General features: G+C 49.2%; 3 protein-coding genes across 4 annotated transcripts in view; 1 reads left to right on the top strand and 2 right to left on the bottom strand.

Moving 5' to 3' along the window:
• Nucleotides 1–6,093, bottom strand: part of BAZ1A (bromodomain adjacent to zinc finger domain 1A) — a 285,238-nt gene extending 279,145 nt beyond the window's left edge. Inside the window, exons 1-2 of one of the 2 annotated variants that reach the window (XM_075330124.1) lie at nucleotides 5,842–6,093; nucleotides 5,559–5,724 (exon numbers count right to left, since the gene is read on the bottom strand). In XM_075330124.1, coding sequence (XP_075186239.1) covers nucleotides 5,559–5,671 — 113 coding nt within the window. In that variant the 5' untranslated portion in view covers nucleotides 5,672–5,724; nucleotides 5,842–6,093. The remainder of the gene's footprint in view (nucleotides 1–5,558; nucleotides 5,725–5,841) is intronic. The other variant, XM_075330125.1, reaches the window with a different exon arrangement.
• Nucleotides 6,094–10,156: 4,063 nt separating this feature from the next.
• On the bottom strand, nucleotides 10,157–50,556 carry LOC142258106 (uncharacterized). The gene is made up of 8 exons (XM_075330571.1): nucleotides 50,449–50,556; nucleotides 46,811–46,932; nucleotides 43,767–43,905; nucleotides 39,111–39,232; nucleotides 25,946–26,056; nucleotides 24,276–24,382; nucleotides 23,782–23,872; nucleotides 10,157–10,451 (listed from the first exon to the last, which is right to left on the bottom strand). Exons 1-8 carry the CDS (start codon nucleotides 50,543–50,545, stop codon nucleotides 10,335–10,337), a joined length of 906 nt encoding a protein of 301 aa, XP_075186686.1. The 5' UTR covers nucleotides 50,546–50,556; the 3' UTR covers nucleotides 10,157–10,334.
• Nucleotides 50,557–50,840: 284 nt separating this feature from the next.
• SRP54 (signal recognition particle 54) lies at nucleotides 50,841–128,587 on the top strand. The gene is made up of 16 exons (XM_075330570.1): nucleotides 50,841–51,036; nucleotides 63,418–63,524; nucleotides 66,575–66,666; nucleotides 66,820–66,904; nucleotides 82,015–82,119; nucleotides 82,211–82,277; nucleotides 98,900–98,957; nucleotides 99,746–99,896; nucleotides 101,018–101,166; nucleotides 101,321–101,421; nucleotides 124,699–124,785; nucleotides 124,923–124,996; nucleotides 125,173–125,281; nucleotides 126,669–126,839; nucleotides 127,166–127,261; nucleotides 128,135–128,587. The coding sequence occupies exons 2-16, from the start codon at nucleotides 63,447–63,449 to the stop codon at nucleotides 128,224–128,226; spliced, it is 1,515 nt and encodes a 504-aa protein (XP_075186685.1). The 5' UTR covers nucleotides 50,841–51,036; nucleotides 63,418–63,446; the 3' UTR covers nucleotides 128,227–128,587.
• Nucleotides 128,588–131,070: the final 2,483 nt, after the last annotated feature.

The following is a 131,070-nucleotide window of genomic DNA, read 5'->3' as shown; positions in this document are numbered from 1 at the left end:
ACAGCAGATACGCTCTCTTTCTCTTTTGCTGTGCCCCGGGCACAGCGAAAGTGAAAGCAAGTCAGGTGTAGTACAGGCGTCATTACATGACCCTGTGCTACCATGACAACTATCGGAAGTCACGTGATCGCGTAACGTGACTTCCGGTATCGGGCGGTAAGTAAAACTTTACCGCGATCGCACTTATAATGGCGCTGTCACATATTGACAGCGCCATATAAGGGGTTAATCGGCACGAGCAGATAACGATTCTGCTCGTGCCTTGTAGGCACACATCTCGGCTGTGAAAATCAGCTGAAATGTGTGCCGATCGCAGCATGCTGCCGCCGGAGGACCGCGGGCAGTTACATTATGACATTTAGTACGTAATTTTACTGCCCGCGGTCGTTAAGGGGTTAAAAAAAATCATGTGATGGTTCTGTAATTTGTGTAATAACAGCACCTGTAACTTACCTGTGGCACCTAACAGGTGTTGGCAATAACTAAATCACACTTGCAGCCGGTTGACATGGATTAAAGTTGACTCAACCTCTGTCCTGTGTCCTTGTGTGTACCACATTGAGCATGGAGAAAAGAAAGAAGAGCAAAGAACTGTCTGAGGACTTGAGAATCCAAATTGTGAGGAAGCATGATCAATCTCAAGGCTACAAGTCCATCTCCAAAGACCTGAAAGTTCCTGTGTCTACGGTGCGCAGTGTCATCAAGAAGTGTAAAGCCCATGGCACTGTGGCTAACCTCCCGAGATGTGGAAGGAAAAGAAAAATTGACGAGAGATTTCAACGCAAGATTGTGCGGATGGTGGATAAAGAACCTCGACTAACATCCAAACAAGTTCAAGCTGCCCTGCAGTCCGAGGGTACAACAGTGTCAACCCGTACTATCCGAGGGCGTCTGAATGAAAAGGGACTGTATGGTAGGATGCCCAGGAAGACCCCACTTCTTACCCCGAGACATAAAAAAGCCAGGCTGGAGCTTGCCAAAACTTACCCGAGAAAGCCTAAAACGTTTTGGAAGAATGTTCTCTGGTCAGATGAGACAAAAGTAGAGCTTTTTGGGAAAAGCCATCAACATAGAGTTCACAGGAAAAAAAAAAAAAAAAAAAAAAAAAAAGGGAGGCATTCAAAGAAAAGAACACTGTCCCTACAGTCAAACATGGCGGAGGTTCCCTGATGTTTTGGGGTTGCTTTGCTGCCTCTGGCACTGGACTGCTTGTGCATGGCATTATGAAGTCTGAAGACTATCAACAAATTTTGCAGCATAATGTAGGGCCCAGTGTGAGAAAGCTGGGTCTCCCTCAGAGGTCCTGGGTCTTCCAGCAGGACAATGACCCAAAACACACTTCAAAAAGCACTGGAGACTACTAAAGTGGCCAGCAATGAGTCCAGACCTGAACCCCAGAGAACACCTGTGCAGAGATCTCAAAATGGCAGTTTGGAGAAAGCACCCTTCAAATCTCAGGGACCTGGAGCAGTTTGCCAAAGAAGAATGGTCTAAAATTCCAGCAGAGCATTGTAAGAAACTCATTGATGGAACCGGAAGCGGTTGTTCGCAGTTATTTTGGCTAAAGGTTGTGCAACCAAGAATTAGGCTAAGGGTGCCAATACTTTTGTCTGACCCATTTTTGGAGTTTTGTGTGAAATGATCAATGATTTGATTTTTGCTTCATTCTCTTTTGTGTTTTTTCATTGCAAGCAAAATAAATGAAGATAATAATACCAAAGAATTTGTGATTGCAATCATTTTCAGGAAGAAACTGAGTTATCTGACAGAATTGCAGGGGTGCCAATACTTTTGGCCAGCACTGTAATATAAATATATAATTTATTATTTTATATATTTTTTTTAAACTGATGAGGTTTTGGAAGACACGTTGCATATTGTAATTTAAGAAAAAAAACAATTTCCATTGTATTATTTTGCATTCCTCTGGTTACTCCTATTGGCAGAGTTCCTCTTACTCCTGTTTTTCTCCTTCGCCTCTGTCACAAACCACCGGGGGGGTCACTCAGAAATCCCCCGCGCTGGCTACCAGTACGTCACAATCGGGGGGTAACAAGTGGGGGTCACCCCTCCTTTATACCTCCCGACCGACAGACAGAGCACGTGACGCGCTCTCTAGCGCCCCTCTTATAGTCAGGCCAATTATGGAATTGCCCGACCATAAGCAAGGAGGCCGCTATACTACTTATGCCGATTATTGAAGGGTCCCCGGTGAGAGTAGGGTATATATTCCCCCGACCTCCGCGGGCGGAATATATAATATCTTCCCGAATCTCACTGGCCTCCCCACAATAATCCTTGGCACAAACTCGCTGCCACCAACCGCTTCACGGTAACTATTAGCCGAACACACAGACGTGGGATTCAAGATCGAGATAACAGAACAGCCCAAGATTAATTATATAATTTAATCAGCCTAAAGCACACTAGAAACTACAATATATACAATAGGGAATCTACAGAATATACATATGTCAGAGTACAGTTACAATCAAAGCATGGGTTACAAACAGGCATACACAGTTCCAGCAGTTACCTTGTTGCGTCTGGCCACAGGGGGGCGCTGTAGGCCAGGTTTCTAGGATCCTTCCCACAGATGTTTCCTACACGTGCCCCCAGCGAAAAGAACCCTGGAAAATGGCCGAAGTAGGGTTATCAACCTGGGCAGATCCAGGTCCCCTCCTACCTTAGTGACCTCAGAGGGAGCACTGCTCCACCCCTGGCTTGAGTTATGGACAATATCCCAACATGGAATATGGGCCATAACTTTGCCTGGGAGCGTCGTAGGCGGACGCCAACGCTCTCATTGTGACAGTTATGAATTTAGCTACAGAACGAGGGGACTCATGACCTGTCTGCCAGTTCCCCATTGGCTGATATCACGCCTGGGGCATTTCCCAATGTCCTGCTCCCATAAAAAGGGTGTGCCGGCATCGTCCGCATGCAGAGACACCATTTTTATGGTTGCCATATTTATCGGAAATATGGCTTGCGAGATATGAACCATTTTTTACTGGAGTCGTTCTGTCTGGCTATTTCCATAGCCTTGCTAACTAGCTAGCAGCTCCTACTACAGGGTGACGGCAGGGAGTCATCCTGTGTCCATTGTTCCCACACCACCTCATCTCCATATCACAGGACATGGCCATGGAGGTGTAAGGGTACCTTCACACTTTAGCGATGCAGCAGCGATCCGACCAGCGATCTGACCTGGTCAGGATCGCTGCTGCATCGCTACATGGTCGCTGGTGAGCTGTCAAACAGGCAGATCTCACCAGCGACCAGTGAACAGCCCCCAGCCAGCAGCGACGTGCAAGCGACGCTGCGCTTGCACGGAGCTGCCGTCTGGAAGCTGCGGAGACTGGTAACTAAGGTAAACATCGGGTATGGTTACCCGATGTTTACATTAGTTACCAGTGTGAGCAGGGAGCAGGGAGCCGCGCACACTAAGCGCTGGCTCCTTGCTCTCCTAGCTGCATTACACATCGGGTTAATTAACCCGATGTGTAATGCAGCTACATGTGCAGAGAGCAGGGAGCCGCGCACACTGAGCGCTGGCTCCTTGCTCTCCTAGCTGCTGTACACATCGGGTTAATTAACCCGATGTGTACAGCAGCTACATGTGCAGAGAGCCGGAGCCGGCAGCACAGGCAGCGTGAGAGCTGCGGAGGCTGGTAACTAAGGTAAATATCGGGTAACCACCTTGGTTACCCGATGTTTATCTTGGATACAGCTTACCTCAGCTGTCAGACGCCGGCTCCTGCTCCCTGCTCTCTTCATTTGTCGCTCTCTCGCTGTCACACACAGCGATCTGTGTGTCACAGCAGGAGAGCGGCTTTGAAGAAAACGAACCAGGGCTGTGTGTAACGAGCAGCGATCTCGCAGCAGGGGCCAGATCGCTGCTCAGTGTCACACACCGCGAGATCGCTAATGAGGTCACTGCTGCGTCACAAAAAGCGTGACTCAGCAGCGATCTCGGCAGCGAGCTCGCTGTGTGTGAAGCACCCCTAAGTGGAACACTGAGAACAAGAAGGGAGGGGGCACTGCCAGGGAGTGATGAGGGATTATGACTGGAGTCATAATTCATCTTCATATCCCGGGATTTGCCTCACAGCCTCTCAGAGGTGGAGCAGTAGCCATTCAGGTCTTTGGCTATCCGGACTCACATTGTGCCTGCCCTGTGCCCAGCGATACATTTACTCTTCCCATCACCCATTTCTTGGTTGTACCCTCTGGTGAGCGGCTTTTGATTATTTCTTTATCTGTCACCATATAATGGACACAGGGCCAGACGCACTTTGTTGCACAGTTGTGTGCCGCCAGTGTCCGCCCCTCCATGTCATCCATATGTCAATCACACTATTCACCTTGTATAAATAATACTAATAGGCCAACTCAACCCAACATCAGGGCTGGTGTCACATCTGTGCGTTGCTCCTTACAACACAACCCCCTTTCCTGTGCATGATGGGGCACAGTGTATAAGAGCAACATAATGGGGAGGCGCAGCATAATCGGGGGGGGGGGGAATGAGGAGGGCATCCTAACAGGGGAGGCACAGTGTATTCTATTGGGGGGCAACGTAACTAGGGAGGTTCAGCGTATACTATTGAGGGGAAACATAACCGATGAGGTACAGTGTACGCTATTGGGGGGCAACGTAATGGAGAGGTGCGCAGTGTAACCGGGGAGGGGGGCACCATAACTGGGGAGGCTCAGCGTACACTATAGGGGGCAACATAATGGGAGCGGCAGTGTACGCTATTGGGGGGCAATATAACAGAGGAGACACAGCTTACGCTATTGGGGGCAACGTAATGGTGGGGGACATTGTAACTAGGGAGGTGCAGCGTAAGCTATTGGGTGGCAATGTAAGAGGGGAGGCGCAGCGTATGTTATTGAGGGGCAACATAATGAGGGCAGCACAGTGTACACTATTAGGTGGCAACATAACGGGGAGGGAGGCGCAGTGTACGCTACAGGGGGGGGGAACGTAATGAGGGAGGCGCAGCGTATGTTATTGAGGGGCAACAATGAGGGAGGCACAGTGTACACTATTAGGCAGCAACATAACGTGGGGAGGGGGTCGTAGTGTACGCTATTAGGGGGCAACATAACTGGGGAGGCGCAGCGTACATTATTGGGCAACATAATGGAGGAGGCGCAACATACACTATTAGGGGGCAACCTAACTGGGGGGGGTGCACCATACACTATTAGGGGGCAACATAACGGGGGGGGGGCGCAGTGTATGTTATTGAGGGGCAACATAATGAGGGAGGCACAGCATACACTGTTAGGGGGCAACATAACGGGGGGGGCCACAGTGTACACTATTGGGGGGGGTACGTAACAGGAGAGGTGCAGTGTACATTATTGAGGGGCAATATAACAGGGGGGAGCACAGCGTACACTAGTAAAGGCAACATAACAGGGGAGGTGCAGCGTAAAGAGGGCTGCCCGGGCACCATGTGTGGGGTGTCTCTATAGTGGGGCCACGTTATTCCCGGCACTGTGGTCGGGCGGGCCCCGCACCGGGGACAATGGCGCAGCCTTACTCGTAGTCCCGGAACACCTCGTTCGTGGTCCGGCAGTAGAAGAGGCGCTCCGCGGGCTGCAGGTCGTCGGGCGGCGGCCTCCGGGAGAACGTCTTGCGGTGCAGCTGCGGCATGTCTGCGGTCAGCTCTCCGGCCTCACCACTCCGCGGCCTCCGCTATGGGCGCACTGTGGAGACAGGTCACAAAGCTTTATTCCTTCCGCTCTGAGCGCGGGGACAGCTGTAATGTCACTAATACCGGGGCACTGCACCGGGGCGGGCAGGGCCCCGAGCCCTCACATTACCGGTATTACGGTAACGGAGAAGAAACCAGCCCCGGGCAGAGAGGCTACCACGTGACTGCGAGGGAAGAGACGCAGGAGCCGGTACCCATGTGAGGAGCCGCGGTGTCCGGGACGCTCCAGGCGGCGCGCTGATTGTCCCGCCGGCTACTTCCGGTTGCGAGGCGCTGGAGGAGGTCCGGTAGGCGGGAAGAGGCCAAGGTGGCGGCTGCTCCCTGTGTCGGTGCAGCTGCTGGCGGGAGAGGGAAGTGCGCGCCAGATCGTCCCCTTTTGTGTTACTTGAGTGTAACAGCGCCGCTGCGGTGGTGCGCGGTACTGCAGGGCTGCTGTAGACCTCGGAGCTTCACTGTAGGGCCCTGTGCTGCCAGACCAGCAAGGGTTATCTCTGCACCTGGGCAATCAGTGTGGCGCCCCCTCCTGTACACAGATAGGAGCAGTGTGAGTGGTCGTCATGTGACAGCTCATATCTGTACAATTAGTCGGTGCCGACCAGCAGCGATTCCTGATTCTCTAAATGTTCAGTGAAAAACTCAAGACCCTTCACTGAGAGAAGCAAAAGCTAGGTGGCGTGTGACGGTAAGTATGACAGTCGCGAGTGGTCATGCAATCACAAAGCCAAATCCTGACTGTGAGTATAACACACGCGGTTAGGATTGAGCATGCTACAGGGCCTAATTTTTTTTTAATGCTCCTACCATCAAATACAGATGTAGTAACCTTTAACTTAAGTGACAAAATAATTTATTAGTGTAACCATGTATCACGTTTATCGAATAAGTTAGATTGTTATATGTGTGTAAGATCAGAACCAATAACAGTACATGAATACAGCACCGTAAGCACGCTTAGTATATGAATACAGCACCAGAGGCATCATCCGTATAGGAATACAGCACCAGAGGCATCATCCGTACAGGAATACAGCACCAGAGGCATCATCCGTACAGGAATACAGCACCAGAGGCATCATCAGTACAGGAATACAGCACTAGAGGCATCATCCGTACAGGAATACAGCACCAGAGGAATCATCAGTACAGGAATACAGCACCAGAGGCATCATCAGTACAGGAATACAGTACCAGAGGCATCATCAGTACAGGAATACAGCACTTCGTACCGGAATGGGAATGTAACATCAGAAGTACAGGAATACAACAGAAACACTATTAGTACATGAATACAGCACCAGGAACATCATTATTATTAGATTATTATATGTGTGCAAGATCAAAACCAATAACAGTACATAAATACATCATAACAAGCACCCTCAGTAGAAGAATACAACACCAGAAGCATCATCAGTACAGTAATATAGCACCAGAAGCGTCATCAGTACAGGAATAAAACACCATTATTAGTACATGAATACAGCAACAGAAGCACTACAGGAATACAGCAACAGAAACATAATCAATACAGGAATATGCACCATCCATACAGGAATGCAACACCAGAACCATAAGCAGTACAAGAAAACAATAGCAAAAGAATCATCACTACAGGAATACAACATCAAAAAACACCATTAGTACATGAATACATCACCAGAATCATCATTATTAGTATATGAATACTGCACCAAAATCACCATTATAGTACATGAATACAGCAACAAAAGCACCAAGAGTACATGAATACAGTACCAGAAGCACAATTATTAGTTAATGAATACAGCCCCAGAAGCACAAACACTATATGAATACAGCATCAAGACCACCAACAGTACATGAATATATCAACAGCAGCACAATTACTTGTACATGAATAAAGCACCAGAAGCCAAACCACTAGAGATATACAAAACCAGAAGCACCATCAGTACATGAATACAACACGAATTGGAGTGTGAGGTCAGCCCCATATACAATTGTTTTGCATAAACCTACAATTCCCAGTATCTCCTTATCACTGTTACCAGAAATCAACGGACTGTGTATCATACAGGAAGCACAGTGCTGAGGCGACGCAGGCAGTATCATAAATCAGGGCTGTGAAGTTGGCAAGCAAAAACTGCGACTCAATTTCTCCAACTCCCAACTTCGACTCCTCAGTTTCCCTGACTCTGACTCCAGACTCGCTCATACATGGCTCATTTTTAAGTGATATATTTTCTGTAGTAAAATGGTAACATCCGGCTTTTAATCATTATTATGGTGCAGTAATCAGGCTGGTTAGATGGAACATAAAAACTATTTATTGGAAAACAAGTTTAGAACACGAAAAACTTTAATAAATTGTAAATATGCAATACACTGTGCGGTAAATGAAAAAAAAACAGTTCAACAAAAAACGTACTGAAGAACATTTGTGCAGTCTATGAATTTATTCTGAGAAATGGTATCACCTCCATCAGATCCTCCTTCATAGATGACCTCAAATCTGACCTAGTTAATTTATGGCTAGAGAACCACCTCTCTACACTAACTAGAATTGGTGGCAAAGCGGTGACCACATGGGCAACATCTCTAACAATCTCAGGGTATAAAGGAATTGCCTCATGCATAGTCAGTTTTGATGAACGGTTGAACTCTCCTATTTCTTTGAGAGGAAGTGAAAAATTTGGCTGAAATATGGTCAATCTCTTTGCTATGGGAGCGGAAGCTTTTTCACTGTGGCAACGCTTTGCTGCTCTATGTCGTCCAAATGCTTTTCAAACTTATACTCCTTATCAGATGAGGATGATGATACGGCGTCAGTAGCACTGGATGACCCAACTCCTCATATGATGAGGCTGAAAATATGGCAGCAGTAGCACTGGATGACCCAACTCCTCATCTGATGAGGCTGAAGATATGGCAGCAGTAGTGCTGGATGACCTCACCCAACTCCTCATCTGATGAGGCTGAAGATATGGCAGCATTAGTGCTGGATGACCTCACCCAACTCCTCATCTGATGAGGCTGAAGAAATGGCAACAGTAGCGCTGGATGACCCAACTCCTCATTTGAAGAGGCTGAACATTTGGCAGCGATAGCGCTGGATGACCCAACTCCTCATCTGATGAGGATGAAGATATGGCAGCAATGGAACTGGATGACCCTTCATATGATGAGGCTGAAAAAATGGCAGCAATAGCATAGGATGACCCAACTCCTCATCTGATGAGGCTGAAGAAATGGCAGCGATAGCACTGGATGACCCAACTCCTCATCTGATGAGGCTGAAGAAATGGCAGCAGTAGCACTGGATGACCCAACTCCTCATCTGATGAGACTAAAAATATGGCAGCAGTAGCACTGGACTTGGAACAAATTTTTAAACTTAAAAAGGGTCGTCCGTCTTCAGACAATTTTTTCATACTTCATGAAATCCAACTGCAAAATATGATTTTTGTTCTTACTCCTAAATACAGGAATGATCTCTTTTGCACCATTTGCCTTCTATAGCCGCTGTGTATTACTGGCTGCAAAATGGGTTAACTGAGAATCTGTCTGTCACCCACAGTGACAGCCTAAGGCCCCCTTCATACGTCAGTGATTCCAGTACATAGGATGCCATTTTTATACGTAGTGGAATCACAGACATTTGAAGAACCATTAAAATCAATGGGTCAGCGCACACATCAGTGTTCCCAGGATTGTGTGTCTGTATGGAGCATACGTGTGTCCGTGTTCCGCATGGAGACAAATCAGTTTTTCTCCGGCAGCAGTGATGTCACACGGACCACACAGTGATAATATCCATGTGACAAGCATTGGAGAAAACACGTCTTTGAAATAAAATAAATTTTCTATACTCACCTGTCTCCAGCGCTGCTGTCACTTAATTCAGGGACCGCTCATTATGCTCATGAATATTCACTGTACTATGGAGCCGGAAGCAGCAGGGCCAGAAGCAGCAGCAGTGTCGGGGACAGGTGAGTAAAACGTTACTGCTCTCCGTGTGCTATCACGGATAACACACGTGTGCCAAAATCACGGCACACGACTGGCCATACGCACTTTCAACACGTCCGTGAAAAGTGTAGTTATCACTGATGTATGAAAAGGGCCTAATGCAGAGTTTTCTGAGCTTCTCTCAGCCGATTTGTGACCACAGACCAAATCAAGGTCCAATATGCGGCAAAACAGAGAACGTGTAAAAGCCGAACAGTGCAAAACCCAACAGCAGAAGTGATTTTAAACCCTAAATATGTGCATTTGAGTAAAAAAAAAAACCCCACACACAACAAATGTCCCTATAGTTGGACAAAAGGTAAAATTTAATTAAAATTCCCCTAAGGCAGCTGGAAGATCAAAATCACAGCTAGATTCAGAAAACACTGATTTCAAGGTGTGAATTTGCAGGTAATCAATGTAAGAACGGACACAGATAGATCCTAGATTCTGTATTAAAATCCAATATATTTATAATAAGGATACGCTCCATCTGGGACGTGGGGGTAGTGACATATTGGTCTAAGAGCAGCTAAAAACACAGAATAAAATATATTTACTGTAAACGTACAATAAATTGTCCAGAATGGAGAAAGAAACAAAAAAGTCCATGTTCTAAAGGACTTTATACAAATGAATGTCACTAAGAGCCTCCTGGTCAGTGCCTGCTCCCAGGAAGACCTCTGTATCCAGTTCTATTTCTTCCACCCACTGACCGAGCTGTAGATTAATCTGTAAAAACACAATATACAAAACCACTGAACGTGTAAACTGCAGGAAAAAAAAATATTGAATATAAAGAATTAACAAAACTGTGTGGCATTTCTCACATCATTACTGTCACGATTCCTCTGTGCAGAGCATCTTGCACTGGAGATGCTCTGCTGTGTTTTCTGGACAGGTTCACTGTGCAGGATTCCATGCTGGTTCTTGGAGGTGTGTGCTCATATGTTTCATTTTTCTGGTAATTGCCCTGTTTCTTTACAGAGCATGCTCCCCCCAAAACCTTGCCAGTCGTACGCATTCTGGTTTGGTAGTGTGAAGAAAAAACAAAAAGCCAGCACCAAATGTGCACTTCAGCACTAAACATTCCAAACTGTACTTATTATAAAAAAAATTTGAGATTTTTGGCAAAAAATTGCAATTTCTTGAGCTGCCTCGCCACGTCACGGCAAATCTCATTAGAGGCAGTCCTACACTAAAATATTTTTATAAAATGTGCCATACAGCCTCACATATGAATAGTAGAACTGCTCTCAGCAGCACTCACCTGGTCTATTTCAATCCCGTACCCATGACTGAGTCATGGCTGTGGGCGGGACAGGTCCAAGCAAATGCTGCATGAAGTAAATAGCCTGTGGACAAAGCCTGATGACTCAATGTGAACAGTCACCAACCGCCAAAATCTAGACAGATGGAATACATCCCAAATTGGGGTGCATAGCAAGGTGGAGGTCAACCACCGACCAATTCAATGAAGAAAAAACAAAAAGCCAGCACCAAATGTGCACTTCAGCACTAAACATTCCAAACTGTACTTATTATAAAAATTTTGAGATTTTTGGCAAAAAATTGCAATTTCTTGAGCTGCCTCGCCACGTCACGGCAAATCTCATTTGAGGCAGTCCTACACTAAAATTTGGGATAGTACGGGATTGAAATAGACCAGGTGAGTGCTGCTGAGAGCAGTTCTACTATTCATATGTGAGGCCGTATGGCACATTTTATAAAAATATTTTAGTGTAGGACTGCCTCTAATGAGATTTGCCGTGACGTGGCGAGGCAGCTCAAGAAATTGCAATTTTTTGCCAAAAATCTCAAAATTTTTTATAATAAGTACAGTTTGGAATGTTTAGTGCTGAAGTGCACATTTGGTGCTGGCTTTTTGTTTTTTCTTCATTGAATTGGTCGGTGGTTGACCTCCACCTTGCTTTGCACCCCAATTTGGGATGTATTCCATCTGTCTAGATTTTGGCGGTTGGTGACTGTTCACATTGAGTCATCAGGCTTTGTCCACAGGCTATTTACTTCACGCAGCATTTGCTTGGACCTGTCCCGCCCACAGCCATGACTCAGTCATGGGTACGGGATTGAAATAGACCAGGTGAGTGCTGCTGAGAGCAGTTCTACTATTCATATGTGAGGCCGTATGGCACATTTTATAAAAATATTTTAGTGTAGGACTGCCTCTAATGAGATTTGCCGTGACGTGGCGAGGCAGCTCAAGAAATTGCAATTTTTTGCCAAAAATCTCAAAATTTTTTATAATAAGTACAGTTTGGAATGTTTAGTGCTGAAGTGCACATTTGGTGCTGGCTTTTTGTTTTTTCTTCTTTGGTAGTGTGAAGGTAGCCTGGGCTATAGGTTGTTTGTTCAAATGTAATAGTAGTATCTGTGTATGTAAATAAACAAAATATAGATGTTGTTGCATAATTATCTGTGTGTCTATATGACAACTGCACAGACGCCATAATATGATTCTAAGCTGTATGTTCAAGAAAGGGTTAACCAAGGACGAGTGAACAGATGTAGAAATAATGAACGGTGAAGCCTTGCTTAGTGAAAGTGTTATCAGTGATTTCACACAAAGAAAGAATGTTCTAACTAGATAATGAAGCCAGAATAAATAATGAAGAGAGAGGTATTTCATAATATGCTGAAAAATTTTATAATTGTGATTTTCTCACAGCTGAAATAAGGGATGTAATATGTGGGATGATCACTCCCTGTTCTTGCTTCAAGGTTAAATGTTGTATGGTGGAATTACGAGTCTTTTGAAATACACGAGTCAGTTACCTGTACTGGCTCAAACCAGTGAACACGTCTCGTTGTGATTATTGTCTGAGTTATTATATCTGTGCAGATAGCTAATTTGGACCCGTCCTTTGGATTTGCCCTGAACAAAGACTCCATGAGCAGTCTTACCTAAATTTCTCCCTTGACAGTAGTTGTTCTGTTAACCTGTGTCTTTCCTTTGTTCTGTTCTGTTTTCTGACCCCAAACTGTTGCTTGACTTCTCTTTGCCCGCTCCCTGTTCTTGTCATGACTTCTTGGCTTTTGACCCCAGACTGTTATCTAGGTCTCAATATTCTCTCTTAAGTTATTACATGTCTTCCTGGAATATTTACCCTGGATTGTGACCTGACTACGCTTCAATTCTCACTGTGTCTATACGTGTCCTCCTGTGACCAGACCCCGGCTTTCCTGACTACTCGTAAGTAGTGGCTTGCATTCCAATTTCATGGGGTTTTCACCTATTAAACCTTTCATGTTTGTTTTTATCTCATGGTTTCAGCTGCATTTCTTGGTCTGATTTTGGCATTTCATGCTTTATACCACTTTGTTTTGGAAACTTCCTGCTACTTAGCTTTGATATAAAGTCATGTGCGGATTACATGTATTTTTAGTCTGTTTCCGTTATGGAAACTTGCTAAAATATGCAGTGTTTAAATCGGAAGATTTTCCTCATCTCATTCACGTCTATGAAGAAAATCTGCAAATAAAACATATTTACTGGAAAAAACCCCCCCCCAAAAACCATAAATGAGATATTGACATACTGCAGGTCTAGGTCCAAAGCATTAAAGGGGGTGTCCACTATGAGGACAACCCCTTCTGATTCCACATTTCTACCAGATAAAATAAAAAAAGCTTATACTCCCCTCTGCAGCCAACGCAGGTCCAGCGGTGTCCGGGCTCGCGGTGCTAGAGCTCACGTGGGGTTGTGGCGTTAAGAGAGCCCCGCGTGCAATCAGCACCGCCTTCTGTTTGTTCCAAGGCGGGGCAAACAGGATAATCAACAGTATGTGACCGCTGTAGCTGCCGCTCGCTTCTTGTTGATTGCTCTAATGTCCGAAGGTGGGGAGACAGAAGCCAGTGATGACTGGACGTGGGGCTCTCATGACACCAGAACCCCACATGACCTCTAGCACCGCGAGCCACGGCTCCGCTGGAATTGCGCTAGCTGTAATGCTGGCGTCACACGAGACTATCTATTGTGCGATGCATCGTCGGGGTCACTGTTTTCGTGACGCACATCCGACATCGCTTGTGACGTCGTCTCGTGTGACACCTCCGAGCGACGCAGAATCGCTCACAAATTGTGAGTCGTGTACTAGTCGCTTATTTTTAAAAAATTGTTTATTTTTAATGGTGCCGGTTGTACATCGTACCCGGGGCAGCACACATCGTTCCGTGTGACACCCCGTGAACGATGAACACAGCTTACCTGCCTCCTGCGGCACCCGCCGGCAATGCGGAAGGAAGGAGGTGGGCGGGATGTTACGTCCCACTCATCTCCGCCCCTCCGCTCCTATTGGCCGGCGGCTGTGTGACATCGCTGTGACGCCGAACGTCCCTCCCCCTTCAGGAAGAGGATGTTCGCCGCCCACAGCGAGGTCGCTTTGCAGGTAAGTACGTGTGACGGCGGTTTAACGACTTTGTGCGTCACGAGCAGCGATTTGCCCGTAACGCACAAACGACGGGGGCGGGTATGATCGCTTGTGCGATCGCGTGATAGATTGTACCGTGTGACGCCGGCATAAAGCTGCGTATATGCTTTTTTTATTGTAGCTGCGGGAAATATATAGAATTGTAGTGGACACCCCTTTAAAAAAACAGCGCTACCTTGCTTGAACTGTAATAGGTTACGTTTTTTGGGGCATGAAAATACGCAGTGGAAATAACGCACAAAATACTCATCATGGGAACTTACCATTAAATGAGCCAAGGATCATCTTACCAACCAATGTTCTGCCAGAATTGTTAAAAAGGCCCTTACCCCACACTAGAGATGGGAGAATCAATCTGCAGGACGTCAGGCCATCTGCCTGGGCTGTAATCTGTGACTGCTGGAAGGAAGCCCTGCAAATCTCCTTACGTCCCGGCATTCCTGGCCCTTGTTTTCATTAGCCGGGCAGGGTCAACGTCGTCATTATGGAAGTCATGGCAGCCTGGCTAATAAAAAAAAAAAAAAATGCAAGATTTGCAGGGCTCCCATCCTGCGGCCACAGGTTACTGACCTGGCGCATGGGCCCGGCTCTTCCAAACACTCATTATCTATAGTTCTTGTTTGGAAAGGTGTAATCGCCAGGCTCGCTTCCATGAATGATGGCCAGGCTAGTTTCTGACTGACTGTTCTTTGTCTGCCACTAGTCCTTACTTTCTTCATGTTAACTGTGATGCCCCCGCCCATATCCGGATCCGCAGTCTCCGGACCCGAGGCAGGGTCACGCAGCCTCTCGAAAATAAAAAGGGGGTAGAAAGGGTGGATTGGATAATGTTCGTGACGCCACCCACGGTTCGTGGTAAAATAAGAATTATTCTTACCGTTAATTCGGTTTCTAGGACCTTCCACGACAGCATAGGAGGTTGTCTCTCCACGCCCTAATTGGGACAGGAAGTACGAGAGGTTTAAAAGGACCCTCCCACCTCCCACAGCCAGTGTCTTACAAAGAACCCATAGCAATGAGAAGTACTACATATCCATGAATAAATGAATACCATAGCGGGAGGGAATTACCTGCTGTCGTGGAAGGTCCTAGAAACCGAATTAACGGTAAGAATAATTCTTATTTCTCTAGTCCCTTCCACGACAGCATAGGAGGAATACCAAAGAATTGATACCTAGGGGGGGACCACAGCCTGCAGGACCTTCCTGCCAAAAGCCAAATCCCTGTTGGAATCCAGATCCAAACGATAATGCTTCGTGAATGTATGGAGGGAAGACCACGTAGCCGCCTTGCAGATCTGCTCAGGAGAAGCCCCTGCCCGTTCAGCCCAGGAGGCAGAGGTAGCCCTGGTGGAGTGCGCCGTAAACCCGGTAGGCGGAGAGAGATGCTGAGCGAGATAGGCGTCTCTAATTGCCCGCACAATCCAGTTGGCGACGGTACTCTTAGCCACCTTCCTGCCCTTATTACGACCAAAGGGCTGGATGAACAGGTTATGATCAAGGCGCCAAGGAGCAGTAACCTCCAGGTAGTGCAATACAATACGACGAACGTCCAAAGAATGAAACACTTCCTCACCCGGAGTCCTAGGATGCTGACAGAAGGAAGGTAGGATGATGGACTGAGAACGGTGAAAATCCGAAACCACCTTGGGAAGGAAGGAAGGATCCAGCTGAAACACAATGCTGTCATCTCTGATGGTCAGGTAGGGCTCCCGAATAGACAAAGCCTGAAGTTCCCCGACTCTACGAGCAGACGTAATGGCCACAAGAAAGGCAGTCTTGTGAGAAAGAGAACGAATGGCACAGGAGGACAGTGGCTCAAACGGTGACTGAGAAAGTCCGGTAAGGACCACATTGAGATCCCAGCGAGGCGTCAGGACCCGCTGACGTGGACAGATTCTACCAGCGGATACAAAGAACCGGCGGATCCAGCGATGATCCGCCAGAGCCGTGTCAAAGACTGCACTGAGTGCTGATACCTGAACCTTCAGGGTGCTTGGCCGAAGGAAGTCCTAAGTCCAATCCACTCTGGAGGAAGTCCAGAATCTGCGCAACATTAGGCCGGAGCGGATCAGGAGGCCGAGAACCACACCAGGAGGAAAATCGCTTCCAGATTTTGTTGTAAATACTATTAGTCACTGGTTTTCGGTTCTTCTGTAGGGTAGCCACAACTTTGTCAGATAGGCCTTGGGCCTTTAGTGCCCGGGCCTCAGAAGCCAGGCAGCCAATTTGAGTTTCTGGGGATCCAGATGGAAAATCGGACCCTGGGATAGTAAACTGGGGTCGGAACCCAAGAGGACCGGACCGGCTATCCCGAGAGTCATGATCAGGCTGTACCAACTCCTCCGAGGCCACAGAGGGGCTACCAGGATAGTTGTGACCCCATCGTCTCTGATTTTCCTCAGGCACCTTGCGAGAAGAGGAAGAGGGGGGAAAGCGTAGGCGAGGCCAAAGGACCATACGTGGCAGAAGGCGTCCACCCCCAACGCCGTGTCCCGAGGGTTCAGGGAGAAATATGTTGCGACCTTGCGATTTTCTGCCGAAGCAAAGAGGTCCACTTCTGGAGCACCCCACCGTGCCACCAGAGAGCAGAACACCGCCTGATCCAGACTCCATTCCCCCGGATGAACATCCCGACGACTCAGGAAATCTGCCTGAAGATTTAGTGAGCCCTTGAGATGTACTGCAGAAAGGGATAGTAGAGAGTGTTCCGCCCATTGAAAGATCCGGGAGGACATTGACTTCAGGGCGCCGGAGGGTGTACTGCCCTGATGGCGGAGGTGCGTCACTGTCGTGACATTGTCTGAGTATACCAGGACGTGCGAGTCCCGGACGAGATCCTGAGCCGCAAGGAGGGCTTCCCTGACTGCCCTGAGCTCCCGGTAGTTGGAGGATTGGGAGCTGACATAAGGACTCCAGACCCCCTGAAATGGGGAGTTTGCCACCATAGCACCCCATCCTCGCAGGCTGGCATCTGTGGTCAGTGTAACCAGGGGTCAACTTCAAAATACTAAAGTCTGGCTCACTGGTTGGGTAGGTGCACCGAGAAAAATTAGCATACAGTAAGATAAGCTCAGGCACACAAGCATGTGTGCCTGAGCTTATCTTACTGTAGTGTAACCAGGGGTGTCTGAGTCCAGGCAACCCCCACCTGCAGGTTGCTGGGCCGCAGCCACCAGAGAAGGGATGAGGAGACGGGCCCCGAGAGGCGAAATCTTCTGTTTAGGGATGACGGGAGTCTGTCCCAATGCGCCAGGATATGATCCTGGAGACACCGGGAATGGGCCTGAGCCCACCTGACTGAGGGAATGCAGGATGTCATAGAACCCAGAGCCGACATAGCTGCTCGAAGCGTCGGGCGAGCCTGTCTGCGGAGGTTTGATAATTTGGCTAACAGAGCTACCCTGTGGCCCTCCGGGAGAAAGGATGCCTGTCGGTCGGAGTCCAGCAGTACTCCGAGAAACTGTCGAGTGGAGGAGGGGCTTAGCTGTGATTTTTTGAGATTGGGAATCCATCCCAGGGACCGAAGGATTACCAAAGATTTTTCCACATGACTCCGGAGGGTTGGGGCCGAGGGAGCCATGAGAAGAAAGTAGTCTAAATATGGTACCAGACAGATACCCTGCAATCGTATGAAGGCGACCACCTTTGCCATGATCTTTGAAAAGATCCTTGGAGCCGAGGAGATCCCGAAGGGAAGTACATTGAATTGAAAATGGAGTACCTCCTCCCCGTGTAGAACCGCAAACCTGAGGTATTGCCTGTGACCCGGATGGACGGGCACATGAAAGTAGGCGTCCTTCAAGTCTATAGAGGCCATCTGGTGGTGTAGACCTATCAGGGGGATAGCTGATTTTACTGACTCCATCTTGAACCGCCGGTACCTGACCTGACGGTTGAGACGCTTTAAATTGATTATTATCCGGACGTCGCCAGACGGCTTCTTGACAAGGAAGGGCGGGAGTAGTGTCCCATCCCTACTTCCTGACTCGGGACTGGGGAAACGACCCCCGAGTGTACAAGCTCTAGAATCTTTGCGTACAACAGAGTCTGTGAAACCTGCGACGCCAGAGCAGTGACTCGGAGACCCGGGAGAGGGGGGGGGGAGATGAATTCTATTAGAAGACCCTCCGAGACGATCTTCAGAACCCATTGGCAGGTGGTTATGGACCGCCACTGGGGAAGAAACTCCGAGAGTCGTCCCCCCACCCGGGCCGAGTCACTGTTTGTCCTGCTGAGGACGTTGTTGATGGGTGGGAATGAGGATGTTTCTCCCCCTACCCTTCGGATAGCTCCACCTGCCAGTCTTCCCTTTCCCTCTGGGCTGGGAGGCCTGAGGCATCGAGGGACGAAAGGACCGCTTCTTGGTGGGTCTAGGGTCAGGTAAGGCCTTACGATCAGTCGCCTTGTCCAGAATATCATCCAGGGCAGGCCCAAACACTAAATCCCCTTTAAACGGAAGGGAGCAAAGCCTCATTTTGGAGGTGGAGTCGCCACTCCAGGCCTTAAGCCAGAGGGCACGTCTGGCAGAGTTAGATAGAACCGAGGTCCTGGCCGCCAGGCGGACAGATTCCACCGAGGTATCTGCCAAAAAACTGGTAGCCTTCCTAAGCAAGGGAAGGGATTCCAGCAATTCCTCCCTCGGGGTACCCTGGGAAATATGAGCCTCCAACTGGTCTAACCACCTAAGTAGGGACCTGGAGACACAAGTGGATGCAATGTTAGCCTGAATAGAAGAAGACGATGCTTCCCAGGATCGCTTCATTAGGCCTTCTACCTTCCTATCCAACTGATCCTTAAGTTGGGAGGTATCTTCGAAGGGAAGCGCAGTTTGTTTAGCTACTCTAGCTACCTGTACATCTACTTTAGGGACCTCCCAAAGTAAACCAGAAGGTTCTAGAGGAAACCGGCGTCTAAGGTCACTCCGTACCCGCCTCTCAGGAAATTCCCATTCCTGAGAAACAATATCCAGAATACTGGCATGAACCGGGAACCCTATTTGTTTGACTGTTTTCAGGCCAGCAAACATTTCATCCTGGATAGAGGGAAGAGACTGCACTTCTTCCAACCCCATAGTGCTCCGAACTGCCCCAATAAGATCCCCCAAGTCCTCTGAGGGAAACAGAAAGGACTGGTCAGACCTCCCAGAGGGAATTCCTTCATCAGGACCCTCTGAGGCGGAATCAGCGTCCTCATGATCAGACGGGGCTGACTGGATCTTTCTCTTCTTTGGAGAAGAGGGGCCAGGAGCAGGGAGGGAGGCCAGTGAGGCCTGAATCTCTTGTTTCATCATAGACCGCAACTCATCTACCAGGGATGGTTGTTCGGCCCTAATAATCTGGTCCGTACACTGCTGACAAAGCTTCTTGTCCCAGACTGCAGGGAGCTTCCTTATACAGACTGGACATTTCTTAATCTTTTCACATCTGTCAGATTTATCCGGTTTATCGGATTTCTCAGACTTCTCTGACTTTTCAGACTTTTCTGATTTTTCATTTTTTTCCAGTTTCTTAGAGGCCTTCTCCTCCTAGAAAACACAGACCAGAGAGTCATAAGATGTCTGCCTGAGACCTATCTTTGAGGGACCATCCCCCTCCGTACTTACAGTAGCAGGGGGCACACTGGGCTCTGCAGATGCAGCTGCAGGGGACGACATGACATGGAACACAGTCGAATCTCTTACCATGTCTGACGTCTTCACGGCAGCCCTTATGCAAAAGGGCCTGCCCCCCCAGTGACAGCAACGTTCCCCGCCTCCTGCATCCGGTCCTGGCCAGGCCGAGTCAGTGTCGGCGTGTCCTCCACGCTGCCTCCGCGACCGGAAGCGCTCAACCGGAAGTCGCTAGACCGGAAGTCCCGCCCCCGGGAGCACTTCCGGATCGCTCCAGCAGCGTGCATGCAGGAAGCGGCCGACGGCTCAGGGAGGACGCCGGCCAGGGAGCTCCACAGCCCGCATCCCTCCAGAGGAGTTCCGGAAGGCTGGAGCAGCGGTCCCTCACAGCGTGAGGGAACAGTAAGGGAGGAGCGGAGAAGGCCCGACCGATACTGCCCGGCTGAAGGTAAGAAGGGGGAAAAAAAAAAAAAAATTTTGTATACTGTAGTTCGCCGGCCACCACAGCATAGGAGAAAAGAAAAAACCTCTCCATGCCCCATGGGGACAGGAAAGACACTGGCTGTGGGAGGTGGGAGGGTCCTTTTAAACCTCTCGTACTTCCTGTCCCAATTAGGGCGTGGAGAGACAACCTCCTATGCTGTCGTGGAAGGGACTAGAGAAAATTGGGATACCACTGCTGCTGCGTTTAGGGGAGCGCCCGGGAGCGATGGAATGGCAGCAATTGATGTTAACCCCTCTGTGGGCAGGGGCTCGGTACTGGCAGTCTGGGGACCCGTTGGGAGCAAAGGGGCACAACGTACTCACACAGTCCAGAGATGCTGACACTGACACCAGGTAAACCAAAGTCTTGAACGTCCTGCAGCCTTAGTTCAAACACGTTGGGTCCAAGCCCTTTTGGCGTTGCTGGTTGGTCTGAAGCCTTGTCCCTTGGCACCGTGTTTACACTTGGTGGATCCCTTTCGCCTAGAACTAAATCGGGTCCCGCTCACTGGCATGGCTAGCAGGGTGGGCTTGCTCTCATGGTTCCCGCTTGGGATTTTCTGGACGGTTTTGCGAAGTCCTATCCCTCTGGTTTCGCTAGTACCCAGATTTTGGAGCGGGTGGAGGGCGGTTCATGAAGATTCCGTTCCCGTCGGGTGAATTATTGGGCTGCATGAAGCTACTTCCCAGGGTAGGGTCCGCGTATCCCGTCGTGCCCTGGCCCCTACCTGGTTGTAGCACAAGGCCACCGGTCTGCCCTCTGTGGCAGTACCGTGCCCCATGTCACTACCCCCTGCGACCGGGGTTCCAGCTCCTTCCAGGCCAGACCAACGTCTGGCACCTGGGAAGGGTACAGGAGCCCAGCTCCGCAGCGTGACCTTGTCCTGTCACGGCTCACTGGCACTCTCTGACTACAACTGAAGGGTGCTTTACACACTGCAACATCGCTAGCGATCTAGTTAGCGATGTGACATGCCAAATCGCAGATAAGATTTGCCGAGATCGCACATAGGTCATTTTTGTAGCGCCGGTCACATGTGCGATCTCGGCAAATCGTATGTGCGATCTGGCGTGGTTATCGCTAACGAGATCGCTAGCGATGTCGCAGCGTGTAAAGCACTCTTGACACTTCTGGCCCTCCTTCTACCATCCCTCCATCTGGGCGGCCCTATTCCCCTCAGGCTGCCCAATGGGTGTCTGGTGGGTGTGGTGCAGAGTGTTCCTCAGGATTTGTGTATACCTGCTCTTAGTAACACCAAAGGGACAGGATCCGTAACCAAGGAGGAGCGGATACCATGCAGAAGGGAAGATTGCACAGCACCCTTGTGACGACCTGATAGGCCAGGGCCTCACATAACCATGTTGAAAAAGAAAAAAAAAAAAAACTAGTTTCTTGGAACTGTGAACTGGTGTTTTATTTTATTAAAAACAAGCCTGGAGGAACTGCCAAATCTATAGCAGCCTGGTGCATTTTATACTTCATGTACATCTGAGCCAGTGATTTTATGGTAAGCTGCCTCCATCCAATTTTTTCCTGTAGGGGTAGGGTAATCTATGAGATCTAAATAAAGGGTAATGTTTGTAAGTTCATGGTCTACACAAGACAATCAATGGAGGACTTCATCTAATATATAAAGCTGAGTGTATGTGTCCGCTAAACGAATCTGCACGGTCGCATTTACAGTCATAAAATTTTGCACAGACGCCTCATTTGACTCAAGACACGTCATAGACTATGTATTGAGGAGAAAATGTAACCATGCGCTTTACAGTTTTTTGCCAAAAAACCTGCTTATATTAGAGTCAATGGAGCGGGGAATGGATCTATTATAGACTCCTATTACGGACAGAGAAGAAGGGAATTTTGTTTACTTACCGTAAATTCCTTTTCTTCTAGCTCCAATTGGGAGACCCAGACAATTGGGTGTATAGCTATGCCTCCGGAGGCCACACAAAGTACTACACTAAAAGTGTAAAGCCCCTCCCCTTCAGCCTATACACCCCCCGTACTGCTACGGGCTCATCAGTTTTGGTGCAAAAGCCAGAAGGAGGAAAAAATTATAAACTGGTTTAAAGTAAATTCAATCCGAAGGAATATCGGAGAACTGAAACCATTTAACATGAACAACATGTGTATACAAAAACAGGGGCGGGTGCTGAGTCTCCCAATTGGAGCTAGAAGAAAAGGAATTTACGGTAAGTAAACAAAATTCCCTTCTTCTTTGTCGCTCCTAATTGGGAGACCCAGACAATTGGGACGTCCAAAAGCAGTCCCTGGGTGGGTAAATAATACCTCATAATAGAGCCGTAACGGCTCCGTCCTACAGGTGGGCAACTGCCGCCTGAAGGACTCGCCTACCTAGGCTGGCATCTGCCAAAGCATAGGTATGCACCTGATAGTGTTTCGTGAAAGTGTGCAGGCTCGACCAGGTAGCTGCCTGACACATCTGCTGAGTCGTAGCCTGGTGTCGCAAGGCCCAGGACGCTCCCACGGCCCTGGTAGAATGGGCCTTCAGTCCTGAGGGAACCGGAAGCCCCGAGGAACGGTAAGCTTCAAGAATTGGTTCCTTGATCCACCGAGCCAGGGTTGATTTTGGAAGCTTGTGTCCCTTTACGCTGGCCAGCGACAAGGACAAAGAGTGCATCGGAGCGGCGCAGGGACGCCGTACGAGAAATGTAGAGTCTGAGTGCTCTCACCAGATCTAACAAGTGCAAATCCTTTTCACATTGGTGAACTGGATGAGGACAAAACGAGGGTAAGGCGATGTCCTGACCAAATTGACACAAAGCATAAAAACTGATGAGCCCGTAGCAGTACGGGGGGGTGTATAGGCTGAAGGGGGGGGGGCTTTACACTTTTAGTGTAGTACTTTGTGTGGCCTCCGGAGGCATAGCTATACACCCAATTGTCTGGGTCTCCCAATTAGGAGCGACAAAGAAAGACAAAGAAAGAGCGACCCACACACAGAAAGAGATACACACACACAGAAAGAGATACACACACACACACACAAAGAGACACACATACAGAGAAAGAGATCCACATACACAAAAAGACACACACACCCACACAGAAAGAGACCCACACACACACACACACACAGAAAAAAGGAGACACCCCCCCACACACACACACAGAAAAAGAGACCCCCCCCACACACACACAGAAAGAGACCCCCCACACACGCACAGAAAGAGACCTACACAAAGACACACACACAGAAAAAGAAACCCCACACACACACACACACACACACACACACACACAAAGAGACCCCCCCACACACACACACACAGAAAGAGACCTACACAAAGACACACACACAGAAAAAGAGACCCACACACAGAAAAAGAACCCCCTCCCCCACACACACACAGAAAGACACACACACACACACACACACACACACACACACACACACACACAAAGAGAAAGACACACACACACACACACACACAGTTACTATCACGGGCAATGCCGGGCACTACAGCTAGTATTTACTGAAATAACAACGAACCTGCAGTTTGGTGAGGGATTCCTTTAGACTAGGTACGGTCACTAAAAGGCTTCCCTTTTTCTTCATGTTTTCATATATAAATTTCCAGGCTCTAAAAACGACAATTGTCAAATATTGTTAACATAAAAAGTCAAATCCTGACATTGACAAAACCAATCAGTCTAAATGATAAAACTGAACCTGGGCGCCCATTCACTGCAATGGGATTGTAACACATGGAACTACAAGAGGCACCGCAGCGCCTTTGGTCAAAAGGTTGGTGAGAGTCATTGGGTACGTCCAATCTTGAGCCTGGAAGTGTAGTTTTACAGCTTTTCGCTGGGTGACGGGTGGCCAGAAGCACCGATATGTAGCGGTTGTAATGCACAGCCAGCGCTCAGACCCGGATTCATACAGGGCCGAATTATGCACAACATCAAATCACAGGGGTATGAATTTGGGTAGGTAAATATGTGACATGTTGACAATCAATGTCAAGTAAGTGAATGGATTACTTTATTTGTTCCTCCTTGTTCATGAAGTATTGGAATACATTGTTTAGTACGACCACGTCAGCCCGGTGCAGAAGGCTCCTCTGACCGCATATATCTGAATGGTGCACCTGCGGGAAGAAAAAGAGCGGACAATACCGAGCATGTGCACATAGGACTCAATAGAACAAGGAGCTCGAGAGGGGAAAAAAAAAACAAAGTTTTTGTTAAAAGAATGAATGAGGAATCTAGTGAGCGCAAAAAAATAAAAATGTGCCAATGTCCTAATCACAGCAACATGGGGATAAAAGAAGCACTGATAATATAATCGGGCTGTAAAGATTAGTTTAAACCTTTCCCTGCCAAAGACAGATCTCATATGTCCCTATATTGTGGACTCAGTAGCCAAAAGATATTTCTAATACATCCTGGCTACTAATGGCCATATCCTAGCTCAGATCGCAGCTACAGAGGAGCCAAATTCTTTGAGGAGACCAGAATCACTGCTGTATGCACAACCCACCACGATATACAGTGTGTCCACGCATATCCTGTCCACCGCCATTAACCCGCCATTAACTTAAGAACAGCTGCAGCTATAGGCATAGAAGTGGTGTCTAGGTATAGTAAAGTAGCCATGCGCTACGCAATGAAACCACCTATAGCGCCACCTGGTGGAAAACAACGGAGTTAGCATTTTTATTTTGAAAACAGGACGAGAGAGAGAAAAAAAAGTGAAGGGCATCATCAATTCAATACGAATCGACCCCTTGCATACAGAAATGCTATGATTAGAACATGTAAAACTCACAAGGCTGCGGACGTGAAGCGATACCTCATGGAGATCTTCCTACAAGTCATTGGGTATGGTGGCTGCATGGACTGGCCTTCACGCTCACCTGACCTGACCCCATTGGACTTCTCTCTATGAGTTCACGTCAAACAGCAGGTGTATGCGACCCCTCCACCAACATTGCAGGACCTACGACGATGTATCACAGATGCTTGTGCAAACGTGTCCCCTACCATATTGCACAACGTGCAGCAAGATACAGTATGCTGTGCAGAGTCCAGATGTGCATTGCAGCTGACGGGGGCCACTTTGAGCATCAAAGTTAAATGAGCGCCATATGCATGACCAGCATTCAATGTTTTGTGGGGTCATGGGTTTCCCATCACAGCATTTCTGTATGCAAGGTGTCGATTCGTATTGAATTGATGATGCTCTACAAATTTGTAATTCACTTTTTTTTTCCTCTATCTCGTTCCGTTGTCGAGATAAAAATGCAAACGCCGGTGTTTTCCACCAGGTGGCGCTATAGGTGGTTTCATTGCGTAGCGCATGGATATGGATACTTTACTATACCTAGACACCACTTCTATGCCTATGGCTGCCGCCATTCTCAAGTTAATGGCTGTGGACAGGATATGGGTGGACACACAATCTCATGAGCATTGCCATAATTTAGGTCCAAGTGCGATCCAACATATTGATATTTTTCTTATGCAATTTTGCTTTGTAGGCCCCGCAAACTCATTAAGTTGCAATTACCAACATGGCCACCAAACCAGGGGGTCCGGCAAATAATTTTGCTCAACTCAAAAATAAAATATTGGTGTGTTAGGAGGAAACTTGCAACATGGGAACTTTCTTTGGCCCCCAATATGCCATAGATCTGCATTAGCTAACGTACCTGAATTCTGTCAGAAAAATGATACTTATTTATGATCTTCTCTTGCAGTTCGCAAAATTCAGCATTGATTTCTACTCCTTCTAATTTACTGGCTGAGCTGTAAATATAACCCTACATTGGAGACAAAACAGAAAAACGCAGCTAAATATTTGCAGTGTTGGCACAATGCTTTGTATTGTATATAATGCACACAGTCATATACAAGAGACTTTTTAATTATTGTTATATTATAAATTATACATTATATTTTACATTTACAATCTATAGTCAATGTGGAGTTTCACTTTTATATATACTGCTGCTTCCTCTTAAAAGGGGTTGCAATGTTAGTCCGCCTCCACGTGGTGCACCCTGGGTAACGCTAAAGGACTAACAATCTTGATGACCAAACAATCAAATTATATCTAGATTTCGTGGTCAGTATATCTTACCTCATACCTGATAATCAACAGAGGAACAAAGGAACAACTTTGACAATGCCTAAAAAAATATAATGGTATTGTCACAAATGTCACTCCTCAAATGAAAGATCTTGGACCCATGGTGAATATCTGCCAAATTAATATTGAAGGTATCAGCCGCCTAAAATGTGTTTTCCTCCACAAGTTCCTCACTGATAACAAAATAGATGTACTTGTTCTTCAGGAAACGCATGTTGAAAATGAAGATCAACTCCCAGTTCGTGGCTCCATCTATGGCTTTGATCTAATTGGTGCTACATATGACTCATTACGGTGTAGCCACATATGTGAAAAGTAACATTGAAAACGCAATGCTTGTATCTACATCTGTTGAAAATGACATCCATGAAGTTGTGAGCAAAGTTGGCGATATCACAATTGTTAATATTTACAAGCCTCCTGCAGTACAATGGCCCACAGAAGTCATTCATGTTCACCCACACCCTACTGTATACATAGGAGATTTTAATAGCCACCACGAGCTTTGGCAATATGCTAGCAACGATGACAATGGCGAGTATCTGGTAAACTGGTCTGAAGCGCATAATATATTCCTCGTTTTTGATGCAAAGGACTTTCCAACTTTCCAGTCAGCAGCCTGGCAGAGAGGATACAATCCTGACTTATGTTTTGTCTCACGCAATAGAAACAATCAACCTTTGTCTACATCTCGATGTGTTGTCAAACATTTCCCTCGTAGCCAGCATCGCCCTGTCATCATCACCATTGGAGTATCTATTCCTCTTGTAACGTCGTATCCGCGTCCTCGATGGAACCTTGCCAAAGCCAACTGGAAGAAGTTTGCAGATCACCTTGATAAGTGTATCGGCTGGATACCACCAATCAGTAAAAACTATGAACGGTTTTGTAAAGCAGTTATTACAGCTGCAAAGAAATCAATACCACGTGGCTTTCGCAAAGAATATATCCCAGGATGGTCTGATGAATGTGAACAACTGTACAGACAATTTCTTGAGAGTGAAGATGGGGAAATTGGTGAGGAATTGTTGAACAAACTGAATGCAGCACGTTGTATTAAATGGATGGAAACAGTTGAGAATTTGGACTTTAAAAGATCCAGCAGAAAAGCATGGTCTCTTTTAAGAAAACTAGAAGGAAATCGTAAAGTAAAGCAGAAAACGAATGCTATAACTCCAAATCAAATTGCAGCACACATTGTGAACATCTCAAGAAGCCCAAAAGACCGAGCTCACACCATAGAAGTTAAAAGTAAGTTTAAGCTACTAAAATCATCAGTGGCACCATCTGAAGAATACTCACGTGCTTTTACAACCTGTGACATTGAAATTGCCCTTGCTGAAACTAAAATTAACAAAGCTCCCGGCTCTGATGGGATCCATCCTGAATTTCTCAAAAACTATGGACCTTATGCGAAAAAATGCATGGCAAAGTTCTTCTCAGATATTATGGAGAATGCTCAAGTCCCTAGTAAATTAAAACATGCCAAAATAATTGCATTGTTAAAACCTGGGAAGCCTGAAGATAATCCATCAAGCTATAGACTCATTGCCTTGTTGAGTTGCTTATATAAGCTCTTAGAACGCTTAATATATAACAAGATCAGTCTAAAGATTTTTGACTCAATACCTATAGAGCAAGCCGGCTTCAGACCTGCTCGAAACTGTTGTGACCAAGTCTTAGCTTTGACAACTCTCATTGAAGCTGAATTCCAGAAGAACAAGAAAGTTTCAGTGGCGCTTATCGATCTCTCTGCTGCATATGATACTGTGTGGAGGGAAGGACTTTTATATAAATTTCTGAAGGTGATTCCATGTAAGAAAATGATGTACCTCTTGAACAATATGATTGCAAATCGAACTTTTCATCTTATTATGGGCGATTCAACCAGTTGTAAGAAATCTTTAAACAACGGACTGGCCCAGGGATCAGTGCTGGCACCTCTCCTGTTTGCCCTGTACCTAGCTGATATTCCTAAAACAGTGTCACGGAAATTAGGATATGCCGATGACTGGGCACTTGCTATGGTAAGCAAAACAATGGAGCAAGCAGAGGACGTTCTTACAAAAGATCTTAGTGTAATGGGAAAGTACTTCCGACAATGGAGATTAAAACCTAACCCATCAAAAGAAGGGAATTTTGTTTACTTACCGTAAATTCCTTTTCTTCTAGCTCCAATTGGGAGACCCAGACAATTGGGTGTATAGGCTATGCCTCCGGAGGCCGCACAAAGTATTACACTAAAAGTGTAAAGCCCCTCCCCTTCTGCCTATACACCCCCCGTGCTCCCACGGGCTCCTCAGTTTTGGTGCAAAAGCAAGAAGGAGGAAAAAATTATAAACTGGTTTAAAGTAAATTCAATCCGAAGGAATATCGGAGAACTGAAACCATTCAACATGAACAACATGTGTACACAAAAAAACAGGGGCGGGTGCTGGGTCTCCCAATTGGAGCTAGAAGAAAAGGAATTTACGGTAAGTAAACAAAATTCCCTTCTTCTTTGTCGCTCCATTGGGAGACCCAGACAATTGGGACGTCCAAAAGCAGTCCCTGGGTGGGTAAATAATACCTCATAATAGAGCCGTAACGGCTCCGTCCTACAGGTGGGCAACCGCCGCCTGAAGGACTCGCCTACCTAGGCTGGCATCCGCCGAAGCATAGGTATGCACCTGATAGTGTTTCGTGAAAGTGTGCAGGCTCGACCAGGTAGCTGCCTGACACACCTGCTGAGCCGTAGCCTGGTGCCGCAAGGCCCAGGACGCTCCCACGGCCCTGGTAGAATGGGCCCTCAGCCCTGAGGGAACCGGAAGCCCCGAGGAACGATAAGCTTCGAGAATTGGTTCCTTGATCCACCGAGCCAGGGTTGATTTGGAAGCTTGTGTCCCTTTACGCTGGCCAGCGACAAGGACAAAGAGTGCATCCGAGCGGCGCAGGGGCGCCGTACGAGAAATGTAGAATCTGAGTGCTCTCACCAGATCTAACAAGTGCAAATCCTTTTCACATTGGTGAACTGGATGAGGACAAAAAGAGGGTAATGAGATATCCTGATTGAGATGAAAGGGGGATACCACCTTAGGGAGAAATTCCGGAACCGGACGCAGGACCACCTTGTCCTGGTGAAACACCAGGAAAGGGGCTTTGCATGACAACGCTGCTAGCTCAGACACTCTCCGAAGTGAAGTGACTGCAACTAGGAAAACCACTTTCTGCGAAAGGCGTGTGAGAGAAATATCCCTCATTGGCTCGAACGGTGGTTTCTGAAGAACCATCAGCACCCTGTTCAGATCCCAGGGTTCCAACGGACGTTTGTAAGGAGGGACGATGTGACAAACCCCCTGCAGGAACGTGCGTACCTGTGGAAGTCTGGTCAGGCGCTTCTGAAAAAACACAGAGAGCGCAGAGACTTGTCCCTTAAGGGAGCCGAGCGACAAACCCTTTTCCAATCCGGATTGAAGAAAGGACAGAAAAGTGGGCAAGGCAAATGGCCAGGGAGAAAAACCCTGAGCAGAGCACCACGACAGGAATATTTTCCACGTCCTGTGGTAGATCTTGGCGGACGTTGGTTTCCTAGCCTGTCTCATAGTGGCAATGACCTCTTGAGATAATCCTGAAGACGCTAAGATCCAGGACTCAATGGCCACACAGTCAGGTTGAGGGCCGCAGAATTCAGATGGAAAAACGGCCCTTGAGACAGCAAGTCTGGTCGGTCTGGTAGTGCCCACGGTTGGCCGACCGTGAGATGCCACAGATCCGGGTACCACGACCTCCTCGGCCAGTCTGGAGCGACGAGGATGGCGCGGCGGCAGTCGGCCCTGATCTTGCGTAACACTCTGGGCAACAGTGCCAGAGGAGGAAACGCATAAGGGAGTTGAAACTGCGACCAATCCTGAACTAAGGCGTCTGCCGCCAGAGCTCTGTGATCGTGAGATCGTGCCATGAATGCCGTGACCTTGTTGTTGTGCCGGGACGCCATTAGGTCGACGTCCGGCATCCCCCAGCGGCAACAGATCTCCTGAAACACGTCCGGGTGCAGGGACCATTCCCCTGCGTCCATGCCCTGGCGACTGAGAAAGTCTGCTTCCCAGTTTTCCACGCCCGGGATGTGAACTGCGGAGATGGTGGAGGCCGTGGCTTCCACCCACATCAAAATCCGCCGGACTTCCTGGAAGGCTTGCCGACTGCGTGTTCTGCCTTGGTGGTTGATGTAAGCCACCGCTGTGGAGTTGTCCGACTGAATTCGGATCTGCTTGCCTTCCAGCCACTGCTGGAACGCTTTTAGGGCAAGATACACTGCCCTGATCTCCAGAACATTGATCTGAAGTGAGGACTCTTGCTGAGTCCACGTACCCTGAGCCCTGTGGTGGAGAAAGACTGCTCCCCACCCTGACAGACTCGCGTCCGTCGTGACCACCGCCCAGGATGGGGGTAGGAAGGGTTTCCCCTTCGATAATGAAGTGGGAAGAAGCCACCACCGAAGGGAAGCTTTGGTTGCCTGAGAGAGGGAGACGTTCCTGTCGAGGGACGTCGGCTTCCTGTCCCATTTGCGTAGGATGTCCCATTGAAGAGGATGCAGGTGAAACTGCGCGAAAGGGACTGCTTCCATTGCTGCCACCATCTTCCCCAGGAAGTGCATGAGGCGCCTCAAGGGGTGTGACTGACCCTGAAGGAGAGATTGCACCCCCGTCTGTAGTGAACGCTGCTTGTTCAGCGGAAGCTTCACTATCGCTGAGAGGGTATGAAACTCCATGCCAAGATATGTCAGTGATTGGGCCGGTGTCAGATTTGACTTTGGAAAATTGATGATCCACCCGAAACTCTGGAGAGTCTCCAGAGTAGCGGTGAGGCTGTGCTGGCATGCCTCTTGAGAGGGAGCCTTGACCAGCAGATCGTCTAAGTAAGGGATCACCGAGTGACCCTGAGAGTGGAGGACCGCCACTACTGCAGCCATGACCTTGGTGAAAACCCGTGGGGCTGTCGCCAGGCCGAACGGCAGTGCCACGAACTGAAGGTGTTCGTCTCCTATGGCGAAGCGCAGGAAGCGCTGATGCTCTGGAGCAATCGGTACGTGGAGATAAGCATCTTTGATATCGATCGATGCAAGGAAATCTCCTTGGGACATTGAGGCGATGACGGAGCGGAGGGATTCCATCCGGAACCGCCTGGTCTTTACGTGTTTGTTGAGCAGTTTTAGGTCCAGGACAGGACGGAAAGACCCGTCCTTCTTTGGAACCACAAACAGGTTGGAGTAAAAACCGTGACCCTGTTGCTGAAGAGGAACGGGGACCACCACTCCTTCTGCCTTCAGAGTGCCCAGCGCCTGCCGAAGAGCATCGGCTCGCTCGGGAGGCGGAGATGTTCTGAAAAATCGAGTCGGAGGACGAGAGCTGAACTCTATCCTGTAACCGTGAGACAGGATGTCTCTCACCCAACGGTCTTTTACCTGTGGCAGCCAAATGTCGGAAAAGCGGGAGAGCCTGCCACCGACCGAGGATGCGGTGTGAGGAGGCCGTAAGTCATGAGGAAGCCGCCTTGGTAGCGGCACCTCCAGCGGTCTTTTTAGGGCGTGACTTAGACCGCCATGGATCGGAGTTCCTCTGATCCTTCTGAGGCCTTTTGTACGAGGAAAATTGGGACCTGCCCGCACCCCGAAAGGACCGAAACCTCGACTGTCCCCTCTTCTGTTGGGGTAATTTTGGTTTGGCCTGGGGTAAGGATGTTTCCTTTCCCTTGGATTGTTTGATGATCTCATCCAGTCTCTCACCAAACAAACGGTCGCCAGAAAATGGCAAACCGGTTAAGGACTTTTTGGAAGCCGAATCTGCCTTCCATTCCCGTAGTCACAAGGCCCTGCGTATTGCCACCGAATTGTCGGCTGCAACCGCCGTACGGCTCGCAGAGTCCAGGACAGCATTAATAGCGTAGGACGCAAATGCCGACGTTTGAGAAGTTATGGACGCCACTTGCGGCGCAGACGTACGTGTGAGTGCGTCAATTTGCGCTTGACCCGCTGAGATAGCTTGGAGTGCCCATACGGCTGCGAATGCTGGAGCAAAAGACGCGCCGATAGCCTCATAGATGGATTTCAACCAGAGCTCCATCTGTCTGTCAGTGGCATCCTTGAGCGAAGCCCCATCTTCAACTGCAAATAAGGATCTAGCCGCCAGTCTGGAGATTGGAGGATCCACCTTGGGACACTGAGTCCAGCCCTTGACCACGTCAGGGGGGAAGGGATAACGTGTATCCTTAAGGCGCTTGGAAAAACGCTTATCTGGACAAACTCGGTGTTTCTGGACTGCCTCTCTGAAATCGGAGTGATCCAGAAACATACTCGTTGTACGCTTGGGGAACCTGAAACGGAATTTCTCCTGCTGAGAGGCTGACTCCTCCGCTGGAGGAGCCGAGGGAGAAATATCCAGCATTTGATGTATGGACGCTATAAGATCATTCACTATGGCGTCACCATCAGGAGTATCAAGGTTCAGAGCGGCCTCAGGATCAGAATCCTGATCAGCTACCTCCGCTTCATCATACAGAGAGTCATCCCTCTGAGACCCTGAACAATGTGATGAGGTCGAGGGGATTTCCCAGCGAGCACGCTTAGGCGGTCTGGGACTGCGGTCCGTGTTAGAGACCTCACCCTGGGATCTATGAGACACCCCGGGGGAACATTGTTGTTCCAACTGAGGGGAACCAGGGGGCAGTGATTCCACAGTGCCCATGGTCTGAGATACCGGTCTGGACTGCAAAGCTTCTAGAATCTTAGCCATAGTCTCAGAAAGTCTGTCAGTAAAAACTGCAAACTCCGTCCCTGTCACCTGGACAGTGTCAGCAGGTGGTTCCCCCTGGGCCCCCCTTAGCAGAGGCTCCGGCTGAGTAAGTGCCACAGGGGCCGAGCAGTGCACACAATGAGGGTCAGTGGAACCTGCCGGTAGCGAGGTTGTATATGCGGCGCAGGCAGCATAGTAAGCCTGTGTTTTGGCACCCCTGCTTCTTGTGGGCGCCATGTTGTTGTCTCCTTTGAGCAACACAACAGGGTATATAGCCAGAAATCAACTGTGCACCATACAGTGTAAAGTATAGCCTGTAAACATATAAACTATAATTACACTTCTGCACAAGTGGGGCCAGCACCTCAGGTGCTGCTTACCGCCCGCTTAAAGCGGTTGTGTGGCCACCAGAATCCCTGCCTGGGTCCCCCAGAGTTTGTCTCCCCTCTGCAGCGTCCGAGGAGCTGACAGGAATGGCTGCCGGCGTCCTGAGGAGAGGAGGGAGCCGTGGGCGTGACCCAGAAAGTGCGGGAACTGGTGCCCCACTGTGCACAGTGAGGGGGGTGGAGTATGCAAAGCATGCTCCAGCCCTCAGTGCTGCCGTGCTGTACAGCGTCCCGCCCTTCCCCTGACTGGCAGGGCTGGGGGCGGGAAGAAAAAGAGACTAGGCCCAAAAGCCGGGGACTCGAGTTATAAGCGCGGCCGCCGTATAAGCGCGGCCGGCGCAGAGTCCCCGGCGCACTAACAGTCCCAGCCGCGCCTCAGTAATAACAATGGCAGCGGCGGTCAGCGCGGTAGTCCCCATACACAAACACACTCAGCGACGCTGCAGTGTATAATGGCACAAACGCGGTCAGCGCCGCGGTCTCCGGTGCACTAGCACACCCAGCAATGCTGGAGTGTTGCTGTGCGCGGTCCCCACGGGGACACAGAGTACCTCAAAGTAGCAGGGCCATGTCCCTGAACGATACTCGGCTCCTATCCAGCAGGGTCCACAGGAGCTGTGGATGGAGCACGGTCTCAGTGCCTGGAGACCGTTAGGATCCCACTTCACCCAGAGCCCTAAGGGGGATGGGGAAGGAAAACAGCATGTGGGCTCCAGCCTCCGTACCCGCAATGGATACCTCAACCTTAACAACACCGCCGATAAGAGTGGGGTGAGAAGGGAGCATGCTGGGGGCCCTATATGGGCCCACTTTTCTTCCATCCGACATAGTCAGCAGCTGCTGCTGACTAATCTGTGGAGCTATGCGTGCATGTCTGCCTCCTTCGCACAAAGCAAAAAACTGAGGAGCCCGTGGGAGCACGGGGGGTGTATAGGCAGAAGGGGAGGGGCTTTACACTTTTAGTGTAATACTTTGTGCGGCCTCCGGAGGCATAGCCTATACACCCAATTGTCTGGGTCTCCCAATGGAGCGACAAAGAAACGGAAGTTTGTTGCTTTCATTTACACAATGCAAGTGCTAAGACTGAACTTGAAGGCCAATCTGTTAAACACAATTTCAATCCTAAGTACTTAGGTGTAACCCTTGATAGAAGTCTAACTTTTAAATCCCATCTGGATAAATTGGCACAGAAACTGAAAGCACGCAATAATATTATTCAGAAACTTTGTGGATCCTCTTGGGGCTCGGCAACATCTGTTTTGAGAACATCTACTCTTGCCCTGGTGTACTCTGCTGCAGAATACTGGGCTCCAGCATGGTTAAATAGCTGTCATGTAAACTTAATTGACACTCAGCTGAACAACTCTTTGCGTATAATATCTGGTGCTATTAGACCTACACCTGTTCACTGGTTACCTGTGCTGGGTCATATCGCACCCGCAAATCTAAGAAGACACAAGCTCCTACTTAAAGAGTACACTAAAGTAGTGAATAATGAAAAACAACGATTGAAATCAAGACACCCACCCATCCGAACTGCAATCACCTTGCATGAACAAGACTTCAATTTAGAGGAGAAATGGCGAGAACTTTGGGTCAATGTAGTAGAAGGTGATCCCCAAATGTTCCCTAATTTACAAAACCCTCCACCAGGCTTCAATCTACCAAGGAAAACATGGGTTACTCTAAATCGTATCAGAACAAACTTTGGCGTCTGTGCAGATCTTATGTATAAGTGGGGAAAATATCACTCTCCCACCTGTGATTGTGGAGCAGACGTCAAACTATCCAGCACATTGTTGAGGAGCCCCCTGAGATCCTACCATGGTGACAAGAAGGATTTCTATATTGTAAATGATAACGCTATTGCATATATAGAAAATCTTGATATTCAAATTTGATTTTTATCCTGTTGATATTTTTCAATCACTGTCTATTGTCTGGTGTTTATTTTTATATGATGGTAAGATATACGTTCATACGATTAAATAAATCCTCTTAAAAAAAAAAAAAAAAACCCTACGCTGCAGCGGTGCTTTAAATTTAAGTCCCCTGCTCCCTGTCTTATACTCACCCTCTGGCATCTTCAGCTCTTTCCAGCGTCTCTCCGGTCAGTCTCCTGTGATTAGCGACCTGCGGACAGCTTCAGGGTTTCAAGGAGCCGGATGTCACAGCTCAATACAAGTCTATGACAGCCTCGTTCTGACTCTCATAGACCACCATTGAGAGCTTGTCATGTACGGTAACTTGTGACTTCTACCTGATGGAAGCTCCAATGTTTCATGGAGCCAGTGGTCACAGCTCAATACAGGTCTATGATAGACTCTTTGTAGCCCTCATAGACTAGGATTGAGAGCTTGTAATGTAATTTGTGACTTCTACCTGCCGACAGCTCCAATGTTTCATGGAGCCGGAGGTCACAATTCAATACAAGTCTATGACAGCCTTGTTCTGGCTCTCAGATTTGGATTGAGAGCTTGTCATGTAACTCGTGACTTCTAGCTGCCGGCAGCTCCAATGTTTCATGGATCTAGTGGTCACAGCTCATTACAAGTCTATGACAGCCTTTTCTAGCCCTCATAGACTAGGACTGAGAGCTTGTAATGTAATTTGTGACTTCTACCTGCTGGCAGCTCCAATGTTTCATGGATCCAGTGGTCACAGCTCAATACAAGTCTATGACAGCCTCTTTTTAGCCCTCATAGACTAGGATTGAGAGCTTGTAATGTAATTTGTGACTTCTACCTGCTGGCAGCTCCAATGTTTCATGGATCCAGTGGTCACAGCTCAATACAAGTCTATGACAGCCTCTTTTTAGCCCTCATAGACTAGGACTGAGAGCTTGTAATATAATTTGTGACTTCTACCTGCCGGCAGCTCCAATGTTTCATGGATCTAGTGGTCACGGCTCATTACAAGTCTATGACAGCCTTTTCTAGTCCTCATAGACTAGGATTGAGAGCTTGTAATGTAATTTGTGACTTCTACCTGCTGGCAGCTCCAATGTTTCATGGATCTAGTGGTCACAGCTCAATACAAGTCTATGACAGCCTCATTCTTCCTCTCATAGACTTGGATTGAAAGCTCATCATGTAACTTGTGATATCTAGCTAAACAGAAGTTACAGTCACAAGATGGCGCTGCAGAACCAGAGTGGCATCAGAAAACAACGAAGCCGCTGTAAGGCGACTATATGACAGATGTCAGGGCACTTACATTTAAAGTGCCACCGTATCCCTGAAAAAAAGAAATGCTGAAGTGGTGCATTTAGGAGGATCTGTCACTTGATCAAACAACTTAAATTAAATACCTTGGAGAAATCCCTGTTCCTTGATTTAGACGTTCTTTTGTCTTTTGCGCTGCATCACTCCATTGTAGAGATATTCAGATTTGTTGCTTTTGCAGCACACTATGTGAAATCTCTTATTGTATTGCACCTGTGCGTTTCTTCAGAGTCTTCTCCGCGGGTGCGCACTCTTACCTCTCCCTTGTAGACATAGATCATTAGAGTCTGAGGATGCTGATCTGCTAGGACAATTGCAAAGTTGTGATTGACAGCATCTGTGAGAGCGCATATTCCGGAAAGGATCCTGAAAAACGCCTAGTTTTACTACAAGCAGAGATTTCACATAATGTGCTCTAAAAGTAAAAATGTGAATGTATCTGTAATGGAGCGACGCAGCGGAAAATGAAAATAAGTGGCAGAATCAGGGCTACAACATTTTTTACAAGATATATCTTTGGGGGAATGGTGGGATACAACTAAAACTTTCTTAACATTACACAAAACAAGATTTACAAGAGTTTCCCCACTAAAATAAGAGATGGCTCATGGCTAGGACTGCATGGCCTGTATCTCAACCTCTACTGAGGCTAAGCCGCAGGGACTCTAGTCCTTTCACTCATTATTGAAGAGGGATACCGTATTTTTCGGACTATAAGACGCACTTTTTTCCCCCAAATGTAGGGGGAAAGTGGGGGGTGCGTCTTATAGTCTGAATGTGGCTGCAGGGAATGAGGGTGCTGTGGTGGAGCGGGTCATCGGGGGCACGAGCAGCGCCTGCCGTGACCATGTGGGCCCACTCATTAGATATGCATGCCCATCCTCCCACCCATCATCTCATCAGCGCTGACAGGTGGGCGGGGGTGTGTGCGCCTAATTAACAGCCGGCCCGCATGATCACCCATGGCAACTACAGCCTTGAGTGATCATGTGCAGCTGTAATCACTGCCCCCCCGCGCATCATCATCAGCGCAGTGAATATTACGGTATACTCACCGGTCACTTCCCTGCAGCATCACTCGTCCTCCTGTCTGCCGGCCAGCTGATCTGTGTGGAGAGCGGTGAGCATAGCGATGACGTCATCACTGTGCACACTGCTAGTCTCCACGCAGGTCAGCTGACAGGCAGACAGGAGGACGAGCGATGCTGCAGACAAAAGGTGACAGCTCCACACTCCAGCGGCGCTGCTGCCGGCACAGAGAGGAAGACGAGCGAGGCTGCAGGGAATGAGGAAAGGCGAGTATAAACGTTTATTTTTTTTTGTGTGACACAGGATACATGCCATATAGCAGAATGGGGGTATATAGCAGGATGGATGGGGGTATATAGCAGGATGGATAGGGGTATATAGCAGGATGGATGGGGGTATATAGCAGGATGGATGGGGGTATATAGCAGGATGAGGGCATATTTCAGGATGGCAGTATATAGCAGGATGAATGGAGGTATATAGCAGGATGAGGGCATATTTCAGGATGGCAGAATATAGCAGGATGGGGGTATATAGCAGGATAAGGGAATATAGCAGGATAAGGGAATATAGCAGGATGAGGGAATATAGCAGGATGAGGGAATATAGCAGGATGAGGGAATATAGCAGGATGGGGGAATATAGCAGGATGGGGGAATATAGCAGGATGGGGGAATATAGCAGGATGGGGGAATATAGCAGGATGGGGGAATATAGCAGGATGGGGGAATATAGCAAGATGGGGGAATATAGCAGGATGGGGGAATATAGCAGGATGGGGGAATATAGCAAGATGGGGGAATATAGCAGGATGGGGGCATATAGCAGGATGGGGGCATATAGCAGGATGGGGGCATATAGCAGGATGGGGGCATATAGCAGGATGGGGGCATATAGCAGGATAAGGGCATATAGCAGGATAAGGGCATATAGCAGGATAAGGGCATATAGCAGGATAAGGGCATATATATATATATTATATATATATATATATATATATATATATATATATATATATATATATATATATATATATATATACACACGCACAAGGATGGGGATCATATACAAGGCAGGAGGATCATTACCAGGATTGGGTACTTTAGTGGAGAATTTGAGGACATTACCCCCATAACAGTGTCAGCAGCAGATCCTCGCCCCATTACATTGGGTCATGACCACATTTTTTGCTTAATATTTTAGTTTCCTATGTTCCGTCTCTAAAACCAGGGTGCGTCTTATGGTCCGGTGCGTCTTATAGTCTGAAAAATACGGTAGGTCATAATAGACTGACACACCCCGGTGATCTCACGTCTTACCGCATACAGGACAGCTCCAAGTCTTGAGCCCACATCTAATACGGTCTTCTCACTCAGATCAGGTAAAACATGGTGGAAAAGGAACCTGAGCTCCACAATGGAGAAAGAATGGGAAAGAAAGTCTGCAAGCAAGTAGAAAGTAGTCAGTGACTCCTAAGGCACTAAATACTAATTACAATATTGTATCTATGAAACTCCAGATGCATAGCCCATAACATGTCAGCTTCCCTACAAGTCTCCGGTCCAGAGATCTTGGCTCCAATTCATCAAAGCGTTTGGCGTTTTTGCAGGCCAGTCGTGATAAACTATGCACCTCTTTGGGTGCATTTTATTTTTTTTTGTTATCTCCTGTGCGCTAACCACCAGATATGTACCGTATTTTTCGCTTTATAAGACGCACTTTTCCTCCCAAAAATTTGGGAGGAAAATGGGGGGTGCGTCTTATAATCCAAATATAGCGGTACCTGGGAATCCTGTCTGTGCGGCGATCGGGCGCCTGTGGCTGCGTGCAAGCGGACGGGTACCTGTGCTTGCGTGCAGTGGCAGCCGGGTACCTGTGGCTGTGTGCGGGCGGCAGCCGGTCGCTGTGTGCGGGCACCTGGCTGCTGCCCGCACGAAAGCACAGGTACCCAGCCGCTTGCACACAGGGTGGGCGGGCAGCCTGCTGGCTGCCACTCTGTGCGTGCGGCTGTGCAGCAAGTTACGCAGTTTGTCCGCGGTCCCACTTTCAAATGATAGCGCCTGGAGCGGGCGCGTGCGCAGATGGAGCTCTTGGATGAGAGCTCCATCTGCGCATGCGCCGCTGCGGGCGGCATCACTTGAATCGGGACCGCGGACACACTGGGAAAACACCGCATCGGTCTGCTCCACCACTGAGCAGTCGCCGCTGCCACCACTGAGCCGTCACCACCGCTGCCACCACTGAGCAGTCACCGCCGCTGCCACCACTGAGCCATCATTTGAACCGGGACCGCGGACACTAGGACACTCACTGCAGCAGCCTGCTACACGACTCACCCGCCGCTGCCATCACGGACCCGCTGCTACTGACCCGCCGCGCCTGCCAGCACAACCTGTGCCTCCTGTGACCCCGCTTCACCACCACTGCTGCCCCCCTCCAGTAAGAGAACACCGGAGTATAAGACGGACCCCATTTTTCTTTTTTTTACCTTTTTTATGTCTAAATTTGGGGTGCGTCTTATAAAGCGAAAAATACGGTAACTCCAATCAGCAGCTATAGTGCATCTATATATATAATTGCCTTATTCTGTCTGTCTGTCTTTAATGCTCCAAAATTGTGTCCTTACGGTGACACAAAGCTGATTGGCCGCTGGGCTCGCCATGGCCCCGCCCCCCCACACGGATTGGCCTCTCGCCCCGGCTCTCTGCAGGCCCTGCCCCCCTCACGCAATGCACGCTCGCTCTGGCCCAACTGACACGGAGCTCCGACTCCCAGGTGAGTACACACACACATCAGATCACACTCACTCTCACACACACCTCACACATCACATCCACACACTCACAACATCCTGGGATATCGCTTGCTTCTACATCGGCTCCGTCACGATCCCAGCAGCGCCAGACATAACCTTGCGATGCTGGGATCTTGACGGAGCCCGTGAACGCTGGTAACCATTATACACATCGGGTAACTAAGGTCCCTTACTTACCCGATGTGTATCATAGTTACCAGCGTACACCGGCTCCCGGTACACATGTGCAGGGAGCCGGCATTATACTCCTCTCACCCCAGGAGTACTCCTCCTATTATAGTCCTCCTATTATACTCCTCTCTGAGTATAATAGGAGAACTATTATAGCATGGGGGATGTAGCACGATGGGGGGTGCGCAGCATGGGGGATGTAGCACGATGGGGGGTGCGCAGCATGGGGGATGTAGCACGATGAGGTGCGCAGCATGGGGGATGTAGCACGATGGGGAGTGCGCAGCATGGGGGATGTAGCACGATGGGGAGTGCGCAGCATGGTGGATGTAGCACGATGGGGGGTGCGCAGCATGGGGGATGTAGCACGATGGGGAGTGCGCAGCATGGGGGATGTAGCACGATGGGGAGTGCGCAGCATGGGGGATGTAGCACGATGGGGAGTGCGCAGCATGGGGGATGTAGCACGATGGGGAGTGCGCAGCATGGGGGATGTAGCACGATGGGGAGTGCGCAACATGGGGGATGTAGCACGATGGGGGATGTAGCACGATGGGGGATGTAGCACGATGGGGGGTGCGCAGCATGGGGGATGTAGCACGATGGGGAGTGCGCAGCATGGGGGATGTAGCACGATGGGGAGTGCGCAGCATGGGGGATGTAGCACGATGGGGAGTGCGCAGCATGGGGGATGTAGCACGATGGGGAGTGCGCAGCATGGGGGATGTAGCACGATGGGGAGTGCGCAGCATGGGGGATGTAGCACGATGGGGAGTGCGCAGCATGGGGGATGTAGCACGATGGGGGGTGCGCAGCATGGGGGATGTAGCACGATGGGGGGTGCGCAGCATGGGGGATGGAGCACGATGGGGAGTGCGCAGCATGGAGGATGGAGCACGATGGGGAGTGCGCAGCATGGAGAATGGAGCACGATGGGGAGTGCGCAGCATAGGGGATGGAGCACGATGGGGAGTGCGCAGCATGGGGGATGGAGCACGATGGGGAATGCGCAGCATAGGGGATGGGGCATGATGGGGGGTGCGCAGCATGGGGGATGGAGCACGATGGGAGGTGCACACCTCCCCCCAACACACACACACACACACACACACACACAGGGAACCACAAACACCGCCATACACAGACACCCACACACACAGACAACGCTGCACACAGACAACACCCAACACACAAACACCGCGGCATACATAAATATACGCACATACCGCACAACACACACATTGCACAAAACATACCTCCCCCCAAAACACACCACACACACACAAACCGCGCAACACACACACACACAACGCGACAGACACACAGCGCTCCACAAACAACGCAACACACATACAACACCGCTCTCACCCCCCGCCACACCCAGAACATGTACAGCCCCTACACAAACACTTGGTAACTACACACAACAACATCTATATCTATCTATCTATCTATATATATATATATAATCATACATGAACTACACAATACGTAAATTCTAGAATACCCGATGCGTAGAATCGGGCCACCTTTTAGTTACTCATATAATGGCAGTTAGTTGCTTGTGTTGTAACCATGGACACCTAAGCTGCAATGCCCTGCACATGAGGTAAGAGACATGGCTATACTACATTTCTAATTGGAGGTATTTGCTAATATTATTACACCTACTACATATCGGGATAGGGTCTTGGAGATGGGTATAATCTGCACCATTTTCTTTTTCATATATTTAACCCATTTACTTGCCAAATTAGAAGTTTTCATTTTTTTTTATTAAATGACAGCTTTATGAAAAAAAAAATTTAAAATGAAATTTAAGGAAAATTAATGAATTTAATGAATGAATTAAATGAATAATTATTTAATTTAATGAATTTTAAGCGTCCCAAAAAGAAGGCCATTGGTAGATAATAGGTTAAGACCCTTTTATACAACTTGTCAACTAGAAGGCGTTGCCTCGCTGAAATGGAGTGCGGGTTATCAGACAAGTGGTGTGCCATAATGTGAAATATGATGCGCCAAAAATACTCAAATTGTGGTACACATTTCTAGCAAAAAATAAACATGTGGACAAAACTTAAGCAAGACGGTCTTAAAGGGAACCGGTCACCAGATTTGGTGACTATAAGCTGCGGCCACCACCACTGAGCTCTTATATACAGCTTTCCAGAATACTGTATATAAGAGCCCAGGCCGCGCTGTAATGTAAAAAATAATTATACTCACCTACGGGGTGGTCTAATCCAATGGGTGTCCCTGGTATCCGGTCTGGCGCATCCTCTCTGTGGAGATCGCCGTCCTCCTTCGCAGGCCGTGTGCATGATGTGTCCTATGTAATCAACACAAGTTGGCTTTGAGGTCCTGCGCAGGCGCACTTTGATCTCAGGGAAGATTGAAGTATTGTAGTGCGCATACGCGGGTGGTCTTTCCCCTTTTCTTGCACCTGCGTATTACAGTACTTTGATCTACCTGGAGCAGGGTAATTAAAGTGCGCCTGCGCAAGACCGCAATGGAGGCCTGTGTGGATGATGTAGAACGTGTTCTGCACACAGGCCTCAGAAGAAGGAAGACGGAGAACGCAGCAGAGAGGAGGCACCAGAATGGAGACCAGGGACACCCATCGGACCAGACTGCCCCTTAGGTGAATATTATAGAAGCGTTAATTACTTTCTACACAGCGGCCTGGGCTATTATACAGTATACAGTATTCTGGAATGCTGTATATAAGAGCTCACTGGTGATTGCCGCAGCTTATAGTCACCAAACATGGTGACAGGTTCCCTTTAAAATGACACAGATTTGTGAGGATGACTGGTAAAGAATGCTATGTGTTTACGAGATGCATCATTGACCCTCGCCAAAAGATACTGATGACCGATGGTAAGGATAAGTCCGCCATATTGTATGCTCAGACGACCCTTTTACCTACAGTTGTTTTTTCGTGGGCTGACGTCTTCGCTCACGGTACATACAGCCAGGGACTCACCCAGGGGAGCAGTTTTTGTGGACCCACATGACACACAGTAATTACGGCTCATCTTTCCTTCTTCACATAATGAGTCAATTGTGTCATCATCATAAAGAAAAGCGTCTACGTGAAGGGTCGGCCTCTGGAGACTTTGAATCTAACAATACACAAGAGGGAGAAGACTATTAATTATTATTATTATTAGACAATCATAGTCCAGAAGACACAAGTACACAACAGCGGCCTGCTCTAGAGTCAGCGGAGTGCCAGGAAGGAATCATCACGCCGTCTGTTACTTTTTTACAGTCCTAAGCACTTGGGGAACATTTCTATTTCGAGCATGGTAGTGCCTGCTCATCACTAGTTACAGGTACCAAGCACCCGAGCATGGTAGTGCCCGCTCATCACTAGTTACAGGTACCAAGCACCCGAGCATGGTAGTGCCCGCTCATCACTAGTTACCAGTACTGAGCACCTGAGCATGGTAGTGCCCGCTCATCACTAGTTACCAGTACTGAGCACCTGAGCATGATAGTGCCCGCTCATCACTAGTTACAGGTACCAAGCACCCGAGCATGGTAGTGCCCGCTCATCACTAGTTACAGGTACCAAGCACCCGAGCATGGTAGTGCCCGCTCATCGCTAGTTACAGGTACCAAGCACCCGAGCATGGTAGTGCCCGCTCATCACTAGTTACCAGTACTGAGCACCTGAGCATGGTAGTGCCCGCTCATCACTAGTTACCAGTACTGAGCACCTGAGCATGATAGTGCCCGCTCATCACTAGTTACAGGTACCAAGCACCCGAGCATGGTAGTGCCCGCTCATCACTAGTTACAGGTACCAAGCACCCGAGCATGGTAGTGCCCGCTCATCACTAGTTACAGGTACCAAGCACCCGAGCATGGTAGTGCCCGCTCATCACTAGTTACGAGTACTGAGCACCCGAGCATGATAGTGCCCACTCATCACTAGTTACAGGTACCAAGCACCCGAGCATGGTAGTGCCCACTCATCACTAGTTACAGGTACCAAGCACCCGAGCATGGTAGTGCCCGCTCATCACTAGTTACAGGTACCAAGCACTCGAGCATGGTAGTGCCCACTCATCACTAGTTACAAGTACTGAGCACCCGAGCATGGTAGTGCCCGCTCATCACTAGTTACAGGTACCAAGCACCCGAGCATGGTAGTGCCCACTCATCACTAGTTACCAGTACTGTGCACCTGAGCATGGTAGTGCCCACTCATCACTAGTTACAAGTACTGAGCACCCGAGCATGGTAGTGCTCCTTCATCACTAGTTACAAGTACTGAGCACCCAAGCATGGTAGTGCCCGCTCATCACTAGTTACCAGTACTGTGCACCTGAGCATGGTAGTGCCCACTCATCACTAGTTACAAGTACTGAGCACCCGAGCATGGTAGTGCTCACTCATCACTAGTTACAAGTACTGAGCACCCGAGCATGGTAGTGCCCGCTCATCACTAGTTACAGGTACCAAGCACCCGAGCATGGTAGTGCCCGCTCATCACTAGTTACAGGTACCAAGCACCCGAGCATGGTAGTGCCCGCTCATCACTAGTTACAGGTACCAAGCACCCGAGCATGGTAATGCCCGCTCATCACTAGTTACCAGTACTGAGCACCTGAGCATGGTAGTGCCCGCTCATCACTAGTTACCAGTACTGAGCACCTGAGCATGATAGTGCCCGCTCATCACTAGTTACAGGTACCAAGCACCCGAGCATGGTAGTGCCCGCTCATCACTAGTTACAGGTACCAAGCACCCGAGCATGGTAGTGCCCGCTCATCACTAGTTACAGGTACCAAGCACCCGAGCATGGTAGTGCCCGCTCATCACTAGTTACGAGTACTGAGCACCCGAGCATGATAGTGCCCACTCATCACTAGTTACAGGTACCAAGCACCCGAGCATGGTAGTGCCCACTCATCACTAGTTACAGGTACCAAGCACCCGAGCATGGTAGTGCCCGCTCATCACTAGTTACAGGTACCAAGCACTCGAGCATGGTAGTGCCCACTCATCACTAGTTACAAGTACTGAGCACCCAAGCATGGTAGTGCCCGCTCATCACTAGTTACAGGTACCAAGCACCCGAGCATGGTAGTGCCCACTCATCACTAGTTACAAGTACTGAGCACCCGAGCATGGTAGTGCCCACTCATCACTAGTTACAAGTACTGAGCACCCGAGCATGGTAGTGCTCACTCATCACTAGTTACAAGTACTGAGCACCCGAGCATGGTAGTGCCCGCTCATCACTAGTTGAGTACTGAGCACCCGAGCATGGTAGTGCCCGCTCATCACTAGTTATGAGTACTGAGCACCTGAGCATGGTAGTGCCCACTCATCACTAGTTACAAGTACTGAGCACCCGAGCATGGTAGTGCCCACTCATCACTAGTTACAAGTACTGAGCACCCGAGCATGGTAGTGCTCACTCATCACTAGTTACAAGTACTGAGCACCCGAGCATGGTAGTGCCCGCTCATCACTAGTTGAGTACTGAGCACCCGAGCATGGTAGTGCCCGCTCATCACTAGTTATGAGTACTGAGCACCCGAGCATGGTAGTGCCCGTTCATCACTAGTTACAAGTACCGAGTACCTGAGCATGGTAGTGCCCGCTCATCACTAGTTACAAGTACTGAGCACCCGAGCATGGTAGTGCTCACTCATCACTAGTTACAAGTACTGAGCACCCGAGCATGGTAGTGCCCGCTCATCACTAGTTACGAGTACAGAGCACCCGAGCATGGTAGTGCCCGCTCATCACTAGTTACCAGTACTGAGCACCCGAGCATGGTAGTGCCCGTTCATCACTAGTTACAAGTACCGAGTACCTGAGCATGGTAGTGCCCGTTCATCACTAGTTACAAGTACCGCGTACCTGAGCATGGAAGTGCCCGCTCATCACACCTTGAAGGTCATTATCTGAGGACACCTTCACTTCCGCAAAACCTGTAAAATCTGCCATTTCTGAGGCAACGATGAATTGTGTAGAAGACTAAAAAGTTATTCCGAAACAATAGCTCACCTCTTCCATTACTTGCTTCTCTGATATCATCATCGCCTCCACTGGGAGGCAGTTTCGCAAGTCATCAGCAATATTGTGGAGAAGAACATCTGAATTGTTTGTTAGTAGATCTTCTATTTCACCTTAAAAACATAAAACACTTCATTGTAGAAAAGAATTTGACAGCAGGGCAAGCTTGATCTCCTCTGTAGCCATCAGACGTGTGACCGCAGCGCCTGCAGATCAGTCATCGGGGGACGATTCCCACACAGCGTGCACCATGGTGACAGATCTGACCTTTCCGTCCGTCTGCTCTCTCGTCCGGGATGGGGTGATATAGGTTTTCATTAGCAAATAACCTTTCCCATGAAAAAAGCAGTACGACAGATCCATTTTTTTACAAGGATCCGTCACATCAGTCACAAGACGGAATCTGACTGATGGAAGAAAAAAAAAAAAACCTGATGTGTGAAAGGGGCCTTATGCAATGTCTGTCTGTAAATATTCAGAATCCAGGTGTTTGCCACCTAATCTGAAAGCAGCATAATGTAGGGGCAGAAATCCTGATTCCAGTTATGTGTCACTTAGGGCGCTCTCACATATCCGGCTTTTCGCCAGTTTGACAAATGCAGCGCACACCAGTACAGTGTATACAGTACACTGGCAGCGCAACAAGCGCCGGTCACATGCTGTCATGTGACTGGAGCATGTGACCCGGAAGTTGCGGCGCTGCCACTGTACTGTATCATACTGTACTGGCGTGCGCCGCATCGGTCAAACCGGCGAAAAGCCGGATGTGTGAGAGCACCCTTACTGGTCTTCTTGCTGCAGTTTGATAACAAATAAAAAAAAAAATCACTGTTTTACCATCAGGAGATTATCATTAGAAGACTAGAAAACCTACTGCCAGGTAGTGTTCTATATTCAGGAGCTCTGTATAACCTTGCTCCCACCACTGATTGGTAGTTTATGTACAGAGAAAGCTGCCAATCAGTGGTGTGGGCGTGGCTGGACTGCAAGGCAGCAGGTTTACTAGTCCTCTAGTGATAATCTCCTGCTGATAAAGCAATGATTCTATCAAAACTACAGCAAGGGAGACATCACTGCAATCAGGGTCACAGTCTCTACATTAACCCCTTCACAAATGGTACATCCAAAGTCGTGTCTGTCCCTTTAATGTGGGCTCGCACACTAAGCCTGCATGTTTCCCCACACGCGACGACTGATCTTATCAGCCGACATGTGCAGCTAACTGAAAAGGTTGGATTGGAGATCAGCGTTCATAAGAGATCAGCATTTCTGCTGTATAGAGCGTTGCTGATGCTTTGCACAGCATAAGCGATCGGACTGTATCAGCTTTAATATAGGATAACTCCGGCACACTACTAATTTCCCATAAGAACCAAAGAGACACAGTAAATTGATTTCAAAAATCCTTTTCTTTTATTTTGCTGGTGCAAATGTGAAAAAAAAGTGCTGTACAAGGGTCCGCCAAGTAACGTTTCGGCCAATCGGCCTTCCTCAGGTCGGACCTGAGGAAGGCCAATTGGCCGAAACGTTACTTGGCGGACCCTTGTACAGAACTTTTTTTCACATTTGCACCAGCAAAATAAAAGAAAAGGATTTTTGAAATCAATTTACTGTGTCTCTTTGGTTCTTATGGGAAATTAGTAGTGTGCCGGAGTTATCCTATATTACTGTCTGTTTTCTCCAGAGCACCTACGTGAGGGGATGCGAGGTCTTTTTCTTACACAATTGTATCAGCTTTAAGTCCTCTAAAGAGACTAGGAAAAAAATCAATAAAAAAAAAAGTTATAGCTCATGGAAGAATGGGAGGAAAAAACGAAAACGAAAAACGGTGAAGGGGATAAGCTAATCTCGGTTATGCTAGGTTCACACTTCCGTTAAATTGTATCAGTCACAATCCGCTGCTCTGGTAAACAACGGAATCCGTTTGGCGGATTCCGTTGTTCCCATAGACTTGTATGAGCGGCGGATTGTGACTGATGATGCTGCGTTGCACCCTCCGCCCGACTGATCAGTCGTGGAACGACTGACCGCGGGGCGGAAGGAACGCAGCATGTAGCGTTTTTTGAGCAGTGCAATCCGTAGGATTTCGCTGCGCATGCTCTCTCTGGCTCCCTGCACACGTAACCATGATACACATCGGGTTACTAAGCAATGCGCTTTGGTTAGTTACCCGATATTTACACTGGTTACGTGTGCAGGGAGCCAGCGCTAAGCGGTGTACGCTGGTAACCAGTGTAAATATCGGGTAACCAAGCAAAAAGTGCTTTGCTTTTAGTTACCCGATATTTACCCTGGATACATGTGCAGGGAGGCCGACACTTCCCCGCTTGGCTCCGCCCCCTCCCGCACTCGGCATGTACACACACACTTACCTGTCCCCAGCCCTTCAGTCCCCGCGGCACTGACGTCCTCAGCGCCACGGCCCCGCTCGGCTCCACCCACCTCGAACTTCGCCCCCTCGCGCTCCGCCCCCCGCACACAACGGAGTCCGACAATGAGTTCTGTTCTTTGTCATCCGTTGTACAACGCATCAATCACATGCGTTAAGCAACGCATGTGACTGATGCAAAACAACGGAAATGTGAACCTAGCCTTAGGTAGCAAAAACCTGATGACAGATTCCCTTTAAAGAAAAAAATAAATAATAAATGATACCTGTCTACCCCAATGGCACCGCTGATCTGCACTGAGATTCTGGCCTAGACAAAAAGTGAAAACAGCAGTGAAGGAGCAGCAGTGGCGACATGGCGCACCCCACCAAATATTAAAGCCAGGAGACCAGTGGGGTCATATTAGAGTGCAGAGGAGCGGCGCTGTTGTGGTTGGTATCTTTTTCCACCTTTCTCCTCTCCCTGGCACATTAAAAAATTGAAAGTGATAGGTGACCCCTTTAAGCCTCAATTCATGGGAAAGGCCAAAAAAGGGGCACCAGCCTCCACTTTTGAGGTTTTTTTTGTAAAACTTACCTTTTTGGCAGAGGCTGTTGGCAGTAGCCGTCTATCTGGGATGGGCTTTTGGGGGGTTACTGATGGCAGCATACAAAACCCTCGCCTGACTCCTGTCCATGCCCTTACTACACTTAGGTGTCACCCCATTGCCTGCCCTCCACACGGGGAATCTGATAATGAAGGATAATGGTGTCGCGCACAAGAAACCTTCCTACAAGCGCAGTCTCGGGTGTATTGGGGGCACCCAAGAGATTTTTTCCTGGATTAGTTTCCCTATTTCCAGCCAGATAGTTGACAATTCTGGAGTAACGACTGCGGTATACAAAATGGGATTCTACCTACAAGACAGTAGAAGATTTATCCAAGATTAACCAGATGCAAAAAAACCCAAACCCAAGCATCCCCTTGCACTGCCGCGTGTTCTCCTGACTCATACGGGGGCGCTGTAGACACAGACATATGAAGAAACGACGAGCGAGCGATCCCATAGAGGTAATGAACGTGAAGTGCAGCTGCTGTCAGTCACACCCTTTGTATAAATGGTGATAAAGGTATCCATGGAAGACGGTCACTAATCATGGACACCCCAGGCTGATAACAGATAGCAATAGACTGACTCTCTGGAGTAGCAGAACTGGACATTCATTGTACAAATACATAAATGAGCCCCGGACTTCTTACTGCTGGTTTTCATCCACTGGATAACCTTAGGCAGGGCAGCCGAGGACACCTGCCCCAGCAGTGTGAGGAGGGCATTCTGAGCTTCATTTACATCCATCTACCTCCACAGTCATGAAATCACGTTACATCCATTGGGTGTACCAAGATGGCCGCCACCAACAGCACCCCTATGACCGGCTATAGGGGGACCCGGGCTCAGCTCGGCTTCAGTCTGTCACCGCTCTCATTAAACGTACAGCCAAAGCAGCACTTTACCCAAATTAGCCTTAACTATCCTCAGCAGCCGCTGCCTCTTCATTAGTAGGAACGGTCGTAAGCGCGCACAGCGGCCGGGGGAAGGCAATAAGTGCAACACCGGAGGAGGAAGAAGAACCCTGGCTAAAGGTGAAAGGTCGCCTGCATGTGGTGACGTTTCCTACAGACCGGAAGCTGCTGGGATCTGCCGTCTGCTCGGGTTTCCGTGTGGTTCTGTTTAGAATCAGGTCGTCGTTTCCGAGAACCGAGGAGAGAGGAGGAGACGTGGAGGCGCCGTCCCGCCGGGGGCGGAGGAGACAGTGACACCCGGAGAAGGGGCGCCGGATACCAAGGGTATGTGTGGGCAGGAGCCCAGCAGCTGCGGGGGCACAGGGACCCCTGACCACAGGAATGGCATACAGTCCTTATCATGCATCAATAAAGTACCAACACTGCACTGTGCCGCAGCCTGGTACACACTTAAAGGGATTTTCCACCACTAGGACAACCCCTTCAGATTCCACCTGCTTCCCCCAGGTAAAAAAATAAAGCCTATACACCCCTCCTGCACCGGCGCCCTCTCCTAGCGGTTCACGGTAGGTCACGAGCCCCGCGCCCTATCAGTGTCGACTTCTCTTTCTCTACTTTCGGACCAAATAAACAATCAACAGGAAGTGATCACCAGCTGCAGCGCTCACTTCCTGTTGACTTTTCTCGTTTGGTCCTATGGCGGGCAAATAGAAGCCGGCGCTGATTGGACGCCGGGCTCGTGTGATGTCATAACCCCACGTGAACCGTGGCACTGCAAGAACGGTGTGAGATGGGAGTATAGGCTTCATTATGTTATCTGAAGGAAACGAGTGGAGTGTGAAGGGGTTGTCCTAGTAGTGGAAAACCCCTTTTAGGCCATTAAGAAAATTACGGAGGCTCAGTAAGATTTCCACACCTGCGGGAAAATACCGCACCCAAATCCGCATGCAGTTTGTTCGGATTTGTTGCCGATTTGGTGTGGAAATGCTGCAGCCAGCGTTGGACTGGCTACTGGAGGGATCTCCAGTAATACCAGACCTGGCCGCAGTTACCTGCACTGAACTGAAGTGCAGCCTAGACTAAACTGCGAGCGCCGCCGAGTGATTACCCGGCGATTGTTGCAGCTTAGACTAAACTGCGAGCGCCGCTGAGTGATTACCCGGCGATTGTTGCAGCTTAGACTAAACTGTGAGCGCCGCCGAGTGATTGATTCCCCGGCGATTGCCGTTTAGTTCAGGCCGGGCTGATCTCCGGAGCTCAGGTGACAGCTCCGGAGTGCAGCCCGGCCTCTCTACAGCTGTCACCTGAGCTCCGGAGATCAGACCAGACTGAACTAAATGGCAATCGCCGGGGAATCAATCACTCGGCGCTCGCAGTTTAGTTTACGCTGCACTCCGGAGCTCAGGTGACGGCTCCGGAGTTCAGTGCAGGTAACTGAATCCAGGCCTGTCATTACTGGAGATTCCTCCGGTAGCCAGTCCCGCAGCTACCTGCGGAAAAGAAGTGACATGCAGTTGTTTTTGCTGCGGGAATCCGGCAGCAAAACATGCAGCTGTCAAAATCCACCTAGTGCGCACAGCATTTTTTTTTCTCCCCCCATAGGATTTGCTGGTGAATCACTGCAGAGATATTATGAACATTTTCTGCAGCGAAACATGCAGCAAATTCGCGGGAAATTCCCTCTAGTGCGCACAAGGCCTTAAAGGGGATCTATCACCCTTTTGAGTATTTTGTTATTAATATGGGCATACAGGTGGCATAGTGGTGAAATTGGCCATTCCTGTATGCCTCATGGATAAGGAGACATCATCTTTTATATTTAAAATCAACTTTGATATCTTCCAGGCTATGGAGCGTGTGCTGCCCGGAAGATAAGCCGGCCTCCGGTCTTCATTATAAATGATTCTTCCTTCCCTTCTCTTCAGAGTCCCTGTGATGTCAGGTGCTCGGCGCCTGCACATTTTGCCTGCAGTCTCTCCCCTGCACAATAGCTACTGAAAAAACTCGTTCTATCAGTCAGCGTAGGGGTAAACAGCAATCAAAACAATTTGCCAATGGCAACTAGAAACCCTAAACTAAAGACTGATCTATTAAAATCTAACTTTTAATTCATTATTTAAGATATAAAGGGACATACAGTTTAAAATCACTAAACATTGTGGTCTAACTCTGATTGGTATATAACCGTTCCCAATAGAGTGATTCCTAATCCAGACTGGCGTCTGTGAGTGATCTCTATATTATTCTTGTCATGAATGACCACTAATGCTTGCTAATTAAAAGACATGAAGCAGTAGCCTCCCCAACATGTTTCACCACACTGGCGTCATCAGGGGGCTGAGGCTAATACTGACTTACTCTGTGTTTGAGGACCTTTTATAGTCTGAACCAAATACTGACAGCAGAAGTAACCAATAGTAATCAGTGTCATATAGTGTGGGGAGGAAAAGGAGCCTGTCATATCAAGAGGGGTGTGTTTCCCTTTAAATGCCACAAGATGTTTTGCTAATTCAGCTGTCTGTTACAACGCAGCTTGTGCATTGGTCAGATCTGTTTAACACTATATTCCCTTAAGATTACAAAGTATTACAGTCCCATCACCATAACAGGGCAGTAGACAGATTCCTATCAAAGTTTTATAGAGCAAATAGTATACAATATATAGTACAAAAGTGAACACGATCACTGTCAGTGTGATCGCAGTCGGATGGCATCTGCTCAAACCGCGCATGCGTCCGCACTTAGAGTCTAAAGAGTGAGGGATTACTAACCGCGCATGCGTCCCCTCTTAGACTCGGAGGAGATGATCTTTGCTTAATGCGCGTGCGCCCACACTTAGAAGCAGGGAAGACAGTTGCTTTCAACTGCGCCTGCGTCTACACTTAGAAACAAGGGGAATAACCATTCATAATGCGCGTGCGTCTGCACTTAGATGCACGGAGCATAATTTCCTCAATCGTGCCTGCAGCTATACTTAGACTATGGATCATATATGCTCACACTTAAACTCTAGAGGGATTCTCTCTTGCTACAAATATGTCCCTCTTTAGAACTGTAGGAAAACTATATTAAATACTATATGTACACTATATTCGAAGCTGCTTTGGCATATATATGTCCATGCTTAAAATGGGGTAGGATTATATCTCAGAGAGACAAGCTTTTCAATGATATGTTCCGATTTCAAACTTCAGTTTTATCTGACACTGATAATTGTAATAGGGTCTGCAATAAAAATTATTATATCTCTTTAATATACATCTAATAAGGTCCCATATAATAGATGTCCACAGATTTTCTATATCTATATGGTATAGGATAATTAATTAATTTGTATGGGGGTAGAGACTGTCACACAAAAAGTCTTACAGATTATTAAATAAAGGCTGTATATGTGAAGCCTTCATTCAAGCCATTTGGGCTCATACAGTTTAATCTAAAAATCCACCTCGCCTCCTCTTTTAGCAATAGTCTATCCAAATTTCCTTTCCTTGCTCCCAATTTAACTTGTCTAATACCCCAAAATTTCAAATCTAGGGGATTTTCACTATGACAATATCTCATGTGTCTAGAGAGAGGTGTATCCACTTTGGTGTTGATTGTACTAATATGCTTCGAAATCCTCCTCCGAAACTCTTGGATCGTTTTCCCCACATATAGTTTTTTACAAGGACATATTGCTCCATAAACCACTCCCTTCGATTTACAGTTGATTCTATCTTTTATGACATATATCTGGTTGTCTAACGGGTTGGTAAACTCTCTCTGTTTCGATAGATAGCTGCAAAAGGAGCATCTTCCGCATGGATGGGAACCCTCTTGTAATCTTGTTAGCCAATCTCTTTCCGGATTCACCTTAGACTGAGTGAAATGGCTATGAGTTAGAGATTCTCTCAGATTCTTCCCCCTGCGGTAACACCAATCACCGAGTTTAGGTCTGGGTCGGCTCTAAGAATGGGCCAATATTTTTTTAGGATGTTGTAGACCTCTCTAGAACGTTCGTCATATGTGCCTATCACCCTAACCGGTGAGCTTTCATTTTTCTCCTTGTTCTTTGTCAGGAGTTCATCACGGTTCATTCCTTTTGCCCTATTGAAGGCTTTATGTAATACTTTTTTTGGGTAACCTCTTGCAGTAAAGAATTTAAATAATCTGCTACACTCTACTCCAAAACTTTTGTCATCAGAGCAATTTCTACGAGCTCTCATGTATTGTCCCACTGGGATCCCTGCTTTTAGCGGGATAGGGTGCCAGCTATCCCAATGCAACAAATTATTTGTCGCAGTTGGTTTTCTATAGGTATTTGTTTGTATGTTGCCATCCCCATCAATGGTGATTGTCAAATCCAGGAAATTGATGGTTTTATTACCAATCTCGTGAGTGTAATACATACCAATCCTATTGTTATTCAGAATAGTAACAAAATCCTGGAAGATATCTATTTCACCCTCCCATAGGATAAGTACATCGTCGATGTACCTACCCCAAAACAAAATGTGGCTAGTGTAAAAACTCAAATCCTCAGAAAATACAAAAACATCCTCCCACCAACCCAAAAAAGGTTTGCGAAAGTGGGCGCACAAGTCGTACCCATGGCGGTACCCCTAATCTGGTGATGGGAGGATGTTTTTGTATTTTCTGAGGATTTGAGTTTTTACACTAGCCACATTTTGTTTTGGGGTAGGTACATCGACGATGTACTTATCCTATGGGAGGGTGAAATAGATATCTTCCAGGATTTTGTTACTATTCTGAATAACAATAGGATTGGTATGTATTACACTCACGAGATTGGTAATAAAACCATCAATTTCCTGGATTTGACAATCACCATTGATGGGGATGGCAACATACAAACAAATACCTATAGAAAACCAACTGCGACAAATAATTTGTTGCATTGGGATAGCTGGCACCCTATCCCGCTAAAAGCAGGGATCCCAGTGGGACAATACATGAGAGCTCGTAGAAATTGCTCTGATGACAAAAGTTTTGGAGTAGAGTGTAGCAGATTATTTAAATTCTTTACTGCAAGAGGTTACCCAAAAAAAGTATTACATAAAGCCTTCAATAGGGCAAAAGGAATGAACCGTGATGAACTCCTGACAAAGAACAAGGAGAAAAATGAAAGCTCACCGGTTAGGGTGATAGGCACATATGACGAACGTTCTAGAGAGGTCTACAACATCCTAAAAAAATATTGGCCCATTCTTAGAGCCGACCCAGACCTAAACTCGGTGATTGGTGTTACCGCAGGGGGAAGAATCTGAGAGAATCTCTAACTCATAGCCATTTCACTCAGTCTAAGGTGAATCCGGAAAGAGATTGGCTAACAAGATTACAAGAGGGTTCCCATCCATGCGGAAGATGCTCCTTTTGCAGCTATCTATCGAAACAGAGAGAGTTTACCAACCCGTTAGACAACCAGATATATGTCATAAAAGATAGAATCAACTGTAAATCGAAGGGAGTGGTTTATGGAGCAATATGTCCTTGTAAAAAACTATATGTGGGGAAAACGATCCAAGAGTTTCGGAGGAGGATTTCGAAGCATATTAGTACAATCAACACCAAAGTGGATACACCTCTCTCTAGACACATGAGATATTGTCATAGTGAAAATCCCCTAGATTTGAAATTTTGGGGTATTAGACAAGTTAAATTGGGAGCAAGGAAAGGAAATTTGGATAGACTATTGCTAAAAGAGGAGGCGAGGTGGATTTTTAGATTAAACTGTATGAGCCCAAATGGCTTGAATGAAGGCTTCACATATACAGCCTTTATTTAATAATCTGTAAGACTTTTTGTGTGACAGTCTCTACCCCCATACAAATTAATTAATTATCCTATACCATATAGATATAGAAAATCTGTGGACATCTATTATATGGGACCTTATTAGATGTATATTAAAGAGATATAATAATTTTTATTGCAGACCCTATTACAATTATCAGTGTCAGATAAAACTGAAGTTTGAAATCGGAACATATCATTGAAAAGCTTGTCTCTCTGAGATATAATCCTACCCCATTTTAAGCATGGACATATATATGCCAAAGCAGCTTCGAATATAGTGTACATATAGTATTTAATATAGTTTTCCTACAGTTCTAAAGAGGGACATATTTGTAGCAAGAGAGAATCCCTCTAGAGTTTAAGTGTGAGCATATATGATCCATAGTCTAAGTATAGCTGCAGGCACGATTGAGGAAATTATGCTCCGTGCATCTAAGTGCAGACGCACGCGCATTATGAATGGTTATTCCCCTTGTTTCTAAGTGTAGACGCAGGCGCAGTTGAAAGCAACTGTCTTCCCTGCTTCTAAGTGTGGGCGCACGCGCATTAAGCAAAGATCATCTCCTCCGAGTCTAAGAGGGGACGCATGCGCGGTTAGTAATCCCTCACTCTTTAGACTCTAAGTGCGGACGCATGCGCGGTTTGAGCAGATGCCATCCGACTGCGATCACACTGACAGTGATCGTGTTCACTTTTGTACTATATATTGTATACTATTTGCTCTATAAAACTTTGATAGGAATCTGTCTACTGCCCTGTTATGGTGATGGGACTGTAATACTTTGTAATCTTAAGGGAATATAGTGTTAAACAGATCTGACCAATGCACAAGCTGCGTTGTAACAGACAGCTGAATTAGCAAAACATCTTGTGGCATTTAAAGGGAAACACACCCCTCTTGATATGACAGGCTCCTTTTCCTCCCCACACTATATGACACTGATTACTATTGGTTACTTCTGCTGTCAGTATTTGGTTCAGACTATAAAAGGTCCTCAAACACAGAGTAAGTCAGTATTAGCCTCAGCCCCCTGATGACGCCAGTGTGGTGAAACATGTTGGGGAGGCTACTGCTTCATGTCTTTTAATTAGCAAGCATTAGTGGTCATTCATGACAAGAATAATATAGAGATCACTCACAGACGCCAGTCTGGATTAGGAATCACTCTATTGGGAACGGTTATATACCAATCAGAGTTAGACCACAATGTTTAGTGATTTTAAACTGTATGTCCCTTTATATCTTAAATAATGAATTAAAAGTTAGATTTTAATAGATCAGTCTTTAGTTTAGGGTTTCTAGTTGCCATTGGCAAATTGTTTTGATCCCCTGCACAATGACACAGCAGACATTCCTCGGCTCCTGCACACAGCATAATTGAAGCCAGTGCACGCTGAAGGGCAGAACAGTGCAGGGAGGGACGGCGGGCAGAATGCACAGGCTCAGGATTTCCGGCCATGCACCTTATGTTACAGGAACAGCAGGGAATAGTAGCGGAGGATTCCTGTATAATGGAGGCTGGCTTATCTTCCGGGTAGCACGTGCCCCATAGCCTGGAAGATAGAAGATATAAAAGAGGATTTGTGCAAAATGACCCCTCATCCATGAGGCATACAGGTATGGCTGATTTCTACTCTATGCCACCTGTATGCCCATATTAATACGTAAAAAAAAACTCAAAAGGGTGACAGTCCCTTTAATTCTACAATCATTCTTAGGCCTCCGACACACATCCGTGCCTCCGTTACGTGTTTGGCAGTTTTTTCAGGTCCACGTGTGCCCGTGTCTCCGGTACCTATGTATTGTTATTGGTTTGGATACACGTAAGCATTTTGGAACGGAACGTGTGTCTGTTCCATACTTGCGTGTGTCCGTGTGTTCCTTACGTGTGGTCCGTTTTTATCCGGCATCATGGGTATCACACAGCCCGCACCCGTACCACACGGGTGTAGTGTGGATGCGGTCCCTTGTGACACGTGCCGGAGAAAACTCACATGTCAGAGAAAAAAAATAAACCTTTACTTGCCTTCTCCAGCCCTGCAGTCTCTGCCGCTGCTGTCACTTGCTGCCGACCGCTGCTCATTATGCTCATTTAATATTCACTTCACTGCGGCCAGAAACAGCAGCAGCGAGGAGTCGGCAGGACCGGAGACCGAAGATCAGCACCACGGACAGCAGGAAGGACCATGTGAGTATGCAAATTACCATTTCTCCGTGTGTTATCGCGGATAGCACACGGAGAACACACGTGGCCCGCACGTACCGGAGACACGTACTTGCCAAATGCAACACGCAGGGAAAATACGTGTCTCGCGGCACGTGCGTGATTTTAACGTGAGTGTGGCACAGGCCTTGCATAGCATAAAGGTATGACCAACTAAACTAAACCTCAAACTCCAATGCTACACATAGCCCTCAGGCTGAAAAGAAAGACGATAACGAATCAGCAATTGGGGAAGGGGTGAGATGGGGGGGGTGGGGGGATCCCAGGCCCAAAGCTTTATTGAAAGACCAAACAAACTGGAAGAGGGGCTTAATCCTCGGTGGCGTCATCTAGACCATCCATGATGGAGCAGTCTCAGAGTGGGCTGTGAATCGGCCTGCGTCAGCCCTGGATTGACATCCTCTCCCTCCTCAAGACGAGCCGCTTCATGTCAACCCAAATAGTGTCCATAAAGCTGTTAATAAGGCGCCAAGCCTCCTGGAAGGCTCCAATGTTGTGAAGAGTCTGTATAGTACTGAATGGTACGATAGGCTCGCTCTGAGGACAGAGTTCCTCTGGTCATTATCCAAAACAATCAAAAGGCGCTGAGCAAAACTATGTTTCCTCCATGAAGGGGCACCTCGGGCAGTACCAGGACTTGCAAAGGTTCCAAGCATGCATAAGTGACTGGACAGACAGTCCGCCCTGTATCGCCATCCACGACAAATCCTTGTGCCCATTGGTCAACCTGTCCGATAACATTGCTCCAGTGTCATGATCGAGTCTTGGAATATTGTCCACTTCATCCTTTGCTTTGAGTTTGTGGATAGTCTTTGGCTTCCACCAATTGGGCTTGAGTCTCTCCAGATGGTGTTTCCCCACAAACTGAACGACCTCTCCATTGAACTATGGCATCCTCCAGTTGTAAGGGTAGGAACTGTCCTACTTGTCCTAGCAGAGTCTTTTTCAGAAGGGAAGCAGGAAAAGGTGAGAGATGGACCCGCCTGCAGCACTTCTCTTGACTTGCATAGTCTGGCAACACATGCAAAGGAGGATCTGAGGAGGGTTGGGATATCGGCAACGCTCTTCCCGCCCTTGCGAGGCTCTTTGTACATGATGGTCCGCTTCAATCTTTCAATTTTGAATCTCCACAGACAAAGCAAAACATTGTTCTGGTAATAGCCATGCACACGGTGACAAGGGGAGGCCAGGCCTGGGCTGTCTACTGCAGCACTAGCAGTACCTCGTTACTCAGGACCAGTGCTGTGCCCTCACAAGTGAGACTGTGAAGGTAGCCTGGGCTATAGATTGTTCGTTCAAATGTAATAAGATTATCTGTGTATGTAAATAATCAAAATATAGATGTCATTGCATAATTATCTGTGTGTCTATATGACAACTGCAGAGACGCCATAATATGATTCTAAGCTGTATGGTCAAGAAAGAGTTAACCAAGGACTAATGGACAAATGTACAAACAATGAACAGAGAAGGTATTCATGCTTATCAGTGGTTTCACACAGAGGGAATGTATTATCCGTGGGATGAAATGTGGGTTTCTATGTCCCTACGCACCTCCCTGTACTGTTTTGATGTGTGAGAAAAGCTAGATTGATACTTTTGTACATGTCTGAAGGTTGAAATGTAATACTGATCTCTGATCTATGGAATACATGAGTCAGTCGCCTATACTGGCTCAAAGAGTGAACACCGTTTCTGTGATCATTGCTTCTGAGTTATTTATTCTGTGGAGATACCTAATTTGAACCCATCCTTTGGATTTGCCCTGAACAAAGACTCCATTAGCAGTCTTGCCTAAATTTCTCCCTTGACAAGACATCTGAGGCTCCAGAATCCAAACGTTTGTCGATCTTGGTCAAGCGTTGCTTCCAAGACATGAGGGCCACTCCCCAAGAACTTTGATGACATCCAGCTGGATGTTGAAAGGGAAGAGGCAGAGGAGGTCAGCTGCCACTTCTCAAAAAACATGACTTCCAACAGGTGACTTTGACCCCTGAAGCATGTCCAAAGCTCTCACGTCTGGACGAGGACGTTGACTGAACTCCGGTCCTTGCAGAAAACAGTCATGTCATCCATGTACGGCGAGCACTTGACCTCGAAGCGTTTTGCTCCTGGTGCGGTGGTCCCTCTGATTTCTCCATTCTGTCGGATAACCTCTGCAAAGAGTTCTATAAGGCTAGGTTCACATTTCCATTGTTTTGCATCAGTCACGTGCATTGCTTGACGCTTGTGATTGATGCGTTGTACAACGGATGACAATAATTGGAATTAGAAAGCTGATTCCGTTGTAAAACGAGAGCGAGAGAATGATCAGCTGATCGCTCTCATTAGCCAGGAGATCAGCTGATCGCTCACAGCAGCCGGCCGCCGGGTGATCAGCTGATCGCTCACAGCAGCCGGCCGCCGGGTGATCAGCTGGTCGTTCGCCCGCCGAAAGAGCATGCGCTGCGAAATCCTAAGGATTTCGCTCCTCAAAGTTACGTGCTGCGTTCCTGCCGCCCGACGGTCAGTCATTCCACGACTGATCAATCGGGCGGAGAATGCAACGCAAGGGCATCAGTCACAATCCGCCGCTGATACAAGTCTATGGGAAACAACGGAATCCGCCAAACAGATTGCGTTGTTTTATCAGAGCGGCGGATTGTGACTGATCATAAACAACGGAAATGTGAACCTAGCCTAACACTAACAAAAAAAGGTGATAAAGGGCAGCCTTGTGTGGCCCCCGGGAAGAGGTCCGTGTACCAACTGTTCACCAATGCTAAACTCTGGATGTCAAAATACATTAGACGGACATATGAACAAAATATCTTACCCAAACCTAACCCATGCAGTGCTTTGCCCAGGAACTCATGGGAAACCTGGTTGAAGACCTCTTCCTGATCCAACAAGATCAGGGATGCTTGTGCCTCCTGACAGGCCTTGATGTACCCAACAGTGTCCCGCATGAGAGCCAGGCTGTCTGTGATGTGACGTCCAGGAGTGCCACAGGTCTGATCCGGGTGGATGATCTGTCTGATGATGTCCTCACACTGGTGGCTATGATCTTGTAGTCAAACCAGAACCAGTGGTGAATATGTCCCCCTAATATAATGGTCAGAGATCCTCCATGCCGGGGAAAAGTATGAAGAAGTTATGTTTTAAACGTTTTACAGACTTGAATGCTTCTGTAGAGGATTATCATTGGCAGATCCAGATAATTTGATGGGATCTGGCCCCAATTTGAAAGGCCCTGGTGTGGCGAGCTCTGGCGTGGTAGGGGCCTGCTTCATCATGGTGAGCTCCGACATGGCAGGAGCCAACTCCGGTCTGTCACCCATGGTCATACATATAACAGTAAAGGCTACTTTACACGCTGCGACATTGCTAACGATCTCATTAGCGATGTGAAATTCTAGATCGCAAGTGCCATCTTTTGAGAGCGCACATAGGTTATTTTACGAATGTGCGATCTCGAAAGATCGCACTTGCGATCTAGAATTTCACATCGCTAATGAGATCGCTAGCGAAGTCGCAGCGTGTAAAGTAGCCTTAAGTGCTACTAAAATCAATAAATTTTTTACTGCGCCGGTTTGCTTTGATTACACAATTTACAGGTCCATCTTTTTGCTGTCACTTTTTCAGACTTGCTAAAATGCACCAAGGCAAAAAGTAGTGTCACTAAAATATACCAAATTCCTATGCCCAATACATTAGATTTTACCCTCCAAGCTTTACACTTGGCATCCACTAAACTCCACTTTCATGTGTTCATGTGCTGTTTTATTTTGCCCCAGAGGACGTCGTTTGTTTGTTCGTTTTTGTTTTTTTTTTTTTTTTTTTGACTGCTCCCGTCTGTTGGCAGCGTGCAGAACACACCTCCGGGCCATGCTGGCATTAAACTTTGTCATCTAGGGATTGTGTACAGCTGTTCACGGATGAACAGTTCTTCCAGAGATGCTTTCCCTGGTGACCAGGGCGTCTATAACAATCCGACTGACTCGCTACAAAAGTAGTTTGCTATTTCTCATGATTGCATGGCTCGAAGCCTTATACGAAAATATATATATATAATATATATTGTTGCCGAAATGGCCTAATAAAGAGGTCAATTAAGATTAAAGGTAATTTCAGCCCCTGGATGTCTGAGGGGGAATTGTGTGTGTGGTGTGTTTTTTGTGAGTCCTAAATCAGTGTAAGGAGACTTATTGGCCATGCAATGCTCCTCCATGAATCAAATTGGTGTACGGAAACTTATTGGCCATGCAATGCTCCTTTACAAATCAAATGGGTGTAAGGAGACTTATTGGCCATGTAATGCTCCTCTGCGAATGAAATTAGTGTAAGGAGACTTATTGGCCATTCAATGCTCCTATACGAATCAAAGTGGTGTAAGGAGACTTATTGGCCATGCGATGCCTCTCTGTAAATCAAATCGGTGTAAGGAGACTTATTGGCCATGCAGTCCTTCTCTACGAATAATATCTGTGCAAGGAGACTTATTGGCCATGCAGTGCTCCTCAGTGAATCTGTATATGCAAATGGAGTCGTCAGAGAGAGAAAGAGGCCAGGAACTCTACCCCAGGTCATGTGTACTAGTTGTGTGTTAATGTAGCCATTTTCTGTCTCTGAATTTCAGTTTTATAACTTATTTTGCCATTTAAATTTATGTAAATGTTATTTGTGTTATTTTGTATTGCAGGTTAGGGTGATTAGCTTTCAGCCGCCAAAATGGTTTTGGCAGACCTCGGACGGAAGATAACCTCGGCTCTGCGCTCTTTGAGCAATGCCACAATCATTAATGAAGAGGTGAGGTTTGCTCTCTAGCACTCAGAGTATTAATTCTGGATAATGCTTGGCTTTCTTATCAATGTTAGATGGGTTCACTAACTTTTCCATGTAATTTTCTTTTTGCAGAGTGGTGTTGTCAGATACTTGAGCCTCTTGGTATATTCAATTGATTTTTTTAATGATCACCTACATGTTTCTGGGTTGTGTTTTTTTTTTGTTAAAGGAAATCTGTCAGCAGGTTTTCACTATGTAATCTGAGAGCAGCACAATGTTGGGGCTGAGACCATGATTCTAGCAATGTCACTTACTGGGCTGTGTTTTGCTGTTTTAATACAATCAGTGTTTTATCATCAGGAGATTCACTACAGGACAACTGGCCTTGTGCCTCCTGGTCCATCCCCGGCCCTCAGGACTGATTAGCAGCTCTGTCACTATACATTGAACACAGAAAGCTGACATTTAGTGGTGTCGGCGGGGTTATCTTTGATCTGGGTAGGTTGTACACTGAGCTCTGCAGCAGAGAAAAATGTGACCCTATCATAACTGCTGCACCCAGTAGTCTAAGTGATACATCACTGGAGTTACTCCCCTACATGATGCTGCTGTCAGATTACATAGCAAAAACCTGGTGATGGATTCCCTTTAAAGGGGTATTCACATCTCTAAGATCCTATCCCAATATGGAGCAGCAGCGCCTCTACTTAACAATGTAGTATTGTTCTTCTGATTCAGTCTTATACCTCATGTGCAGGGCATTGCAGGACCTTGGGTATCCATGGTTATGACCATGAGCAACTAACTGACTATATGCGTGGTCATAACCAGGGATATGTAGTATAGTTTTGATTGTGTTGCTTACCTCATGTGCAGGGCATTGCAGGACCTTAGGTATCCATGGATACAACCACCCATATAGTGAAAGTAAAATAAGTGTTTGTGGTTGTAACCATGGATACCTAAGGTCCTGCTATGCCCTGCACATGAGGTAAACTACATAATGAATCAGGAGGACTATACTACATTTCTAATTGGAGGAATTTGCTAATATTATTATACCTACTACATATTGGGCTACAATCTTGGAGATGGGAATACCCCTTTAAAGGTTACCTTACACATTAAAGATGTTGGCCACAAATTTTACATTAATGGCTTATACTCCGGAGGTGTTCCGCCTTCTGATAGCGGCCGGGTACTGCACATCAGCCACTTATTGTGACTAAAAAGTCGATGTGCAGTACCCGGATGCTATCAGATGACGGCGCAGCTCCGCAACTGAGCGTTTATGGCTGTCTGGACCGAGAAAAGCTGTTGGTCAGGAGTGCCGAATGTGAGACCCCCGCCAATCAGACATTGATGACTTATCCTAAGGATAGGCCATGAATGTGAAAGTAGTGGACAACCCCTTTAAATGAACGTCGGCCAAACCTGCAACTCATGTTAAGACTGGATGACTATCGTGAGCATAAGGGCGCGCTCTCACATCCGGCTTTTCGCCGGTTTGACGGATTCGGCGCACACCAGTACAATGTATACAGTACAGTGGCAGCGCAACAAGCGCCGGTCACATGCTGTCATGTGACCCGGAAGTTGCGGCGCTGCCAGTGTACTGTATACCGGCGAAAATCCGGATGTGTGAGCGCGCCCTAAATTAGATGTTTTCTCTATCTCTTGCTCCCTCAGCTGCAGATATTGGGGGACGACAACATACCCTCTAATTTTTTTCTCATGGGCTAAAAGCAAAAAGAGTATGGGAGCTGCATATTCCCGTTTCTCTATTAAAAGCACATGCATGCTCAATCAAGCAGAGTGTACATTTGTATATATGTGGCGGTAGGAATATAAGTTGGATTAATGGGCATTTGGCGGACTCCTATATCATGTATTTGGTCACCTGAAAGCCAAATTCTTGTTGCATGAAATAATGAAGTCTGGGAGGTCGGGTGATAATTGCACAATTAAAGCCTGGCTCTATCACATACCTGAGATAGAAGAGCGGGGCTTACTCGGGGCAGGAAGCTGTAGGCCACTGTAAATAGTGTAAGGCTACACATTTCCGTTGTTTATGATCAGTCACAATCCGCCGCTCTGATAAACAACGCAATCTGTTTGGTGGATTCCGTTGTTCCCATAGACTTGTATGAACGGCGGATTGTGACTGATGACGCTGTGTTGCATCCGGTGTTCGACTGATCAGTCGTGGAATGATTGACCATCAGGCGGCAGGAACGCAGCATGTCACGTTTTTTTTTTGAGCAGCGGAATCCTTTTTGATTTCACTGCTGCGCATGCTCTCTCTCGGCGACCGAATGATCAGCTGATCTCCCGTCAACCGGCTTCTGCGAGCGATCGGCTGATCGGCCGGCTTCTGCGAGCGATCGGCTGATCGGCCGGCTTCTGCGAGCGATCGGCTGATCGGCCGGCTTCTGCGAGCGATCGGCTGATCGGCCGGCTTCTGCGAGCGATCGGCTGATCGGCCGGCTTCTGCGAGCGATCGGCTGATCGGCCGGCTTCTGCGAGCGATCGGCTGATCGGCCGGCTTCTGCGAGCGATCGGCCGATTGCTCTCATTAGCCGGCCACCAGGAGATCATCTGTTCGCTCACAATAGCCGGTCGCCGGCTTTTGAGAGTGATCGGCTGATCATTCTCTCGCTCTCATAATTTACAACGGAATCCCCTTTATGATGACACTGAATTCTATTCTTGTCATCCGTTGTACAACGCATCAGTCACAAGCGTCAAGCAACACATGTGACTGATGAACAACAACGGAAATGTGAACCTAGCCTTAGGGGAGTTCAAAGTCAGGTTTTTATTTATTTTTTTTTTTTTTAGAAAAATTTTAATGAATTTGATCTTATTTATGCTCAATCGTCCTCTTGATTTTATTAAATGCCACATTATAGTGATGTGCTGGATTATTGGTCTTTCCGTATTATCAGTCGTGAGATCTAAAGGATTTCTCTCTATATGAATGTAGAAAAGAGATGTCTTAGAATTAGTAGAAAACAAAACTGATGTATCTCGGACACCCTGACATGCTGACCTCTGCTGTGCTTGGGTTTTAGGTGCTCAGTGCTATGCTGAAAGAAGTCTGCACGGCCCTCCTGGAAGCCGACGTCAATATCAAGCTCGTAAAGCAGCTAAGAGAGAATGTCAAGTACGACGCCACTGATTAATTGGGGGGGGGGGGGGTTATGTTTTTTCTTTTTAGTGTGCGCTATTGCCAATGTTAGCTTTTGTTAGGCTGGGTTTTAATTCTTGAGCTATGCCCGATGGCCACATACATAGTTAAGTTTCGTCCTCTCTCTAGGTCCGCTATTGATTTGGAAGAAATGGCATCTGGCCTCAATAAGAGGAAGATGATCCAGCACGCCGTTTTCAAGGAACTGGTGAAGGTATGGTCTTCTGTGCAATCTTCTATTGCTGATAACTGATGAGCAATGATTAAAAAGTTTAACTCATGAATCTAACATTTATGGAGTAATAGGTCCTTTTGAATTAACCCGAATAACTGAAATAAAAAAACACATGAGCTTAAAGGGATTGTCCAGGACTGTCCCATTGATGGCCAAGTACTGCACATCTGCTCCCTGGTGATTTGAATAGAGGGTAGATATGCAACATAGTTTATGGAGATATGCCGTGCAGCTCCGCAACTGAGCAGTGCCATCCACCACCGGTACAGGGAACAGCACATCGGTGAGGGGTTACACCTCCACCCCCTTACACCCCCACCAATCAGATGTTGATTATCTAACCAAAGGCTATGTGCACATGGTGCGGGTTTTTTTTATTTATGCAGATCTTGATGGGTTTGTTTTTTTTGTTTGTTTTTTTTTTGTTTTTTTTTTTTGAGAAATCTGTATACTCAAACTGAACCCAGCAAAGTTTGAAAATTAAGAAGTCCTGTCCACACGTTTTTTTGTTTGTTTTTTTTGTTTTATTTTTCCCATGGCAGATTTGGTGCAGACAAAATCTGCAGCATGTTGGTTTTTTTTGTATTTTTAGCCCTTACAGCCATTGACTTAAAAAAAAAAAAAAAAAAAAAAAAAAAAAAATAGCACCCAAAATGCGTGCTTTTTTTTTTAATTTATTTTTTGGTGCTTTTTTTTTTTTTCTTCTGCCAAAAGGTGCAGATTTAATACAGAAATTTTCTGCAGCATGTGTACATGCCCTAAGGATATGTCACCAATGTTAAAGTTCCAGACAACCCCTTTCAGGGAGTTCTATTCCTTCAACTGTAATATTTCCTGATTGTGTAAAGTTGATAGGCCAGCAATATAAGATTGGTGGGGGTTCAACTTTGCCGCCCTGCCAGTTGCCTGCCTGATGGGGCCATGGTGGTGCGGTCACTGCCCTGTCCCCTTTATTGGTTACCAGACACAGCTGCGCCTTTTGGTATTACTATTCAGTCCCATTCACCTTTACAGGACAAAGCTATATACTTGCACATTCAGTACTAAAAGTGTGGTGGTATGAGAAAACTTTGGACAATGTTTCATCCCCTTTAAACAGCTGATCAGCAGGGCTGTGGAGAGCCAAATCCCATCTTTTCTTTATCGCTTCATTTGATGACACAGGAGACCATGACCATGCGAGCCGTGGTAGATGGGTTCTTCAGGCCGCAGTGGTCCGAGGTCAGTCTTGAGTGTTATTCTGTACCCACCCCTGGGACTGCATTAGGACGTACTATGGTCAGGGCTCGCATGGTCTCCTGTATCCCCCAATGAAGGTTACAAAGATTTTTATGGTGAGTACCCAAAATCTACAATGCCGTGAGTCTGAAGGAGTTGGATACTTTCTGATTTTTTTTTTTTTTATTTTATTTTTTTTTTCTGCTTTCACCTACGAGATCAGCAACAAGGTCCAAATGTTGCAGTGCTGCAAAGACAGGAAATAGTGAGAAGTGCGTTATGACATGACTTGCTTCAAGCTCACATTTTCTTATTTCTTCATCGTTCCTATGGGAGACCCAGACCATGGGTGTATAGTTTCTGCCTCCGGAGGACACACAAAGTACTACACTAAAAAGTGTAGCTCCTCCCTCCGAGCATATACACCCCCTGGATAACCAAATATAGCCAGTTCAATGCTTTGTGTTCAGGAGGCACACATCCACACATGCATTCTCATCTGATTTTTGGAAAGAGTTTGAAGAAAAGCGGGTCCAAGCCTGGACTCCCGGCATGTCCCTTCTCACCCCACTGTGTTGGCGGTGTTGTTAAGGTTGATTTCAGGGCTGGAGCCTTACATGCCGCGCTCCTTCACCATCCCTCGGGCTCTGGCTTGAAGTGGGAGCCAGCACGGTTCTCCCTGCCTTGCAGGAGACCGGTCTCCATCCGCAGCCCTTTCAGGACCCTGCCGGACGGAGCACCTATCCCTCAGGGACCTGGCCCTGCGTCTCACAAGCTAAGTATCTGAGACGTTATTATCCGGGGGTCCCTTGTACTTTATTGTTGGGGAGAGTGTGCTGTGTATGTATTCTGACATTTCCGGCCGGTTCTCTGGTTTTCACCAGAGAACCGCGCGCGATGGTGCCTGCGCGCCGGCCGCATCGTTAAATTTAGGCCCCGGCTTTGCCTGAGGCCTAGTTTCGTTTTCACTGCCCCTGCATGCCAATCATGCAGAGGGACAGTGTTTCCCTCCCCTGTATATCTCCTTTGGCCCTCGGGATCCCGCTCTTAGAGTAGGCCCCGCCCCCTCTCCTCGCTCCGGCTTGGGCAGAAGCGCAATTTTATCAGCGTTCTTATGTCAGCACAGCGATCGGCGCTGGCTGCAGTATCTCTCTGGGGGTCCGGGCTGTGGGATCTGGAGGGCACAGAGAGGGGTTGGCAGAATGTCAGACAGTATGGCAAGCCACAACCTCCGGTTGTGGACCTGCTTATATTATATACGCTGCTTATATACTCTGCTGGGTGTCATTCTGACTCAGAGCCCCCACTTCAGCAGCATGTCTCACACAAGCAGCAAGGCTGTACTCAATATGCACTGCATGTAGGCTCCTACTGCCTGTACCGAGCACATAACCACATTGTGATGCCTGCTCTAACATGGTGGTGCCTCAGCCTGGAGTCTCATCCCCAGTGGTTCCTCCGGCTGCTCCGGCTCCGGTGGCTGAACCCCCGGCTTGGGCAGAATCCTTCTCTCCATGGGACAGCTGTCCCGGACTCTGCTGAGCATGCATCAGCCCCCTTCTCAGGGCGCTTCTTCTGCTACGGCTCGCTCAGCAAAGATCACAGAGGATTCTCCATCTGGTCTCAGACCCCGTCCTCCTAAAAGGAGACGCAGGGTCCCCTCTCCTTCCTCGTCCCACGGCTCTGATTCACGAGCTGACTCGCAGGACGAGGAGGATGCCTTTACTGGGGGCTCGGACGCTACCTCCATGTACCCCATTGATCTGCCCGAAAGTGACGCAGATGCTAGTGATTTGATTGCGTCCATTAATTTTGTACTGGACCTCAATCCGCCTGTATCAGAGGAGCAACCCTCTCTGGCAAGAAAGCACCAGTTTACCTTGCCTAAGAGGACAAAGAGTGTGTTCCTTAACCACTCCAGTTTTCAGGCCACTGTGACCAAGCCTAGGGCCTGTCCTGACAGACGCTGCCCAAAGCGTGGTTCTGATGACAGTTTTCCGTTTCCACCAGAAGTGATCAAGGAGTGGGCTCATTCCCGAAAGGTAGACCCCCCGGTGTCTAGACTCTCAGCCCGGACCGTTGTATCAGTGGCTGATGGCACCTCTCTTAAGGATTCCCTGGCGGGAAGAGTAACTGACCGCCAGGTTGACCTTCTGGCCAAATCTGTATGAGGCGGCAGGGGTCTCGTTCTCCCCATCTTTTGCAGCAGTGTGGGCTCTCATAGCCATCTCTGCTTCTCTAGAGGAGATGCTTTCCCTCACCAGGGACTCTATGCCCGAAATGGTTGCCTTAACTTCCAGGCTTCAGCCTTTTCATCCTATGCCATGTCTGCCATGCTGGAGGCTTCTCACCGCACTGCGGTGGCTTCGGCTAATTCTCTCGCTATGCGCAGGATCTTGTGGCTTCGAGAGTGGAAGGCAGACGCTTCTTCAATGAAGTACCTTGCTGGGCTCCCATTTGCTGGGCCCAGGCTGTTCGGTGAACAACTGGATGAAATTATTCAGGAAGCTACTGGCGGGAAGAGTACTTCCATGCCACAAACAAAACCAGGAAACCTGTCCAGGGCAGGATCCAGTCGAGGTTTCGTTCCTTTCGTTCCACCAACTGGTCGTCCTCTAAGCCCTCGGCCTCGTCCACTAACTCAGCCAAGGACCAAAAACCCATCTGACGCACGAAGCCGCGTCCTCAGAGCAGGAGCTGCTGCCACTAAGGCAGCCTCCTCCTGACTATCTGGCCGCGCCAGCAACGTCCTTGGTCGGTGGCAGGCTCTCCCGCTTTTGGCGACGAGTGGTTTCAACACCTCTCCGATCAGTGGGTGCGGGATTTCACCTCCCACGGCTACAGGATAGAATTCTATCCAGCCCGCCAAACAGATTTTTTTCGGTCAACTCCCCCCTGCTCCAAGGCCGCCGCCTTCTCACAGGCCGTGGCACCCTTGCAGGCCAACGGAGTAATTGTACCGGTTCCCGCCTGGGAACGGTTCAGAGGTTTCTACTCAAATCTCTTCCTAGTCCCCGAAAGGGACGGTTCCTTCCGGCCCATCCTGGATCTCAAGCTTCTCAAAAAGCATGTTCAGGTGCGGCATTTTCGCATGGAGTCTCTGCGATCAGTCATTGACTCAATGACCCAAGGAGATTTCCTAGCATCCTCGACATCAGAGATGCCTATTTGCATGTGCCAATTGCAGTTTCACACCAGCGTTGGCTACGTTTTGCAATCGGAGAGGAACATTTCCAATTCGTGGCTCTTCCCTTCGGGTTAGCCACGGCCCCTCGAGTATTCATCAGGGTCATGGCAGCAGTGGTTGCGGTTCTGCACCTCCGGGGGTTGGCAGTAATCCCTTTTCCTGGACGGCCTTCTAGTCAAGGCTTCATCCAGCGTGGACTGTCAGCGGAGTGTCTCGCTCACTCTCGCCACTCTAGTCCAATTCGGGTGGCTTGTCCTTTTCCCAAGTCCACTCTGACTCCGACCCAGAAGCTCATGTACCTAGGGATGCAATTCGAGACTCTGCCGGCACTGGTGAACCTGCCCTTAGTCAAACAGCAGTCCCTCCACTGGTGGTGCGCCCTTTGCTGAGGCCCCGCCGTCATTCCATCAGGCACCTAATGCAGGTGCTGGGTCAGATGGTGGCGTCAATTGAAGCGGTTCCTTTGCCCAGTTCCATCTGCGTCCTCTGCAGCTGGACATTCTCCGCTGTTGGGACAAGCAACCTTGCTCCTTGCACAGGTTAGTGGGCCGCCTGGCAATGTTGGAGGTTCAACGCATCCTTCAGTGGACGGAGGACTCCAAGTCCACCATATCTGCAGTCCACATCCCAGGCGTGGAAAACTGGGAGGCAGATTATCTCAGCCGTCAAACCGTGGACAGCGGCGAGTGGGCTCTGCATTCGGCAGTGTTTCGGTCACTCTGCCGCAAGGGGGGCACTCCGGAAGTGGATCTTCACTCCCACGATCCTCAGGCCTTTGCAGCGGACGCGCTGGTTCAAGATTTGTCCCAGTTTCGTCTGTCTTACGTGTTTCCCTCTCTAGCTCTTGCTCAGAGTCCTGCGCAAGCTCAGAATGGAGGGCGTCGGGTCATTCTCATTGCTCCAGACTGGCCCAGGTGAGCTTGGTACCCAGACCTGCTCCATCTGTCCGTAGAGGTGCCGTGGCATCTCCCGGACCGTTCAGACCTTCTCTCACAAGGTCCGTTTTTCCACCTGAATTCTGCGGCTCTCAGATTGACGGCGTGGCTCTTGAGTCCTGGATCTTGACGACTTCTGGTATCCCTCCTGAAGTCATCTCCACTATGACTCGGGCTCGGAAGTATTCCTTGGCCAAAATCTATCACAGGACCTGGAGAATTTTCCTGTCCTGGTGTCGCTCTTCCGGCCATGCTTCTTGGCCTTTTTCCTTGCCGACCCTTCTGTCCTTTCTGCAGTCCGTCTGCAGCTAGGACTATCCCTCAATTCCCTCAAGGGACAGGTCTCGGCTCTGTCATTGTTGTGCCAGCGGCGTATCGCTCGGCTGGCTCAGGTGCGCTCCTTCATGCAGGGCGCATCTCACAGCATTGCGCCTTACCGGCGGCCCTTGGATCCCTGGGACCTTAATCTGGTCCTCACGGCTTTCCAGAAACCCCCCTTTGAGCCTCTTAGGGAGGTTTCTTTGTCTCGTCTTTCACAGAAAGTGGTCTTTCTAGTGGCCATAACTTCTCTCAGGAGAGTCTCTGATTTGGCTGCGCTCTCTTCGGAGTCACCTTTTTTGGTTTTTCATCAAGACAAGGTGGTTCTCCGTCCGACTCCGGACTTTCTCCCTAAGGTGGTTTCTCCTTTCCACCTTAACCAGGACATTTCCCTGCCTTCCTTTTGTCCGGCTCCTGTTCATCGCTTTGAAAAAGCGTTGCATACTCTGGATCTGGTGCGGGCGCTCCGGATCTATGTGTTTCGCACCGCTGTTGTTAGGCGGTGCACCTCCCTTTTTGTGCTGACCACAGGTCGGCGTGAGGGCCTCTCGGTTTTAAGCCGACCCTAGCTCGTTGGATTAGGTCGGCCATTTCCGATGCCTACCAGTGTACTCAGGTGCCTCCCCCGCCGAGGATCAAGGCACACTCGACCAGAGCTGTCGGTGCCTCTTGGCTTCTCAGGCACCAGGCTACGGCTCAGCAGGTCGGTCAGGCTGCCACTTGGGCTAGTCTGCATACCTTTTCGAAGCACTACCAAGTGCATGCTCATGCTTCGGCAGATGCGAGCTTGGGCAGACGCATCCTGTCGCCCATTTGTGAAGTTAGGTTTCGCCTACTTCTCAGTTTTCTGTTTATTCCCACCCATGGACTGCTTTGAGACGTCCCATGGTCTGGGTTTCCCATAGGAACGATGAAGAAAAAGAGAATTTTGTTTACTTACCGTAAATTCTTTTTCTTATAGTTTCGTAATGGGAGACCCAGCACCCTCCCTGTTGCCTGTTGGCAGTTTCTTGTTCCGCGTGTTATCACCGGCTGTTGTTGTAGACAGAGGCTCCGGTTGTTCCGGTTCTTGCTCTATCTCTACTTGTGGGTGGCTATTCTCCTTCAGCTTTTGCACTAAACTGGCTATATTTGGTGATCCAGGGGGTGTATATGCTCAGAGGGAGGAGCTACACTTTTTAGTGTAGTACTTTGTGTGTTCTCCGGAGGCAGAAGCTATACACCCATGGTCTGGGTCTCCCATTACGGAACTATAAGAAAAAGAATTTACGGTAAGTAAACAAAATTCTTTTTTACTGTGATCTGGCCTCTTCATCAAGCTTTAACGCTAAAGGCTGCTTTACACGCTGCGTTGTCGCTAGCGATTGTACCTTTTCCCGTCGTTTGTGCGTCACGGGCAAATCGCTTCCCGTGGCGAACAATATCGCCAGGATGCATCACACATACTTGCCTTCCTAGTGACGTCGCTGTGGCCGGCTAACAACCTTTTTTTTTTTTTAATAAAGGGGGGGGGGTTCGTTCGGTGTCACAGCGACGTCAATCAGCAGGCCACCAATAGAAGCGGAGACAAGCCACATTAACGACAATCCCACCTCGTTGCTGGAGGACGCAGGTACGGTGTTGGTCGTCATTCCCGGGGTGTCACACGTAGCGATGTGTGCTGCCTCAGGAACAACCAACAACCTGCGTCCAGCAGCAGCAACGATATTTTGAAAATGAACGACGCATCAACGATTTGGTGAGTATTAGTGATCGTTAACACTCGCTCAAAGGTGTCACACGCAACGACGTCGCTAACTATGCCGGATGTCCATCACGAATTCCATAACCCCAACAACCTATCGTTGCGTGTAAAGCGGCCTTAAGTTTCCTAAGCTTTATTCTTGAGAAATGCGCCAGATCATCTTGAAGTGACCATTTGATAGGAGTAATGTGGAGGAATATACTACTACCTAGGGGCTCTATATGTCCTAAGTTCATTGATAAAGGACCCATGAGCGTTTAGTTTAGCCTCTCCTCTGTTATAGCTAAATGTCCTGTTATGCATCATATACAGAAATGAGAATACTTCCCAATCATCTTATTTCTTTATCGTTCCTTTGGGAGACCCAGACCATGGGTGTTTAGCTTCTGCCTCCGGAGGACACACAAAGTACTACACTAAAAAGTGTAGCTCCTCCCTCTGAGCTTATACACCCCCTGGAGAGCCAGTCCTAGCCAGTTTATCGCTTTGTGTCAGGAGGCATACATCCACACATGCATTCTCATCTGATTTGTTTGACTTTTGGAAAGAGTTTGAAGAAAAGCGGTTCCATGTCTGGACTCCCGGCATGTCCCTTCTTACCCCACTGTGTCGGCGGTGTTGTTAAGGTTGATTTACAAGGCTGCAGCCTTACATGCCGCGCTCCTTCACCATCCCTTCTGGGCTCTGGCTTGAAGTGGGAGCCAGCACGGTCTCCATGCCTGGCAGGAGTCCGGTCTCTATCCACAGCCCCTTGAGGATTCTGTTGGACCGGAGCACTCATCCACAGGGACATGGCCCTGCGTCTCAGCAGCTAAGTACCTGAGACGTTTATGTTGGGGGTCCTGGTTCTTTATTGTAAGGGGAGAGTATGCTGTATGTGATTGTTTTAACTTTTCCGACGGGTTTTCTAGCTTTTGCCTGAGAACCGCGCCGATGGTGCCTGCTTGTCGACCTCGCCGCTTAAATTTAGGCCCCGGCTTCGCCGGAGTCCTAGTTTCATTTTCCTGCCCTCGCATGTCACTCATGCAGAGGGACCGGTTCGGCTCCTCCCGGCGGCCGTTCTACACTGAAGAGGGACACTCCCCACTGCTGGGGCGTCCCTCCTTCCCTGCAGGTCTCTATAGCCCTCCAGTTCCCGCTCTTTTATAGGAACGCCCCCTAGTTTCTCAGGCAGAGTTCACTCTAGTGATGGGAAATCTAGTTCATTTTGGTGATTAGTTCACCATGAATTAGTTCACTGAAAAGATTAGTTCAAAAGATTAGCTCATTTAGTTCAGTATTTCTCTCCACCCTGTCCTATGAGCTGACAGGAAATGCATCATGTGACCTGTGAACTAAATGAACTATATGAACTGCTGAACTAAATGTTGTACTGAGAATGAATCAGGACGGCCTAGTTCAGTCTGATGCATGTCACTGAGCCCAGCAGCGCCCCCTGTGGTAGTGTAGAGTACTGACTCCTAATGAATGTGTATGAGGGAGCTGAGAAGCAGGTCAGCAGCCACCATTTTGAGAAAAGAACATGAGCCAATGGTAAAGATTTTAGCAAGACTGATCTTCTAGGCTACAGGAGGCCGATCCTCTACAGGAGGCCGATCCTCTACAGGAGGCCGATCCTCTACAGGAGGCCGATCCTCTACAGGAGGGTGATCCTATCACACAGACGGGTGAGGGGCATGAACCACACACACAAACTTTCTCTCATACACACATATGAGCTGTGTCTGTCTACTGTGCAATTTGATTTTTTATTAATATTATTACTATTATATTTGTATTTGATGTGTGGTAGAGTGTTTTACGACCTCCTTTTCCAGCATCAGGGGCTATAAAGAGCCAGTGTGAGAGCAGGAGCCTCCTGGAGCTTGTATGAGGTTCACTCTGTCTCCTCACACTCGCTGTGTTTAGTTCAAAAGATTAGTTCATTTAGTTCAGTATTTCTCTGGAGGAGCTGACAGGAAATGCATCATGTGACCTGTGAACTAAATGAACTATATGAGCTGCTGAACTAAATGTTCTATTGAGAATGAATCAGGAGAGCCTAGTTCAATCTGATGCATCTCACTGAGCCCTAGCAGCACCCCCTGTGGTAGTGTAGAGTACTGACTCATAATGAATGTGTATGAGGGAGCTGAGGAGCAGTTCAGCATTCACCATTTTGAGACCAGAACAGGAGCCAGTGGTAAAGTTTTTAGCAAGACTGATCTTCTAGACTACAGGAGGCTGCTCCTCTACAGGAGGCCGATCCACTACAGGAGGCTGATCTTATCATACAGACAGGTGAGGGGCATGAACCACACACAGAAAAACTCTCTCACATACACACATATGAGCTGTGTCTCTCTACTGTGCAATTTCAGTTTTTATTAATATTATTATTACTATTATATTTGTATTTGATGTGTGCTAGTGTTTTACTACCTTCCAGTGTGAGAGCAGGAGCCTCCTGGAGCTGTAGAGGATCACTCTCTGTCTCCTCACACTGCTGTTTAGTTCATAATGAACTAATCTCTGTCAGGATGGTGATAGATGAACTAGTTCACTCTGAAGATTAGTTCATTTTGAACTACTCACTCACGAACTACCCATCACTAGTTCACTCTGCTCTGGGACATCCTGCATTCTGCATCTCTGCTGAGGTGCTGCGACTGGAGGACCGGGCTTCGGGATCTGGAGGGCACACAACACCGCGCTCAGCGGTCTGGTAAGCCACAGCCGGTCTCCGGTTGTGGACCTCTGTATATTCTCCCTGGGGTTCATTCTCTGCAAAGCCCCCACTCCAGCAGCATGTCTCACACAAGGAGCAAGGCTCCAAAGCTTTATTCTGCATGCACTGCATGTAAGCTCCTGCTGCCTGAGCCGAGCACCTATCCACATTGTGATGTCTGCTCTAACTTGGCGGTGCCACAGCCTGGAGTCTCACCCCCAGTGGTCTCTCAGGCTGCTGCTGCCGCACCTGTGGCTGAACCCCCGGCCTGGGTAGAGTCCTTTTCTAGGTCCATATCCCAGTCATTTGCTGAGTCCATGGGACTTTTGTCCAGGACTTTGATGAATATGCATCAGCCCTCCTCACAGGGTGCCTCTAATACTCTTGCCAGAGGATTCCTATCCTCTGACCTCCGTCCATCAGAGCTCACGGAGGATTGATCATCTGATCCCAGACCCCGTCCTTCTAAGAGAAGGCGCAGGGTTTCCTCCCCCTCCCACGGCTCTGTCTCAAGAGCTGACTCGCAAGATGAGGAGGATGCCCTCACTGGGGGCTCGGAGGCTATGTATCCCATCGATTTCTCTGAGGGTGACTCAGATCTTAGTGATTTGATTGCTTCTATTAATTCTGTGCTGGATCTCAATCCGCCAGTGTCAGAGGAGCAACCCTCTCTGGCAGAAAAACATCAGTTTACCTCGCCTAAGAGAGTGAAGAGTGTGTTCTTTAACCACTCCAGTTTTCAGACCGCTGTCACCAAACCCAGGGCCTGCCCTGACAAGCGCTTTCCAAAGAGTGGTTCTGATGACCGGTTTCCATTTCCACCTGAGGTGGTCAAGGAGTGGTCTCACTCCCCAAAGGTAGACCCTCCGGTGTCTAGGCTCTCAGCCCGGACCGTTGTGTCGGTGGCTGATGGCACTTCCATTATGGATGCCACTGACCGTCAGATTGACCTTCTGGCCAAATCTGTGTATGAAGCTGCGGGGGCCGCGTTTTCCCCGACTTTTGCAGAAGTGGGGGCTCTCAAAGCCATCTCTGCTTCTCTAGAGGAGATGCATTCCCTCACCAAGGAATCTATGCCTGAGATGGTTACCTTAACTTCTCAGGCTTCAGCTTTTTCATCTTATGCCATGTCTGCCATGCTAGAGGCTGCTCACCACACTGCGGAGGCTTCAGCTAATTCTCTTGTTATCCGCAGGATTTTGTGGCTTCGAGAGTGGAAGGCAGATGCTTCTTCCAAGAAGTTTCTTGCTGGGCTCCATTTTGCTGGTTCACGGCTGTTTGGTGAACAGCTGGATGAAATCATTAAAGAAGCTACTGGCGGGAAGAGTACTTCCATGCCACAAACCAAGACCAGGAAACCCGCCCAGGGTAGGAATCAATCGAGGTTCGTTCCTTTCGTTCCTCCAACTGGTCATCCTCTAAGCCTTCCGCCTCGTCCGCTAACTCAGCCAAGGATCAGAAATCCAACTGGCGCCCAAAAGCGCGTCCGCAGAAGACCGCAGGAGGTTCTGCCACTAAGGCAGCCTCCTCATGACTCTCGGCCCACTCCAGCCACGTCCTTAGTCGGTGGCAGGCTCTCCCACTTTGGCGACGCTTGGTTAAAGCAAGTCTCCGATCAGTGGGTGAGAGACATCATATCTCACGGCTACAGGATAGAATTCTCTTCCAGCCCGCCAAACAGATTTTTTTCTCTCAACTCCCCCCTGCTCCAAGGCCGCCGCCTTCTCGCAGGCCGTGGCAACCTTGCAGGCAAACGGTGTGATTGTACCAGTTCCCGCTCAGGAACGGTTCAGAGGTTTTTACTCCTGGCGTCCATCGACATCAGAGATGCCTATCTACATGTGCCAATCGCTGTGTCACATCAGCGTTGGTTACGTTTTGCGATAGGAGAGGATCATTTCCAATTCGTGGCTCTCCCCTTCGGGTTAGCCACGGCCCCTCGGGTATTCACCAAGGTCATGGCGGCAGTGATTGCGGTCCTGCACCTCCAGGGGTTAGCAGTGCTTCCTTATCTGGACGACCTTCTGGTCAAGGGTCCATCCAGCGCAGACTGTCAGCGGAGTGTTTCGCTCACTCCACCCTAGCCAAATTCGGGTGGATTGTCAATCTTCCCAAATCCACTCTGACTCCAACCCAGAGTCTCACGTACCTAGGGATGCAGTTCGAGACTTTGCCGGCACTTGTGAAGTTGCCCTTAATCAAACAGCAGTCTCTCCGGCTAGCGGTGCGCTCTCTCCTGAGGCCCCGCCGTTATTCCCTCAAGCGCCTGATGCAGGTGCTGGGTCAAATGGTGGCCTCCATGGAGGCGGTTCCCTTTGCCCAGTTCCTTCTGCGTCCTCTGCAGCTGGACATTCTCCGCTGTTGGGACAAGCGGCCTTCCTCCTTACAGAGGTTAGTGGCTCTGTCGCCACGGACCAGGAGCTCTCTTCTGTGGTGGCTTCGACCCCTCTCCCTGTCCCAAGGGCGCACCTTCCTGACTCCGTCCTGGGTGATTCTCACCACGGATGCCAGCCTATCCGGCTTGGGAGCGGTACATCTCCACCACAGAGCACAGGGCACTTGGACTCCGTCTGAGTCAGCCCTTTCAATCAATGTGCTGGAAACCAGAGCTGTGCTTCTAGCTCTCCTAGCCTTTCACCACCTGTTGGCGGGCAGGCACATTCGAGTCCAGTCAGACAACGCGACAGCGGTTGCCTACATCAATCACCAAGGCGGGACACGCAGCCGCCTGGCAATGTTGGAGGTCCAACGCATTCTTCAATGGGCGGAGGACTCCAAGTCCACCATATCCGCAGTCCACATCCCTGGCGTAGAAAACTGGGAGGCAGATTATCTCAGCCGTCAATCCGTGGACGGTGGCGAGTGGTCCCTGCACCCGGCAGTGTTTCAGTCAATCTGTCGCAAGTGGGGCACTCCGGACGTGGACCTAATGGCATCCCGTCACAACAACAAGGTTCCGGTTTATGTGGCTCGCTCCCACGATCCTCAGGCCTTCGCCGTGGACGCTCTGGTTCAAGACTGGTCCCAGTTTCGTCTGTCCTACGTGTTTCCCCCTCTAGCGCTCTTGCCCAGAGTCCTGCGCAAGATCAGAATAGAGGGCCGTCGAGTCATCCTCATTGCACCGGACTGGCCCAGGCGAGCTTGGTATCCGGACCTGCTCCAACTGTCCGTGGAGATGCCGTGGCATCTTCCGGACCGTCCAGACCTGCTCTCGCAAGGTCCGTTTTTCCGCCCGAATTCTGCGGCACTCAAGTTGACGGCGTGGCTCTTGAGTCCTGGATTTTGACGGCTTCTGGTATTCCTCCTGAAGTCATCTCCACTATGACCCGGGCCCGTAAGTCTTCCTCTGTCAAGATCTATCACAGGACTTGGAAAATTTTCCTGTCCTGGTGTCGCTCTTCCGGCCATTCTCCTTGGCCATTCTCGTTACCGACCCTTCTGTCTTTTTTACAGTCCGGTCTGCAACTAGGACTGTTCCTCAACTCTCTCAAGGGACAAGTCTCAGCTCTATCAGTGCTGTTCCAGCGGCGTCTCGCCCGGCTGGCTCAGGTTCGCACCTTCATGCAAGGTGCATCTCACATCATTCCGCCTTATCGGCGGCCCTTGGATCCCTGGGACCTTAACTTGGTCCTCACGGTATTGCAGAAACCCCCTTTCGAGCCCCTTAGGGAGGTTTCTTTGTATCGTCTTTCTCAAAAGGTGGCCTTTCTAGTTGCCATAACTTCTCTCAGGAGAGTCTCTGATTTGGCTGCGCTCTCCTCGGAGTCACCTTTTTTGGTTTTTCACCAAGACAAGGTAGTTCTCCGTCCGACGCCGGACTTTCTTCCTAAGGTGGTCTCTCCCTTCCACCTTAACCAGGATATTTCCTTGCCTTCCTTCTGTCCGGCCCCTGTTCATCGCTTTGAGAAAGCGCTGCGTACTCTAGATTTGGTGCGTGCTCTCAGGATTTATGTGTCTCGCACCGCTGCGCTTAGGCGGTGCACCTCTCTTTTTGTGCTAACCACAGGGCGGCGGAAGGGTCTCTCTGCTTCTAAGCTGACCTTGGCCCGTTGGATTAGATCGACCATTTCGGACGCCTACCAGTGTACTCAGGTGCCTCCCCCGCCGGGGATCAAAGCACACTCGACCAGAGCTGTCGGTGCCTCTTGGGCTTTTAGGCACCAGGCTACGGCTCAACAAGTCTGTCAGGCTGCCACTTGGACTAGCCTGCATACCTTTTCGAAGCACTACCAAGTGCATGCTCATGCTTCGGCAGATGCGAGCTTGGGCAGACGCATCCTTCAGGCGGCTGTCGCCCACTTGTGAAGTTAGGTTCTGCCTACTTCTTAGTTTTTTCTGTTTCTTCCCACCCAGGGACAGCTTTGGAACGTCCCATGGTCTGGGTCTCCCAAAGGAACGATAAAGAAAGAGAATTTTGTTACTTACCGTAAATTCGTTTTCTTATAGTTCCGTATTGGGAGACCCAGCTCCCTCCCTGTTGCCTGTTGGCAATTTCTTGTTCCGCGTGTTATCACCGGCTGTTGTCGTGGACAGAGTCTCCGGTTGTTCCGGTTCTTACTCGGTTCTACTTGTGGGTGGCTATTCTCCTTCAGCATTTGCACTAAACTGGCTAGATCTGGTTCTCCAGGGGGTGTATAAGCTCAGAGGGAGGAGCTACACTTTTTAGTGTAGTACTTTGTGTGTCCTCCGGAGGCAGAAGCTAAACACCCATGGTCTGGGTCTCCCAATACGGAACTATAAGAAAAAGAATTTACGGTAAGTAAACAAAATTCTCTTTTTTTTCTACTTATTCATCCAAATCTGAAGCATGTAATGTTCGCTGAGTCTATGACCTTTTGAACCAACACACTACGTTTTTTGCTTTTACCGCCCTCTTCATAACCACTGACAATCAATGCAAACAATGTATGTTTTAGTTCTTTAAAAGTGTCACCATTAAGAAAATATATACGAAGCTGAAATGTTCCTCTTGTTCCATAGCTGGTAGATCCTGGAGTGAAGGCATGGACGCCTACGAAAGGAAAGCCGAATGTGATCATGTTTGTCGGATTGCAGGGCAGTGGAAAGACCACAACTTGTTCTAAGGTAAGATATATGGCTGCGTTTCCTCATTGTGGCCTTGTTCCTGGTACGTTATCCTGTATCTGGTCATCCTTACTGTATTTTTATTTTCTAGCTGGCGTATTACTATCAGAGAAAAGGATGGAAGACGTGTTTGATATGTGCAGATACGTTCAGAGCAGGTGAGTGCTGCAGCCGCCAATTCAGACCCATTGCAGTTGATCAGTTTTATGAAACTCCTTCAGTGGGTTTGTACGACTAGGTTCACACCACGCTTCATCATCATGTTCTGGGTAAACGTTTTGAACAGTGCAGCTAAACGTAATTCTGGATCTATCCAGATTTCTGGTTGCGTATGTCTGCCATTAGCGGGCTTTACACACAACGACATCGCTAATGAGATGTCGTTGGGGTCACGGAATTCATGACGCACATCAGGCCTTGTTAGTGACGTCGTTGCGTGTGAAACGCAGGAACGACCATTAACAATCAAAATTACTCACCTGATCGTTGACACGTCGTTCCTTTCCCGAATATCGTTTCTGTTGCAGGACGCAGGTTGTTCGTTGTTCCTGCGGCAGCACACATCGCTATGTGTGACACCGCAGGAACGAGTAACCTCACCGTACCTGCGTCACCGGCAATGAGGAAGGAAGGAGGTGGGCGGGATTTTCAGCCCACTCATCTCCGCCCCTCCGCCCCTATTGGGCGCCGCTTAGTGACGTCGCTGTGCCTCCGAAAGAACTACCCTCTTAGAAAGGAGGCAGTTCGCTGGCCACAGCGACGTCGCTAGGCAGGTAAGTAGTGTGACGGGTATTAGCGATGTTGTGCACCACGGGCAGCGATTTGACCGTGACGCACAACCGACGGGGGCGGGTGCTTTCACCAGCTACATCGCTAGCGATGTCGCTGCGTGTAACGCACCCTATTGCCTCCAATGCAAACACAGAGGAAGAATGGTCGTGCACCACTGCCTGTCACCTGCGGTACCGCGTCTGCCTGGGGTATTCACTTGCCAGCGATTCAGTCCAGCGCGGGGTGCGCGTTGTATAATAGAATCCATGGATGGTAGGAGGTAAGAAAAAGGAACCGCACTCCTTTGCTTGTGCTGGGATCTTTTATTCAAAACGGTGCATGGTAAAAAGGCTGGCATGCACCGTTTTGAATAAAAGATTCCAGCACAAGCGAAGGAGTGCGGTTCCTTTTTCTTACCTATTGCCTCCAATAGTCTACTAAGCTTTTCAGTTCAAGGTAGAGCAAAGGATTACCAGTGTCCATGAAGTAGAAATCTACGACAGACACCATCCAGTATTCCAAAGTGCTTTATTTCATCGTAAAGTGCAGATTAAAAGTAGCGGGGAGAGAGACGGGTGCAGGCCCCCTATGGACGACGGCCGTTTCGCACCTCCTGTGCTTCAACGGGTCCAATCAAAGAAAGAATTGCCAATATATTCTGGCCAAACAACGTCAGTAGTACACTATTGGCACACACGTAGTTTAAAGGGAAGGTATCGCGTTTTTTTTATTTTTGTATTAAAAATATTGATTATGAAATCAAGTATTTCTAATACAAAATGAAAATCACAGCTTATTTAGTTTTTATGTAATTCTTATTTTACTGGAGGCACTGGGGGCTGCCATACTGGATTTGCCGTGTGTGTAACGACAGTAACTCCTTCCTTTACGGCAGACACTGTGCATAGACTCTGATAGTCGGTGTCCGACCCCATGAAGTACGTTACAGTGGGCGTCTGCTGTGACCTGGACGCGCCCTTTGGGCTGTCCAGAACACAACAGAGGGAGGAGTTCAGCGCCATTATTGTGGAGCTCACAGCGTGTGCTGTTTGCTCCACTTTACCCCTGTCACCCGCCGGGATGTGTGAGTACGGGCCCCCTCCCCTCCCCTCCCCTTGTTACTGTCTCCATTGACATCCCATCCCTCCGTTCTCCCCAGCCCCAGCTACTGACGCCGCCCCTCCCCCCGCCATTACCGTCTCCAATGACACCCCCCCTTCCTCCGTTCTCCCAAGTCCCCACTCTGCCCGCTGCCGTAGCTCCCCCAGCTGTGTGTGTGTGTGTGTGTGTGTGTGTGTGTGTCAGTGTCACAAGGTCCCCATCAGGGGTGATTGTGAGTGTGTGTCGGCGCTTGCGATGCTGTGCAGTGAGCTTCCAGGACCTGCGAGAGGATCACATGGGAAGCATGTGATATCTCCGGATATTGTGAGTGTGTGTGCGCGATTGTACGTGTATGTGCGATATCGTGAGTGTGTGCGATATCGTGAGTGTGTGCGATTGGATGTGTGAGTGTATGCGATTGGATGTGTGAGTGTATGCGATTGGATGTGTGAGTGTGTGTGTGTGTGTGTGTGTGTGTGTGTGCGTGCAATCGGATGTGTGAAATGTCGGCCGGACGCAGGGGAGGATGGCATGCAGCACAGCTGCCTGGAGCGCCCACCGGAGGTCACAGGGAGGAATGATGTGAAAGGTTGTGTGTGTGTGTGTGTGTGTGTGGCACAAGGTCCCCATCAGGGGTGATTGTGTGTGTGTGATTGTGTGATTGTGTGTGTGTGTGTGTGCGCGCCACTGCATGTGAGTACCTGTGTGTGTACCGGTGATGCTGTCTGCAGGGTTTTGTATCTAATCCTCTCCTGTGTGATACTGTCTGTACGGCTGTGTATCTAATCCTGTCGTGTGATACTGTCTGCTGAGCCGTGTATCTAATCCTATCCTGTGTAATACTGTCTGCTCAGCTATGTATCTAATCCTATCCTGTGTGATGTCTGCTGAGCTGTGTATCTAATCCTATCCTGTGTGATACTGTCTGCTGAGCTGTGTATCTAATAATGTCCGGTGTGATACTGTCTGCTGAGCCGTGTATCTAATCCTATCCTGTGATACTGTATGCAGGGCTGTGTATCTAATCCTATAGTGTCATACTGTCTGATAAGCTGTGTATCTAATCCTATCCTGTGATACGGTCTGCAGAGCCATGTATCTAATCCTATCCTGTGTGATACTGTCTGCTGAGCTGTGTATCTAATCCTATCCTGTGTGATACTGTCTGCAGAGCCGTGTATCTAATCCTGTCCTGTGTGATACTCCTGCTGTCCTTGGTGACACTTTAGACATTTCTGGTCACCAGGAAAATGGCTCTGCACTGTGTCCTTACATGTCATTCTCTGTTATCTGTTGTAAACACTCAGATTAGGAGGGGGAGGCGTGCCATCACACACAGGAGTGCAGACTCCGCCCACTTTACTGCAGGCTGTAATCTGAGCTTTTTATACAGGTGAAATTCAGTAGGATTTCAGAAGCTGCTCCCCCTAGTGTTTAACAGTAGAAAATATCAAACTTTTTAATTTTTATTTTTTTTATATTTTGCACAATTAAAAAAAAAATATTTAAACAAAACATTTAAACATTATTACTTTACATTTTTTCAGTTATTATTATTTTCTTTATCGTTCCTATGGGAGACCCAGACATTGGGTGTATAGCTTCTGCCTCCGGAGGACACACAAAGTACTACACTCAAAAGTGTAGCTCCTCCCTCTGAGCTTATACACCCCCTGGAGAACCAGATCTAGCCAGTTCATTGCTTTGTGTTCAGGAGGTCATACATCCACACATGCATTCTCATGTGATTTTTGATTTTTGGAAAGAGTTTGAAGAAAAGCGGGTCCAATCTGGACCCCCGGCATGTCCCTTCTCACCCCACTGTGTCGGCGGTGCTGTTAAGGTTGATTCCAAGGCTGGAGCCTTACATGCCGTGCTCCTTCACCATCCCTCCTGGGCTCTGGCTTGAAGTGGGAGCCAGCACGGTTCTCCATGCTTGGCATGAGACCGGTCTCCATCCGCAGCCCTTCAGGATCCTGCTGGACAGAGCACTCATCCCCAGGGACTTGGAACCCTGCGTCTCAGCAAGCTAAGTACCTGAGACGTTTATATGTTGGGGGTCCCTGCACTTTATTGTTGTGGGAGAGTGTGCTGAGTGTATTTTGTGACATTTCCGGCGGGTTCTCTGGCTGTCGCCGGAGAACCGCGCCGATGGTGCCTGCGCGCCGGCCGCACCGCTCAAATTTTAAGCCCCGGCTTCGCCGGAGGCCTAGTTTCGGTTTCACTGCCCTCGCATGTCATTCATGCAGAGGGACAGTGCGGCTCCGCCCAGCGGCCGTTCTGCATAGGGGAGAGACACTCCTCATTGAGTACATGTCTCCTCCCCTATAAGTCTCTATGGCCCTCCAGATCCCGCTCCCAGAGTGAGTCCCGCCCCCTCTCCGCTCCGGCGGCCATTTTCTCAGCGTTTTCCCTGCGATCAGCACTGGTCTGCAGCATCCCTGCTGAGGTGCTTGGGGGTCCGGGCTTCGGGATCTGGAGGGCACACAACACCGCTCCAGCGGTCTGGTAAGCCACAACCTCTGGTTGTGGACCTCTGTATATACTCTCTGGGGGTCATCCTGGCAGAGCCCTCACTCCAGCAGCATGTCACACATGAGGAGCAAGGCTCCAAAGCTGTTTTCAGTATGCACTGCATGTAAGCTCCTGCTGCCTGAACAGAGCACCTATCCACATTGTGATGCCTGCTCTAACCTGACGATGCCTCAGCCTGGAATCGCACCCCAAGGGGTCTCTCAGGCTGCTCCTGCTCCTGTGGCTGAACCCCCGGCTTGGGTAGAATCCTTATCTAGGTCTATCTCCCAGTCTTTTGCTGACTCCATGGGACATCTGTCCAGGACTTTGCTGAGCATGCATCAGCCCCCTTCACAGGGTGCCTCTGCTGCTAGGTCTCTCTCAGGACCGGAGCTCACAGAGGATTCATCATCTGGTCCCAGACCCCGTCCTTCTAAAAAGAGACGCAAGGCTGCCTCTCCATCCTCGTCCCGCGGCTCGGTTTCAGAAGCTGACTCGCAGGACGAGGAGGATGCCTTTACTGGGGGCTCGGAGACTACCTCCATGTGCCCCATTGGTCTGTCCGAAAGTGACTCAGATGTTAGTGATTTGATTGCGTCCATTAATTCTGTACTGGATCTCAATCCGCCAGTATCAGAGGAACAACCCTCTCTGGCAGAAAAGCACCAGTTTACCTCGCCTAAGAGAGTAAAGAGTGTTTTTTAACCACTCCAGTTTTCAGGCCGCTGTGACCAAGCCCAGAGCCTGTCCTGACAAACGCTTCCCAAAGCGTGGTTCTGATGACCGCTTTCCCTTTCCACCTGAGGTGGTCAAGGAGTGGGCTCATTCACCAAAGGTAGACCCCCCGGTGTCTAGACTCTCAGCCCGGACAGTTGTATCAGTGGCTGATGGCACCTCGCTTAAGGATTCCACTGACCGCCAGGTTGACCTTCTGGCCAAATCTGTATATGAGGCGGCAGGGGCCTCGTTCTCCCCGACTTTTTGCAGCAGTGTGGGCTCTCAAAGCCATCTCTGCTTCTCTGGAGGAGATGCATTCCCTCACTAAGGAATCGTTGCCTGAGATGGTTACCTTAACTGCTCAGGCTTCAGCTTTCTCATCCTATGCCATGTCTGCCATGCTGGAGGCTTCTCACCGTACTGCGGTGGCTTCGGCTAATTCCCTCGCTATCCGCAGGATCTTGTGGCTTAGAGAGTGGAAGGCAGATGCTTCTACAAAGACGTACCTTGCTGGACTCCCTTTTGCTGGGTCCCGGCTGTTCGGTGAACAGCTGGATGAAATTATTAAGGAAGCTACTGGCGGGAAGAGTACTTCCATGCCACAAACTAAAACCAAGAAACCTGTCCAGGGTAGGAATCAGTCGAGGTTTCGTTCCTCTAACTGGTCGTCCTCTAAGCCCTCGGCCTCGTCCGCTAACTCAGCTAAGGACCAAAAATCCAACTGGCACACAAAAGCGCGTCCACAGAAGACCGCAGGAGCGGCTGCCACTAAGGCAGCCTCCTCTTGACTATCTGTCCGTGCCAGCAACGTCCTTAGTCGGTGGCAGGCTCTCCCACTTTGGCGACGCGTGGTTTCAACACGTCTCCGATCAGTGGGTGCGGGATATCATCTCCCACGGCTACAGGATAGAATTCTCTTCCAGCCCGCCAAACAGATTTTTTTCTGTCAACTCCCCCCTGCTCCAAGGCCGCCGTCTTCTCTCAGGCCGTGGCATCCTTGCAGGCCAACGGAGTAATTGTACCGGTTCCCGCCCGGGAACGGTTCAGAGGTTTCTACTCAAATCTCTTCCTAGTCCCCAAAAAGGACTGGTACTTCCGGCCCATCCTGGATCTCAAGCTTCTCAACAAGCATGTTCAGGTGCGGCATTTTCGCATGGAGTCTCTGTGGTCAGTCATTGCCTCAATGACCCAAGGGGATTTCCTGGCATCCATCGACATCAGAGATGCCTATCTGCATGTGCCAATTGCAGTTTCTCACCAGCGTTGGCTGCGTTTTGCAATCGGAGAGGAACATTTCCAATTCGTGGCTCTCCCCTTCAGGTTAGCCACGGCCCCTCGTGTATTCACCAAGGTCATGGCAGCAGTGGTTGCGATTCTGCACCTACAGGGGTTGGCAGTGATTCCTTACCTGGACGACCTTCTTGTCAAGGCTTCATCCAGCGCAGACTGTCAGCGGAGTGTCTCGCTCACTCTCGCCACTCTAGCCCAATTCGGGTGGCTTGTCAATCTGCCAAAATCCCCTCTGACTCCGACCCAGAGGCTCACGTACTTAGGGATGCAGTTCGAGACTTTGCCGGCACTTGTGAAGTTGCCCTTAATCAAACAGTCCCTCCAACTGGCGGTGCGCTCTCTGCTGAGGCCCAGCCATTATTCCATCAGGCACCTGATGCAGGTGCTGGGTCAGATGATGGCGTCAATGGAGGTGGTTCCCTTTGCCCAGTTCCATCTGCGTCCTCTGCAGCTGGACATTCTCCGCTGTTGGGACAAGCGGCCTTCCTCCTTGCACAGGTTAGTGGCTCTGTTACCACAGACCAGGAGCTCTCTTCAGTGGTGGCTTCGGCCCCTCTCTCTGTCTCAGGGGCGCTCCTTCCTAGTCCCGTCCTGGGTGATTCTCACCACGGATGCCAGTCTATCCGGCTGGGGAGCGGTATGTCTCCACCACCGAGCGCAGGGCACCTGGACTCCATCCGAGTCAGCCCTCTCGATCAATGTGCTGGAAACCAGAGCCGTGCTTCTGGCTCTCCTAGCTTTTCACCACTTATTAGCGGGCAAGCACATCCGAGTCCAGTCAGACAACGCGACAGCGGTTGCCTACATCAATCACCAAGGCGGGACACGCAGCCGCCTGGCAATGTTGGAGGTTCAACGCATCCTTCAGTGGACGGAGGACTCCAAGTCCACCATATCCGCAGTCCACATCCCAGGCGTGGAAAACTGGGAGGCAGATTATCTCAGCCGTCAAACCGTGGACGGCGGCGAGTGGTCCCTGCACCCGGCAGTGTTTCAGTCAATCTGCCGCAAGTGGGGCACTCCGGACGTGGACCTAATGGCATCCCGTCACAACAACAAGGTTCCGGTTTACGTGGCTCGCTCCCACGATCCTCAGGCATTCGCTGCGGACGCTCTGGTTCAAGACTGGTCCCAGTTTCGTCTGTCCTACGCGTTTCCCCCTCTAGCGCTCTTGCCCAGAGTCCTGCGCAAGATCAGAATGGAGGGCCATCGAGTCATTCTCATTGCTCCGAACTGGCCCAGGCGAGCTTGGTACCCAGACCTGTTCCATCTGTCCGTAGAGGTGCTGTGGCATCTTCCGGACCGTCCAGACCTTCTCTCACAAGGTCCGTTTTTCCGCCAGAATTCTGCGGCTCTCAGATTGACGGCGTGGCTCTTGAGTCCTGGATCCTGATGGCTTCTGGTATTTCCCCCCCCTGAGGTCATCTCCACTATGACTCTGGCCCGTAAGTCTTCCTCTGCCAAGATCTATCACAGGACTTGGAAGATTTTCCTGTCCTGGTGTCGCTCTTCCGGCCATCCTCCTTGGCCTTTTTCCTTGCCGACCCTTCTGTCCTTTCTACAGTCCGGTCTGCAGCTGGGACTGTCCCTCAACTCTCTCAAGGGACAAGTCTCGGCTCTGTCAGTGCTGTTCCAGCGGCGTATCGCCCGGCTGGCTCAGATCCGCACCTTCTTGCAAGGCGCGTCTCACATCATTCCGCCTTACCGGCGGCCCTTGGATCCCTGGGACGTCAATTTGGTTCTCACGGTTTTGCAGAAACCCCCCTTTGAGCCTCTTAGGGAGGTTTCTTTGTTTCGTCTTTCACAGAAAGTGGTCTTTCTAGTGGCCATAACTTCCCTCAGGAGAGTCTCCGATTTGGCTGCGCTCTCTTCGGAGTCACCTTTTTTGGTTTTTCATCAAGACAAGGTGGTTCTCCGTCCGACTCCGGACTTTCTTCCTAAGGTGGTCTCTCCTTTCCACCTTAACCAGGACATTACCCTACCTTCCTTTTGTCCGGCTTCTGTTCATCGCTTTGAAAAAGCGTTGCATACTTTGGATCTGGTGCATGCTCTCCGGATCTATGTGTCTCGCACCGCTGCTCTTAGGCGCTGCACCTCTCTTTTTGTGCTAACCACAGGTCGGCGTAAGGGCCTCTCTGCTTCTAAGCCGACCTTAGCCCGTTGGATTAGGTCGACCATTTCGGATGCCTACCAGTGTTCTCAGGTGCCTCCCCCGCCGGGGATCAAGGCACACTCTACCAGAGCTGTCGGTGCCTCTTGGGCTTTCAGGCACCAGGCTACGGCTCAGCAGGTCTGTCAGGCTGCCACTTGGACTAGCCTGCATACCTTTTCAAAGCACTACCAAGTGCATGCTCATGCTTCGGCAGATGCGAGCTTGGGCAGACTCATCCTTCAGGCGGCTGTCGCCCATTTGTGAAGTTAGGCTCCGCCTATTTCTCAGTTTTCTGTTTATTCCCACCCATGGACAGCTTTGAGACGTCCCATTGTCTGGGTTTCCCATAGGAATGATGAAGAAAAAGAGAATTTTGTTTACTTACCGTAAATTCTTTTTCTTATAGTTCCGTATTGGGAGACCCAGCGCCCTCCCTGTTGCCTGTTGGCACTTTCTTGTTCCGCGTGTTATCACCGGCTGTTGTTGTTGACAGAGTCTCCGGTTGTTCCGGTTCTTGCTCTGTTTTTAATTGTGGGTGGCTATTCTCCTTCAGCTTTTGCACTAAACTGGCTAGATCTGGTTCTCCAGGGGGTGTATAGGCTCAGAGGGAGGAGCTACACTTTTGAGTGTAGTACTTTGTGTGTCCTCCGGAGGCAGAAGCTATACACCATGGTCATGGTCTGGGTCTCCCAAGACGGAACTATAAGAAAAAGAATTTACGGTAAGTAAACAAAATTCTATTTTTTTTTTTTTTTTTTTTTTTTTGACGATGCCTTCCCTTTTTAATAGAAATCTTTGATCATTTTCTAGTTCCTATGATTTGCTGTAAGTTTAAGGTTATATGCGCACAACGTCATTTTCAGGTGGATGCCATCTGATGTAGTGCTCCAAATAAATGAACATAATGCACAGCAATGTGAAAACGACACTGCTGTGCACATGTTCTGTCTTTGCCTAGGAAACCTCAGCAGGTTCTCCAGTGTCTTAACTTTTTCACCCCACAACCAATTTCAATTACTTTATTTTATCTTTTAAAGATGGGACTTTTATGAATACAGCGATACTGAATGTGTGTATTTTGTTAATTGATTTATTTTCAATAAGGCAAAATGGGGGTGTGATTTTGATTTTATATTTATTGTCATAGTTTTAAAACCCTTTTTTTAGTTTAATTTTTTATTGTATTTGGTAGTCCCCTTAGGAGACTTGAACCTGTAAGCATCCAATCGCTTTTACTATACACAACAGTGCATCAGCACTGCTATGTATAGTGAAAATGTCTATATACACCAACTAAATGTTGGCTTTCAAAGGAGAACTGTCATGACAAGCAAGTGGATCTTCAGCAGACTCCCAGCCATCATTGCAACCGATCACATCATGGGCACAAAGAATGACCCACCCCCTGCCAACACGCATTAGATGCCGATTTCAGAGATCGATAGCGCCGCTTTACAACAGGTTAACAGCCACAGGCTGAGCTCTGCTCAACCCGCGACTGTTAAGGCCCAATTACACGCAACGACATCACTAACGAGATGTCGTTGGGGTCACGGAATTCGTGACGCACATCTGGCCTCGTTGGCGACGTTGCATGTGACACGTACGAGTGACCGCTAATGATGCAAAATACTTACCTGATCGTTGACACGTCGTCCATTTCCTAAATATCGTTGCTGGTGCAGGACGCAGGTTGTTCGTCATTCCTGAGGCAGCACACATCACTACGTGTGACACCAGAGGAGTTACTAACAACACTGTACCTGCGTCCTCCGGCAACGAGGTGGGAATGACTTTCATGTGGCCTCTCCTCTCCGCACCTCCGCTTCTATTGGACACCTGCCGGGTGATGTCACTGTGACACCGCACGAAACACCCCAAGAAAAGAGGCAGTTCGCCGGCCGCAGCGACGCTGCTAGGCAGGTAAGTTCATGTGACGGGTACTAGCGATATTGTGCGCCACGTGCAGCGATTTGCCCGTGACTCACAAATGACGGGGGCGGGTGCTTTCACGAGCGACATTGCTAGCGATGTCGCTGCGTGTAAAGCCCCCTTTAGAGGCACATGATGGCTAAAAATTTCAGCCATCATAAACTGGGGAACCCGACATATGATGTAACTGTTATCATTAGTCATTTAAGGGTTTAAACATCGTATACACATACCCTAAAGGAATTTTCTGGTTTTGGGATAACCCAAGGCACAGATGGTTTAAAAAAACAATCTGCTTTACTCACCATGGCTGCTACATGCGTCTGTTGACTGCAGCCAATTGGCGAGCGGAGCGGTTCGTACCGTCTACTCTTAAAGAGTCCAAATTTATTTGTTCATTTCTTCATCGTTCCTCATGGGAGACCCAGACCATGGGTGTATAGCTTCTGCCTCCGGAGGACACACAAAGTACTACACTAAAAAGTGTAGCTCCTCCCTCCGAGCATATACACTCCTTGGATAACCAAATATAGCCAGTTCAATGCTTTGTGTTCAGGAGGTCACACACACATGCATTCTCTTTTGATTTTTGATTTTAAAGAATTGGAAGAAAAGCGGGTCCAAGCTGGACTCCCGGCATGTCCCTTCTCACCCCACTGTGTCGGCGGTGCTGTTAAGGTTGATTTTACAAGGCTGGAGCCTTACATGCCGCGCTCCTTCACCATCCCTCGGGCTCTGGCTTGAAGTGGGAGCCATCACGGTTCTCACTGCTTTGCAGGAGACCGGTCTCCATCCGCAGCCCTTTCAGGACCCTGCCGGACGGAGCGCTCATACCTCAGGGACCTGGCCCTGCGTCTCATAAGCTAAGTATTGAGACGTTATTGAGGGGTCCCTTGTACATTTATTGTGGGGAGAGTGTGTTATTTACTTTGCTGTAATTTCCGGCCGGTTCTCTGTTTTTTTTCCTGAGAACCGCGCCGAGGGTGCCTGCTTGTCGGCCGCATGGAAAAATTTAGGCCCCGGCTTCGGCTGCGGCCTGCTTTCGGTTTCACTGCCCCTGCATGTCAGTCATGCAGGGGAACAGTGCGGCGCCGCCCACCGGCCGTTCAGCACAGGGGAGGACACTCCCCTCTGAGGAGATGTTTCCCTCCCCTGTATTTCTCCTTGGCCCTCCGGTTCCCGCTCTTGGACTAGGCCCCGCCCCCCCCTCCTCGCTCCGGCGCCATTTTATCAGCGTTCTCACACTGATCGGCGCTAGCTGCTGCATCTCTGCAATCTATCTGGGGGTCCAAGCTGTGGAATCCGGAGGGCACACAAAACGGTCTGGTAAGCCACAACCTCTGGTTGTGGACTTTTTTATACACTCTCTGGGGGTCATTCTGAAGGAGTGTGTTCTTTACTGCAGAGCCTCCACCTCAGCAGCATGTCTGTCACTAGGTGCAAGGCTGCAAGGCTGTACGCAATATGCACTGCATGTAAGCTCATACTGCCTGAACCGAGCACATATCCACATTGTGATACCTGCTCTAACATGGTGGTGCCTCAGCCTGGAGTCTCCCCAGGGGTCCCTCTGGCTGCTCCAGCCCCGGTGGCTGAACCCCCGGCTTGGGTAGCATCGTTTTCTAAAGCTATCTCCCAGTCCTTTGCCGACTCCATGGGACAGCTGTCCCGGACTCTGCTGACCATGCATCAGCCCCCTTCTCAGGGCGCCTCTGCTGCTCCGACTCGCTCTGCAGAGCTCACAGAGGATTTTTCATCTGTTCCCAGACCCCGTCCTCCTAAACGGAGACGCAGGGACTCTTCTCCTTCCTCGTCCCACGGCTCTGATTCACGAGCTGAATCGCAGGGCGAGGAGGATGCCTTTACTGTGGGCTCAGACGCTACCTCTATGTACCCCATTGATCAAACCGAAGGTGATGCAGATGTTAGTGATTTGATTGCGTCCATTAATTCCGTACTGGACCTCAATCCCCCAGTGTCAGAGGAACAAGCCTCTCTGGTAGAAAAACACCAGTTTACCTCACCTAAGAGAGCAAGGAGTATGTTTGTTTTTTTTTAACCACTCCAGTTTTCAGGCCACTGTGACCAAACCCAGGGCCTGTCCTGACAAACGCTTTCCAAAGCGCAGTTCTGATGACCGTTTTCCCTTTCCACCAGAGGTGGTCAAGGAGTGGGCTCATTAACCAAAGGTAGATCCTCCGGTGTCTAGAATCTCAGCCCGGACAGTTGTATCTGTGGCGGATGGCACCTCACTTAAGGATTCCACTGACCGCCAGGTTGACCTTCTGGCCAAATCTGTTTATGAAGCGGCAGGAGCCTCGTTCTCCCCGTCTTTTACAGCAGTGTGGGCTCTTAAGGCCGTCTCTGCTTCTCTGGCGGAGATGCATTCCCTCACCAGGGACTCTATGCCCGAAATGGTTGCCTTAACTTCCCAGGCTTCGGCTTTTTCATCCTATGCCATGTCTGCCATTCTGGAGGCTTCTCACCGCACGGCGGTGGCTTCCGCTAATTCCCTCGCGATCCGCAGGATCTTGTGGCTTCGAGAGTGGAAAGCAGACGCTTCTTCCAAGAAGTATCTTGCTGGGCTCCCTTTTGCTGGGTCCCGGCTGTTCGATGAACAACTGGATGAAATTATTAAGGAGGCTACTGGCGGGAAGAGTACTTCCTTGCCACAAACTAAAACCAGGAAACCTGTCCAGGGCAGGAACCAGTCGAGGTTTTGTTCCTTTCATTCCTCTAACTGGTCATCCTCTAAGCCCTCAGCCTCGTCCACTAACTCAGCCAAGGATCGAAAACCCAGCTGGCGCACGAAGCCGCGTCCACAGAAGAACGGAGGAGCCGCTGCCACTAAGGCAGCCTCCTCTTGACTATCTGGCCGCGCCAGCAACGTCCTTGGTCGGTGGCAGGCTCTCCCACTCTGGCGACGTGTGGTTTCAACACGTCTCCGATCAGTGGGTGCGGGATATCATCTCCCACGGCTACAGGATAGAATTCTCTTCCAGCCCGCCAAACAGATTTTTTCTGTCCACTCCCCCCTGCTCCAAGGCCGCCGCCTTCTCTCAGGCCGTGGCATCCTTGCAGGCCAACGGAGTAATTGTACCGGTTCCCGCCCGGGAACGGTTCAGAGGTTTCTACTCAAATCTCTTCCTAGTCCCCAAGAAGGACGGTTCCTTCCGGCCCATCCTGGATCTCAAGCTTCTCAACAAGCATGTTCAGGTGCGGCACTTTCGCATGGAATCTCTGCGATCAGTCATTGCCTCAATGACCCAAGGAGATTTTCTTGCATCCATCGACATCAGAGATGCCTATTTGCATGTGCCAATTGCAGTTTCACACCAGCGTTGGCTACGTTTTGCAATCTGAGAGGAACATTTCCAATTCGTGGCTCTCCCCTTCGGGTTAGCCACGGCCCCTCGAGTATTCACCAAGGTCATGGCAGCAGTGGTTGCGGTTCTGCACCTCCAGGGGTTGGCAGTGATTCCTTACCTGGACGACCTTCTCGTCAAGGCTTCATCCAGTGCAGACTGTCAGCGGAGTGTCTCGCTCACTCTCGCCACGCTTGTCCAATTCGGGTGGCTTGTCAATCTGCCCAAGTCCACTCTGACCCCGACCCAGAAACTTACGTACCTAGGGATGCAATTCGAGACTCTGCCGGCACTTGTGAAGCTGCCCTTAGTCAAACAGCAGTCCCTTCATCTGGCGGTGCGCTCTCTGTTGAGGCCCCGCCGTCATTCCATCAGGCCCCTCATGCAGGTGCTGGGTCAGATGGTGGCATCAATGGAAGCGGTTCCCTTTGCCCAGTTCCATCTGCGTCCTCTGCAGCTGGACATTCTCCGCTGTTGGGACAAGCGGACCTCTTCCTTGCACAGGCTAGTGGCTCTGTCGCCACAGACCAGGAGCTCTCTTCAGTGGTGGCTTCGGCCCCTCTCTCTATCCCAGGGACGCTCCTTTCTGATTCCGTCCTGGGTGATTCTCACCACGGATGCCAGTCTATCCGGCTGGGGAGCAGTGTTTCTCCACCACCGAGCACAGGGCACTTGGACTCCGTCCGAATCAGCCCTCTCGATCAATGTGCTGGAAATCAGAGCGGTGCTCCTAGCTCTCGTAGCCTTTCACCACCTGTTGGCGGGCAAGCACATTCGAGTCCAGTCAGACAACGCGACAGCAGTTGCCTACATCAATCACCAGGGCGGGACTCGCAGCCGCCTAGCAATGTTGGAGGTTCAACGTATCCTTCAGTGGACGGAGGACTCCAAGTCCACCATATCCGCAGTCCACATCCCAGGCGTAGAAAACTGGGAGGCAGATTATCTCAGCCGTCAAACCGTGGACAGCGGCGAGTGGGCCCTGCATCCAGCAGTGTTCCGGTCAATCTGCCGCAAGTGGGGCACTCCGGAAGTGGATCTCATGGCATCCCGGCACAACAACAAGGTTCCGGTTTACGTGGCTCGCTCCCACGATCCTCAGGCCTTGGCAGCAGACGCGCTGGTTCAGGATTGGTCCCAGTTCCGTCTGGCCTACGTGTTTCCCCCTCTAGCTCTCTTGCCCAGAGTCCTGCGCAAGATCAGAATGGAGGGCCGTCGGGTCATAATCATTGCTCCAGACTGGCCCAGGCGAGCTTGGTACCCAGACCTGCTCCGTCTGTCCGTAGAGGTGCCGTGGCATCTCCCGGATCGCCCAGACCTTCTCTCACAAGGTCCGTTTTTCCGCCAGAATTCTGCGGCTCTCAGATTGACGGCGTGGCTCTTGAGTCCTGGATCCTGACGGCTTCAGGCATTCCTTCCGAGGTCATCTCCACTATGACTCAGGCTCAGAAGTCTTCCTCGGCCAGGATTTACCACACGACTTGGAGAATTTTCCTGTCCTGGTGTCGCTCTTCCGACCATGCTCCTTGGCCTTTTTCCTTGCCAACCATCCTGTCCTTTCTACAGTCCGGTCTGCAGCTAGGACTGTCCCTCAATTCCCTCAAGGGACAGGTCTCGGCTCTGTCAGTGTTGTTCCAGCGGCGTATCGCCCGACTGGCTCAAGTGCGCACCTTCATGCAGGGCGCATCTCACATCATTCCTCCTTATCGGCGGCCTTTGGATCCCTGGGACCTTAATCTGGTCCTCACGGCCTTACAGAAACCCCCCTTTGAGCCTCTTAGGGAAGTTTCTTTGTTTCGACTTTCACAGAAAGTGGTCTTTCTAGTGGCCATAACTTCTCTCAGGAGAGTCTCTGATTTGGCTGCGCTCTCTTCGGAGTCACCCTTTTTGGTTTTTCACCAAGACAAGGTGGTTCTCCGTCCGACTCCGGACTTTCTCCCTAAGGTGGTGTCTCCTTTCCACCTTAACCAGGACATTTCATTGCCTTCCCTTTGTCCGGCTTCTGTGCATCGCTTTGAGAAAGCGTTGCATACTCTGGATCTGTTGCGGGCACTCCGGATCTATGTGTCACGCACCGCTGCTCTTAGGCGGTGCACCTCTCTTTTTGTGCTAACCACAGGTCAGCGCAAGGGTCTCTCGGCTTCTAAACCGACCCTAGCTCGTTGGATTAGGTCGGCCATATCCGATGCCTACCAATGTACTCAAGTGCCTCCCCCGCCGGGGATTAAGGCGCACTAGACCAGAGCTGTCGGTGCCTCTTGGGCTTTCAGGCACCAGGCTACGGCTCAGCAGGTCTGTCAGGCAGCCACTTGGTCTAGTCTGCACACCTTTTCGAAGCACTACCAAGTGCATGCTCATGCTTCGGCAGATGCGAGCTTGGGCAGACTCATCCTTCAGGCGGCTGTCGCCCATTTGTGAAGTTAGGTTTTGCCTACTTCTCAGTTTTCTGTTTATTCCCACCCATGGACTGCTTTGAGACGTCCCATGGTCTGGGTCTCCCATAAGGAACGATTAAGAAAAAGAGAATTTTGTTTACTTACCGTAAATTCTTTTTCTTATAGTTCCGACATGGGAGACCCAGCATCCTCCCTGTTGCCTGTTGGCAGTTCTTGTTCCGTGTGTTTTCACCGGCTGTTGTTGTAGACAGAGGTTCCGGTTATTCCGGATTTTACTCTCTCTACTTGTGGGTGGATGTCCTCCTTCAGCTTTCGCACTAAACTGGCTATATTTGGTTATCCAAGGAGTGTATATGCTCGGAGGGAGGAGCTACACTTTTTAGTGTAGTACTTTGTGTGTCCTCCGGAGGCAGAAGCTATACACCCATGGTCTGGGTCTCCCATGTCGGAACTATAAGAAAGAGAATTTACGGTAAGTAAACAAAATTCTCTTTTTTCATGGACTACTAAATATAACCAACAGACCATAAACTTTGTTGCAGGTGCCTTTGATCAGCTGAAACAGAACGCTACAAAAGCCAGAATCCCATTTTACGGAAGGTATACCGATTATATTCTATTATTAAAGGGAACCAATCACCAGGATTTTCGCATATAACCTAAAGCCAGTGCTATACTGGCACTATCAGGCTCAGTCTATACATACCTGTAACGGGCAGCTCGGATGTTTATGCTTTCAAATCCAAGAAAGTAAAAGTTTATAAAATGAGCAGCTTGTTGAGTGACAGTTGCACTGGAGCAGATCATATATTCATAGTTATCCCCTCCCCCTGTTAGAATTAGCATAAATATTATACAAACAACTCACTTTGTCTAGCAGGACCTGTGGTGAGGTCATACCCATGTGACCAGAAGGGGTGGGGCCTCTGCCACCAAAGCTGGATACCAGGTCACATGGGTATGACCTCACACAGGTCCTGCTAGACAAAGTGAGTCGTTAGAAGTAGCATAAGTATTATACAAACAGTGGGAGGGGATAACTATGAATATATTATCTGCTCCAGTGCAGCTGTCACTCAAGAAGCTGCTTATTTTATTAACTTTACTTTCTTGGATTTCAAAACCTAAACATCCGAGCTGACCACTACAGGTATGTATAGAATCAGCCTGATAGTGCCAGTATAGCACTGTATGTATAGAATCAGCCTGATAGTGCCAGTATAGCACTGTATGTATAGAATCAGCCTGATAGTGCCAGTATAGCACTGGCTTTAGTTTATATAGGAAAATCCTGGTGATTGGTTCCCTTTAAGCCAGTTCTTTTCAGTTGCGGCAAGGCCGAGTGTTGCCAACACTCGATAACGATCTGTCTTCTATTCTTCTCCCAGTTATACAGAGATGGATCCAGTAAATATCGCTTACGAAGGTGTGGAGAAGTTCAAAAATGAAAACTTTGAAATACTTATTGTGGACACAAGTGGTCGACACAAGCAAGAAGATTCTCTGTTTGAAGAAATGCTTCAAGTCTCCAATGCCATAGTAAGGCAATCCTTTTATTCGTATATCATTAGTATGCGGTGTGAATTATTACATCTGCCACAATGATAGATGCAGAATCTTAAGCAGCACAGGCAGCAGTGCACCTCATACTTTAACGATTCAGAGCACAGTGGTACTTTGGTTAACGAGAACAATCCGCTCTGGGCCTGTGCTTGTTAACCAAGTTACTCCTTCAGCAAAGCAAGATTTCCCATAGGAAATCATTGCAATGCAGACGATTCCTTTCACAACTTGTTAAATGTCCCATCCTGGTCCCCTATTGTGCCATTCCACACACGTACAAACACACACACAAGCACGCACATATTATGCTCACCTTACCTTCCGTTCCATCGCCGGCTTGCTGGGACTTGCTGTTCGCTAGTACAGGCTGTGTATCGGGTAACCATCGCGACGAGGGGGGAACTTCCGCACCCACAGCGCTGACGTCAAAGGCAGGAGCCGCTTGCCTCTGATTTGGCCAGTGCGCTGCCTTTGAGTAGCGGTGACAGAGGAAGTTCATGCTTTGTCGCGATGCTTGCCGATACAGATTCTGGAGCGGCGAACTACAGGACCCAGGAGGCCGGCGATGGAACGGAAGGTACACCTTATGCTCACCTTACCTTCCGTTCCATCGCCGGCGTCCTGGGTACTGTAGTTCGCTACGAGGATTGCTCCCTCGTCGCGATGTACCCGGGAACTACAAGAACCATGAGACCGGTGGTGGAAGGGAAGGTAAGGTGAGCATAATACTGTATGTGCGTGCGTGCTTGTTTGTGCGTGCATGTGTGTATTTGTGTGGACTGCAAGAGTGGGTCAGAGCGCGGTGGATGTGCGGAACCGGAAGTGTGTGCGGTGAGTGTTTTTGCTCGTACAGCAAAGCTTTCTCGTAAACAGTTACAAATTTACAGAAAGCTTTGCTCGTTAAGCGAAATCCTCGTTAACTGGGTTACTCATTAAGCGAGGTACCACTGTATTCAGAAAATGTCCAGCAGACCTCGAAATCTGATGCCGGCTGAATATGTGACACATTGATAACGTAGTGATTCCTCTCAGTTCCCATGCAAATGTTTGTCGACTATTCTAAAAAAAAATTATTATTTTTTTTTTACGATACTTAGCAACCAGATAACATTGTATACGTTATGGACGCCTCGATCGGACAGGCTTGTGAATCTCAGGCCAAAGCCTTCAAGGATAAAGTAGATGTAGCATCAGTTATTGTGACCAAATTGGATGGTCACGCGAAAGGAGGAGGCGCTCTTAGTGCGTAAGTTTTTTTTTTCATGTCTTAATGTTTGCGGCATGTTTTGAAGGACCTTAATTATAATGTTCTTATAAGAAATCTATACAGCTACTTATACTTATTTGTGTGTGAGGCTGCGCGCCTGTAAATGCATGATGATTTCTCCACTTTCTATTAGTGTTGCTGCCACAAAGAGCCCAATTATTTTCATTGGAACCGGAGAACATATTGATGATTTTGAGCCATTTAAAACACAGCCTTTTATCAGCAAACTACTAGGTAAGTTAGTCCTATGGAAATGCTTTTACATCTGTTATATTTTAATATGCGAGACTACTAATATACAGTGTGTCCACCCATATCCTGTCCACCGCCATTAACTTGAACGGCAGCAGCTATAGGCATAGAAGTGGTGTCTAGGTATAGTAAAGTAGCCATGCGCTACGCAATGAAACCACCTATAGCGCCACCTGTTGGAAAACAACGGAGTTAGCATTTTTATCTCGACAACGGAACGAGATAGAGAAAAAGTGAATTACAAAGTTGTAGGGCATCATCAATTCAATACGAATCGACCCCTTGCATACAGAAATGCTATGATTAGAACGTGTAAAACTCACAAGGCTGCGGACGTGAAGCGATACCTCATGGAGACCTTCCTACGAGTCCTTGGGTATGGTGGCTGCGTGGAGTGGCCTCCACGCTCACCTGACCTCATTGGACTTCTTTCTGTGAGGTCACATCAAACAGCAGGTGTATGCGACCCCCTCCACCAACATTGCAGGACCTACGACGACGTATCACAGATGCTTGTGCAAACGTGTCACCTACCATATTGTACAACGTGCAGCAAGATACAGTATGCTGTGCAGAGTCCAGATGTGCATTGCAGCTGACAGGGGCCACTAAGCATCAAAGTTAAATAAGCGCCATAAGCGTGACCAGCATTCAATGTTTCGGGGGGGGGGGGGGGGTCATGGGTTTCCTATCATAGCATTTCTGTATGCAAGGTGTCGCTTTGTATTGAATTGATGATACCCTGCAACTTTGTAATTCACTTTTTTTTTCTCTATCTTGTTCCGTTTTCGAGATAAAAATGCTAACTCTGTTGTTTTCCACCAGGTGGTGCTATAGGTGGTTTCATTGCGTAGCGCATGCCTACTTTACTATACCTAGAAATCTTCTATGCCTATAGCTGCCGCCGTTCTCAAGTTAATGGCGGTGGACACACTGTATATGGACCTCCTAGTGACATATGAGGAATTTATTTCCATAAGATAAGCATTTATGTGATATTTAGAGAGAGAGACCATATTTTTCGTTTTATAAGATGCTCCCCAAATTTTGAGAGGGGGAAAAAAAAAAATAGGGACTGTCGTCTAATCCGGTGGTGTGGTGTCTTACCAGGGCGGTGGAGTGGGGGGGTCACAGGAAGTTGGGATGGTCATGGAGCAGGGTGATTGCCGCGGGCAGTGCGGCAGCTGTTCCAGATGCTTGCCGTCGCTGTGAGGCAGAGAAAACATCCAGGAACTGTCTACGGTGCGAGCATCAAAGAAATGGCACCTGGAGTCGGCGCATGCGCAGATTGAATCATCAGCTCAATGACAAGCTGAGACTTCATCTACGCACACGCCACCTCCGGGCGCCGTTTTCCTTAAGTCCACTGCTAGGACATCAATGGGTTGGAGGCGATGCGTGCACAGATGAGATCTTGAGCCGAGCGCTCCATTTGCGCATGCACCAACTCAAGGTGCCATTATTTGAAGCCCGCACCGCCGACCTCTTCAGGATGGCACTAACTGCAGCGATGCCAACCGCACAGAGCAGCCCCCAGTAAGCTGCATTCGGATTATAAGACTCGCGTCTCATTTTCCTCCCAAATTTTTGAGAGGAAAAGTGTTTTCTAATCCGAAAAATATGGTACATGGTAAATGGACTTGAAAATCTACGGTATATTGCACCCCATTATCCAGGGCTGTGGAGTCGGTAAGGCAAACCTCCAACCACGCAATTTCCCTGACTGACTCCGCCATAAATGGCTCATGTTTAAGTGATTTAGTAGTAATATGGCACCATCAGACTTTTCATCACCATTATGATACAAAAATCAAGCTATTTAAATAGAAATTGAAATATATTTATTGGAATACAACTTTAGAACACAAAAAAAACCCTTTGTTTTAATCTGGGTCACTTGTCGTACACTGACATACACAATATTTTTGATCTTGAGTCACTGTAAAATGCATAAATACCGTATTTTTCGGACCATAAGATGCACTTTTTTTTCCCCCAAATGTTGGGGGAAAGTTGGGGGTGCATCTTATGGTCTGACTGTGGCTGCGGGGAATGAGGTGCTGCGGTGGAGCGGGTCATTGGGGGCACGAGCAGGCTGTAGCAGCCTGCTGTGACCACGTGTGCCCGCTCATTACATATGAACGCCCATCCTCCCGCCCATTTCTCAGCGCAGAAGCTGGCGCTAACAGGTGGGCGGGAGGACGAGCGGGGACGCGCGCATAGTAAAGAGCCGGTCCACATGATCACCCCTGGCAATTACAGCCTGGAATGATCATGTGCGGCTGTATTCACTGCCCTCCGCGCGTCATCATCAGCGCGGGGTGCAGTGAATCAGTGTACTCACCCGTCCCCGTGTGTGGAGCCGTTCCCCCTGCAGCACGCGATGTCTTCCTGTCTGTGCCGGTCAGCTGATCGGCACAGACAGGAAGACATTGCGTGCTGCAGGGGAACAGCTACACACACACACACACACACGCACGCACACACGTCAGTGGTGCAGAGAGGAAGATGATCGGCTGCAGGGAGTGAGGAAAAGGTGAGGTATAAACGTTTGGTTTTTTTTTTCTCTATGCTATAGGATACAGGCCATATACCAGGATGGTATATGGGCGCGATGGGGGCATATAGCAGGATGGGGGGTATATGAGCAGGAGGGATTGGGGGTATATGAACAGGATGGGGGTATATGAGCTGGATGGGAGTATATGAGCAGGATGGATTGGGGGGTATATGAACAGGATGGGGGGTATATGAGCAGGAGGGATTGGGGGTATATGAGCAGGATGGGAGTATATGAGCAGGATGGGAGTATATGAGCAGGATGGATTGGGGGTATATGAACAGGATGAGAGTATATGAGCAGGATGGATGGGGGTATATGAGCAGGATGGGGGTATATGAACAGGATGGGGGAATATGAGCAGGATGCTGGTATATAAGCAGGATGGGGGTATGGGGTATAAGCAGGATGGGGGTTTATAGCAGGATCATATACAAGGCAGGAGGATCATTACCAGGATGGGAAACCTTAGCAGAGAATTTGGGGACATTACCCCCATAACAGTGTCAGCAGCAAATCCTCGCCCCATAAGTGGGTCATGACCACATTTTTTTGCTTATTTTCCTCCTCTAAAACCAGGGTGCGTCTTATAGTCCGGTGCGTCTTAGTCCGAAAAATACAGTACAGCTGATGTCTTAGGAAGCTTCTTAGACCTTTTGTTATCCTGTAAATTTGCTCTCAAATTTAATTTTTGTCCCATTAAAAAAAGGAGTATTGTAATTCCTGCAAGAATAGTGAATCATGTCTAATTTTGGATAGAAATTATTATTATTATTATTATTATTATTATTATTATTATTATTTATTATTATAGATAGAAATAAAACAAACTTTCTTTTTCGCTCCTAATTGGGAGACCCAGACAATTGGGTGTATAGCTACTGCCTCCGGAGGCCGCACAAAGTACTACACTTAAAAGTGTAAGGCCCCTCCCCTTCTGGCTATACACCCCCCCGTGGGAGCACGGGTCCCTCAGTTTTTTGCTTTGTGCGAAGGAGGTCAGACACGCACGCATAGCTCCACTATTTAGTCAGCAGCAGCTGCTGACTATGTCGGATGGAAGAAAAGAGGGCCCATACAGGGCCCCCAGCATGCTCCCTTCTCACCCCACTTTCTGTCGGTGGTGCTTGTTAAGGTTGAGGTACCCATTGCGGGTACGGAGGCTGGAGCCCACATGCTGATTCCTTCCCCATCCCCATTAGGGCTCTGGGCGAAGTGGGATTTTACCGGTCTCCAGGCACTGAGACCGTGCTCCATCCACAGCCCCTGGAGAAGCCGCTGGATATGGAGCTGAGTATCGTCAGGGACATGGCCCTGCTCCGTCAAGGTACTCTGTGTCCCCGTGCATACGCGCGCACACCGCAGCATTGCTGGGTGTGTTAGTGCGCCGGGGACAATAGCGCTGCTGCGCTTGTGCCATTTCCTCACTTCAGCTTAGCTGAGTGGGTAGACTCAGGGAGAACGGTCGCGCCGGCCGCTGGTACTGCGACGCGGCTGGGACTTGTGGTGCGCCGGGGACTTCCGCGCTGGCCGTGCATATATCACGGCCGCGCTTATTACTACAGTCCCCGGCTTTTGCGGCCTAGTTCGTTCGTTCCCGCCTCCGCACCTGCCAGTCAGGAGGAGGGCGGGACGCTGTACAGAGCATCAGCGCTGAGGGCTGGAGTCTTTTTTACATACTCCAGCCCTCACACCAGGCACAGTAGGACGCAGTTTCCCGCACTTTGTTTGTGGCACGCCCACGGTCCGCCCCTCTTCACTGAACGCCGGCAGCCATTCCTGCCTGCACGCTGAGCTGCAGAGGGGAGACGGGGAGACCCAGACACGGGATTCTACGGCCTCATACCCGCTGTTCAGCGGGCGGTAAGCAGCCCTCAAGGGCTCACCCCCACTTGTGCCGTTTGTATACTGAGTATTTTGTGTTTGCAAATACTTTGTACTGTACGGTCGCTGGTGATTCTCTGCTATATACCCTCCTAGATTACAAGGAGGCAACAGCATGTCGTCCGCAAAACGCAAGGGTGCTAAGGCACAGACATTATATGCTGCCTGTACCGCATGTGGGGCTGCTCTACCGGCAGGTTCCACTGACCCCCATTGTGTGCAGTGCTCGGCCCCTGTGCAACTTCCACAGCCGGGGCCTCTGCTGGACGTGACCCAGAGTGTACCACCTGTGAATGCTGTCCAGGTGACAGGAACGGAGTTTGCAGCTTTTGCTGACAGATTGTCTATGACCATGTCAAAGATTCTTGAAACATTGCAGTCTAGACCAGTAACTCAGACCATGGACACTGTGGCATCATTGCTCCCTGGTCCCCCTCAGCTGGAACACTTCCAAGCTCCGGGGGTGTCACATGCACCCCAGGGTGACGATTCTGACTCAGACAACAGTCCCAGACAACCTAAGCGGGCTCGTTATGAGGGGCCCTCAACTTCGTCTCACTGGTCAGGATCCCAGTGGGACGAATCTATGGGTGATGAGGCGGATGTAACTGATCAAGATTCTGATCCTGGGACCGCTCTCAATCTGGATACACCGGATGGTGACGCCATAGTGAATGATCTTATAGCGTCCATCAATAGGATGTTAGATATTTCCCCGCCAGCTCTTCCTGCGGAGGAGACAGCTTCACAGCAGGAGAAATTCCATTTCAGATATCCCAAGCGTAAATTAAGCACTTTTCTGGACCACTCTGACTTTAGAGATGCAATCCAGAAACACCACGCTTCTCCTGAGAAGCGGTTTTCTAAACGGCTTAAAGATACACGCTATCCTTTTCCCCCTGACGTGGTCAAGGGTTGGACCCAGTGTCCCAAGGTGGACCCTCCAATCTCCAGGCTTGCAGCTAGATCTTTAGTTGCAGTAGAAGATGGAGCGGCACTTAAAGATGCCACTGACAGGCAGATGGAGCTCTGGCTGAAATCCATCTATGAAGCTATTGGAGCGTCGTTGGCGCCAGCTTTTGCAGCCGTATCCAAGCCATTTCAGCTGGGCTTATACAAGTCGACTCGGTCACACGTACATCTGCCCCGCAGGTGGCACCATTGACCTCTCAAATGTCTGCATTCGCGTCTTACGCGATTAATGCTGTCCTGGACTCTACGAGCCGTACGGCGGTGGCGTCAGCCAACTCCGTGGTTTTGCGCAGAGCCCTGTGGTTGAGAGAATGGAAGGCAGATTCTGCTTCCAAGAAGTGCTTAACCAGTTTGCCTTTTTCTCGCGACCGATTGTTTGGGGAGCGTTTGGATGAAATCATTAAACACTCGAAGGGTAAGGACTCATCCTTACCTCAACACAGACAAAACAAGCCCCAACAAAGGAGGGGTCAGTCTGGTTTTCGGTCCTTTCGAGGCTCAGGCAGGTCCCAATTCTCCTCGTCCAAAAGGACTCAAAAGGATCAGAGAGGCTCAGATTCTTGGCGGACTCAGTCACGCCCAAAAAAGACAGCAGGAAGAACCGTTACCAAGACGGCTTCCTCATGACTTTCAGCCTCCTCTCTCCGCATCCTCGGTCGGTGGCAGGCTCTCCCGCTTTGGCAACATTTGGCTGTCACAGGTCAAAGACCGTTGGGTGAAGGACATTCTGTCTCACGGGTACAGGATAGAGTTCAGCTCTCGTCCTCCATCTCGTTTCTTCAGAACTTCCCCACCGCCCGACCGAGCCGATGCTCTGCTGCAGGCGGTGGCCGCTCTAAAGGCGGAAGGAGTGGTGACTTCCGTTCCTCTTCAGGAACAAGGTCACGGTTTTTACTCCAACTTGTTTGTGGTGCCAAAGAAGGACGGGTCCTTTCGGCCCGTCCTGGATCTAAAGTTGCTCAACAAACACGTAAAAACCAGGAGGTTCCGGATGGAATCTCTACGCTCCGTCATAGCCTCAATGTCTCAAGGAGATTTCTTAGCATCAATAGACATCAAAGATGCTTATCTTCACGTGCCGATTGCGCCAGAGCATCAGCGTTTTCTACGCTTCGTTATAGAAAGCGAACACCTGCAGTTCGTAGCGTTACCTTTCGGGCTGGCAACAGCCCCTCGGGTCTTCACCAAGGTCATGGCAGCAGTAGTAGCTGTCCTGCACTCGCAGGGTCACTCCGTGATCCCGTATTTGGACGATCTACTTATAAAGGCACCCTCTCAAGAGGCATGCCAACACAGTCTGGACGTGGCACTGAAGACTCTCCAGAGTTTCGGGTGGATTATCAACTTTTCAAAGTCAAATCTAACCCCGACCCAATCACTAACATATCTTGGCATGGAATTTCATACTCTCTCAGCGATAGTGAAGCTTCCACTGGACAAGCAGTGCTCTCTGCAGACAGGGGTGCAATCTCTCCTGCAGAACCAGTCCCACTCCTTGAGGCGCCTCATGCATTTCCTAGGGAAGATGGTGGCAGCAATGGAAGCAGTCCCTTTCGCGCAGTTTCATCTGCGCCCTCTACAATGGGACATTCTCCGCCAATGGGACGGGAAGTCGACGTCCCTCGACAGGGATGTCTCCCTCTCTCAGGCAGCCAAGGACTCTCTCCGATGGTGGCTTCTTCCCACCTCATTGTCAAAAGGAAAGTCGTTCCTACCCCCATCCTGGGCGGTGGTCACGACAGATGCGAGCCTATCAGGGTGGGGAGCAGTGTTTCTTCACCACAGGGCTCAGGGTACGTGGACTCAGAGAGAGTCCACCCTTCAGATCAATGTTCTGGAAATCAGAGCAGTCTATCTGGCTCTGCGAGCCTTCCAACAGTGGCTGGAGGGCAAGCAGATCCGGATTCAGTCGGACAATTCCACAGCGGTGGCGTACATCAACCACCAAGGGGGAACACGCAGTCGGCAAGCCTTTCAAGAAGTCCGGCGGATTCTGACGTGGGTGGAAAACACAGCATCCACCATATCCGCAGTTCACATCCCAGGCGTGGAAAACTGGGAAGCAGACTTTCTCAGTCGCCAGGGCATGGACGCAGGGGGATGGTCCCTTCACCCGGACGTGTTTCAGGAGATCTGTCGCCGCTGGGGGTTGCCGGACGTCGACCTGATGGCGTCACGGCACAACAACAAGGTCCCGGTTTTCATGGCACGGTCTCACGATCACCGAGCTCTGGCGGCAGACGCCTTAGTTCAGGATTGGTCGCAGTTCCGACTACCTTATGTGTTTCCACCTCTGGCATTGTTGCCCAGAGTGCTCCGCAAAATCAGGTCCGACTGCCGTTGCGCCATTCTCGTCGCTCCAGACTGGCCAAGGAGGTCGTGGTACCCGGATCTGTGGCATCTTACGGTAGGACAACCGTGGGCGCTACCAGGCCGTCCAGACTTGCTGTCTCAAGGGCCGTTTTTCCATCTGAATTCTGCGGCCCTGAACCTGACTGTGTGGCCATTGAGTCCTGGATCCTAGGGACCTCAGGTTTATCTCATGATGTTGTTGCCACCATGAGACAGGCTAGGAAACCATCCTCCGCCAAGATCTACCACAGAACGTGGAAGATATTCTTATCTTGGTGCTCCGCTCAGGGAGTTTCTCCCTGGCCATTTGCATTGCCTATTTTTCTTTCCTTCCTGCAGTCTGGGTTGGAAAAAGGTTTGTCGCTTAGCTCCCTTAAAGGACAAGTCTCTGCGCTATCCGTATTCTTTCAGAAGCGCCTGGCGCGACTTCCTAAGGTACGCACGTTCCTGCAAGGGGTTTGTCATATCGTTCCCCCTTACAAGCGGCCATTGGAACCCTGGGATCTGAACAAGGTTCTGATTGCTCTCCAGAAGCCACCTTTCGAGCCTATGAAGGAGATTTCCTTTTCTCGGCTTTCACAGAAAGTGGCTTTTCTGGTGGCGGTCACGTCTCTTCGGAGAGTGTCAGAGCTGGCGGCGTTATCTTGCAAATCTCCCTTCCTGGTGTTTCACCAAGACAAGGTAGTACTGCGTCCAATTCCAGAGTTTCTTCCCAAGGTGGTATCTTCCTTTCATCTCAATCAGGATATCACTTTACCATCTTTGTGTCCGCATCCAGTTCACCAATTTGAAAAGGGTTTGCATCTGTTGGACCTGGTGAGAGCACTCAGGATCTACATTTCACGCACGGCGCCTCTGCGCCGTTCGGATGCACTCTTTATCCTGGTCGCTGGTCAGCATAAAGGGTCGCAAGCTTCCAAATCCACCCTTGCGCGGTGGATCAAGGAACCAATTCTTCACGCCTACCGTTCTGCTGGGCTTCCGACTCCTTCTGGACTGAAGGCCCATTCTACCAGAGCCATGGGTGCGTCCTGGGCATTACGGCATCAGGCTACGGCTCAGCAGGTGTGCCAGGCGGCTACCTGGTCGAGTCTGCACACTTTTACCAAGCATTATCAGGTGCATACCTACGCTTCGGCGGATGCCAGCCTAGGTAGACGAGTCCTGCAGGCGGCGGTGGCCCACCTGTAAGAAAGGGCTGCCTGACAGCCCGATCACGAGGTATTCTTTTACCCACCCAGGGACTGCTTTTGGACGTCCCAATTGTCTGGGTCTCCCAATTAGGAGCGAAAAAGAAGAAGGGAATTTTGTTTACTTACCGTAAATTCCTTTTCTTCTAGCTCCAATTGGGAGACCCAGCACCCGCCCTGTTTTTTCTTAGGGTATTTGTTTTTCGGGTGCACATGTTGTTCATGTTGATAAGTTACGTTCTCCGATATTGTTATCGGATTGAATTTGTTTTTGAAACAGTTATTGGCTTTCCTCCTTCTTGCTTTTGCACTAAAACTGAGGGACCCGTGCTCCCACGGGGGGGTGTATAGCCAGAAGGGGAGGGGCCTTACACTTTTAAGTGTAGTACTTTGTGCGGCCTCCGGAGGCAGTAGCTATACACCCAATTGTCTGGGTCTCCCAATTGGAGCTAGAAGAAAAGGAATTTACGGTAAGTAAACAAAATTCCCTTCTTGCATAAATCAATAGTACAGATGATGACAAATACAAAATTTGGAATATATGTTAGTAGATAGCTTTACTCTGAATTTTCAATCTCAGGCCTTTCTCAGGGTACCAGCTCTTTCAAAGACACGTCCAGCAATACCTTTACATGGTCTGAATGGTTTTCCATTACTGAGAAATCAGCTTTTGAATTGATATGCAAATGAAGCTCAAGAGCTATGGTAGATCTGAAGCCTCCGTCACTCCAGCTCTATTCCCCACCCTATACCACCACCACCTCCTTGACTGACTGTCTCTATATTGTGTGACTTCAGGCAAAGTAGCTGTCGATCAAGCGGGGGCAGGTGGAACCGAGCGTAGAATAGAGCTGGAGTGACACAGGCTTCAGATCTACCATATCTCTTCAGCCTCATTTCCTTATCAATTCAAACACTGATTTAATTGTAAAGTTATTACTGGAATTGTGTTTTTTGAAAGAGCTTGATGCGTGTGTAAATAGTTTACGGGGAGAAAGCCTGCTGACTATAAAACTCCTGTGCACACCCTCTATTAAAACCCATGGTGTCAAAAAGCAGCCCCTGACATGGCACCCAATCTGAGCCATAGCAGACCTTGTCTGTTAATCACTAGAATGGCTGCCATATATTCCTATTTTTTTTTTTTCCCCGCCCAGAAGAATAACAACCAAGGGAGACGGAGCACCTGCAACCATCTGATTGCCTCAACGTACCAATATTCGAGGGGCTGCTGATAAGTCTTTGGTTTTACTCAGAAAGAAACTAGATAGGATGATGAAACTTTACATTTATTCCTCATACTCTCCACTGATGTCACACATCTTACATTTACATCGGTATTCCAAGTTCTGTAAGGCTAGCAAAAAGGATTTCGGTTGTGCCTCAAACCAGGCATCCGTAGCAGCCATGGCTTCAGAAATGGTGTGACATTTGGTACCCTTGAGGTGTTTCTTCAGGTTTGGAAACAGATTATAGTCGGAGAGAGCTAGATTTGGTGAATAAGGTGGGTGGTCAACCAGCTGGAAGCCCAGCTCTGCCAGTTTTGCCGTGGTCGCTTGTGCAGTGTGAGCGGAGGCGTTTTCTTCCAGGAACAAGATTCCTTTGGACAGCTTGCTGTGCCTTTTGGCCTTCACAGCTGCCTTCAATTAGTGCAAAAGTTCCATGTAATACCTTGCATAGATGGTGGAACCCTTTTGAATGTAGTCCACTAGCAGAATGCCCTCCTTATCCCAGAACACAGACGCCATCACCTTAGTGGCTGATTTTTGCACCCTGAACTTCTTTGGATGAGGAGAACCACTGTGCCTCCACTCTTCTGACTGCTCCTTGTTTTCAGAGTCCTACAAATAAAAACTTCCTGGATCGACTGGTCACTATGGATGAGACCTGGTCCTATCAGTCCGGAAACACTGACAAATGGAGCGGGAAGTTTTCACTCGCTGCTTCTCTGATCTGTTGTCAAACATTTGGGACCCACTTTGCAGAAGCTTCCTTATGTCCATGGATAATGACACAAACACATTCACGGGAAATCCCCATGATGTCTGCTATTGCTTTAGCTGAAATTTGTGTAGTCTCCAGTATGAGGTTGTGTGCAGCATCGACGATCTCCCGAACAACAACCACTCTCTGTCGTCCAGGACGTTCCTCATCATTGGGGCTGAAGTGGCCCATTTTAAATTTGGCAACCCAGTTCTTACCTGTGGAATATGAAGGGCATTGATCCCCCAATGCATGTGACATATCGCCATGAATATCCTTCAGACTTTCCTTGCAGAAACAAGAATTTTATCCCTCCTCTGCTCTCAGTTGCTGTGAATATCACATTAGACTCCGCCATTTTGTTTTCCCGCGTGTGTAGAACACTGTTGCCATAAGCAACAAACACAACATTTCTTTGTCGCTCCATTGAGAGACCCAGACAATTGGGTGTATAGCTTCTGCCTCCGGAGGCCACACAAAGTATTACACTTTAAAAAGTGTAACCCCTCACCTCTGCCTATACACCCTCCCGTGGATCACGGGCTCCTCAGTTTTATGCTTTGTGTGGAAGGAGGCACACATCCACTCATGCATTCTCAATTTAGTTATGTCGGTTGGAAGAAAAGTGGGCCCCCACGGGGCCCCCGGCATGTTCCCTTCTCACCCCACTACGTCGGCGGTGTTGTTAAGGTTGAAGTACCCATTGCGGGTACAGAGGCTGGAGCCACATGCTGTCTCCTTCACCATCCCTTATGCGGCTCTGGGAGAAGTGGGAGCCTAAGCGGTCATCCATTTACTGGGACCGTGCTCCATCCGCAGCCCCTGTGGGACCCTGCTGGACCGGAGCCTCTTCAACCTCAGGGACCGGGCCCTGCAACTCAAAGGTACTCTGTGTCCCCATAGGGGACTGTGCAAGAGCACCTTCTTCCCGGAAGCCGCGGCGGCTGCTGAATTCAGGAGGCCGGTGGACTTCCGCGCCGACCGTGCCTGCTTGTCGGGCGCGGTCTCAAATTTAGTCCCCGGCTTCATTGCGGCCTAGTCGCAAAAATCCCGCCCCCGGGCCTGCCTGTCAGGGGTAAGGGCGGGATTACCGACCTGACGTCGGATGTGAGGGCTGGAGCATCCTGCATGTTTCCTCCCCCCTCACTGATCATTGTGGGGACCCCAGATTCCCGCAGTTTTCTGGCGCCGCCCACGGCTCCACTCCTCCCCTGAGAGCTCCGGCAGCCATTTTTTGGCATTCTGCCAATGGAGGATTCTTAGTGAACAGCTCTGCAGCTCCGGGGGATCCAAGGCAGGGAATCTGGAGGACACACACCGCTCGTTAGCGGTCGGTAAGCCACACCGGTCACCCGGTGCTGGTCCCCCTAGGGTGCCGGATTAGATACGTATATCTCTATATCTATCTGTTCGGTGGGCTGTATACCCCTTTCCCATATACCCTCAGTGATCACTCTCCTAGGAGACAACAGCATGTCGTCCACAAGGAGCAAAGCTGCTAAGGCACAGGGTTTTTTTGCGGCCTGTACCTCTTGTGGGGCTATGTTACCTGCGGGTTCCACCTACCCTCACTGTGAGCAATGCTCGACCCCTGTTTCGCTTGCTCAGCTGGAGCCTCGGACACTGGCGGGCCCCTCGGCTCATGTAGACCCCCCTGCTCCCCCTGACAGGCTGCAGGGACAGAGTTCGCCTCTTTTGCTGAGAAACTCTGAGTCACTCTCTCAATCATTGCACAGTCTATGGACAAATGGTCTTCTAAGCTGCTAGAGGCTTTGCAGTCCAGACCGGACCTTTCACAGGCCCCGGCCCCTGTTAGCTCGTCGCCTCCAGGCCCCTCTCGGTCCGCGCCACAGCGCGCTCCCAGGTTGGCCCCTCGGTCTCAGGCGGAGGACTCCTGCCCGGATCGTAGTCCTAGACCGGCTAAGCGGGCTCGCTGGGACTCTTCCCCGACTTCCTCTCGCTGCTCGGGATCCCAGCTTGTGGACTCTCTGGAGGACGAGGCGGACCCTAACCTTGATACACCTGAGGGGGACGCCTTAGTAAATGATCTTATCTCGTCCATCAACCAGGTGTTAGATCTCTCTCCCCCGCCTCCTCCTGTAGAGGAGTCGGCGTCTCAGCAGGAGAAACACCAGTTTCGGTTCCCCAAACGTACACACAATACGTTGTTTGATCACTCTAACTTCAGGGACGCTGTCCAGAAGCCCAGAGCGGTCCCGGACAAGCGCTTTACTAAGCGCCTCACTGACACACGTTACCCCTTCCCATCTGAAGTAGTTAAGGGTTGGGCTCACTGTCCCAAGGTGGATCCTCCAGTCTCAAGATTGGCGGCTAGATCCGTGGTGTCGGTTGCAGATGGCTCATCGCTAAAGGATGCCACTGACAGACAGATAGATGGACTTCACTAGGAGCTCTATGAGGCCACGGGCGCGTCTTTTGCCCCGGCCTATGCAGCCGTGTGGGCACTCCAAGCTATCTCGGCTTGTCTGACTGAGATTAATGCTGTCACACGTAATTCGGCTCCGCAAGGTGCGTCTTTGACCTCTCAGGCGTCAGCCTTTTCATCCTACGCCATGAACGCCGTCCTGGACTCTGCTAGCCGTACAGCTGTAGCATCCGCTAACTCTGTGGCAGTCCGCAGGGCCATGTGGCTACGCGAATGGAAGGCAGACTCGGCCTCCAAGAGGTTCTTAACCGGTTTGCCGTTTTCTGGCGACCGTTTGTTTGGCGAACGATTGGATGAGATTATTAAGGAATCCAAAGGAAAGGATTCCTCCTTACCCCAGGCCAAACCTAAGAGACCTCAACAGAGAAAGGTTCAATCGAGATTTCGGTCCTTTCGTCCCTCCGCCAAGTCCCAATCCTCTTCGTCCAACAGGCCGGAGAAGGGCCAGAGGAACTCCTATGCGTGGCGATCCAAGTCTCGCCCACAAAAGGCCGCAGGAGGCACTGCCTCCAAGGCGGCTTCCTCATGACTCTCGGCCTCCCCTGACCGCATCCTCGGTCGGTGGCAGGCTCTCCCGCTTTGGCGACGCCTGGTGGCCACATGTTCAAGACCGATGGGTGAGAGACATTCTGTCTCATGGTTACAGGATAGAGTTCAGCTCTCGTCCTGCGGCTCGCTTCTTCAGAACCTCTCCGCCCCCCGCTCAGACCGACGCACTTTTTCAGGCAGTAGCCGCTCTAAAGATGGAAGGAGTTGTGATCCCCGTTCCCCTTCAGGAACGTGGTCGCGGATTTTACTCCAACTTGTTCATGGTGCCAAAAAAGGACGGGTCATTCCGTCCCGTTCTGGACCTCAAGCTACTCAACAGACATGTGAGAACCAGACGGTTCCGGATGGAATCCCTCCACTCGGTCATCGCCTCGATGTCACAAGGAGACTTCCTAGCATCGATCGACATCAAAGATGCTTATCTCCATGTACCGATTGCACCCGAGCATCAACGTTTCCTGCGTTTCGCCATCGGGGACTAACATCTCCAGTTCGTGGCATTGCCTTTCGGCTTGGCGACAGCCCCACGGGTTTTCACCAAAGTCATGGCATCCGTTGTGGCGGTCCTGCATTCTCAGGGCCACTCGGTGATTCCATACTTGGACGATCTCCTAGTCAGGGCCCCGTCTCGGGTGGCGTGTCAACAAAGTCTATCTGTCGCTCTGGCGACTCTCCAGCGGTTCGGGTGGATCATCAACTTCCCGAAATCCAAGTTGACACCGACCCAATCACTGACGTACCTTGGGATGGAGTTTCATACCCAGCAAGCGTTAGTCAAGCTTCCGAGCGACAAACAGCTTTCTCTGTAAGCAGGGGTGCAATCCCTTCTTCGGAGTCAATCACACCCCTTAAGGCGCCTCATGCACTTCCTGGGGAAGATGGTGGCAGCTATAGAGGCAGTCCCGTTCGCGCAACTCCATCTTCGGCCACTCCAATGGGACATTCTCCGCAAATGGGACAGGAGTTCGGCTTCCCTCGACAGGAACGTCACTCTTTCCCTTGCAACCAAGACGTCACTTCAGTGGTGGCTCCTTCCCAATTCTCTGTCGCAGGGAAAATCCTTCCTACCCCCAACCTGGGCTGTGGTCACCACGGACGCGAGCCTGTCAGGGTGGGGAGCGGTTTTTCTCCACCACAGGGCTCAGGGAACCTGGACTCCGATAGTCATCCCTTCAGATCAATATTCTGGAGATAAGGGCAGTGTATCTAGCCCTATTGGCTTTTCATCGGTGGCTGGAGGGCAGGCAGATCCGTATCCTGTCGGACAACGCCACTGCCGTCGCATACATCAACCACCAAGGCGGCACTCGCAGTCGTCAAGCCTTCCAGGAAGTCCGGCAGATTCTGCAGTGGGTGGAAGCCACAGCCTCCACCATCTCCGCAGTTCATATCCCGGGCGTAGAAAACTGGGAAGCAGATTTTCTCAGTCGTCAGGGCATGGACGCGAGGGAATGGTCTCTGCACCCAGACGTGTTTCGAGAGATCTGTCGCCGCTGGGGAACGCCGGACGTCGATCTCATGGCGTCACGGCACAAGAACAAAGTCCCGGCATTCATGGCACGGTCTCAGGATCACAGAGCTCTGGCGGCGGACGCGTTAGTTCAGGATTGGTCGCAGTTTCGATTGCCTTATGTGTTTCCTCCTCTGGCGATGCTGCCCAGAGTGTTACCCAAGTTCAGGTCCGACTGCCGTCGCGCCATTCTCGTAGCTCCAGACTGGCCGAGGCGGTCGTGGTACCCGGATCTGTGGCATCTCACGGTGGGTCAACCGTGGGCGCTTCCAGACCGCCCAGACTTGCTGTCACAAGGCCCGTTTTTCCATCTGAATTCTGTGGCCCTCAACCTGACTGTGTGGCCATTGAGTCCTGGCTCCTAGCGTCTTCAGGGTTATCTCAGGATGTCATTGCCTCCATGAGACAGGCCAGGAAGCCTACGTCCGCCAAGATCTATTATAGGTCTTGGCAAATATTCCTATCCTGGTGCGCTAATAACGGTTTTATTCCATGGCCGTTTGCCTTACCCACCTTTTCTTTCATTCCTTCAATCCGGAATGGACAAGGGTTTGTCACTGGGCTCTCTCAAGGGCCAAGTATCTGCGCTCTCCGTGTTTTTTCAAAAGCGTCTAGCCAGGCTTCCGCAGGTCCGCACGTTCCTGCAGGGAGTTTGCCACATAGTCCCACCTTACAAGCGTCCGCTGGAACCCTGGGATCTTAACAGGGTGCTAACGGCTCTTCAGAAACCACCTTTCGAGCCACTGCGGGATGTCTCTCTATCACGTCTTTCGCAGAAGGTGGCCTTCCTAGTGGCAGTCACATCACTTCGGAGAGTGTCTGAGCTAGCAGCGCTGTCATGCAAAGCCCCCTTCCTGGTGTTTCACCAGGATAAGGTGGTTCTGCGTCCGGTCCCGGAATTTCTCCCTAAGGTGGTATCCTGATTGAGATGAAAAGGGGATATCTCCTTACCTTCATTTTGCCCTAATCCAATTCACCAATGTGAAAGGGATTTGCACTCTTTGGATCTTGTGAGAGCACTCCGGCTCTACGTGTCTCGCACGGCGCCCCTGTGTCGTTCAGATGCACTCTTTGTCCTTGTCGCTGGCCAGCGTAAGGGCTCGCAGGCTTCCAAGTCAACCTTGGCTCGGTGGATCAAGGAACCGATTCTCGAAGCCTAACGTTCTTCTGGGCTTCCGCTTCCTTCAGGGCTGAAAGCCCATTCTACCAGAGCCGTGGGTGCGTCCTGGGCATTGCGGCACCGGGCTACGGCTCAGCAGGTGTGTCAGGCAGCTACGTGGTCTAGTCTGCACACTTTCACGAAACACTATCAAGTGCATACCTATGCTTCGGCAGACGCCAGTCTAGGTAGGCGAGTCCTTCAGGCGGCGGTTGCCCACCTGTAAGAGGGGGCCGTTTCGGCTCTTTTTATTGAGGTATTCTTTTACCCACCCATGGACTGCTTTTGGACGTCCCAATTGTCTGGGTCTCCCAATGGAGCCACAAAGAAGGGAATTTTGTTTACTTACCGTAAATTCCTTTTTCTTCTAGCTCCTATTGGGAGACCCAGCACCCGCCCCTGTACCCTTTGGGCTGGTTGTTTTTTTGTGTACACATGTTGTTCATGTTGAATTGTTCTTTTGGTTCATGGTTTGCAGTTCTCCGAACATCCTTCGGATTGCATTTACCCTAGACCATTTATAAGTTTTCTCCTTCCTGCTTTTGCACCAAAACTGAGGAGCCCGTGATCCACGGGAGGGTGTATAGGCAGAGGGGAGGGGTTACACTTTTTAAAGTGTAATACTTTGTGTGGCCTCCGGAGGCAGAAGCTATACACCCAATTGTCTGGGTCTCCCAATAGGAGCTAGAAGAAAAGGAATTTACGGTAAGTAAACAAAATTCCCTTCTTTGAAAACCTATATTAGACACACTAGGCTTTCATGTGATGTAACATTCATTACCATAGAAACAAAAGATCACAAAGCCAAATACTTATCAGCAGCCCCTCGTAACTCCTAAGGCCGCGTTCCAAGGACTGTATTTCACGGTCCGTACAGATCCGTATACTGTCTATGACGCTATCATTTTGGGTTGAGAGACCGGCGGTCAGTCCGGGCATTGTGATTTAGTATACTGGCTGTGACATATGCTGCCTGGTAGTTCTGTTCTGTTTAAGAAAGCTGCCAACATCTCAAGGAGTCTTATTGCATGTGTCTGTATTTTTCCCATTGAAAACGCATTTTCTTTGTCGCTCCATTGGGAGACCCAGACAATTGGGTGTATAGCTTCTGCCTCCGGAGGCCACACAAAGTATTACACTTTAAAAAGTGTAACCCCTCCCCTCTGCTATACACCCTCCCGTGCATCACGGGCTCCTCAGTTTTTATGCTTTGTGCGAAGGAGGCACACATGCACGCATAGCTCCACAATTTAGTCAGCAGCAGCTGCTGACTATATCGGATGGAAGAAAAGTGGGCCCATATAGGGCCCCCGGCATGCTCCCTTCTCACCCCACTCTGGTCGGCGGTGCTGTTAAGGTTGAGGTACCCGTTCCGGGTACATAGGCAGGAGCCAACATGCTGTTTTCCTTCCCCATCCCTGCAGGGCTCTGGGTGAAGTGGGATCCATAATCGGTCTCCAGACACTGGGACCGTGCTCCCTCCGCAGCCCCTGGGGAATCTGCTGGACAGGAGCTGGGTATCGTCAGGGACATGGCCCTGCTACTGTGAGGTACTCTGTGTCCCCTTGGGGACGGCGCATGGAGCGCTTGTGTCAGAACACGCTGCAGCGCTGCTGGGCGTGTTAGTGCGCCGGGACTACCGCGCTGACCGCGCTTGTTTGCCGGCCGAGCTTATAACTCTAGTCCCCGGCTTCTGCGGCCTAGTACCGCATATTCCCACCCCCGGGCCTGCCAGTCAGGGGAAGGGAGGGACTCTGCACTGGAAGATTCCCGCACTTTCTAGGGCAAGGTGCTCTGTGTCCCCGTTGGGACGGAGCATAAAGCACCTTGGGCCCAGACGCTGCAGCGACTGCGGCGTGCGTATGGGTCCGGGACTACCGCGCCGACCTTGCACTGCCGGCCGGCCGCGATTTTAACTTTAGTCCCCGGCTTTTGCGGCCTAGTATGGGATTCTCCCGCCCCCAGGCCTGCCAGTCAGGGAAAAGGGCGGGACGGTCGGTATGACGCCGACAGTGAGGGCTGGAGTACACTGAGCTGTCCTCCGCCCCCCTCACTACCCACGCTGGGGCACCAGATTCCCGCACTTTTTGTGACTACGCCCACGCCTCCCTCCTCCTCAGAGAACGCCGTCAGCCATGTTTTCAGCAACTTCTGGCTGCAGCTGAGGGAGACCCGGGGCAGAGAATCTGGTGGCCACAAGCCACATCCGCAGCCCCTGGGGGAATCTGCCGGACAGGAGATGGAGTATCGTCAGGGACATGGCCCTGCATCTACAGGTACTCTGTGTCCCCGTTGGGACGGTACATGAAGCACCTTGGCCTCAGACGCAGCTGCGACTGCGGTGTGGATTTTTTGTCCGGGACTACCGCGCCAACCGTGCCTGTTTGCCGGCCGCGGTTTTTACTTTAGTCCCCGGCTTTTGCGGCCTAGTGTGTTAAACTCCCGCCCCGGAGCCTGCCAGTCAGGGAGAAGGGCGGGACGGTCGGTATGATGCCGACAGTGAGGGCTGGAGCACACCTCGCTGTCCTCCGCCCCCCCTCACTGATCACTATAGGCCACCAGATTCCCGCACTTTTGTGACTACAGGGACAGAGCCCTGCATCATAAGGTACTCTGTGTCCCCTGAGGGACGGTGCATGCAGCATCTGTGTTACAAACGCCGCAGCGGTTGCTGACTGGTTTGTGAGACTGGGACTACCGCGCCGACCGCGCCATGTCTGCCGGCCGCGTTTTTAAATTTAGTCCCCGGCTCTTACGGCCTAGTGCCATATACTCCCGTTCTCGGGCCTGCCAGTCAGGGGTAACGACGGGACGGCCGACTGGACGTCGGCAGGGAGGGCTGGAGCATACGTTGGTATCCTCCTTCCCCCTCACTGAGCACTGGGGGGCACCAGTTTTTCAGGTGCTGTCCCCCCCCTTGGTGCCGCAGTGTGTATGTATGTATGTATGTATGTATGTGTATATGTATGTATGTGTATATGTGTGTATATATATATATATATATATATATATATATATATATATATATATATATATATATATATATATATATATATATATATATATATATATATATATATATATATATATATATATATATATATATATATATATATATATATATATATATATATATATATATATATATTAATAATAATAATGTGTATATATATATATATGTTTATTTATATGGTATATGATCTCACTGTTCGGCAGCATTATTTGTTTTTGGCTGTATACCCTCACTGATTACTCTGCGGACGACATGCTGTTGTCTGCTCTTAAAGAGTAAGGGTGCCAAGGCACTGGCTTATTTTACAACCGGTACCTCTTGTGCGGCTATATTACGGGCACTGCACAGATGACAGCGACAGAGTTTCCATGATGAAATCAGCAAATCTCTGAATAGCTTTCACATCACAGGACTCTGTCTATGGACAGGGGGTCTGCTAAGATACTGGAGCCTTGCAGTCCAGACCGATACCACAGGGCCAGGGAGCTGTGAGTTCATCACTCCCGGGTCCCTCTGAGTCGGTACAACATCCTGGGGTAACACCCAGATCCCACGGTGAGAACTCCGTCACGGACCGCGGCCTCTGATAGGCTAAGCGGGCCGCTGGGAACCTTCCCCGACTTCATCAGGAGTGCGTGTTTCGATCACTCTAACTCCAGAGTGGCCGTCCAGTAGCACAGAACTTGACGGACAAGCGCTTACTAAGCGCCTTATTGACACTCGTTACCCTTTTCCCCCCTGACGTGCTTAACGGTTGGGCTCAGTGTCACAGGGTGGTTCCTCCAGTCTCTAGGCTGGCGGCTAGATCCGTAGTATTAGGGGCAGATGTCCATCTCTCACGAATGCCACTGACAGGCAAATAACGCTTATGATGAAATCCATCTATGAAGCCATAGTCGCATCTTTTGCTCCAGCCTTCGCAGCCGTGAGGGCACTCCAAGCTATCTCAGCTTCTCCGGCTGAGATTATTGCGGTTGCACATAACTCTGCCACGCAGGTTGTGTCCTTCACTTCTCAGGCGTAGGTTTTTTCGTTCTACGCCATGAACGCCGTTCCTGGACTCTGCGAGCCGTACAGCGGTAGCATCCACCAATTCAGTGGCAGTTTGCAGGGCCATGTGGCTACGTGAATGGAAGGCACCCTCCTAGGTGGCATGTCAACACAACCTGGCCATTGCTCTGGAGACTCTCCAGGGGTTCGGGTAGATCATCAAAAATTCCAGGGTCAAAGCTGACACCGACCCAATCACTGACTTATCTCGGGATGGAGTTTTATACTCTCTCAGCGATAGTGAAGCTTCCGCTGCATAGTCAGCGTTCACCACAGACAGGGGTGCAATCTCTCCTTCGGCCCAGTCACCCCTTGAGGCGCCTCATGCACTGTCCCAGGAAGGTGGTGACAGCAAGGGAGGCAGTTCCCTTGCGCAGTTTCGTCTGCGTCCGATTCTTTCGGACACCGCAAATGGGACAGGAGGTCGACGTCCCTAGACAAGAACGTCTCTCTTTCCCTTGCAGCAAAACCTCTCTTCAGTGGTGTTTTCTTTCCACTTCCTGGGCGAAGGAAAATCCTTCCGGCCCCCAGCCGGGGCTGGGGTCACGACGGACGCGAGTCTGTCAGGGTGGGGAGCGGTCTTCCTCCACCACTCGGCTCAGGGAACCTGGACTCCGACAGAGTCCTCCCCTCGGTTAAATGTTCTGGAGATAAGGGCAGTGGATTTAGCCCTAAAGGTGTTCCAGCGGTAGCTGGACGGCAGGCAGATCCGAATTCAGTCGGACAACGCCAAGGCAGTTGCGTACATCAACCACCAGGGCGGCACACGCAGTCGTCAAGCCTTCCGAGCAGTTCGGCAGATGCGGCTGTGGGCGGAAGCCACAGCCTCCAACTTCTCCGCAGTTCACATCCCGGGCGTAGAAAACTGGGAAGCAGAATTTTCTCAGTCGCCAGGGCATGGACACAGGGGAATGGTCTTCACCCGCATGTGTTCTAGAGATCTGTTGCCGTTGGGGAACGCCGGACGTCGATCTAATGGCGTCTCAGCACTACAACAAAGTCGCGGCATTCAGGGCTCGGTCCAAGGATCACAGAGCTCTGGCGGCAGACGCGCTAGTTCACGACTGGTCGCAGTTTCGACTACCTTATGTATTTCCTCCTCTGGCACTACTGCCCAGAGTGTTACGCAAGATCAGGTCAGACTGTCGCCACGCCATCCTCGTTGCTCCAGACTGGCCGAGGTGATCGTGGCTCCCGGATCTGTGGCACCTCACGGTGGGTCAACCGTGGGCACTCCCTGACCGACCGGACTTGCTGCCTCAAGGGCCATATTTCCTTCGGAATTCTACGGCCCTAATCCTCACTGTGCGGTGGCTCCTAGCGTCATCAGGGATATCTCCAGATGTCATTGCCACCATGAGACAGGCCAGGAAACCAACGTCCGCCAAGATCTATCACAGGACTTGGAGGATCTTCTTATCCTGGTGCTCTGATCAGGGTTTTACTCCCTGGCCGTTTGCCTTGCCCACCTTCTTTCGCAAAGGGTGGCCTTCCTAGTGGCAGTCACATCACTCAGACGAGTATCTCAGCTGGCAGAGCTGTCATGCAAAGCCACCTTCCTGGTGTTTCACCAGGATAGGGTGGTTCTACGTCCGGTCCCGGCCTTTCTCCCTAAGGTCTCCCCGTTTCGTCTTACCCTCTTGGGTCCGCATCCAGTTCACCAATGTGAAAAGGATTTGCATTTATTAGATCTGGTGAGAGCACTCCGGCTCTACATTTCTCGCACGGCGCCCCTGCGCCGGTCTGATGCGCTCTTGTCCTTATCGCGGACCAGAGTAAGGGATTTCAGGTTTTCAAGTCAACCTTGGCTCGGTGAATCAAGGAACCGATTCTTGAAGCATACCGTTCTTTTGGGCTTCCGATTCCTGCAGAGCTGAAGGCCCATTCTACCAGAGCCGTCGGTGTCCTGAGCATTGCGACACCAGACTACGGCTCGGCAGGTGTGTCAGGCGGCTACCTGGTCGAGTCTGCACACTTTCACGAAACACTATCAGGTGCATGCCGATGATTCGGCCGATGCCAGCCTAGGTAGGCGAGTCCTTCAGGCGGCAGTTGCCCACCTGTAAGAGGGGGCCGTTTTTCGGCTCTTTTTTATCGAGGTATTCTTTTACCCACCCAGGGATTGCTTTTGGACATCCCAATTGTCTGGGTCTGCCAATGGAGTGACAAAGAAGAAGGGAATTTTGTTTACTTACCGTAAATTCCTTTTCTTCTAGCTCCTATTGGGAGACCCAGCACCCGCCCCTGTTCCCTTCGGGCTGTTGTTCTTTTGGTCCATGGTTTCAGTTCTCCGAACATCCTTCGGATTGAATTTATCTTAGGCCAATTTATAAGTTTCCTCCTTCCTGCTTTTGCACCAAAACTGAGGAGCCCGTGATGCACGGGAGGGTGTATAGCAGAGGGGAGGGGTTACACTTTTAAGTGTAATACTTTGTGTGGCCTCCGGAGGCAGAAGCTATACACCCAATTGTCTGGGTCTCCCAATAGGAGCTAGAAGAAAAGGAATTTACGGTAAGTAAACAAAATTCCCTTCTTTTAATTTTGTTCCATTGACTTGACTTTTTTAATTATTCTTTTTTTTTTTCTGACAGGGATGGGAGATATTGAAGGTCTGATCGATAAGGTGAATGAGCTGAAGTTGGATGACAATGAGGCGCTGATAGAAAAATTGAAGCACGGTAAGCGACATGTAAACTAATCCTGACTGTCCGGATCTGTGGGCAGTGGGGGTGTAATATTTATCTATGGGGGAGGGGGGGTCTAAACCTTTTTGCAGAAAGTTTAATAATCCTTGCTTTTACTTTTATATTCTAAGGTCAGTTCACCCTTCGAGACATGTATGAACAGTTTCAAAATATCATGAAAATGGGTCCCTTTAGTCAGATTTTGGTAAGTGCGTTGTTCCTGTGCTGCTACATGCAGTGTGGCTGGTGGTCACTTTTGTCTTCTTGTGTGTTAAGCATTGTGTAGAATGGATCACAGTACTCCTTTTTGTGGCTGCTTTGTGTTTGGTTATGCTTCCATAAATCATTCTTTTTTTTTTTTTTTTTTTTATTTGTTCATAGGGCATGATTCCCGGTTTTGGACAAGATTTCATGAGCAAGGGCAATGAACAAGAATCAATGGCACGACTTAAGAAACTTATGACCATAATGGACAGTATGAACGATCAGGGTAAGGTTAGGTTCTAGGGTTGAGCACGACTATGCACATGAACCTACATCACACTAATCTAATTAAAGAGATCGTCTCCTCCAAGACTACCATTTTTTAAATATATTTATTCATTTATATAGCGCTATTAATTCCACAGCACTTTACATACATTGGCAACACTGTCCCCATTGGGGCTCACACTGTAGAGTCCCTATCAGCATGTCTTTGGAGTGTGGGAGGAAACCAGAGAACCCGGAGGAAACCCACGCAAACACGGGGAGAACATACAAACTCCTTGCAGGTGTTGTCCATGGTGGGATTTGAACCCAGGACCGCAGCGCTGCAAGACTGCAGTGCTAACCACTGAGCCATCGAGCCGCCCTAAATGAACCCAGTGCACCAAGGTGATGGAACCCATAGAATCCCTGTAAGCCCTCATGGGGGATATCCACAAGGGTTACCATCCGACATTACCCCTGTAACTTCGGCTCTTAGGAAGTACAGTAGCAATGTCTAGGCCGCTGTGTTGTGGCGTTACAATCTTGTCTAGGACTCTGATGGCATATCCCTAGTATAAGTCATCAATATTAACCTGGTGAGGGTCTGACATCTAGAACTCCCCACACTGATCAGCCGTTAGCAGGTCCCGAGGCTACTAGAACAGTTCAGCCGTCCATGGGGACTGCAGCTCCGCTCCCATTCACTTCAGTGAAAGCTAAGGTGCAGCTCCTGTGTACGGCCGTCGTACAGTGATCAGAGCTGTGGATTTTCATACATTGTTTGTTGGCTAATCTATGGGGGTGTGGGGTGTCACATCAGGTATTGATGACCTATCCTAAGAATAGACCATCCATATCATAGACTTGGAAGCCCCTTTAAATAACCGATATATGTTTTGCAGACCCGATGACGATACAGCGCTGCTAGTTGTAGTTGTGTCGTTGGTAGAGCTGGGCGGACTTGCAAAAAAAAAAAAAAACTGGAACGGTTAGTCCCTGCTCATTTAAAAAAAAAAAAAAAAGACCCGAATCCGGTGCCCATATAAGTCTATAGGGACCAAAAGATTAAAAATGTTGGTGGAAGGGATAGGGGTGCGCACGGTGTACTTGCCAAAACTCCGTGTCATGGCGGTAAGCTGCTTCCGGGTCGTGCATTCATTTCCGGAGCTGCGTGCATCTAGATCGTGCACAAAAAGTAAGGGTAGATGCTAGAATGTATGGGCTCCTTCCAGGTGTGACGTAATTTGTCATGTGATGGGGGGGGGGGGGGGTGTGTGTTCAAAATGCAGCCCGCGATGTGTACTCCTGTTCAGCCTGAGCCCGTTGCTATGTTGTGCTAATTGACATAGAAAGCTTGTAATGGGGGTTTTTGGGCCTCACCTGTAAATTGGTTTTGTTCTCTGTAGAACTCGATAACACAGACGGTGCCAAACTCTTCAGCAAGCAACCTGGGAGAATTCAGAGAGTGGCCAGGGGGTCCGGAGTATCTACACGGGACGTACAGGAGCTCTTAGCACAATACACAAAGTTTGCACAAATGGTGAAGAAAATGGGCGGCATCAAAGGACTCTTCAAAGGTGTGTGACAATCAGACGTGTAATATGTGAATTTAAACCGATCACACGTAGTATTCTAAATTTGCCAATAGATCGAGAACTTTTTTAAAATTATTTGTATCTGTATCGTGAAGACGTCAGAGACCAGTTCCCTGACCGCGACCGCCACTGATTAGCCGAGGGTCAGGATGTCGTAGAAGTAGAATTCCCAGTGATTATAGTGTCTTTTCTTGTATCTGCATATTACCCACTGTAATTTTTAATTTAAAAAAACAAAAGCCTTTCAATATATTGTACATTACTCTGTGGCATTGCCTCATAAATAATTATATGGTCTTAACTTTCAGGTGGTGACATGTCAAAGAATGTAAATCCTTCACAAATGGCAAAACTAAATCAGCAAATGGCAAAGATGATGGACCCCAGGGTTTTACAACACATGGGTAAGTGCTACCTTTTGGTTTGACTAACTGGTGTATAGGGGCAGAGGAGCTAGAACTGTGCAAAGCAGTTACCCATTGGGGTGCATTTATTACAAGAGGTGGTGGCTAAGTTTGGGAAACTTCGTTCATTGGATGGAAACTGCTACTGTCTACTAGGATGGGTATTGTGTGTAGTATTAAAAAAAAAAAAAAAAAAAAAAAAAATCCTGGTTTTAGGCTGCTACATATTTTTATTATTATTCTTTGCATATATAACGCCGTGCTTTTAAGATGTGGTCATCACTGTCCCCATCGGGGCAAGCAATCGAAATCCAATATAAGTGTGGGAGTAAACCAGAGACCCTGGAGGAAAAACTCCTTGCAGATGTTGTCCTTTGTGAGATTTGAACCCAAGACCCCAGTGCTGTAAAGAATCAGGGCTAACCGCTGAGCCGCCGTGCTGGCCGCTGTACACGGTCAGCCGCCGTGCTGGCCGCTGTACACGGTCAGCCGCTGAGCCGCCGTGCAGACCATAGGCTATGACTAAGAAACGTTCAGACACAATGGTTAGAAACGTGTAGAAAATGTTAGGTTTCCTTGTTTTTGTGTTTTTGTTTTTTTTTTCTTGCCAGGATATCTAATTTTTAAATTGTGTGGAAATATATATATGTATGTATGTATGTATGTATGTATGTATGTATATATATGTATGTGTATATATGTATGTGTATGTGTATATATGTATATCTCTATCCTCTAATCTCTATCCTCTAATCTCTATCCTCTAATCTCTATCGTCCCGGTCTACCTACCCCTTGTATTCCTGATCTTACATTTGGGCTCTCCCTTGGCTGCATAACAAAGCTGATTTAATTTTCTTTTTGTGATTTCCAGGAGGAATGGCCGGTCTCCAGTCTATGATGAGACAGTTTCAACAAGGAGCAGCCGGCAACATGAAAGGGATGATGGGATTCAACAACATGTAGCCAACCATTTTTGCCTTTTATCAACAGAGGATGCCTCATATAGCAGCTGCTTCTTTCTTTTAGAGACTTGCAAAACTCTACTAGAAAAGGAGCGACGTAACTTCTGGAAGAACGCGAAATAAAATGGAGAATAGAGACTAAGATTACTTATGGTCCTTGTCGTGTTATTACTTGGCTTTTTACTTCAAGTTATGACAAGGGAATCCGGTTTTAAATTATATCGCAAATTAATTTAAGTTTTGAAATAAATAGGAGATGTTAAAAAGACTATTTACAACCAATCTTAACCCCTTTGTATACTTCATCACTGGCAGTTTCCTGGAAAATTGTCTGCTGTAAAATAAATTTCTTAATGGTTGTAGTCGGATTCTATAGTTATTTGTGTGATGGTGAAATGTGCAGCGGTGGGGCATTTCCCCGATCATTAAGTTCATTGACTTAAAGGGAACCTGTCAGGTGCAATATGCACCCAGAACCACGAGCAGTTCTGGGAGTATCTTGCTAATCCCTGCCTAACCATCCCTGTATCTAGTAACCTAGATAAAGAGATCTTTAGTAAAAGTATTTGTAAAGATCCTTTATGATATGGTAATGAGCGCAGGAATTAGTCCCAAGGGCGTTAGTTCCTGGCTCATTCCATCCTTTATGATATGGTAATGAGCGCAGGGACTAGTCCCAAGGGCGTTAGTTCCTGGCGCATTCCACCCTCTTAGCATGTAAGCACACACAGGGGCGTGCTAACTTGCTATTCAATGCTAATCACCTTGTATCATCAGCGGCGACCCACATACCTGTGTCCACTGCCCCAGCTTCAGAACACTGGGATTAGGGTCAGTGCATGTGATCCGTAGTCCCCAACACTTCTGGTCACCTCTCTGAAGCTGGGACACATACACCCGGCTTTATAGTGCTAATGACCGGAGGTGCCGAGCATTCTGATCAGCAGACACTGGTACGTGCGTCACCACTGAAGCGAGGCAATGGGCTATGAGTAGCATGTTAGCACGACCCTGTGGGTGGAATGAGAGTGGGAACTAACGCCCTTGTGACTAGTCCCCTCGCTCATAAAGCATCTTTAGACATACTTTTTCTATAGATCTCTTTATCTATGCTAGTGTATACAGGGACAGGCAGGCAGGAATTAGCAATAGACACCCAAAACTGCTCGTGGTTCTGGGTGCAATATTGGACCTGACAGGTTCCCTTTAAGCAGAGACCTTGCCAAAAAAAGCAAAACAAATAGCTCTGCTACGGTCTGAATCCTTATGGGCAACGTTTTAAAAGCATTTATACACATAGTACAGAAAACAACAATATGGCAGTTACAGAAAAAAGAAAAACGTTAATGTGGGGTTTGCGCTGATCACCTCGATAATTGAGAGAGAAAATACTTTGAAAAGCCGTCCAGAGACTAGGTGCCTTGGCTGACTTAAGGCCCCGTCACACACAACGAGATGGCTAACGAGATTGTTGCTGAGTCAGTTTCTGTGATGTAGCCGCGATCTTGTTATGTGTGACACCTACCAGCGATCAGGCCCCTGCTGTGAGGTCGCCAGTCGATGCCGAATGGTCCAGACCATTTTGTTCAAAGGCTATGTCCTGCTGGACAGGACGCATCGCTGTTTGACGCCTACCAACGACCTCCTAACACAGTCCCAACGCCCGCCGAGATCATTATACAGGTCGCTGATCGTTACTGCGTCGTTGGTAAGGTCTGACTGTGACATCTCACCAGCGACCTCCCAGCGATCCTTATCAGGTCGTATCGTCGGAATCGCTGGTAAGTCGTTGTATGTGACTGGGCCTGTAGTTACCCGGTGCCATCTGCCCCCTCCTATCCCTTTTGAAAACATCTCTACCTATGTGTTTATAGGCAGAGACCTGTTCATCTACACAGTAGATTGGGAGAAGTAGCAGGAGAAACTACTCCAGGAATAGTTGGCTGAGACACAAGTCGGGCAGCATTAATCAGATAACTGGATCCCTTGACTGCAACTTACTTCTACAGCGTGTCGCATATTTTCCTTGGTCTGCTAAAAGAAACTAGGTTTATTCAATGGACTATCTATTGTCCTCTCTAATCTCTGTATTATGCTGATAAAACACTATAATTATGTTTTTAAGACTTCTTTTGAATGTATAGATTTCTCCTTATCTTTTGAAAAAATTTACATGAGGGAATCTGTCAGCAGGTTTTTACTATGTAATCTGCGAGCACCATAATGTCATAGCAGACACACTAATTAGTGATCTGTCCCTTACTGGACGGTCTTGCTGTTTCAATGCAATGTGTTTCATTATCAGGAGATTATCACTACAGGACAACTTAACCTCCTAGTCCAAGCACTGATTAGCAGCTTTCTGTCACTATGCAATGTACACAGAAAGATATGGTGTGGGTGGGTTATACACCACTCAACTGAGCTCTGCTATATCTGCAGCTGAGAAAACTGATTTTATCATAACTGCTGCACTCTGTAAACTAAGTGATACATCATTGGAATCAGGGTCTCTGTCCACACCTCATGGTGCTGTTGACTACATAGCAAAAACCAGCTGCCTTTAATGTCTCCTCACTTTAAGGCTATATGCAGAGTTTTTGGAGCAGAAACTGTGGAAACTCCAAATCCTGCAAAAAATAAATCCCCAAACTCGTCAAAAACATGGAGTTTCACTCTGAAAACAAAGCACAGAAAACCTCAGTGTGCACATACCTAAAGAATATGTGCACACATATTTCTTAGGGGGACTCTGCCTGAAAAAAAAAAAACAGCAAAATCGTGGAAAAAAAGTGAACTTAATCACAAGCCCTGCAGCCAACTAGAAGCTGCTTCCCTCCCACTT

The sequence above is a fragment of the Anomaloglossus baeobatrachus genome, chromosome 12, assembly GCF_048569485.1.
Source record: "Anomaloglossus baeobatrachus isolate aAnoBae1 chromosome 12, aAnoBae1.hap1, whole genome shotgun sequence".
Taxonomy (NCBI): Eukaryota; Metazoa; Chordata; class Amphibia; order Anura; family Aromobatidae; genus Anomaloglossus; species Anomaloglossus baeobatrachus.
Note: the sequence above shows the minus strand (reverse complement) of the source record. Positions and strands in the feature narration are given on the sequence as shown.

Coding starts and splice junctions, on each gene's coding strand:
- LOC142258106 (XM_075330571.1), bottom strand. CDS start 50,545: ATGGATGTAAATGAAGCTCAGAATGCCCTCCTCACACTGCTGGGGCAG. Junction 39,233..43,766: donor CACAAAAACTGCTCCCCTGG/GTGAGTCCCTGG, acceptor ACTTGCTTGCAG/ACTTTCTTTCCCATTCTTTC. Junction 23,873..24,275: donor AACAAGGAGGAACAAATAAA/GTAATCCATTCA, acceptor TGTCGTTTTTAG/AGCCTGGAAATTTATATATG.
- SRP54 (XM_075330570.1), top strand. CDS start 63,447: ATGGTTTTGGCAGACCTCGGACGGAAGATAACCTCGGCTCTGCGCTCT. Junction 63,525..66,574: donor CCACAATCATTAATGAAGAG/GTGAGGTTTGCT, acceptor CTTGGGTTTTAG/GTGCTCAGTGCTATGCTGAA. Junction 99,897..101,017: donor TTCAAGTCTCCAATGCCATA/GTAAGGCAATCC, acceptor TACGATACTTAG/CAACCAGATAACATTGTATA.